Source organism: Sphaeramia orbicularis, chromosome 21, assembly GCF_902148855.1.
Source record: "Sphaeramia orbicularis chromosome 21, fSphaOr1.1, whole genome shotgun sequence".
Classification (NCBI taxonomy): Eukaryota; Metazoa; Chordata; class Actinopteri; order Kurtiformes; family Apogonidae; genus Sphaeramia; species Sphaeramia orbicularis.
The window spans coordinates 50,015,894-50,140,138 of record NC_043977.1 but is presented as its reverse complement, the minus strand read 5'-3'; the positions used below and the strand labels follow the sequence as shown (position 1 = coordinate 50,140,138).

At 37.0% G+C, this 124,245-nt stretch overlaps 1 protein-coding gene across 6 annotated transcripts; it reads left to right on the top strand.

The window, feature by feature from the left end:
• The first annotated feature begins 7,113 nt into the window (after positions 1 to 7,113).
• Positions 7,114 to 116,584, top strand: LOC115411794 (nck-associated protein 5-like). 6 transcript variants are annotated; one of them, XM_030123985.1, is made up of 15 exons: positions 7,114 to 7,383; positions 7,660 to 7,821; positions 32,120 to 32,258; positions 38,676 to 38,766; positions 41,484 to 41,639; positions 48,691 to 48,759; positions 57,274 to 57,312; positions 59,760 to 59,879; positions 86,702 to 86,881; positions 87,053 to 89,967; positions 90,401 to 90,515; positions 91,093 to 91,162; positions 105,175 to 105,558; positions 108,759 to 108,854; positions 112,342 to 116,584. In XM_030123985.1, coding segments are annotated over exons 3-15 (4,266 nt in total). In that variant the 5' UTR covers positions 7,114 to 7,383; positions 7,660 to 7,821; positions 32,120 to 32,229; the 3' UTR covers positions 112,344 to 116,584. The 6 variants fall into 6 exon arrangements, 5 of the variants coding, with proteins under 5 accessions (XP_029979845.1, XP_029979844.1, XP_029979847.1 ...); XM_030123984.1 differs by having other exon boundaries at positions 7,114 to 7,821; XR_003934265.1 differs by lacking the exon at positions 105,175 to 105,558 and adding an exon at positions 91,328 to 91,366 and having other exon boundaries at positions 7,115 to 7,821.
• The last annotated feature ends 7,661 nt before the right edge of the window (positions 116,585 to 124,245 follow it).

The following is a 124,245-nucleotide window of genomic DNA, read 5'->3' as shown; positions in this document are numbered from 1 at the left end:
TAAGACTGATGTCAGTTAAATGAAAAACTAGTCTGTTCAATGTGTAAGGTCCCTGTTTACTCATGTGCAGTTTGTGTCGGAGTCTTTGTTGTGTTCATAGATGTATTTATATAATAAGTAGATGGACCAGGTTTGATGGGTCAAGTTGCAGCAAGAAAGCCATTGCTGAGACTTCAGAAAAAAGAGGCTTGCCTGGGCCATCAAACACTGCCAGTGGACTACTGAAGACTGGAAGAAGGTGTTATGGACTGATCAAACCTGCAACTGGAAGTTCTTTCTTCACAGTTGAAACTGAGACTTGCTTACTACGACCACTATTGAGCTGTGCTTGAAGCTGTTGTCCTGTGAGTCGCCTATCACGCAAGCTGTTGACTCTCAGAAACTTGTCTTCTGATTCTGTTGTGGCTTTGGCTCTGCCAGACCTCTTCCCGTCAGCATTTCCACCAGTTTCTGAGTGCCTTTTGATGGTGAAGGAAACTGTACTTACTGACACCTTGACTTTCTTAGCAATTTCTCTGTAGGAAAGACCTACATTTTTAAGTGTTATGATGCTCTGTCTCTCTTCTATCGTTAATTGCCTTTTCCTCGCTGTTTTTATAGTAACTATTTTCTGCAGTACAATACTGTTCAAATAATGCTGACAACGGTATGGTACCAAAGTGTGTTCCAACACTACTTTTATGCCAACAGAGGGGGTTGTAAGTAATTAAGAAACGTTGGGACACCTGTAGGAACTGGTAGCACCAACTTTCGAGGCTTGATCAACCTCCATTGCTGCAGAACTGCTTTAAGTTGTTAACCCATTTCTTGTTTGCCTTTTTGTATAATTCTGAAATGTACATTATTTTTCAGTTTTGTTTAACCTTACCTATTTTTTTTTTTTTTTTGCCTCTGGCCGTTCACCGCTTACCTTTGTACCATTTCAAGCTGTTCATTGGACTTGAACTGCTTGAATGTCAATACAAAACTGGAAAATTGGGGTGTTCTAAAACTTTTGACCGGTAGTGTAGCTTCACCTGAAAGATCAAATCCAGGTGTATAAACCGGTGTATGACTTGCAGTAGATGAAGGTCAGCACTGATACCTTTGAGAGACGGACAGGACCGGCGTTATGGACAAATTCACATCATGTACAGAATACACTTCCACAACCCCAGCCAACACTTAAGGTAACTTAAGTTTAGAACTGGACTTGTTGCTGCTGACCTTCATAACAGATTAAAGCCTCTGTGTCTGTTACGTCCAGTATTATCCACAGTGTCCACAGTTTTGAGTCTGCTGTGTGTCTGAGCATCTACCAGTTTATGGACAGATTTGTATTGTTATGTAGAAAGATACTGTATTGTCTAGGTTGTGTGAAGATTTGTTTTTTTAAAGGGAAGGAAGAATATCCCTCTTAGTATTGATTCTGTAAAAGAAAATACAAGCAGGAATAAAACATTTATTTTACTTTTTTAATTATACAGGGCATCCACAAAATGTCTTTTCAATTTAAAATATGTATTACAAAAGCAACTGATGAGATATGTTAATCAGATTTGTTCTATGTACTCAGTGGTTATCACAGTTTTTAATCACATTGTGGGATCATGTGCAGTTGAGTCATTGGTCTATTTTCTTCAACGAGAAATCAGTTACTGCAAATGTTTACCCTGACCATTTGACTGAAATATGTAGCACCAAAACTGGACGACCTTCAGCCAACCATCATTTTCCAGGTAGATGGTGCACCACCATATCGAGGACTACATGTTGGTGGGTTCCTAAATCAAACCTTTCCAAACCGGTGGATTGGAAGGGATGGCCCAATTTCCTGGCCACTTTGTTCACCAGATATCACTCCCCTGAATTTCTCTCTGTAGGGTAATGTTAAAGAGATCGTGTTTATTGAACAAAGTCTTCATGTGCTTCATGCAACTAATGGTGCCCATATAGAGGAGCATTAAATGAGGCAAAGAACTTAAGTATCTGTTTTTCATTTAGTAATATTTTCCACAAATTTGTCTATTCATTTGCTTTTGTAATAAATGTTTTAAATTGTAAAGAGACTTTATGGACACCCTGTATTTTTAAAGGTATGGTTTGTAAAATTCAGGCATGCTTTTACATAGTTTGTGCTTTGAGTTTGGTGTTTGTCAATGTTGGCTAACTCCATTTCTAAGCTAACATTAGCTAGTGCTACATGATGTCGCTGCTTTAGAAAAGCAGAAGAGAGAGACTGAAAAACTCAGGGAAAATTCTAAGGACTTTTCACGGAAAAAACAAGCATTGTCTACATAGAAATCATTCTGTGGGCTGTTATGGATATTGGCAATGCAGTCGTAAGCTCAGAGATGGTGTTGGTTAGTATTCAGCAAATGACCAGTTTCATGTTAACATTAGTATGAGAAGTCTTACAAATTGAACCATAAACTGAAATCTATTGTACATCACTTGCAAAATAGTTTGGAACACTGTACATCTTGCTGTAATTCATAAGCGCTGTGTAATGCATGGGATTAACCATTTGATAATATGCAGGGGAATTTGGCCAGAGGACAGGTCAAGAATTAACTGGGGCGAGATGATTCCACTCATTTCTTGTATTAGGTCACTATAATGCATTTGAATAGTAGCACATTCACAGAGTATGGAGGTATGGACATGAGTCATTAAGCAATAATAACTGGGAGTGTATACAATAAGCATGAGGTACAAAACCAGAGGTGGGTTTATAAAGGCTAAGTGCATAGAAAGATTTTATTTTATTTATTTTATTTTACCTTTATTTAACCAGGAAGTCCCATTGAGATTAGGAATCTCTTTTGCAAGGGAGACCTGGCCAAGGTAGCAGCCATACAAAGTCCAAACAACATAAAACACATACATGATACACAATTAACAATAAAACACAATAACAACTATTAAACCATAATGGCATCAAGAAAAACAGTGACAATCCTCCTTCACTGTATTCTCCATGATACTTTTAAAATCATTAAAAGAAATGAATGTATGTAGTTTTACAGTTTTTTGAAGATTATTCCATGACCATGGTGCATGGTAGGTAAATGCTGTTTTTCCAAAGTCTGTCAGAACTCGGGGAACAGTCAAAAGCAACCACTTGGAGGGACGTAAATGGAAACTACTAGAGGTAACAGAAAGAATATTACTGAGGTATTTTGGGAGTTTACCCAGCTGAGCTTTATAGATGAACATAAACCAGTGTTTTTGTCTATGGATGGTTAATGATGTCCAGCCCACTAAGTCATAGAGAATGCAGTGGTGAGTGAGAGATTTTGCATTAGAAATAAAATGTAAAGAAGCATGATATACTGAATTGAGGCTCCTTAAAGTAGAGGTTGGTAATGTTTCATTTTCTGTAACGTGAGGGAATTTAGAGAACCCAGAATGGGTAAAGCACCTAATCTCCCTACAACGAGTGGGTGCTAATCAAAGTGGAATGACTCACAAAATCCTCCAATGAGATTGTGCGAGGCTTTCTACATGGTAGTTTTCTCTCTTTTCATTATGTTGTGTAATTTTTTCCCCCATTCTCTGCTTTTCATGTTGCATAAGGTTGCTCTTTCAGGCACAAGCTGTGCAATTTTCACCACTGTGTGTGCACGCTTCTGTGGATAAGCTGTGTTGCTGCATGAATATTCTCCTCTTTGTATGTCAACCAGCTGAGGCTCTTAGTCACACAAGCGGCGTAGCCACGCAGCTTCATTTTATGGGTACATGCATCACACACACACAGACTCATCCTCGCTGCTGTCTTCCTCCCTCTTCACCATCTAGACACATGCATTTAGTCTATGGATGACACACACACACACATACACACACACACACACACACACACAGCCTGCCAGGCTTGGGAGCATCAAGGCCTAATCTAGGTCACAGCATAAACCCAGAGGTATCTACTCCCCACATACACACAGTCATGTGGACGCAGATTTGTACCGTTACAAAATCTCAGGTCCCACACACATAATCCATATTGATGCTATCAGTTTTACCAACTAAAATACAGACTGGGAAATAATTGTTTGACAGCCTGTGATTTTTCTGGATGAATTCAATATAACACCCATTCAACATGAACAACTGGATCTTGTAACCAGGTTCATCCATCTGTTTGTACCTGGAACTAAAAAAACTAAAAAGTAAATTTTAATGTGCAAAATTTTAAACAAGTCAGACCCTTCTTGATCCTACATGCTACTAAGATGTTTTTACACTCCATGATTTTCTCTCATATTGAATACTGTATAACTTCCTGGTCACTTGCTGCTGGCACATCACTCAAACCCATAGAATCCCTTTTTTAAAAAGCCATAAAAATATTTGATGTTGATATTTGAACCATTTAATTTTCACCACTGCATTGTTTTAGGTAAATATACATTTCTTAATTTTAATAATTTTGTGAATTTTAAAAATGCTTGCCTGATATATAAAGTCTTGCATGGACTTGCCCCTCATCCCTTGACAGATTTTATCAAATCCCATTCTGTCAGTGGGATGGTCATCAGGGCCACAGCTCAAGGAGACTGTGAGGTGCCACGCAGGCAGACTACTTTTGGACAAACTACACTTTCAGTCACTGGAACTGAATATTGGAACAGTTTACCGCTCAACATAAGAGACTCACTATCATATGCCTCCTTCAAATCACAACTTAAACATTGGATGAAGGAAAACCAAGCCTGTTACCATCAGTAGATCATCTTCACTGTGTTGTTCTGTGTGTTGTTATGATGTTTTGCATTTCTGTCTACTGTCTTTTTATAATGTCTTTTACGATATTTTGCCTCTTTGTCAACTGTCTTTCCTGTCACCTGCCTAGGGACTACAGATGGAAATTAGCACTGCTGCTACAATCTGGCATATTTACAGCTGCAATTGTTGTGGATGTTCATTAATATGCACTGTCACTATTAAATAAATAAATAAATAAATAAATAAAACTACATCACATTTATACTTAAAAATTACACACTAGGTCAGCCTATGCCATATATTTGCTCTCCTTGAAGATAGTATGCATCTGGATCCAGTCTCAAGGGTTTTTTGTGCATTCCTGACCCCTGGGAGGTAGGATAATTTTTGTCATTTTTGTGCTCTTAACAAAACACACAGATGCTGTACAACAGTATCTGTCAGCAGATCAGATGGAAGATGATCCAGAACAGAGCATGTGTTCAGTCCATGTCTAAATCTGCCATATCTGATGATCCTTGCTAACCTTAGTTTAGAACACCTTCTCATAACTTCTGATTTGGGTCACACATTCACCAGTCATTCATTCCTTTTCCACATCACACCTATTCTTCCTCAGTGTGATCCTAGAATTGACAGGATTCACACTGAAATCACTCCCCCACCAAGAACTTTAAGATAATTGATAATAAACACACAAATCCACACCCTTTTAGAATCATTTAAGATTGAAGAAACTGACTGAATCCTAAACCATAACTGTGAGTGTATTTCTTCTCTATTCACAGCATAGTGGAATCTGTATTCATGGTGGACATGATCTAAGGGTGTGAGTGTCTGTAATCTATAATTGTCTAGTTCTGTTTAATCAATTAAAGCAGTCAATGTGATGAACACGATGAAATGTGATACACCATTATCATGTGCATTAGCTTCACATATAAGGTTATAGACCATCCAAAGTAATGTATGGCTCAAATAAAACAAGAAAATGATGAGGAGAAGGTGGATATTTTGACCTTTTTTCATGACGGATTTGGGATTTTTATCAAAACCACTGAATTTTATAAACTCCAGAAGAAAATGTAGTCTGACTCCACCAAGATTCCCAAAGGAATAAAGTAGAAGCAGTCACAGTGGTCTAATTATTATTCCCAGTGCTGTATTTCTGCAGTTGTCACAAGCAAAAAAATCCATTGCACATTTTAGAGAAGTACATTTTTCTAATGTGATGCTGTAAAGCTAAGTTGCGTTTAACACAGCTAGACTTAAGTGAAATGTGAGCGGAAAGTGTCTGATTTTGAGATGAGGTTCTTTTTCAAATGAATATTACTAAAGGAAATGGATTTCATATTTTCAGAAAATCTCATGCCATCTCCATCTCCTCCCTCCCCCCTGTTCAATTTCATTATATATGACTCCATTTTATGAATGTCACAAGGCCATCATTTCCTCATGTTAATTGCCCTTCAGGATCTTCACACAGCTTCCAAAGTGCTCAGCAAACATTCACTTTCCCCACTGAAGCTAAGCCTGCCTCGTCTCTTCTTGTGTGCAATCTGCTTGAAATAAAGACAAAGATCTGTGTCACGGAGGCATGTTCCTGCAGTTTCTGTGCTGCATTGGATCCCTGTGATATGACTGAGCCTGACAGCGTATCTCATCCGGGATGCAAGCGTTGTGCCACAGCACAGAAATAGAGGAACTTATTTCTTTACATCAATCCTCAGCTTTCTATAAATATTCCAAGGCTCTCTGTTCTCTTCTTTCCCCTCCTCCTTTCTTATTGCTTTCTCTCTGTGTTCTCCCCTCCCTCTGCCTTTCACCCCCCCCCTCCTCTGTTTATCCTTTTTTTTTCTCTCTCTCCCTACTCTCTCTGCCTCCCACATCTTTTGCTTTTACTCCTCCTGTCATATATTGTAGAGAAATGTGCCTCTTGTCTGTCTAGAAAGGAGCAGCAGCAGTGTTGGAACAAAACCACTGTTGTGCTCGTATCATTTCGGTGCCAGTGGGCTTTGTTTATTTGTCTTCCCCCTTGTCCAGGTCTCTGAACTGACAAGTGATTGTATTATGGTTTGTACCAAAGTCACTCCCTCTTACTTTTTAACCCTGCAGGTTAACACCAATCAGCTGTGAAGTGTTAATAAATAACAGCCATTAATCTCATCCTCTTGCTCAGATGATTTAGGGATTATGGTGAATATTTGCAAGAAAAGAGGCCAAACATGTCATTAAATGCAGCTGCTGCGTATTAAGACGTTGCATCTCTCTCTCTCTCTCTCTCTCTCTCTCTCTCTCTCTCTCTCTCTCTCTCTCTCCAAAAATGCAAGGGCGCCATCCTTTCTAACCTATCCGTGCAGGGAAGTAAGCGTGCCACCTATGAAGTCAGCAGCAGTCCCCCAACCCCCACCCTGAACACATGTTCAACATCCTCTGGGCACAGGCAAAGCACAGCACTGAGACACAGCTGAGAATTAGACAGAAAGAGAGAGAGAGAGGGAGTGAGAGAGGGAGCAGTGAAGTGGAAATATGGGTGAGCATCAGAGGAAGACAGAAATAGAGCGATAAAGCAGTGAATTAGACAGCGGCAGAGAAGAGGAGGAGGAAGAGGAGGAGGAGGAAGAGGAGGGATACAGCGCGTCTTTCACCGTGGCAGTGATGCTTTGTGCAGACAAGGTTATATTCTTGTAGCCTTCTTCTTATCCCCCCCACCCCTCACACCCACCCAACCCACACCCCTCCCTCTTGTTGTGGGTGGATGTGAGAACCTCATGGATTTGCTCCCGCTGGAATTCATCGCAACTGGATCCAGAACAGCTGCAACACTGAACTGAGGATGCGACGGCCGTGGCTGGATGCTCCGATCTGCGTGGGCCTGTGACGTTTGCCGTGTCGAGCCGTGCAGTGCCGTGCCGTGCTGTAGTACCTCTTCTTTCTCTCTTCTCCTTTTAGGATGGCTACAGAGACACTGACCCAGATTATGGAGTCGTGGCTCTTCCTCTTCGGCTGCAGCTCCGGTGGTGTTGGTGTGTAAACACTATGCAGAGGATGCATGCTCCAGACCTTGGCCACTGCTGCCTCTGCTGACACCCGTGTCCGTGGATACACACAGCGGTAAGGATGCACTACTCTGATTTGCAAGCTTGGTGGGTTGTGTAAGCACATGTGTGTTTTAAGCTGTGCGAATACTCAATACTTTCATATATTATGTCACATCATCTGCAAACATAGATACATTTACTGTTTCTCACAGTTCCTTCTCTGACAGTTTGGATGGGTGGATGTTTTGTCTTTTTAGAGGATAATGGCATGGCTCTGACAGTGCCATATTGTATGCTCCATGTAGAAAAGCTCCATGTATAATGTATGACCTGGGACATATCATCATGAGCAACAAGTAAATGTGCTTTCCCCCAAGTACCGAGGAAAGTAGGCTAGGATGGCACAGGCACAAGATAAGCCTTAATTATTTATTAAACATCCACTTGGTTTTTCTGAAAGCATTTGGACATAGAGGAAAACTATTTGCTCTACTACAGCTGTGTTATATAGGTAATGTCTTCACCACTAGCCTGGATAAGTCTTGGCCCTCTCCTAGTTGTGGTCATTGTGGTGCACTTCAGTTCAGCTCAGGTCAGTGTAGATCAGATGACTGTGGGGTCCAGAAAAAAAAGCTGAGAAGTCACATTTCTAATCAGCATGTCTTCTATCAGAAAACAAAGTAGGGGCTGTCATTCTTCCAAAGCCAGACGTTTTGGCCGAAGGTTATTAAAGGTCAGCAGTTTAGTACAGAGTAATACTGTCATACTTTATGTTGTGAACTTCAAATAAGTTTAAGACTGACTTCTGTCATCGATCTGTCAACTTGAATTTTACATTTGCTTCGAAACTATACTGAGTTACAGAGATACAGCTGATCTGTTTTGTGATACACTCCAATAAATCTGTAATATATAACATTTACATAAAATCTAAAATTATGCCCCGGGTTTGGTTGACTTGCTTAAACTATGTGTCTACATTATATGAAATATTTTCAATAATAATCAAATGTATTCTGTGTAATGGACCATTTGATTTAGCTGTCTGTTATAAAGTTAACATTAAACAGTGCCTGCAGCTGTTCTAAAAATGAGAAAATGTGAATATACATCAAATATATATCTAAATATTATGTGAAGGAAGCTTAGTAGATTACTTTCGCCTGTAAGGATGATTTCAGTCTGAATCATATCACATGGGCAGTGAAAACAACTCCCATGATCCCATGCTGCTTCACAATGTGATCTGCCACTGTCTTTTATTATTATTTAGATCAGTAGATCATGAGCTGCAGATATTACATAATGCACTGTTTAACTGGTTGGAAAAATCTTCATATTACATTAACAGTTGAGTTATCAAATGGTAATGGTTACTAACTGGATTTATTGATATTTTCCAGTGGTCTTGTCTTTTGGGTTTACTTGGTTTACACTGTCATTTACAAAATAATAACATGCTACATTTTATCATGGAAACATTTTCAGTCATATTGCTCAGACCAAATTATAATAGATTGCCCTTAAACTATATTATACTAAAATAAATGTCTTCTACCTGAATATACATTACAGTATATAACTTGAATAAGATCTCCACTCCTTCATTTTGCAAGAAAGCAAATAGTATTTCCCAAAAGACAAATATTTATTACTTTTTTATATTGTCACTGTTCCTTTTATTCATTTTGTTTCGCAGGCTCATGCAAACTGTGGAGATTTAGGAGAGCTTTGGTGGTTTGTAACAAGATTACATTTAAAACATGTCTACAGTATCTGCAGGTCGAGTTAATCAAATACTTCATTTCAGTGACACAAATCACAAACGTTAATGTTCTTGCTTTTAATTTCAACATAGTGAAACCTAATGGAATCTGATCTAGATTTGTCTGGTGGTTCCCTTATCATTTCAAAAAAGAATCATACATTTTGCATTAGTGGTCCACTGGCTGTCTAAAGTATTGTGTGGTTTAAACAAACTGGGGAGGGGTTAGAATTGAAAGTGTTTTTTGAGATGCAGTAATCAAGTCAATTGAAGTCAATTAATTAATCGGTTGTGATGTCATCTTTAACACATGCCCAAACCAAAATAATAAAAAAACTAACTGCCCAACCAAGAAGTGTGTAAAACAGAATAGCTTTTTAAAGCACTTTTCAGACTTTTCTGAATATAGGCAGCACTAAGTTTAAAACACTGCCATAAACATTACTTCTACATGTCTATGAAATAAAACATAAATCTCTTCCCATCCCTAAACCCCAAATAAAACCAAGCAAACCTTAAAAAATGTTGAAGAAATGAATAATTATTCATGAACATCCCTGTAACATACAAATCTGTTGCTAATCATTTTCATATGATTGGACGCAAGAATGTTTGGAAATATGTCTGTCTCATGCTTCCATTTGCCGCTACCAGTCTACTTGGGCACTAGCAGTCTATCATTGAGGTGCTGCCCCAGTGACAGTAGTGGTAGAAGGGCCATCTTTATAAGCTGTTCCATGCACTGACCCTGCAACACAAAACTGATGTTTGTAATTGCCCTAGTCTTATGTTCCTCCTCTAAAGACTGCCTGCTCCTTTTAACTTCCTCAACATACCATTACACTAACAAGTCATTTCCCTCATTCTAGAAGAAAAAACATTTCATAGGTATTATCATAGAAACATGCCTGACCTAACCTCAATACAGAAAATGCCTTTACGGAAGTGGATGTATAGTGGCTCAGGGCAGGGGGTTGACCATTGTCTGTTGGTGCATGTATTCTATGTTTGATGCATTGAAGCAGACAGTCTAATGCATTCGATCGGGAGTCTAGATGAGGGTATTGTGCAGCCACATAAAAGGGGTCAGCGGTAGCCTAAAGGTTAAAGAAAGGTTTTGACAGGAGGATATTTAATGTAAGTGTCCATACTAGTTAGGACAGCATGAGTTAGAAGTGAGTCATTTCCTTAAAAGTAAGCGTAGAAGAGTGTTTTAACCTAATTTAAATCACTGTGATATGAAAGACATCATTAGTGTTGCCATTATGGAAAATTACTACACTGTAGATGTGATATAATTGAGCTTGTAAAGGCCCGCCTCCTTTCTTTAGCCTCAGCTTTCCAGTTTCCCACCAATCACAATTAAACCATGGACTGATGTGGTATTAACAGAGTGTGGAGCTTACCTGCACTATGACTCTGTTTTCAATTACATACTGGAGTGGACATTGCATACTGTACATACTGTACAACATGGTTTTGAGATGATTCGTATCAATTGCTGATGTCAGCTGTTACATAGTGTTAGCTTGATTATCATATATTTCAATGCTTCAGACCATAAGTGTGTGCTGATATTTTTATCGTCTCTATTTTTCTGTTGTAGTTGATGCCTCTTTTCTTGTGCTGCTGTACATTTGAATTTCCCGCTTTGGGAGTCGATAAAACATATCTTATCTTATCTTTTACCACAAATCATCATTTGAAAGAAAATGTAGCGAATTATATCATCACAGACTTGTCACATGGCAGCACATGGCAGTTTTTGTACTGTATAATTTTACTTTTCAGGTAAATCTTCAGAATAATATGAGCTAATAACCTCAAGTGCAATTTGCCTCCTGACACTAGACAAAAGAAGGTGAAGATGATGATGATTATTAGACAGGAGTTTCCAAGTTTTTTTAAGCTCAAGACCCAAAAGCAAATTCTGATGTATCTCCAGTACCCAGACCTACAAAAGCACACAATGAATTCCCATCCATATTTGACTTTCATCCGTTCAAATTTCCATTTTTTTTTTTTACTTTCTGCACTGAGCAAATCTCATGCATACAGTTTGTTTTCTTTTAAGACATCATCATATTTTGTAGTTTGTTTGCTGAACTGAGCAGACCATCATTGAAAAAACAGCATTCTTACTATTTTTGTCTGAAAAAATAAGTGCACAATAGTCATAACAGTCATATATTTCACTCTGTCTTTTGAATGTCCTCTGTGCAGTGATTTATCAGTTTCCACCTTCATTTGACCGTGCTGTTTGTGAGGACAACAAGCTCTGACAGACAAGACAGCTAAATAATAAAAATATCACAAGTATCGTATTTCAGGACAAACTTGTATTTCAGACTACTCAGCACCCAGTTTGCTTGCATTTGAATCCACTGTTGTTGAGCAATGTGGACATTAGTCACGGTCTTGTAACCTTTTAACATCCATCCTTTTCTTTGAACTCTAACCCTTAGGCCAAATGCATGTATTAGACTTAATTTCAAAGGGAGCATCTTCTAGGTACTGTGTGTGGCATGATGCAAAAACACAACATAAACTCACATTGAACTTGACTCAAATGTAACCCTAACCCTTAAAGCTGCAGAAGCTGAAATCAGGGAGAAAAACACTAGAACTTTAAAATGTATTCCTTCCTTCAGCAGCTCTCTTCTTTTAGTTAAAAATATGGAGACACAGAGAAGAGCAGTAGAGTCATGCTCACATTGCATCTGATGAAATCTGTTTAGCAATTGGTCAATCACATATTTAATCCTATCCTGTCTGTCTGAAAACATTTGTGATAAGCCAAAATCTGTGACCTAGAGTTGATTTTCTACAGCCTCAAAGCACAAGTAAGGATTAGAAGCAGAAGTGTCATGTTCTCTCTGACCACTGAATTATATGTGGAAATCTTTTTTTTTTTCTCAGTGACACTAAATAACTATAAAATTTAATAAAATGCACAGTTTCAATAAAATGCTCATGCAGACAAAAAGAAGAGGCATATTTACATAAACAAGCTATACATGATACAGCCACTGTGTATAGTCTATATTCAAGTGTAGTTTTAAAATGTTTTCAGTTATTTAGTGAGCTGTCAACTGATGGGTTTCCTGTTTGGAGCACAAAAATTGGCGCCCAAGGCTCTCCTTTTACCATATAGACCCTCATTATAAATGGCGCTGTAGACCCCCTTCCAATTCAAGAGACAGTAGAGCTTCAGGGTGCAAAAATTTGCAGCCAAACACCACCCACAGGATTAAACATTCCAAAAAGAATCAAGACCTTCCTCAGAAATATAATGTTACACAAGACCATCTAACCAGGGATGAAAACACTTTGTCATGAACGTCCACAGTATATTAAACTATATCAGCGGATAGCTCATTCGGTGATACTATTGGCACTTCCCCTTTTGACTGGATAGGTCAGTGGGAAACATTAATGGCTGTAATGCGGAAGACAGCGGTTTGAATCCTGGCAGAAGCAATAATAACAATGTAATTTAGTCCATAGGCATAACTTGTATTTTTATTAATGCCATGTGATCTACTCACACTACCGTTACCCCTGGTCTAAATGCATTGTCTACACCAGGGGTCACCAACCCTGGTCCTTGAGAACTACTATCCTGCCTGTTTTAGATGTATACCTCTCCCAGCACACCTGACGGGTCATTACCAGGCTTCTGCAGCGCTTGATGATAGGCTTATCATTTGTATCAGGTGTGTTGGAAGACAGATACTTCTAAAACATGCAGTGTAGTAGTTCTCGAGGACCAGTGTTGGTGACCCCTGGTCTATACTATCAGTGGAAAAGACACTTGTCAGGGACATGCCTGACTTTAATAGAGTCATGGAAAAATGTGCATGTTTGAAGGATTTGAAGGATGAAATTTACATATGAAAAATAAATGACTGAAAACGCATACTGTGCATTTTTATTTTAATTTAAAGTAGTATTTTAAAATAGTGGTTCATGTGCTTAGGTGTATCCTAGTGGTGATATAGTGCATCCGAAAACTGACTTGCATAAAATAATTGCACCAGCTGCCGCTAATGATGACTTGGGTCTATTAGCTTGTCTTCAGAACTTTACACCATTTTTGTTACTGCTGAGAGCTGTGTGACCACTGACGCTGCCATATTTAACCCATAAAGACCCAGTACTTCTTTTATGGCCATTCCCAAATTAATTTTTCTCTCTATGTAACCTTTCCTAAGTGATTTATATCCATTTATTCCAATATTATCCACTTTGTTTTGCATATTTTCAGTGAAAATCATGTATTTTCCTTATTTAATTGACTGATCATGTAGATGTACATAAAAGCTCAGGTTAAAGTTGATAGTTATTATTATATCAGAAACAGAAAACTGAAGAAAAAGTCACTTTTTCAGTAAAATATATCAATAACTGAACATAAACCCAGTGTCTCCATCCACTGTCATTGATCCAACTCCATAGGTTTTACTGGCGAATCAATGTTGTAGAAGATGACGGTGTTTCCACGTTCACTACGGAGCCTCTGAACGTCCAAATGGGTCATATCTGATGACTATGAAAAGATGACAAACTTCATTTTACCTCAGTTATTTACATTGATAGGATTAGTGGATCAACAAGTATTTAACATTGTACATCAATAGACAAATTTATTGAGCTGCTAATGCTAGGTGCATTAGCATTATCGCTTAGCACATTAAGAGCACGGAGCTGCCTATGAAGGCCAAATATTTATCAGTACTTTGGGTAGAGGCACCAGCAGGCAAATTAGTAGGCCATGCAGTGCAAAAAGAATGGGCAAGCTAAACACACAAAGGAAACACAGGACCTTGTAGCTGTGATGGGGAAGTACTAACCACTTCACCAGAATTCCACTCATGGATTAGGTCTTGACGTCACCTTTTCCCAATGATAACAAAGTTTGTGTGCCTAATTGCAACTATTATAAATGTTTTTTTTGTTTTTTTTTTAACTCTATCTACAGAATTATTTCTCCACAAATTTTGTGCACATTTAGTGATGGATTGGTAATTGACTTTATTTTTTATTGAGGTATAAAGGTGAGTTTCCCTGGTCCTAAACTAGTGCCACCCTTAAGTTAACACTCTTTAAACATAAACTCTATTGATATATTAATTTTTTGTAGTAGATGCTTTTACTCTACAAAATCGGCAAAACCAAAAAGAAAGACAAAATGTTGAAGGATATCATAGATATCAATGAAATGTAAAGTTCATAAAGAGTCTGTGCCACTCTGCATGAGGTTTCATAGTTTTTCTATACACTAACAAATTAGATAGGTTTTAGTTTAGTGAAAAATAATGGAGGTCCACTCTGACGTATATGTTATAATTCTGTGGAATGCTGAAAGCTGCTATGAAAATAAGCACAAAAAATATTCTTGCTGATAAATATCCTCTTAAAGGATTAAAATTAACACTAACCTCCACTATCTTCCAGGGCTGAAATCTAATTAAAACGTTGACACAGTGGAGCTGAGACAGAGCATGTGTACTTCGCTGAATCATTCTCTGAATAAATAGAATCTGAAGTGAAACAAATCTGTAATAAATAGCGCTTCATCAAAGATCGAACCTGACTCCTACAAAAATGTACTACAGATTAGACGCTGGAAACGACAGAATGGTAACATGAGTTAAAACCTCTGCAGCATCAAGGAGGCATAAAAAAATAGCTTTGTGCTAAAAATATCTCAGCCAAGGTCTATTTAGGGAATGAAAAGAGAGAGGTTTGAATAAAATTTCCATGTTTACAAGATAAATTAAAACCCTCTTGAATACTGACCTGATTAAGATGAGTATAAGGGAATTAGTCTGCACTTATTCACCTATTGAGTCGGTTGCAGGAGCAGGCATTATTTCTCCAACTCAAAGGTTATGGGAATTACGCAGCGGAACACAAGTATGGTTCTTTTTATCTGAGTTGCACTCATTATTTATTAGCAAACAGAATAAATTTGATGTGTTATGCTATGAAAATGGCTTTATAATGCAGCACAGTACTCTGTATATATCTATCTATCTATCTATCTATCTATCTATCTATCTATCTATGGTGATCTCTAAAACCACAGACTGTATATGAAAAAGTAAACAAACTTCCCTGACATAGCTCATTGGCTTGGTTTCCTTCTGCAGCTCTCTCCTCTCATTACAAATCAAAAGACTAATATATAAATACAGATGGTTTAATGTTATTTTATGGCAGAAAAGTTATGATACAGTTGTCATGTCTGTCTGTATCTAATCAGTGATCAGTGATTTCAGACATGTATTCAGTTCTCCTACCTGTCTGAAAACAACTGTAATTATTCAAAGTCTGCTTCAAAGATAAAGATTTTACAGCCTGAAAACAAAGTCCAGAGAAGTGGATAGAGTTGTTGTTTCCTTTCAGACCACATGAATTACAATATGCTGAAAGGTTATGATGAAACACTTGCCCAACCATGCTAAAAAAAAAAAAAAAGCCATCAAGCACTGCAGCTTTTATTAATTTGTGTCTGATACTTTTGTATGTGAGCTAATGCTGAATGCCAGCTTACTGACTCTGTCAAGTGGTAAAGTTCATTATGTGTTTGCATAACATAAGTCATTTTACAGTCTAGTTAGTGTAACTTATTAACCACAACTACAGTGAAGCAGTTTTATTACACGAAAATAGTCCAATAGTCCGACTTGACATGTGGTTGAGATGTCATTCAAAGTGCAAAAGCATCCAGTAAGCCTTTTATCTGAACTTGTTAAATGGAGGAAAAATCTAGAGATGGTCCAAATGGAAGAATGTGACCAATATAACTACTGGAAATAAACTACTGACAGTCATTTTCAGTATTTTCAGAGAAACATTCAATGGAAGTCTGTGGGACCCAGGGCTTTTTTGAGCCATCTGGAAATCAACGCCTTTTTAAGGACCTGCGCTTTTAGCATCTTCCATTTGAACTTAATTTCTCATTCCCTGAGGTTGCAGCTGGTTTGAAACACATACTTAAACTTCAGACAGCAGTGACAGCCTTTTTGTTTTTAGCAGATGCTGCACTTGGTTTATAAAATCAAATTTACTTCAGTCTAGCAAATCATACTTTTAGAGTCCAAGTGTTTCTAAATGTGCACATACATGTAGACACGTTAACATGAATCATCTCATGCCCCCCAAAAGGAGTTGACATCACTCTGCAAGGGCCCATCCCCCATGCTGTGCAAGAAGCAAAACACCACAAAACAAAGCTCTATTAAAATGCAGCGCATGAGCAAGTAAACAAAAAACGATTACTCCAAACATGCACTATTTCAAATAATAGATAAGTGAATTATTAGTTTCTTTTTCATACTTTTAAAGATTATCTATGTAATGCAATATAGAGAAAGGTTTACACATGAATAAACCACTTACATGTGAAAAAAACGGAAATAGTGGTAGACAATAAAAATACTAGATGAACACAACAAGACTTAGAATTACTTCATCTAACCATGCAATTATGGGAAGTTATGAAAAGTGTTTAAAAATAGTGTTGAAATATGTTCTGCTATACCCAGAGGAAACTGTTCAGGCTCCCATTGTCTTAACATTTAAAAGTACCTACAAATCCATTGTAAAACCACATAATGCATCACTTATTTCCCACTGTGAGTTGTGCAGTTGCAGGAGCAGCTTGCCAGTATATCAGCAGGATGTGATTTGGGAGTGAAGTATGTATTCATTAAATACCCAGGGGGCAAAATCTCAGTGAGGTCTTGTCCTAATTCATTCTAACATCAGTGCCACAGGCTGAACTGCTGCCGTGATTATAGCAATTTACCCTCCCACCCACCCAAAAGGAACACATGTAATTACACTATTTACACTGGACTGTTTTCCTCTCTGGAAGTAAACACACACTCACTAGGTTTGTTTTTCTGAAGTATCAGAGTCATTGTGGCTGGAAAGTAAATGTAAATGACAGTATATGTGGAAAGGTTTGTTTAGGCGGCATTAACGGAGAACCAGTAACTGTGATCAAGCTGTTAAATATTATGACTTATTTGTCAAAATCCTGTAAAAATTTCTTCACAGGAACTCACACAAGCTCGCTTCATATATTTTGGGTGTGGATGTGGCAAAATGTTTCAATAGTGCCCCATAGAACAGCTAAAACAGACAAAAAACAGGCAATATTGACACAAGAAATTATGTTTACTTTACTCCTTAGTGCAACATGTAATAGGATTCTACATAGACATCCACATATCCACAGTAAAATCCCTCAACTGAGAATTGTCTTTTGATAGCTTTAGAAAAACACTGTAACTTCTCATGTCGGTAATTGTTAACCTGCAATGAATTACAACACTCAGGAAATATAAATATGGAGGAACTTGTTTTGTCACTGATAAAAAGTACTTCTTTATGTACTTGTTTAATGAATTTGGAGATTTCTATTAAACTGTTATCAGGCTTTTTGAAGTTATCCTACTCAAATTAGTACTTCATTCATTCATTCATTCATTCATTCATTCATTCATTCATTCATCCATTCATTCATCTTCTAAACCCGCTTTATCCTCACTAGGGTCATGGGGGGTGCTGGAGCCTATCCCAGCTGCCTATGAGCGAAGGTGGGGTATACCCGGGATGAGTCGCCAGTTCCTTGCAGAGCATATAGAGACAAACTCCAATTAGTTCTTGATGTTTTTATTTATTTATTTATTTATTTATTTATTTATTTTTAACCTTGCCGAAATTAAAAATCTGTTTTGCAAGAGTGCCGTGACCAACACAGCAGTAGCGATTTCATCCATAGATCTACAGTAAAAATATACATAAATCACATCATAAAACCATAAAAACCATCTAAAACACTCAACATCAAACACTAAACTAAAAACATACATATATATGCAACACCATCTTTTTATTGCCTTTCCTGCAGTAGTTTTGATGTTGGCTCTGGTCATTAGAGAAATGGATTCTTGTCAATTAGTGTGAGTTTGTTATGTAAATGTTCCATCAGACTTAACAGCAACAATGCTTGTGCAATATTTAGCACTGGATGTGTGAGAGGGAGTGATATGAAAGCTGGAAAACAGCTGATGAACAGTTATAAATAGGGACATAGTATGTGTTCACTGGCTGCATCTGGAAATTCTGTTTTTTTTCCCCTAAAGTCTCAAATAACTAATGCTTACCCTAATGAAATTCCTAATAGTTTTTGCGTCAGTTCTGCGAAACATGAAGTTGGAATTCCTTTTGCTCCTGTTTGCTCATAATCTGCAGCCTTTTGATGAATATTTTGCTTTGTTATTCATGCATTTTGTAGTTTGCGTTTTACACTTTAAGTTGGAATTTGTTTGATAGATTTTTTTTGAAACTTTCAATAATAGACCCAGCAGGTTCAGTGTATGGTGTAGTGATGGCTTCAATTTCCACAATTTACTAAAAGCTTCTCATTAGATCACAAGTGTCTCCAATATATTTTATGTCTGAAATGTGTGTAGATTTGTTTGAAAACAGAAAGTGCACCCATATCATTCTGTTTAAATGAACATCATACATCACAGTAAAGTGCAATTATTAAAAAACTGTTTTGAGTATAAAGGGTCTATAAATGTAATGAAATGAGACAGCCAGTCTGGTTATGTGATAGTAGTTTATACACTTTTGTTTTGATTTTTTAAATAATGTGTTAAATAGCTATGACATACATGGCAACAAAAAATTCTCTTAGACTGTAAAGTTGGTTCATTTACTTTGTTTTATAGTTTGCATATAATAATCTTTAGGAGAGAAAGCTGAAACTGTAAATTAATCTATACTGGCTTTTATGTTTCTTACTGGCTTTTATGTGTCTCTGTGGATTATTTTTCTTGCTGAAGTCATCCTAGTTGACAGGCTTATGAATACCTTAGGTGGTCATAACCTTTCGTGGTGCAGCACGCAAGAACTGCTGTTTTATTTACTCAAAGGTTCAATATTTAAGATGTGCTAACAATCTAACATGTGGTTACGTGAAGTTTTGTGTTGTTGTTTGAATGTAAGAAGTGGACAAACTTCTTGGTTGTTTGGAGCCATTAGGAAGAAAGGTCGAAGTTTTATGTGTGATGTGTGAGCTCATACTAAATCCTTCACTGACTTGGTAAAAAGGTAGTAAGCATTTCCATAACAAAATCATTTGTTTGTCCTGTTGGTGTGATGTATGAAGCACAAGTACAGTCAAAGTGTCTGTCAGGAAAAAACCCCCCAAAAAAACCAAAACTGCATAAACACAAACCTTGGCTTGATTAAGCAGGTAAATGAGTTGACCTGTCAATCAAAGCCTCTACTAGCACTCAGAAGTTCTAAAATAAAAAGAATGACACCAAAATGACTACTGTAAAATAAATGTTGACTTAATATTTTTAGAGAGCATGTATGTATGCATTTGCTTCACTTTAAAGCTACAGTCATTGCTCCTTGATTTATACACACATGTACATAGGCATTTTTAAGCAAGAAAGCTAAAACTGTATGTTAATCTTAGAACATGTTTTAATCTTTCTTTGTGGGTTCTTTCTACCTGACAATATGCTAGTTGACAAGGATGTGATTTGTACATTTTATAGCTTCAGTATTTAACATTTGTGTGTTACATTTAGTTGGTGTTTAAGTCTATTTTGTCTTGGGAACATTTGTTCACAAACCCCATCTCTTGACAAAACTCCCCTGCCTACATGTATGATAAGAGCCTGTACACTGATTTCCATGTTGAAGGTTCAGGTCTGGTTTTTTTCCACCAAAATCCTCACATTCACTTCTAGGTTCTTCACTCCTTCTCGTCTTCTCCTCTACAGTAGCAGCAGAACAACACAATACTAAATACTATTAGCTTAGAAATAGAGAAAACAAATGTCATAAACAAGTAGCTCCCAGCACAGTACAGACTCTATCATGAATGTCCCAGCACCAGAACACCAGCACATAGAACTATTATAAGCACAGTCTGACCAAAAAAAGTTCTGCACATTAATATGTAGCTCTAGCCTCATTTAGCCTTTAGCTTTGATAGGGCAGTGTTTCAATAATCTTGTGCAGTGTAACACTGCAAAAATCAAAATCTTACCAAGTGTATTTCCTCATTTCTAGTCAAAATATCTCATCACACTTAAAATAAGACAATCACCTAAAGAGTAACTTTTCAGTGAGATATAAGAACTTATTTTCAGACAATGGATCTTGAAAATCTTATGTCAAGAAATCTTACCAAGATACATTTCACTTGTTCCATTGGCAGATTTTTTTGCTTGAATTAAGCAAAAAAAAAAAAAAAAGAAAAAAAAATTGATTTATTCAAGATCTATTGTCTATTAGTAAGTTCTTATATCTCACAAGTTACTCTTTAGGTGATTATGTCTTATTTTAAGTGTGATGAAATATTTTGACTAGAAATGAGGAAAAAATACACTTGGTAAGGTTTTGATTTTTGCAGTGCACAACATTTATTGCCATGATGTTTTGGACACATAACGTTGCTGAACCTAGACCTGACGAACCTAAACAACCCCAGATCATAACACTGCCCCCGAGGGCTTGTACTGTAGGCACTAGGCATGATGGGTAATGACCTCACCCACTTCTCTTCCTAATCTGATGCACCCATGCCTCTGGAACATCAGACCACATGACCTATTTCCATTGAAACACAGTCCAGTCTTAAGGCTCTCCATCACACTGATGGTTGTTGTGAAATGAGAAGCTTACTTCATCAGTTAAAGGGTAAAGACCTGTTCCAGCTTAACACCCCATACACATGACAACGAAATTATGTCAATCCCCAAAAGTTTAATATCATTTCAGCCTTTTGTCCACATGACACCAGTGTTGCCCTGAAACGGTACTTTTGGAGAACAGATTCCAGAGCGGAAAAATCTCACGATGGCGTATAGATGATGTTGCCGTATGGATAGGCAAAACAACACATTTTAGAAACGATAATGCCATAGTACCACGTGACCAGAAGAACAAAACCCCCGACGTAACCTACTGCACATGTTCACTGCATTTTTCTGTGATTTTAGTATATCCTGCAGCTCTGTCTGTGTTTGTGTACAGCGCCACATACTGGTGTGGCATACATATTACACCATGTTAACCCAGTTTCCCTGTTTCTACCAGGACACAGATATTTCTTGAAATGATACGTGTGTGGATACAAAACTTTTAGAACCTGCAAAAGAAAAATATCTTGAGCGTTCTCATCTGGACATAGCCTAAACACATTAATCACTGCAGTAATTATCCAGTGGCAGAATCGACTTGCCAAGTTAAATCTAAGGAGGGACTTTTTTTTTGTTTGGGCAGTGTTTAAAACCTTTACATTTGCTATAAAATGACTCATGCTTATTCAGAAGTGACTCTCCAGGCAAATGAAGTATGTGGTTCTAAACTCCGATGCTTTTACTGTGTGTTTACCAGTTAGTCAATTATTGTGTTTATTTCCTGTTTGCATTGGACAGGTAGATTTCATGAAGTATTTCCTGATGTGGCTACAGAAAACATTCCCAAATAAGTCACAACAGTGGACTAAAAGGGGAAGTCTTTAAGATACAAATGTTTGTTTAGAAGTTTTGATCAGTGTGGCCTTGTTGTATTGCCGCTGTTTTTACTATTTAAGCCTGTTTTGTTCCTTTTAATACAGTAAATTCAAGATTCACGATTCAACATCCTTTATTGCCGTTCAACATAAAGTATGATGAACGAAATGACGATACACAGGATCAACAGTGGAATCAGCATTTAAAAGCACACACATTTAAAAAAACAACAACAGAAAAACACATTTTAAAGAGAAAACAATAGAGCAAAGTGCAGATAATAACAAGCAAATAAACATAGAGGAGGTGGAGAAATGACAGAATAAACAGAATATTGCATGTTATGTTGTAGTAAGTAGATTGCATAGCTGAAAGTGCTGTTTGACACTTTTGTGAAATCCTCTTTATATGTTTTTGTAAATGAGTGTCACTCTGTAGATACAATGGATAGATGAATGAAACCAAGCACTGTATGCAGTTGAAAAGGAACAGGGTGCTGGCGGTAACTGACAGTTATTGACCAGCGTACAAATGAATTGGGTTGTCACTGTGTGTATTAAGAGGATAATGTCTAAGAACAGAGGTCTTCAGTATCCTCAGTCAATGATGTACTCTTACTCTTTCTTACTCTTCTACTTGTCCTTATTATTTGAAGGGAAACTCATCCTAGTAACAGAAAAATCTACATAATCAACACTGCCTCAAAGTTTATTCTAAGACAAATCAACAATCAACACATCTTTTTGCTCTGCAAAAAGATGTGTTTCTTAAAACTAGACCGTAAAAATATGGCAACTGGTTACTTAAAAAAATACTGTCAACTAAGTGCAACATAAAATTATGTAGTAGAATTGAAAAAATGCTCATCAAATGTACTTAAAGAAGCTGTCAATCAGCTTTCACTTATCGGGGTCCAGGTTGCAGGACAGCAGCCCCAGCAGAGAGGTCCTGACTTCCCTCTGCCCAAACACCTCCTCTACTTCAGGGACATTCAGAGGTATACCCAGACCAGCTGACAGACACAGTTTTATCCAGTGGTTCCCAACCTTTTTTGGCTCATGACCCCATTTTAACATCACAAGTTTCTGGCGACCCCAGACATTCAGAATGGAGACTTTTTTTTTTTTTTTTTTCCTAAAATTACATTTTTTGGATCATGTAATAGTTTGCTATACTATGTTGCAAATAAACCTTAATTTTAGATGACATTTAGTCTATATAATGTATATTATTATGGACGGAGGCAGAAAAGCCAGGTGTAGATTACTGCACGAAGTGAGAATTTTATTTTCCTTGGTCAGGATATATACAGTCAGTCCAGCTGGTATTCACAAGGGTGACAATTAATACTGAACAATCAACATCTCAAACTATGAGCATGTGGTCACATGATCGGGTCTGTCAAGATATGCTCTCTCAGATATTATATCCAGAATTTTATTTGAACATAATGTTTATTAGAGAAAGTGTGTGGTGTTTTCATTATAATGACATATATATATATATATATATATATATATATATATATATATATATATATATATATATATATATAATAATTTAAAAATATTTTTTATTAGTAATTTTTATTTTTATCAATTACTAGAAATTTCAGGCGACCCCACATGGGGTTGCAACCCCAAGGTTGAGAACCACTGGTATAATCCCTCCAGTGTGTCCTGGGTCTACCCCAGTGTCTCCTCCCAGCTGAACATGCCTGAAACACATCCTGAAATGCAACCTCAACTGAAAACTCATTTCCAATACTTGTATTCGCGATCTTATTTTTTCGGTCACTACCACCAGTTTGTGACCATAGGTGAGGGCAAGTTAGCCAAAATCCTGTATTTAATGTTATCAAATTGCTTTTAAAAGAAAATGTCAATATTTAAACTGTGTCAAAAATTAAGTTATTAGCCATTTCCGATCAATTAGATTTTGATCTTTTAACAAAACATTTTAATTTATTCAGTAGTCCCTTCATCTATTTTCCAGATTTTATCCCAGTTACCTTTGGGTGAGGTGCATAACCACACAGAAAGGCCCTAATGTTGTGGACAGGAATGGAAGAACTCAGCAGTTAGCATAAGGACGTTGATGTATCAGTATACAGGCTGTGTTCATGGATGTAGGCAACCCAGATGTTAGCTTAGAAACGGGGTAGGCTAATGTCAATAAATGACCACTAGCATGTATGAATCTTGCATATTGAACCTTTAAAAAGACCATTTTATTATTTACATTAAAGATACATGTTGGATTAGGTGTTTTTTTCCCAGAAACATGCTAATTGTTTTCTCTTTTTTAATAAAATGCTTTGCTGTATTATTTGGAAAGAGAACCTCATGTTGTAGAAGCTGAACATGTGATTCAGCCAACACCAGTGTATCACGGTATATTAGCAGGCGACTTATTGCATCTACTCATTTTTTTTGTCCTTGTCTCTGTGGTTCTGCAGAGATATGTGACACAAATAACCAGATCTTCATATGAGGCAGGTTGGAAAATCACATGATGCAAGACTGTTGAGGAAAATGATTAAAGAACTCCATCTGCTGGCTATAGACTGAGAAACACATTTATGAAGCCAGGCAGCAATTTCAGAATTTAACCGTGCAACTACATATAGAAAAACCATACTGAACATGAGACATTAACATTATAGATACATAATTCCTTTTTTAGTATTTGTGCATCCATGTGGCGCTTCCAATTTACATATACATATATTTAAACTGTAGAAGAATCAGAATAAGATGTAGAGGTATTTCCCAGTGGTTTAACGAATAAGGAATTTGTGATGTGGTGCTAAACTATATAGAAATAATTCCAAAATATCTAAGAAGTACCACATAATGAACAAAAATAAATGTGAAATTTAAAACCTATGAATTACAATTACTGAACAGTGAACAGAGGAGGCTAATTATGATGTGCAGATGTTGATGTTGTTATATAGAGCATCTATACCCCATGGGAGATTTTATTCAGGTCAACAAGTACACTTGTATTTCAAGCATTTCAAAAAGATCTGAATGTCCATATGTATGAAAATAGTATGACAAGCAAGGAAAACAACAGGCTGTTAACTTCACCTAAATGTATTTAATTTATTACAGTATTAGAGCGCTTAGATGTATGTAATTGTTTTTATTCACACATGCCTATAGTTGTGATTTATCCTTTGTCTTGTATATGTTGACCTATCTCTTTACTTTGTTAACTCTGTTCCAGTGATGTAGATAAATCTGGGACTGTGCACTGGGTTGTTTTGCTACTTTGAATGCAGGATACTACGACAGTGCATTTGTCATAGTCAGAAAGTCATCTGGAACATAAACGAATGAGTGAATGAGGAAGAGTGAGGCAAGGCAAATGTGTTTGTATAGCACAATTCATACACATGGTAATTCACAGTGCTTTACAAAAATGGAAAAGGGGCAAGTTAAAAACACGTAATTATAAGTAAAACATAATCAGTTAAAGAAAGAAAAAAGAGAAGAGTGCAGATAGAACCCTTTCAGTTGTTCCATGCACAGTTGAACAGAGCTGTTTTCAGTCTGGACTTAAACATTGTCAGAGTAGAGGCCTGTCTCACATCATCAGGAAGACTGTTCCAGAATTTAGCTGCATGGAACTGAAACACAGCTTCACCATATTTAGTCCTGACCCTAAGGTTCTCAGAGTCCGAGATGGTTCATATGGGACCAACATGTCACAGATGTATTTTGGTGCTAGACCATAGACAGACTCATACAGGGTGGGGAAGCAAAATTTACAATGAACATTTAGTTGTGTTTTTTTCAGCAGGCACTACGTCAATTGTTTTGAAACCAAACATATATTGATGTCATAATCGTACCTAACACTATTATCCATACCTTTTCAGAAACTTTTGCCCATATGAGTAATCAGGAAAGCAAACGTCAAAGAGTGTGTGATTTGCTGAATGCACTCGTCACACCAAAGGAGATTTCAAAAATAGTTGGAGTGTCCATAAAGACTGTTTATAATGTAAAGAAGAGAATGACTATGAGCAAAACTATTACGAGAATGTCTGGAAGATACTATTAAAGAAGAATGGGAGAAGTTGTCACCCGAATATTTGAGGAACACTAGTGCAAGTTTCAGGAAGCGTGTGAAGGCAGTTATTGAGAAAGAAGGAGGACACATAGAATAAAAACATTTTCTATTATGTCAATTTTCTTGTGGCAAATAAATTCTCATGACTTTCAATAAACTAATTGGTCATACACTGTCTTTCAATCCCTGCCTTACAATATTGTAAATTTTGCTTCCCCACCCTGTACATGAGCAGAGCTGTTTTAAAGTCTATTCGCTGAGTGACAGGAAGCCAGTGCAGAGATCTGAGCACAGGACTAATATGGTCATACTTCCTGGTTCTAGTCAGGATCTGAGCAGCAGTGTTCTGGATGTACTGCAGCTGTCTTACAGCTTGTTTAGAGTCCAGTGAGAAGGCCACTACAGTAGTCTAACCTGCTAGAGATAAATGCATGGATAAGTCTGTCTAAGTATGGTTTAGACAGTAAACCTTTGATTCTGGCAATGTTTTTGAGATGGTAAAGCGCTGATGATGTAATTGATTTAATGTGACTGTTAAAGTTTAGGTCCAAGTCCATTATTAGCCCTAGATTTCTAACCTGATTTTTAGCTTTTAAGGTAAGAGATGACTAATAACTGAGGTGTTATTCAGCTGAGTATATCCCTACAAAAGAAAACTGCTCATAAACTTTTTTTGGGGTATTGTTGCAGCTGGGACATTGTTATTTAATGTAGCAAGGGAGATTTTCAAAGCAACAATGCAAGATAAAGGAAGGAAAGGAGAATGACAACCCTTTCACTGGCAGCACAAATATTCACCCTTATTGTGGAGTACTCATGGCAAGTCAGATGAACTCATTCATAGTCAGCATAAGATGGACACCTTTGAAGTACAAATGAATGAATCCCATTTACTCCAGGTTATTCAATGGGACTTGGTTCAAATTACAAATTACCCATAAGTACCCATCCAATAAACTTTTTTCCCAAACTGATTCTGGTATTTAGGTAGATTTCTTCAGGAAGACTTGGGTTCAAATCATTATTTTTATGATCAGTTTGTTTTTAATAAGTTATTTCATGTTATATAAAGAGGTGATTGACAGCTGTAATGACCAATCCACAGTCCATCAGACCTTCAGCCATTAACCGATCATCCAGCCGACTGATGCTTCAAATCACATAGGCAACATGGCGGCAGATTTTGGGTTCATTTGTACACAGTGGGTGGAAACGTCATCAAAGTGTCCATCTTCAACTCACTAGATTTATCAAATGCGTTTTTCTTCCCCTTCACCTTGTCTTTTATGAATAATATTGTAAGGGGGGGGGGGGGGGGTAGCCAGTAAGGTTCGTTTATGCAAATATTCTCTCATGGTTTCTTGTTGTTTCTTCTTTTAGTTTTGTCATGATGGTTTGTCATTTGTAAAAAGTGTTAAAAACTTGGTCGACACTAGATGGAGAATACAGTTGTGGTCAAAAATTATAAAACAATAAAAATACAATAGCAGTGACTTAAATTGAGTCTTTACATAAATGCATTTTTTTGCCAATGAAAGTCTGAAAATTACCAAAAAAAACAAAACAAAAACCTTATACTTGTTCTTCAATGTTCCTCAGAAACATGTGGAGACAAAAAAAAATGTAGCAACAAAGTTTACAAAAACTAAATTGTGTCACTGTCAAAACTATAGATTAATGTTTAAAATGACCCAAGTTGTATTAATTATGATTAACCATACCCATACCATGCCCACCATAAATATACCAGCAATTCTGTCCGTCCTTCCATCCACACAAGATTTTGTCCAACCGATTTCTCAGACACTATCATCCAACTCTTTTCAAATTTCACACACGTGTTCTTTAGATATGCCTTTCTCTCAATACTTGAATTTTTTTTTTTTTTTCATATTTTTTAAAAATGTCTTTTTGTTTTACAAAAGAAAATTATCCAGATACAGTACAAACTTAGTGATACTGGGTCTTACATTTTGCAATTCTCCTTTGTGCACTCTTCCCACAACCCAACCCCCTACCCCTAAAGGAATAAACCAGCTAAACACACTCAAAAGTAACAGACCAAAAACATAAAAGTCTAAATATAAATGAATAATAAAAAAAGTATTATTATTATTATTATTATTAATAATAATAATAATAATAGTAATAATAATAATAATAATAATAATAATAACAATAATAGGGGTAACAGCATAAGTATAGTGATGCGTACTGTAGCATAAATGATAGTAATAGGTCAGTATTCAGCATTTGACACACAAACTCAAACTTTCTCCATACCAGAGTAAAGGCGACCAAAATTCATTAAAAGCCATTTTCTAAAGCTGAAAAAGAAGACAGCTGATCATGGAAAACCTTAAATTTTTTACAAATTTTTAAAAAAGTTTTTAAGAGGATTGAAAGTTAAGACTCAGAGTTTATCCCTGAGGTGGCAGGGTATCAATGAGCAGGAAGAGCAAAATGTTGTGTGACCAGGCAGGGGAATTAGTAAGCTCCACCTACTTTTTCACTTGTTTTAATGTACTGTATGTAGGTTTGTACTTACTTTTGAAGGTTTGTTTAAGATGAAGAATAAAGAATGTAAACAGTCATGTACTACAGTTTAGAAATTATAGTGTTTTTAGTTAAGCTCATGACACATCTCAAACATGAACACCTCTTAGCAAGAGAAGAAAAACAATACTGAAAGAAAAATGTCTGAGGCTCTGTTAATTTAATAATTCATTACCAAATAAGCTAACGAAAAAGGCTCCTGTAGCTTTGGGAGCTCTGTGCACTGAAAGGTGGATGCTAAGTGGCAGCGTGAAGTATTTTAACCAATTCACAGACCAGTGGACTGAAAACAACAGTAGACAGAATAGAAACATGTCCATTTAATAGGTCTCACTGTGCACAAACAATACAAACCCCTCATAGATGGCTGAACTGTTCATTAAGAGCTGGCACTCCTTAAACAAGACATGTACCGGATTAAAGATGAGGTTTTAAAGCCTGTCTTTAGTACTATTGTCTGAACACCACTAGATGGCAATGCTGGCTTTTACATCATTGTCGATTCATTTTATATGTTCAGTTTTTGTATGGGCACTGAATGATTAGAAACACTACAGGCACTATAGCAGAAAACAATAGTTTTGTCATTCATTTTGCCTCTAAAGAATGACTAGAGTCAAGTCATATTTATTTAGATTAGATTAGATTAGATTAGATTAGATTAGATTAGATAGAATTTTATTGATCCTTTGGGCAGAGCTCTCATGAAATTGAGGAAAGCTTAGCAGAGGATGGTTATTTCCTTTATCACATACTCGCTTCCCATGTATTTCTGGAAAGAGACACAAGATGAAGACAAAAAAAAAAAAACAGGTCAAGATTTCTCCATTTCACCAATAGAAGTATTGTTTAGGTTTGAAAAGGATGATGAAGTCTATTCTTTAGCCTTGTCCCTGATGAGACAGATTGTTGTTCTGTAGCAATTATTTTCCAACAACTTTTTCCTCTATCCAATTGTGTATGTCATGTACAATTGTCATGTATGCTTGACACAAAAGAATGTCTACTGACTGTGTGGGTGCCTTCCCTACTGTGTTAGATAATAAAAAATATTTAGAAAAGAATAAATGGTATAATACTTTGATGCCCTCTGATGTTCCCAAAGTTTTGAAACTTAGTCTAACATGTCTTAACTGTGGTTGGATCTGTACCATACTGCTGCTGTAGCAGAATTAGAATACCAAATGTAAAAACTACAGCTATAGCAGTTACTAAAATAAATGAGTAGTAGATCCAGTGAACATTAGCTGCTGTTTTAATGTTGCATGTCATCACCTTCTCAAAATAATGACCTAAGTCATAATTTTCAAGTTAAAACAAAAAAAGAATGAAATATGAGTGTGATAATTTTTTGGATTTTGGAAAAACTTGACAATTATGACTTAGGGCATTGTTTTAAGACGGTGATGATATGTTTTTTGTATTTTTTAAGCAAAAATATGGGTAGTGTGGAATCTCATCACAGTGTTTGCGTAAAAAATACTGTGCAAGTTAAAAAATAACTTAGAGTTATAATGAGAAACAAAATAATAATCTCAAATTGTTTTTGAAAATAATAATGGAAATGGGCTTTTTTCAGAATAATAAGAACACTTATTAAGATCTCTTTAACTGGTGAAGTGATAATCAGTGTAAACATGCACTATTAAGATTTCCCACTTTGCTTATATTTTTGTCTTCCACCTAGAGTATAAAATTACATGCCTGTGGAATAGTTCCTCTGTTATGTCCTTGTTCTTTGGAAAAGTATCCAAATTATTACACAAAGTCTGAGCAAGTATTAATAGTAGAAGAAAGAGATGAATTTTAAAGAAGACTTTAAAATTCATCTCTTGCTTCTACTAATAATACCTCTAATAATTTTAAAGTCTTGCCTCTAAATGATCATGTAAATTCAGACAGCTACAGCCAGTCTTACTGCATAACTCTGACATGTTTGTCAAAATAAACATCTGACATCAACATTTGAAAAAATAAAAAAAACAATCAAAACACTGTTATTTTTAGCTACCCACTTCACAGCCCACTTAGAAAAGGTCTCTGACCCACCAATTGAGAATTGTGACCCCAAAAGAATGAGATCCAGGCTGTTGCCTGTTCACAAGCTGAATTTATCTGAACATTATCATAGATTGGCACCAACCAGAAATGTATGAAACCAAATATTGTATGGCATTTCAAATGTTCACATTATTAACATTATTTTTCTATTTATATATAAATATTTAAAAGTCATTGCACATCTTTCCTTGATTGTTTTAGGGGGTTGCTAACTCTCTGGATGGCACAATTTTAGGTAGTACTGTAGAAGTGCCTTTCCCAAACTAAGGATCAGGACCCAAAATGGATTGTGGAGCTCTTTTTACTGGGTTGAAAGTTGTCAGAGCAAAATTCACAACAATAATATATGTGAATTTATTTTCCAAATTAAAGTTCTCCAGAAGTGTTTATAAATGTTTTCAAATGAGGAAACAGGATGTAACAAGTTAAGATGAAAAAGATGCTGGAAAGACAACAAAATCAAAATTCTGTAGAGGTGATGACATAAACAACATAAGACATAACAAGATGTAAAAAAAAACAAAAAAAAAACAGAGAGACGTCCTGACTATTTTGACACTGAAGAGTTAGAAAAAACTTATGGCAGTTGAGGATATATTTTTAAGAATTTCTGTCCCAAGGAAATTGATATGTTGGCTTCTCGAGCTGAAAAAGTTTGGGAACTATTGCAGTGGAGTAAACATTGCCTGGGGGCCCTTTGAAGCACTAGGGCCCCCAGCTGTTTCTGCCTTACATGTTCATACAGAAGCTCAGAAGCAATTTATAGATAAAGCAGAAACACTTATAAAGACATGAATTTAGCATATAACTGATAAAAAAAAGCTACAAATTATGTGTACGAACCTCATATTTACTGGTGACATATAAATGTATCAGCTGCATGAGTGTTTCAGTATGTGGTGCAGTTCAGTAATATTCATACAGGTAAACAACCAAAGAGCTAGCTTTACGGTGAAATAGCTGTTATACTGAAAATAACAGCTGAACAGTTGCTCTGGAAGGGCGTCTTTGAATTGTTTTCAATGGACAGGTATTTGGTATCAGTATGACAGGTTACCTCAGGGCCTTGTTTAAATGTCATAAATGGGAGTTTGTCAGAGTCCTAACCTGTCAGCTGTGGGCTAAACTCCAGTGGGTCAGGTGGAGGAAGGAGGGAGGCTGCACACACTGGTCACTGAACTGCTTTTTCTTTCTTTTTTTTTTTTCTTCCAAAAGTAAATGAACTTGTTGGTGAGTTGTCGTTTTACAGAGGAACAGATGCAGAATATCTTTAAAAACTTCAGTGGGATTATGTTATGCAGGATTAACAACAAGATGACTGTGTTTATTTCTCTCCCCTGCAGCAACGCCTCCACGACTGATCCATAATAATAATAATCCCCAGCTGGAGAACAAACAACATCTGGGCGTACAGAGAAAGGAGAGGGGGAAGTCTCAGCAGGGGAGGTGGCAGATGGTGACACTGCAGCAGCACTTCTCCAGGTAGCACCTTCACCTACTGGGCTGCACACTCAAACACATCTACTGCTGGTGTACACTCACTCATACTGGATTTATGCGTAATGAGGTATGAGTGTGGTGAGTGGGTAGATGAAAGAACAGAGCAGAGTTAAGTTGTCTATACATTCTTTTTGCCCTGTTGTTTGGCGTGCTTACGACCAACAGTAACCGTTTAGAGTTCTGTTAATAAAGTCACCAGTGCAGAATAACTTGGGTCATCCTTTGACGTCCAGCCAGGCGCTACAATATGTGTGAATGTAGCCTAGTAATTCTTCATTCTAACCATAATGCTGAGATTCATTAATTTAGGGGTGTGTAAGTGTGTAATGTATTTCCTTTGACATATTATGTTTATTCAAAAAAGCAAAAGATTTTTAACATAATTTTGATAATATCTTAGTGGCGGGTCTGGGTGGGGGGGCTGGGGGGGTACAGGAGAATGGTGGGGTCCGAGGCAACCAATCTAAATCAGAATTATGAATGCTTCAAATCACATAAAACCATGTTGTGTTTTATCATTATACTTTTGGAACCAAAGCAAAGAGTTGGCTTTAATAAGGTTGTCCTCAGTTATGGTGAATTCCATTGAAAATAGCCATGACATAAATGCAGTGTTTGTACATTTTAATATAATGTACAATATGTCCTGCAACCTGTAGTGGCACTAATCCATCACCCACTATTTTGTACATGCAGATGAATGGTGCATCTCTAAAAATTTTCCATTTTAGGATTCTTAAATACTGAAATAGTGTAGACACTAGGAAACATAGTGGATTTTTTTTTTTTTTTTCTTTTTAACAAAAACACAAGCCGTCACTACAAGCATGCTTCCTGACTGGTGCAGATATTAATGGGTATGATAGTGGCCTCAAATACGGATAACTTTTTCTTCTGGGACACAAATGCAGTGGAAAAGGAAATTACTGCAAATCAAACAGGTCAGTTTGTATCAGTGTAACCTTTACTCGTATGAAAACCAAAACAGCCAAGCAGTTCACTTGAGAATTTACACCTGATTACAATCTATTCCTACTAAGGTATCTATAGTGGTTACTCCAGAATGAAACGGTGCACGTCTAGTTTCTAAAACTTCTTTTTTTTTTTTTTTTTTTTTTTTTTTTTACAGAAGTTATGATTAGGACAGATCATGCAGATCAGATAATGCTGTGAAAGAACTTGATACCTGGACCCTGTTTCCTTCTTTTTCACCCTACACTTTTTGCACAGTAAATGAAAGGCCTCAAAGGTGAAAAAGTACAGAAATGGAGGAGATTGTCTCAAAATATTCACTTAACCATTTCAGTGATTATTTGATGAAATCTGGGTGACAAGATGTCCTCATGTCTTGACCTGTGCAATACTGTAACACTGATGTCCTAGTTAGGATTGGGAGGTTTTTCACTAAAAGTGCAACGTTACAGAAAGTTTCCACTTAGAAGATTAAAAGAGAGGGAGTGTAGTGACAAATGGCAAACAGCTCAACTTGGCCACATAGCACAAATCTTTACAGGGTCAAATGTACACTAAATGCATAGGAAACGCTAAGTTTTTTCAGTAACATCCAACAATTTCATTAACTTAAGAGCACCTACTTTATCAGTTTTATTGGAACACCTGACACTAAAGTTTGATATGAAGTGTCCCCCACTACACCGATAGACTACTGTGTCCTCGCTTATTGATCTCTCCTCCCAGCATGTGATAAAAGGAAATAATAACCAAGCATTATATCCATTCAACTGTTAGAGGCTTCTGGCGACCACTCATGATCCAAGTTTGATTCCATCTGCATATGCTCAGTGAGGTGTGAGATTAGGAGCTGATGATTTGTGACTGTAAATTAATTCACCCCTCCTATCCACAAGATGTATGGGCCTTCTGCCCACTGTTTAGGGAATGAAGGTTTTCTTTTTCAGTCTTGGTTGAAGTAGACTGAGAGGTAATAGTGAAAAGAATAGCATCCCCTCATGTAAAAAGAAACAATAAACAAAGTACTATTTTCATGCAAATTGCATATTTGAAGTTTTCTCAGTTTTTTTGAGTATCTGCAATGGAGTAAAAACGAACAAAGCGATAGTGAGCCTGACATAAGTGATTGAAAGATTCTTATAATCCATTCAAAAATTGACTGAAGAAAGAAAAAAAGGGCATCATAGAATGAAGGTGTGAAAAGATGAAGCCATGAAAGATGTATTCTAAAAACTGATCTGAGTTTACAGGATTTTCACAGGATTGAAGCTGACATGGATGTTGAACTTTGAACGTAATGTCAAAAGTGTGGTTTGACATAAGGCGTGGATAGGGCAAAACAATATCATATGTAGCTTTTTCAGGACCAATAAAGAGAAGATCCTTTTTTTCAGAATTCAGGTGAAAAACGTTATGCAGAATTCAATCCCTATTTGTGACTTATCAGTTGTGGAGAGTGTCCAGTATTACTGTAATCCTCTGGTTTTACTGAAACATATAATTGAATGTCATCTGCATATTAAGGGACTGCCCTCTGGGGCAGGTGGGGGTATAATTCCGGAATATATCATAATTGCAGAATTCCGTCCGTCCATCCGAGATTTTTATCCATCCCATATCTCTGACACTATTCCCCCGATTCTTTTCAAATTACACACACGGTCTTTAAAGGTAGGAGAGGTGCAGTGCACAGTTTGATGGCTGAATTTAAATTTTTGGATTTTTTACACATTTTTGAAAATTGCAACTTACACAATTTGTCCGACCCATTTCTCACACATTATTCACCAAATTCTTTTCAAATTTCACACAAATGTACTTTACATGTGCCTTCCTCCCAGTTTTTGCATTTTTGTTTTTTACAAATTTTTGAAAAGTTTTAACCCTTCAGCTGCCTTCCACATCCACATCCCATAGACGAAGGCAGTGGAAGGGGGTCAAATTGACCGCAAGGAATACACAAGTTAAAAAGCTTGAAAGTTACAACTCAAGAGTAATCCCTGGGTAGGCAGGGTATCGGTGAGCAGGAGGGGCAAAGTGTTGTGCGACTGGGCGGGGGTATTAGTAGGCTCTGCTTACTTTTTCACTTGCTGGTTGATCTCTGACTTAATGCCAGCCATTATCAGCTTGACTCCTGTTGTTTATTTACTCAATTATGGCTCATACAATAAGAGACCAACAACTCTGAAACTTGTCCAGTTGTATTTATTTTATTTGCCTCTGAATTATAATGGAATGAAAGTTGCCAGAAAATTAAAAGCAAAAGTACTTGGGTGTTGTATCCACAGAGTAAATGTCTCTTTCCACCACTGTCAGTTGGCTATGTGTAGTATTATCTTAACCAGCTACGGTAAACAAGCAAATAAATGAATCACCAAATAAATGAATCACCACTTTTTTTTTTTTACTGTGGAACAGCATGACAGTTTTTTTTTATTAATGAGGTTACTTACCAGCTGAGTGAGAGCACAGAAAAAAAATATCATGTACTTTTAGTAGGCCTCTAAAATGGGGTTTAGCACAGAGGGACGTCCAGAGGGACATTGGACCACAGCCCTCTCTCTGCCATGATGGAGTCATATGGCGTGGAGAGTAACAGGCCTCACTAGGAGAGCTACACTGGGTGGGAGGTTGTTTTTCTGCTTTCCGAGAGCACTCAGCTTGCACATTATTTCCCACATGGTTGGCACAGAGACCAGGAGACCCACTTTCTCTTCAGTGCCCAATCACAAACACAGAACAGTGACTAACTTAGAACTGACTGAAATGTGTGGCTAGCCTCATCTCAGATGACCAACGGCAGTGAAGAGCAGTAGGAAACCAGCATGGGGTGAGTGATGGGCTTATTGAAGAGACAGTAGGTGTGACGAAAGAGGGAAACATCCCTGAGAAAAATGCATCAATTTTGATAGGATTTAGGTAAACTTTTAGCATTTTTTGAAAAGCTAGTGTAATGCTAAGCATAGGGGGACCAGGTTTAGGTCTGTGAGAAATGCTACAGTGAGGTTTGGATGCTGTAAAATGTAAAAAATATTGGAAAAATAAGGCCATTACACTCTACACTTTCTTTTCTTTTCATTTAACGCTGATGTGTTTTAGCTTAAATATTAGGAAGGAGTACTGTTCATTAAAATGCAGGGATGTTTTTTGTAGTGGTACCAATTCTTTAATTATGTTTATATTGTCAGTTTTATATTGGCTAAATGCCACGGACCATGGATCACAATTCTTTCTAGTGGATTAAAAGAAGAGATGGTCTGAGCCCAAATTAAGATTAGGTTCAAGTACAGTAGGAAAGGAATTATGGATTGTTCAAACTTTTGGCCCACAGTAAGTAATGCAAGGCTATTATTGTAAGAACAAACAAGTAAAAATAAAAATGAAAAACAGAAGATGCCAGTGTCAAGATGCAGGTCATCTATACAGGAAGGTCCAGCACATGGAGAAAATATGGAAGAAGATTAGTCCACTGCCAAAATTTTGTGTGTTCAGAATATTGTTTTATTTAAGAAAAAGGTGCTATGGTTAGTGCTGTATTGTATTTGGAGTAGCTGTTTGCTACTGATGTGGATGTATTCTGTGTTGTGTAACAGCCACTAGATACTGGCAAACTGGCAAATAGGAGGCTTTAAAGACTGCCATGAGAGCTTTGTCTGAGCTCAATGCTGGATTTGTTAAGAACAGTTTGCCTGCTCTCATAACATAAAAAAAATACAGAATTTAACTCAAAAACTGCTCACTGACAACAAGAACAGAAACACCATCATTTGTTAAATTAGGAGCTGGTGTTCAAAGCTGACATTTTGTTTTCATTTAGAAAGGGGCACATACAAGGAGCATAATCAGGTAGGGATAATAATTCCTGATAAGACCCAATCAGGGAGCAGATTCAGGTGTCTTTGTCATTGCAGTTTTTTCTATCCACGTTACAATTCAACCCTGGAGTTTACAAACTACAACAGCAGGATTTCCAAATGTCTGTTTTAGAGAGGTTAAAACACAGGAATAGTGTGGATGTAAAAATAGCAATAGTTTGAAAGTTTTTATGGGGTGGACATAACCACAACATTAGTTTAATGTCTTTTTCCATTGAGTGCAGATGTTCTGAACCGATGTGCTCAATCCCTTTAAATGTGGGAGGGAGGCAAGTGGGATTTGAACCCCCTTTAAATGACATGTGACACCATCTGCCTTTCACTGGAGTTTTTAGTAAACATATGCGCATTTGTCTCACTCTGGATGAGTCAGTTTGGCATTTTTATGACTGTCAGCTCAAACAATACTAAGACCAGTGCTCCCCCTCTCCCCACTGCTGCCACACCCGCTGTTTTCATTTGTGTTGGGTTGGTTTCAGGTCAGTGGCAGCGACTTGGGGCAAGAATGCCAATGCTGTGACACAGTCAGCAGCTAGTGCTAATGGCCGCAAAACATGGATCAAACAGGGAGAAAGCTGCTCTGGAAAGTGACAGGGCAAAATGTCAGTGGGTACAACATTATGCTGAACATGGTCAGTGTCTATCAAGCATACACTGCTCTGAGGGGAAACAATTACAAAGTCATAAAGCGAGACTCCACTGATACAGTGGAGGGCATTTCAACAAATGTCAGCTCCAGTATTATGACTGCTTTGAAATCTCATTAATATGTGGAAGCATTGTATGTCTAAAGACAGTTTGGCTTTGCACAATGCAGACCTGTGCATAATAAAAATATAAGACAATGCTGAATGCATTTAAATGGAACAAGGAGTCAACATTTATAGTTTGCAGGGAAATGTCAACACATTCTAGTCACATAGTATCTAAAATCAAAATGCTGACCCATGGCTGTGGTGATTGCTTCTGTTTCCACATCAGAACAATGCATATATTATTTTATAATTACTGCGGTACCTGTGGTCTTTCTCTTACTGTCAACAGAGAAGCTAATGAAGGGAGAGCTGGTTTCCACTACCAAGTCAACACATTGAGTTTCTTTGCCATGACCCCTTACCATCTGTTGCCAAAGTTTACCAGAGAGAAGTCAATGTTAATCCTGAAACTACATTGACCAGGGGACATTAAGGGGCAAAACTGTTTTTGGCAGAAGCGGAGGCTTTGGGTCCTGTTTCATACTTCATACATACTGTTTTCTCCTTTCTTGGTCTTTGTTATTATAACCATTCTCCTTCCACACATGTAGAAAAATGATGGTCCAGGGATATACTGTGTATCAAAATGTGATTCCCTGAAACCCCCTGAGGAGGCCTCAGCATGTTATGTCCTGGGAGGAAAAAATATAATGAACCATTTGGCCATTCAAGATTGAGGACTTTGTTTGATTGAAAAATAGTCATTATGTTGTCATGTAAACTGATATATATCATACTCCAAGGTTTTATTCCAAGTGAGTGGACTGTATTCTGACCAGGTTTCCTTTTTTCCACAGTATGGAGGAGACAGTGCGAACATTACTGCAGAACCAGGACTCACTGGAAGGCCCTAAAGTGGACCCACTGGACCTCATGAAAGCATATAAGGTACAAAAGTAGCTGCAGTCCGTGGCTGTTCCTGGGCCCCTAATCAAATGTATTTTGAGTTTTTAGATTGGTTAGAATCCCATTTCTGAGATATTATATATAGAGAGGACGAAAACATTTTGGCTTTGTTTTCCTTTTGCGGAGCATCACTGTGTCCAATGTTCTCCTTATATACAGTTCATGGCTAATCCAAAAATGCTACCACTGAAGTGCACATTCAGTAAATTCACTGTTTTCAGATGACTTCTAAGATAGATTAGACAAATAAAATGGTTGTAATATGTTTTTCTCTTTGTCCTCACCACTGATTTGAATGAAATGTCTTATCAACAAACTTGAAAAGCAAAGTTCTTCTGAAGTGACAAAGAAGTCGGAGCTGCATTCTATTGCAGAACTATATTATGAGAAATGTGAACGATTGATTTTTTTTCTCTCACTTTTCAACATCCAAATTGCAGATCTAGCACTTTAGAAAACCCCTAAGACAATTTATCTTTAGATATAATATTGATCTCACCATGGGTGACGGTGCCATTATGTTTCTATATAGATTTCATGTTTATATTATGCTTTGTGAAGATTATAGGGTAAATGGCAGGGCTCTGTTTCTTTGTACAGTTATTGATAGCATATTATATTTGACCACACCATTCCACTTTATTGTGAGCTAGAACTAAAACCCAATTTTCCTTAAAAGACATCTCTCTCCAATAGATAGAGACAAATTTTTACATACAGTTACACTTTATATTTTACAATTTTGTTGTAATGTTAGATTGTAAACATCACAGAGTGTATCTAAAATGGATTTGCTGTATGAAGGGGTATGTGTAGAGGAATGGATATTAAGTAACGTTGTCAAAATAAAATGACTCAGATTAATTAATTACAGAAAAATAATTCAAGACAAAAATAATGTAGACTATATTGCTCTATGATGCCCACTGAATACGAAGAGACAGAGCTTGTGAAGAAGCAAGGCCTGCTACTGCTTGGGGTCCCTAGTCCTTTAGGGGGCCCCTGAAGGCTCATAAACTTTGCATCATAGCAAGTCTGAGTGATTTGCCCACAAGATTATGTGATAATCTACTGAGGTAGAATCACAATCCACAATCTGAATCTCACTTCCTCCCAAATGTATTAGAATTATAACCAAGCTTTAACAAGTTTCCACTGATTTCTGGAGGGTTAGCCTGTGTGTGATAGTTTTTGTCGCTATCTGATGAGAAATGCAGAATTTTTGTATAATTTTGAATTACACTATTGCAATATTTTGACAATGGCAGCAGCAAAACAAGAAAATCTGCTGGTTAACATGGACTAAAATTGGATTCTTTAGTAATTCACTTTAGTTCACTTGTATTTGTGCAGTGTAAAATTAATGGTATCTGAGGAGGAAAGTTTGGAAAACACTGTTATTTAATGACACCATCTGTACAGTCCCTCTGAAAAGGTGATCATACAACAAATAAAGATTGATCATCACCTAAAATTGTGAGATTGCCCAGCCCCATTTCACAGCAATGACTGGGACCCTAAGAATGTACCTACCCTGTCTGTTAACTGTCTCTGACTGAATATAAAAGAATTTCACATGGTTCTGATATGAAATATTTTATGCTTCTCACAATAAATATTTGCTTCATTCAGATTAACCATAAATCATTCAATGAATTAGATTATTTTTAATGACAGCCCTCATTTGAACCTTATGGCTTGTCCTTTAACTTACACCGATAACTGATTCAAAATGCTCCAATTACAAGAAAGCTTTCAAGAGAGGAGACTACAGACTATGATGTATGGTGTAAGTTTCTGTTATTTTCTCCTCATTATGCCATCAAGCCCTTTTTTAATCATTGTTATATTCTGTTATTCTTTAATCATTTTCTTTTTTTTTTTTTTTTCACTCTAATCACCAATGTAAACAGTACCACATAATGAAATATTGCATTACAGGCCAATAAACCCCAGACAAACATCTCATCATCTAATGTCTAGTATGAATCACCAGTGAAAACACTGCACAGCACAGAATATCAACACATATTAACACTTAATGACTCTAATAAAAAATAAAGATTTGTGATACCAGTATTGACAGAGGAAATTTATTTGGAAAAACAACAGACTGAGTGTGTCATCAAATAGAAAGTTTCCATTAGTTTCCACAGTATTTAAAATAACAAGCAAGCAAAAAACACACTGCTCCATGCATGAAAAATTGAAATTTTGGTTGTCGTCATGTTGCTTCATGTTGGAATGTTGATTTGGACAAAAATGTGGCGTTACAACAGTGTGAAGGGCACAAATAATAAACATTAACCTACTGATGCAGTAAAATAGTGAAATCCATCAAACCAGACGTGTTTGGAGCCACCATCTACTGGCCTCTCAGATACTCCTGCATTAGCTTCACTGTCCAGCTCCAGTTTTTGTCCCTTTTCAGAATCCTGTCTATCACCAACTGGTCACAGGAACTGTAAATGTCATTTTTTCCAACAATAGTCTTATTGAGTTGGACTTCACAGTACTTCAAATAAGTGAAGCTTTTCCACAACATAAATGCTCTGTGTTCACATAAGCAGTAGTGTAGTAGTTCCTTTTCATCAGTATTTATTTCTTGTATGACTGGTGAATGTCATGAAAGTAAAATGCATATTTCATTTCTGCATGACTTTAAGACATGCATCTCTAATCGGCTCTGTGCGTTCCAGGACAAACTCCTCGAGGAGATGTGGAAGCAGCAGGACAGTCTGGAGGGTCCCTCAGCCACAGCGGCAGAGACCACGGCTTCGCCGGAGGCTGACGGTGGATCTGAGGAAAACTCAAAGGACAGCAACCCCCTGCTAGAACGACTCCGAGCCCTGGAGGTAGAGGAGACTGCATTATTCACATCTTACCCCCACCCCCCAATATTCTCCGTTCTTACATACTTTTTTCTCTAGCATTCCATGTCCTTTCCTTTCACCTTGGAAATGTCGCATTGATCACTATATTGAGGATATCACATGTTTTGTCAAATGGAGTGTCCTTCATTTTATCTATAGACTTGCAATAAGTGGGTGTCTCTTCCAGGACTGAAGAGTGGTTCATTATATTTCATGATGGTCTCTTACCATTGTTTTACAGTAGTAGGTTTTAAGTTTTTCATATTAAGGAATTGCAGATATAATCCACTTCTGCATTTCATTTCTCGCCAGCTGCTACACAGCTCCTACTTTTTTCAGCTTCTATAAATAGAGGCTTTCTTCACACATACTGAAGTCTAAAAACATGAACTGAAAACTCAATTAAAACTAGTTAATTATAATTTTTCGCCACTGTGATTTATTCATCACAGGATCCTGTGACTTATGTTACTTTTCCATTGCCGATATCAATTCAACTCATCTAAATTTGGTATGGCACCTTTGCCGTGAGGTCATATGATGATATAAATAAGTGCATGAAAAAATCAGGTGAGAAGGGAATGGTTGTGTTCAGAAAAAACAGAGTAACAAACTCTTTGAACTTAAATGCAGGAGACTAGTGTTCATGTAACTGCTGTGTTTATACTTGTAATGTTCACGATGTATGTACCTTATTTGAACCCTTACAAAAAATTTTTTCCTTTCCCTAATAACATTGTTTTTGTGCCAAGACATAACCAAAGCTCAAAAATCAACTACTATTTTGTAGGCATGAGGACATAATGCTCTTTGAAATACTATTGGGTCCGATCAAGCGAAAGTGAACATCAACATGAAAAAGTAAATTTGTACACATCATTTATTAAGTGGGCTCATTTTTTAGCTGAAGATCTCTATTTTTTGGAACTGTTCTCCTTTTTAAAATACCACTTGTAGAAAAAAAAGTTACAACTGATTTTATTGATTGCACTTATTACACCATAGTCATGCCTCAGACATAAAAATATAGCTCAAATTTGACACAAAAAATTATATCTAAAAAATTTGAAAATTTATTCAATCTGTCACATTTAAAAAGACTCTCTGTGAACTGTTACTGAGAAATTAGTCTTTATTTGTAATTTACCTTTATCAGTATAGACCACCACAAGTTGTGAATAACACTGTGTTAGCATTAAATACTTTAAATAAAGCATTGTGATTATATCTGGTTTGTTGTTTTAAAAAGTAAGTCCACATTTTGGGTGATGCATACAATGGTAAAGAGTCGTCCACGTGTTACTATGGTAGCCTGTCCACATGTTACCGCATTCTCCAGTCAATAAAACAGACTTCTCAATATTTTACGCCAAAATTTATTTTCAGTATAGTTGAACATAATATCTAAAAGGTTTTGTCCTTCATGATATCAATTTCTGTCAAGAACCACATGTTGTGAATATTTGTGTAAAGCTTAAAAAATTGATGTCTGTTTCAAGTCCACGTGTTACCGAGCAGTAATTTGACATTTTTCACCTAAAAATTTTATCTCCCCAAATCTTGTTAAGCATAATGTTAAAGTGCTTGTAAGTACTTACTCAAGTATGTCTAATACATTGCATATAAGTTACTTTGCAGACATGACAGAGACTGTTGAACACGAAATGTGTCCATGTGTTACCACTTGAGTGGATGTGATTTTCTCACAAGATTCTGCAATAATCTTCTTAGGCAGAATCACGATCCACAATCTGAATATCACTTCTTACAAAATGTATCTGAGTTATAACCAAACTATAACAATGATTTTTGGAGGCTTAGTCTGTGTGGTAGCTTTTTATTCTTATCTGATGAGAAATACAGAATTTTTGTATAATTTTGAATTACACTATTGCAATTTTTTGACAATGGCTACAGCAAAAAACATGTCACACAAAGTCTGCAGGTTAACATGGACTTAAATAGGATTCTTTTGTTATTCACCCTAGTTCACTTGTATTTATGCAGTGTAAAATGAATGGTACCTGAGGGGGAAAATTTGGAAAACACTGTTATTTAATGACATAATCTGTACCATCACCTAAAATTGTGAGATTGCCCCGTCCCACTTCACAGCAATGACAGGGGACCCAAGAATGTTTTTGTGCCTTAACATAACCAAAGCTCAAAAATCAGCTACTATTTTTTTGGCATGAGGACATGAAACACTTTGAAATACTAAATCATGCATTTTTCAGCGGTACAGTGGCATAAATGGACTTTCATATCATTCAGAATGAAAATAAAATGATGCTCTAAAAAGTAAAGCTAAACTGAAATCAAACTAAAAGTCTAAAAAGAAATAAAGCAAGAACTTCAATTCTGTAAGAAGTCTGCAGCGAAGCAGTGGATCATCTACAGAAAAGTTCAAGAAATATATTATGAACATTTATGGGTCTGTGTGTCATATAGTCTCTTTAGTAGTTCCAGCTGCTTGGGTGTTAAAATGACTCACCTGTTTGGAACCATGAGATGCTTAGTTCCCTGAGGTAAATCTGTACGTATGCAAATTCAGATATGAAGGAAGTTAATTAGCCACTGTCATGTGCCATGTATTCAAAGCTTTGTCTTTATTATGTTTGATGTGTCACCATCTGACAATATACCAGAGAGACATGTAGAAGCGAAGCAAACACCCTGACACCCTGTTTGCTCATCCTTGCATCTATCTTCGAATATGAAGAGAAGATGAGAGTCCATTAGGTTGAAGAGCTGTCCTCAGGGCAAAGGCACACCCGAAGACAAAGGAGTTATCATATTCACAAGGTGATAATTAAAATGCTGACAGGGTAGTTAACATTTGGAGTCAGTGTTCCAGTGAATGTACAGTGCACCTCTGTGTTACACCTTCCCCCCTGTAAAGGTAATAGGCCTCGCCATCTGTTGAAAAGTCTCTGAAAGCCAGTAGATCTTTTGCAAAGAAGAGCTTCAAGGGAAATATAACACATAGAATGGATTTGGTCTTACCGGATGCGTCTTGAACACGTGCTGAAAGTCTCAGTGTCGTGGTCAGAAGTAACTGAATATGTTCACTCAAGCACCGAACTGTCAGACTATAAAACACAAGATATTTATTTGTTAACATGAGAACTGCAGTGAATCATGTGCACACATTCTTTCCTCCAGTAGAAGTACATATATTTGTGTTAAATAAATAAATAAATAAATAAAAAATAGAAGTACTCATTCAGCTTCTTGAAACCTGAAAAATACAAGCTCTGGTAAGTCTTTTTCATCTTGTTATGTTTATTTTATGTTATGCGCATTGATGGATACACAATACGAGCTATTGCTGTATCCATTCAGGTTGAATCAGGAGATGCATGTGATGATGCATCTGGTATTGGAGATATCTGTATTTTAGTATCGATCCACACATCACTAATAGCCATCCAAAAGTAAGCTGTGTTTATATTACATTAGAATGAACCATGGTGAGCTGCCATGTTTCTGGAGATCACAACAGACTTATGGACAGTGACATGGTGGTGCAGTGGATCGCACTCGTGCCTCACAGCAAGAAGGTCCTGGGTTTGATTCCAAGGTGGGATGGGACCTTGGAATTTCCCCTTGTGGGACTAATAAAGGCATATCTTAATACATTTTTTTTGGCATAGTGTTTAGCACTTCCACCTCGCAGCTAGAAAGTACTGTGTTGAGTTTGCTTGTTCTCTGTGCTGTGTTTTGTACTGGTCCTCTGGTTTCCCCTGCCATCAAACATAAGATGCATGTATTTCATATCAGTGTCCAAGGAACTGATGAAAATCTGGATTTGGTCCAAAAGACCCTTCAATGGCCGCTCACTGCTCCTAATGTACTTAATGTACTTATTGCTAATGCTGATCACAAATGGTGGGCGCTGTGCATATAAGGATGGGTGAAATCCAAACACTGAATTTCCCCATAGGGGAAATAAAGTGAGTTAACCTTTACTATTACTGTCGCCTACTATGTTAATATCTCTGGAAGTGAAAAGATCAGAACAAAACAAACACTGGTTCAATGAAAAGGGGATTTCATGTTTTGGGTTTTTTTCACCATAGGTCAGAGTGGCAGGAATTCAGTTGGTTTTAATCCGCCACTTCACCACTGTATGTCATTAAATGTAACATAAAGTACCCTTAAAGGTTCTGTACTTTTGCATTTACATGAAGTTTGTGTTGAAGATTTTCGTGGTGGTTTCTGCTTGTTTGTTGGCAACCACATGACTGTTTTGTAACTGTAATTCTTAGATGTTGGTTAAGATCTAATTGTTGTTCTTGAGCCAGAAATTAGAAGAATTTTCTTGAATCAGAACACAATAATTGTCGCTGCTGCTGCAGCTGCAGGTCGAGGTAGTGTTAAATGTAAGCAGATGTGAAGAGGAATAATTACTGGATCGCACACTGATTATCTCAGCAGATTTCATAGGCATCATTTAGCACAAATAGTTGGCAGACCCTATGAAAGCTGTTGAGCTAAATCTTCAACCCTAACCTTAAATCACTTCAAACAGGAAGTAAGATTACTTGTTAAGTAGGCCAGACTAATTCCTGAAGAAGTACATTTAAAAAAGGAGATTGTTTAAAGGTCCACAGAAATAATTATTTGTAGACTATGATCTGATCTGAAAAAATGGAAAAAATGGCAAATACACTGGGATTTCTTTATGCATTATTCACTATGTAATATACGGTACTCTATGTGCAGTGTATTTGACAACATAATCTTCATCAGAAAACAGTAATTGTACAAAAGATCAAGTACTTATTGGCAATGAAGCAGAATGATTTTAAAATGATGAACACTGAACATGATGAACATTATGTTAGTGATATTTACATTTTTATATTTGAACTGTGGATAAATAACTACATAACCACTCAGCCAATAGTGATGTTTGCCTTAAAGTCCATCACTTTTCTGTTTTTGACCCTACTGGATCATTCAGAGCGTATTTGATGGTTTTCATGCTGTTGCCTTTTCATGGTGGCTGCTTTTATTTTATCCATTTATTTGTAATTAAACTTGAACACTGATCTGGAGGAGCATTACAGGCTTACTCATTTAGTTTGAAACTACTTTCCAGTCATTATGGAACACTTGAGCAACTTCCATATAATTCACCATGAAACATGAAAAATATGCTGTAAGATATGAAGTGAGTGTGAAAATAAATAATGACAAGAGACTAAAGTAGCCATGCTTTTTGGCTCAGTAGAAACTGATGACCCTTCTTGGCTCCTTAACTAAAAAGTCATTTTCAGTGTAGTTGTGCCTAAAGCAGTGACTGATCGTAATCCATGGAAACTCTGCATAAGTAAATATGCAGTGCATAATGGTAAGGACACTTTGAAACGTTTCCATCATGTTGTATTTTAAGAGATCGTGTTGTATCTTAAGTGCATTTCTTTTGCACATGTAGCATGTTACTGCCTGTGTCAAAGAGGTCATGTGATCACTTCTATTCATACATTTATCAGTTGGAATATGCAACGTACAGGGGTTGGACAAAATAATGGAAACACCTTAAAAAATCAACAAAATATAATTTAATATGGGGTAGGTCCGCCTTTTGCGGCAATTACAGCCTCAGTTCTCCGAGGTATTGATTCATACAACTTGTGAATTGTTTCCAAAGGAATTTTAAGCCATTCTTCAGTTAGAATACCCTCCAACTCTTTTAGAGATGATGGCGGTGGAAATCGACGTCTTACTTGAATCTCTAAAACTGACCATAAATGCTCAATAATGTTGAGGTCTGGGGACTGTGCCGGCCATACAAGATGCTCAACTTCATTAGAATGTTCCTCATGCCATTCTTTAACAATTCTAGCTGTATGGATTGGGGCATTATCATCTTGAGGTGAAGGTGTTTCCATTATTTTGTCCAACCCCTGTAGGTCATAATTTGTGATTGTTTGTGGTTTAATGATATTGCAGTATGAGAAAGAGATTCGACTGTTTGCTTTGGCATCCTTCAGGGCTCTCTGATTACACTTCTAGTCAGTAATGATATGCGTTTTATTAATATTAATAACATGAAACACTTCTTTATTGGAATGGATTACATGATATCTAAATAAGTTAAGCTTATTTGTCAAGGGGATGACCGGTACATCAATAGCGAGCTAAAGCCCACATACCATTTAATATGCAAGACTTATACGCTGACAGTCCAGACTCAGAACTTGGACTTCCCTGGCCTTTATGCACATTGGCTGTAAGGCTCCGGGCTAATCTGTGGCCTTCAACACTGACCTAAGATTCTATTCGCTGAAGAGTCTAAGATATACTGAATCTCTCCACATGTGGTTTGTTTTAATCAGTGTTCAGTATCCATTCAGCCATCAAAGATATTTAGCCAGATTTAAGCACTGATTATGTTTGGCCTTTGCCTCAGGTTAGTTTGAAGACCACTGCTAACTCATTAAGCTGTGTGAGGTGAACTCCTCCTTGATTCCTTCTCATATCACTGTGACTCTCAGCCATTTCTGTGGTGTTCTGTGCACCTGTTGTTCAGCGGACCAGCCCGCAGCATTAAAGTGAAAACAGGCCTGCTAAGATTTACTGGATTAATCATTTCAGGAGAAAGTCACCCCCTGAGTTCCCATAATGGTGTGTGCTCCCTGATGGGCAAAACCTGTGTCAGTAATTGAATTATACCTGGGGTACTTGAAGTGAGCCTCACAGACACAGTGAAGTTCAGCAGGGTAGAGAGCGGACGCCTGAAATTTAAAGCATCATTTATTTAACTCCGTCTTTCTCCAGTGATCCCACAGTGCTATAGGGAAAAAGGTTCTGTCCATATGTCTGTCTTTAAGAGAGGCCGCCGTCAAGACTACAGACAATACGATCCAAAGCCTACAATTTCTGCACATTGTCAGGTTGTGTGGTGTGCATTTGTATTTCAGCAGACAAGAAACTTAATAAGTATGAATTCCTAAAAGAAAAGTTTGTATAATGAGATGCCGATTTGTACAAGCTGTTTATCTGCCTGTGTTTTTCTCTACAGGCGGAGAACTCTGCTCTGTCGATAGAAAATGACAACCAGAGGAAGCAGTATGAACGCTGTCTGGATGAGGTGAGTGGAGCTTTGGTATATTTTATGATATTTATACTTTTTGTCAGGGATGTCAAACTCATTTTCTTTCAGGGGCCACACTCCGCCCAAATTTGATCTCCAGTGGGCCAAACCAGTAAAATAATAACGTAGTCTATAAGTAATGACAACTCCAAATTTTTCTCCTAATTTTAGTGCAAAAAGATAGCAGTAAATTATAAAACTATTTACATTTACAAACTGTCCAAACAAAAAAGATGTAAATAACCTGATAAAACAGAAATTTCTTAAGAAAAGTAAGTGCAATTTTAACAATATAATGTCTCAACTTATCATTTATACATGTGCAATTCAGATCGGAGTTACAACAGCACAAAACATTTAGTAACAGGCAGAATATTGTTAAAATTGCACTTAATTTTCTTCAGACATTTCAGGTTGTTTATATTTGTTCAGGTTATTCACATTTTATTGTGAAAGGATCAAATCAAATCAAAATCAGATTTTATTTATATAGCGCCAAATTCTAACAAAAGTTATCTCATGACACTTTACATATCAAGCCGTTTGAAACTAGACTCTCAAGGATATTTACAGAAACTGAACAGAATCCTACAGGAGCAAACACTTGTGACTGGTGACAGTGGAAGGAAAAACTTCTTTTTAACAGAAAGAAACCTGGAGCAGACCCTGACTGTGGAGGATGGTCATCTGCCTTGACCAGTTGGGGTAAAAGAGAGAGGGTAAAGGAAGAGAAAGAGAGAGAGAGAGAGAGACTGGGGTAGAATGGGGGGAAGTAGGGGGAGACACGTGGATGCAAACTGAACCTGAACTGTCAAAAGTAGATCAGCTGGTGTTAGTATAATTACCAATAACCAGAACAAATGTGCATAACTGTTAATACTACTAAAACATAACAAATATTAACAGTGGATATATTACTACTACAACAGTTAGTACAAATAATAGAAACCTCTACCATATGATAAACACTATCACAACTATATGGATAAGTGAGCGGCGGCGATAAAGGCAGGAGAGAGGCAGGACCACAGCAGCAGGTCCAGAGATGATCCATGGAAAACCTGGATAGTGTAATGTAAATATTTTCATAATTTAATGTTATTTTTGCACTAAAACAAAGAGAACAGGCATTATGTTAAAAAAAAAAAAAAAAAAAAAAAAAATATATATATATATATATATATATACACACACACACACACACATATATATGTGTATATATATATATATATATATATATATTTTTTTTTTTTTTTTTTTTTTTTTTTTTGTTTTTTTTTGTTTTTTTGTTTTTTTGTTTTTTTTTGTTTACATTAAACCAAAAAGAAAATTTGGGGTCATTATTTATAGGTTATTATGTTATTATTTTCCTTTCCATTTTCCTGCCCCTGAACTAAAATGAGTTCGACACCCTTGATTGTTAATATCTTCAGCGTAATTTTTGCATTTCACGAATTCATCCCATGGGCCGGATTGGACCCTTTGGCCGACAGGCCGAGTGTTTGACACCTGTACTTCATGTGAACTAAAATGATCTCTCTGCCCCGTGAGGAGCTGCCAACCTGTCTCAGCTGTACCTCATGTTCAGCCATTGTTCATATAAGTCCATATAACTCAGAAGATTTTTTCAACTACTACTCACACTACTGTGGAGGCGTGTATTTGTGCTGGGAGATGGTTGTCTGTTGACGTTAGCTGTCTTAGTGAGCTAACAATTATCTTTGTTGCCTACATCCATAATATGGGCTGTGATAAACTGACTTCTCTGTTGGGGCCTCTGGCTGAATTTTCCACAAAGCTCTTCAGCGCCTTCCCTCCGCTCATGTACAGATGACTATCATGGAATATTACTGTAACTACTTTTAGCTCCCCTCATGTCAAAACCCAACACAGATTCCAGCACACATTTCATATAAACAAACATATGTGTCTGTCGTCCATGTTAACCTTTGTCACATCTCTTCAGTCTAGACTGAATCAGGTTTCTGCAGTGGACAACTAGTTTTGCATCATATCATTTTGTTTGACGCAACACAGATTCCAACACAAACTTCACACTGCAAAAATCAAAATCTTACCATGTGTATTTTTCTCATTTCTTGTCAAAATATCTCATCACACTTAAAATAAGACATAATCACCTAAAGAGTAACTTTTCAGTGAGATGTAATAACTTATTTTTAGACAATAGATCTTGAAATCTTATTTCAAGAAATCTTACCTAGATAATTTTCACTTGTTCCACTGGCAGATTTTTTTTGCTTGAATTAAGGAAAACAGTCTTGAATTTCTTTGGTGCTGTTACACCAATGTAGATAGGTCTGGCACCAAACTCTGTTCTGTTGTTTTGGAATACAGATAACCGCTCTGGGTTGTTTGGTTAATTTGTATTTCTTATAATAAATCACGTCACAGGAGCTGCAGAGAATAGTATATAGCAATAGTGTTTTTTCAAAATAGTCAAGAGGAACATGGTCAAAGGTGTGGGTAATTGAGCTCTGGTACTGAAATGAATCTCTAAAAAGCAAATGCCACGTGACAAAATTTGCCACTTGAAGTGGATGCCAATAAATTCTGCCCCTTCTAATTCAATATCTTAAGGTACTTTTACAATTATTCAAGTATAATAAGTGAAACTGTTGTACTTTCATTGAAAGTTTCAAAGTATACAATCTTCAGTCATTCTGAGCAAGATGTCTGTGGAATTTTAGCTCAATTTAATGAGAAAGAGGATCAGTCAAAAGAAGGCTGTATTTTTTTTTTTTTTTTAGAATTTAAATGTTTCTAGTACCAAATAGGCCAGTCTCCTTTTTTCTCTGTTGAGCAGTATTGCCCTGTTGAGCTACAATGGGAAGAGTCTAAGAGAAACAGGAAATTAGAAAGCAAAAGAAAATGAAACTTTGAAAGAAATCCATTTGGTATGTCCAACTGAGATGCCTGAAACCACACATTAGATTTCAGTCATCTCTGGAATTAGATCCCCATCATTTACACTGGAAGGGCTGTTTGGATTTTCATTGTGCTGATATGAGTTTTTAAGATTGTTTTTTCAACCTGAGGCATAATTACAGAAAGTAAATCTTTTTCATTGTTCACATAACTCCCTTTGTAGTCTTTCAAGACAGACTTAGATTGTGAATTTATCCTTTAAAAGTTCATATTTCCGAGTTGAAAATTTACCCTAAGCTACACAAAAAGAGAGAAAATTCCCCACTGACACTCCCCACACTGACTAAGCCGATGCCAACTACTATCTGTACTTGAACCATGTTAATACCACTTATATACACTGGCCAAAAAACCTTTGATTACAGGGCAAATGCACTGTGTGTGGGACCACAAAATGCTTACTCAATGTCACAATAAATGTCACAATATTTATTTCTGTCCTTTGCTCCATTCATTTGTCACCAAGATCATGTGTTGATGATGGAGAGTCGGACCAATGCCTAGAGTCTTTTCTATCACATTCCAAAGATCCTCAGTGGGTTCAGGTCTGGACTTTATGTGTCGCTTTCACAAGCTGAATGAACCCCATGAATCCTAGCGCTGTTCAGTCTTTTTTCTCCCTAACAAACGGATGGTTAATGAAGAAATGAGAAGCTACTCACTGCATCAGTTAGGGTTAAAGAACTTGTTGCAGGTGAAACATGTTAATCACTGCTGTCATTATCCAGTTGAAGGATCTTACCTTTTTGTAAAGTTAAATCCAGTTTGGGAGTTTTTGTCCAGGCATTACACGTGTAAACAAAGGATCATTTTGATTAAATCATATTTAGATGAGGACTTCTTTTGTTTTCCTGTGGGTGTTGTGGGTGTCAGGTGTTGCTTTAGCTTAGCTGGCTTTGTGACTTTGTTGTTAACACTTGGGCCCAATCCCTATTCACCCCTTAGCCATCCCCCTTCCCCCTACCCCTTGACCCTTGCATTTTGCTTTACCCCTTGAAACATTGCCCTATGAAATGGGACAACCCTTCGTGACCTGTTACATCATCCGCAGTCATCGATGCCGCTATTAACAGATGCAGCAACTTTGTTTCTGAAAGTATTCACAATGCCATCAGTAGCTGTATTGAATTTCCCTCGGGGTCAATAAAGTATCTATCTATCTATCTATCTATCTATCTATCTATCTATCTATCTATCTATCTATCTATCTATCTATCTATCTATCTATCTATCTATCTATCTATCTATCTATCTATCTATCTATCTATCTATCTATCTATCTATCTATCTATCTATCCATCCATCCATCCATCCATCCATCCATCCATCCATCCATCCATCCATCCATCCATCTGTCTGTAACCATCTCTGTTGCATGAGCTTTGGTTATCTTTTTGCAGCTATCAACTACAAACCTAGAAATATGATCTATACCACATTGAAACAGCATTAAATGGTCGATCAAATGATTAAGTTGTTCACGAAGAAAGTACATACATTTGTGTGTTTCTTTCATCTTTCTTTCATGTGTGTTACCTCCATCTTGCCAATGATTCGAACAGAATTATGGGAAATTTCTCCTACCCCTCCGTTTGTAGTGTGGTCCTGAAAATTCTCCGTTTCAAGGCCAGTACACTAACCCTCTGCCTTAGCCCTTCCCCTCCCTCTAATCGAGAATTGGGACAACACTACCCCTTCACGTGTACGTGCAAAACGGAGGGGTAGGGGTAAGGGGGAGGGCCAAGGGGTGAATTGGGATTCTGCCTTGAAGACATGCGTCATATTTTGGTTTCACTGACAGATTATTCTAATCTTACATATCAAACTTTCAATTCACAGATCTGACAGCAGTAAAATCTTGTCATCTGAATGATAAAAGTCAATAAGTAAATCTACCTAAAGTACTTTAAGTTCAGACCATACCATACTGAAATCCAGACTCCTACAGCAGGAAATGACTTGTGCAGCTAAAACACACGTATACTCACTCTATCACTATTATCTATAGAGTTAGTGAATTCTATAGAGGAAAAGCAGTAGAATCTGTAATTGAGGGAGACAGACAACAGCACCCTGAGTGCTTTGAGAATGAGAGCTGGAGGAGTAAACCTCACAGCTCCAGAGGACTCTCAGCTCCGGCATGTGGTCTGTCTGCACTCCGTCCATCTTTTCTCTCCCTGACAACACTTTGATTGTCTCTCGACTCCTTTCTCCATCTTTCTTCCATCTGTTTCCAGCCTGCAAGATGGCCCTGCTTTCTTTTTTTATATGGAAGCCTCACTAATGGGCTTGTTACCATGGAGATTTCTGCCCATGAGAATTTCACATATTCTGGTTTAGGACAGAAATTTCAGACTTTCAGCTGTGAGGTTAATTCCTTTTCCTTTGCTTTCCAGTCTTATTATGCACAGGAATCTTTTTAGGGGGGAAAGCATTCAGAAGGCTTCCTGCCATGGTCTGAATAAGCCAAGGCGGGTCCGTTTGATACACAGATGAAAGAGGTCGAGGGAAATCACTTACAGCCTGTGCACTCAAAAAGTGGAAAAATATTATTATTCCTGTGTCAAGATATAATGCAGCTTCTCCTTTAGAAATCGTATTATGCTGTTATTTTCACAGAAAAAAACTAGAATCAATTAAACTTTAGCTACTTTACCATAAAGATTTTAAAATGGGAAACAAATAAACTGAATGAAAAGTAAAGGTGAAACAGCTGGTCAGCCTCAGCATTTTACAAGGAAATTTTTATTAAAGGTTTAGTGTGTAAATTTACATGTATTAATTGCTTTTTTATTTTCAAATTTTGAGTTATGACTGAAAATATGATTTGTGAGTTCACAGTGACTTCTACTTTTGGTAACTGAAATGTAATCAGGTGAGACTAAACCTACATTAGAATTTTAATTTATTTTTTATTAGACCAGCTGTGAGATATCATGTTAAACAACCCACACACATTTATTTTGGTTCATAGTTGCATTATTTTTTGGATCTTGAATTGATGATTGAAGAGTTGGACCACTGTGAAAAGTGTTCTCCATCACATCCCAAAGATTTTCAATGGGGTTCACGTCTGGACTTTATAGTGGCCAATCCACGTGTGAAAGTGTCTCATCTCAGTTTAATCCTGATTAAAGGTGGGGTACGAGATCTTAGAAAAATGGTTCGAGCAAGCTACATTTTGAAAATACTCAATTCAAAAAGTCCAAACCCCTTTCTTCATACATCCTCCCGAAGCCATGCCTCCAGAGTGCTGGCATGCACAATGCTTGTTCCTGAGGGTTCATGAGCACTGCACAACAACAATTTGCCGGCTCCGGCCCAGCCCCGGCTCCGTATGGCCCTGGCTCCGTACGGCCCCAGCTCCGTACGGCCCCGGCTCGGGCTCCGACCCCAGCTACAGCCCCTGGCTACGGCCCCGATCCATGCATACCTCATTCAGTCTCCTCCAACACCCCTGCTCTTACAGAACAGCCCCAGTTCATACCTATCTGACTAACGTTACATTTCCTAGTGATTTATGTTAGTGACAAAACAGTTTGCCGGTGAACTTTCCATCCTAATATAGCCAAGCTTTGGCTCTGGCTTCATTTCCTGTACAAGTGCTCCAAGCCTCTGAGAACACACGATTCATGTATGAAGAGGGGTACGTGCAGAGGGGGGAGGGACAAATGGCAGTTGAGTTTAATAGACATATCACCATTCAATCATTTCGATTGGGCGCTCAAAATGATTGGATGGTGTTTTGTCAGTCCTGTTCATTCCACAGGTGACTAAATGTTTTTATTTTTGTGTTAGAGCATTTAATTAATTGGTTGTAATTGGGATGTAAAGGGGATTTTAAGCAATATAGTAAAAAATGCTCCAGGAAAGCATCTTGCACCCCACATTTAATGCTGGTATTGTCATCTATATCATAAAAGCCAAGTGGCTTCTGTGTGCATGCGTGTATGTGATTCACACAAAATCCAGAAAGAGCTGACTGCTGCAGTTTGGCATACTTATGTTTCTTTGGTCAAGGAACAGACTAGTGAAAATGGCAAGTTGATAGAACCAATATTTTGGGAGACATTAGTAATTTTGGAATGCAATAGCTTTGGCGGTGGCTGTTGGACAAATGCGGTATAGCATGCACAAATACACAACAGTATACAAACTAACACATCTAGAACCTGTGGATTTCCATGGGTCAGTGCACTAGTCCTTAAATATGTCTGTAACATCAGGGAAGAAAAAAACCCACTGATGTTCAAACCCAGTCATTCAGTATATTCAGGTTCAGCTGACCTCATTTTATGGAAATCTAAAGTTGTTGAACCTAGACCTGAAACAACTGAAACAACCCCACGTCATAACACTGCCCCCACAGGCTTGTACTGTTGGCACTATGCATGATATGTAATCACTTCATCTGCCTTTCTTCTAACCCTGATGCACTCACCACTCTGGAACAGGGTCAATCTGGACTCATCAGACCACATGACCTTTTTCCATTGAAATACAGTCCAATCTTTATGCTCAATCAAACTGATGGTTGTTTAACCCATAAAGACCCAAACAGCCACTGGCGACCAAAACCATCTACTGATCTAAAATATTTAATAACTTCTGAACCATTAATCCTATCAATACATGTAAATAATTGGTGTATTTTACAGTTTGTCATCTTTTCATGGTCATCAGATATGACCTATTTGGATGTCCTGAGGCTCCGTAGTTACTGTGGAAACACACATCTTCTACAACATTGATTCACCAGTAAAACCCATGGAGTCGGATCAATGACAGTGGATGGACACACTTGTTTTCACATTCAGTAATTTATATCTTTGCTGAAAAAAATCACTTTTTCATCAGTTTTCTCTGTTTCTGATATAATAACCCTCAACTTTAATCTCAGTTTTTATGAACATCAACATGATCAGTAGATTATATTCAGGAAAATGCATGATTTCCACTGAAAAATGCAAAATGAAGAAGTTAATTTTAAAAATAAATGGCGATAAATCACTTAAGAAAAGTTAAATAGAGAGAAGAAGTCATTTGTGAACTGCCACAAAAGTAGCACTGGGTCTTTTTGTGTGAAGAAATGAGAAGCAGTGATACTATCACTTAAATAGTCAAAATATTCATTTACATTAAGGACATGTAGCCTGAATAATAAAGTAAAAATAAGTAAGAAAATAAGAATCACATATTCATATTCTAATGCAGTCTTTAGATAAAACTCAATTTGTGTAAGCTGTAATCATTTCCCCCAGTGACATTCACATTACATTGTCAACTATTTTGTGAGGTTTATTTAAGTGCAGAGTACAAATTATCATGTAATGTCTATAGAGACTGTAACCACCTGCAGGCACCTGACACTTTATTTTTCTGATTTTGTGATGCAACATGCTGTCAGTGAGTCCTCATAGCATCTTACTGGGCTGTTGACTCTGTGATACAACCAGGGCAATCTTTCAGACATGTTTACACCATAGTACACAACTTACTGTACACTCCGTGCATATTGTGTAGCTGTTTAATCTTAATGTTCTTTCCTTCTGTTATCTACAGGTGGCAAACCAAGTGGTCCAGGCTCTCCTCACACAAAAGGTTTGTGTTTTTTTTCCTCCACTAATACAGAATCATAAAACAGCTCAGCCAGTAGAAATAAGCAATAATGACTGTTTTTACAGCAAATTGGACCATTATGGTTTTAGTAACTTATTACTAAATCAGTTTTTGAAACATTTCTTTAAACAAGTTCCTTAAAAGTAAGTCTTCCATGACTCCTCTTTGGCTAAATATGGTATAAAGAAATTGGAAATGATATAAAGACATGACAGTTTATCCCCATGATCCTGTTAAAGGTTTATAGCATGTTTACTTTGCCAGGAACAGTAAAACAGAAGACCGTGTTTCTATTTAAATCCATCCACAGCTAAAAATAATACGTTATACGTTATCTAAAGTTTGTGTCTTTAGATCTTTGAGTCCTTTGATCATGAGTGGGTGGACAGAGTTTAACCCAGTTTGACAGGACCATTTTGTGGGCCAATAACACACCTCTGGACAATTTATTTTTCCCCAGTTCATTTGGAAATACATTATTTCATCTACTCCTGACCCTGATGTAGATTGTGAACTCTCAGGGTTGTTGTGTAAGATGAACAGATGAAACCTGAGATTTGAAAAAAAAAAAAAAAAAAGGATTGCACAGTCATCAACATTGGCAGCTGGAATGTGTTTTATCACTGCTTATCCTACCCAAATTCATCACACCTTTTTACATGAGGAAAACAAGATATCAGTGTTGACTCACAGCTGAATTCAACATGGATACTGAATTACAGATGATTCTGACCTTGTTTTTTTCTGTTAGCATCTGCTGTGTATTAATTTCTGCTTTTTATCGTGGTCTTACCAATTATACACTCCACCTCCATGCTCAGTGGTGTCACCAGTCTACCTGGATTTGATGTCCATTTCAGATGTGTTTCTAAAATGTTCAGGAATTATTTCTGCAACTTTGCGAAAACATCATTCTTAAATTAGCCCATATCTTGATTAACAAAAAAGATGAGATCTAGTGTCATAGTTGACTTTTGTCAACTTATGTTTTGTGACTTTTGTTTTAGCAGTTGTGAAATATAACTTTTTTTTTTATATATATCAAATCTATTCAGTAGTTGAGCCACTGAACTGACTTTAGCTAATATTAACTATCTGAGTCAGCCTGCCAGTTCAGTCAAACAGACAGGAAACTACACCTGTTTATTGAATTGATAAGGAAAATATAGCTATTCTTCTACTTTATTAGCATCATATGTTAATCTTGGACTCTCCTCACAAAAAAAAAAATTGTTTATTGATGTAACCCTTAGATGCGTAAGTGGGTTAAAAATGACCCAGTGAGGTTGTTTTCTTGCAAAATCTTTGTAATGAAAAGCTGTTATTTCATATTCCAAATATTCCTATAAAAATATATGTCATTGCTGTTATGCCATTTAAATTTTTTACTTACATTTCATAGATTTTATGAAATAGTAGTTTTTGTATTACTACCCCAACCTTCCATAGGTGGGTCAAATTGGCCCGCATTCATTCTACATTCTACAGCAAAACCAAAGCACTCACTAGCTCAGTCACTCACAAAATGGATGTTGACATTGTTCTACTCCTTATATTAATTTATTTACTTACTTATATAATACACAATATACTTTGCTTTTCAAATTTTCTAAATATTTCAAAAAACATTTTAAAATTGTTAAAAATGTAAAAAAAAAAAAAAAAAAAAATCATTATTTTGTGGACCAAAATATAATACTAATGATTTCTTAACATGAAAAATGACATATGTGGCATAAAAACACATTTACTTTAACACAGATCATTTTTGACCTATTTATGGAGTGGAGGGTCCAGACACTGATGCATCTAAGGATTAATGAGCTATTAAATAATAGTAGACTATTGAGTTTTAACTCTCAACTTCTAACCAAATATTTTCCAAGTTAGAATACTTGAGGACTGAAGACCAGACCTTCTGCTCCTCATTGTCATTAATAGAGCTGGCTAACAATTCCTATTTAATTTAAAATATGTATTCTCTAGTTAGTTTTGAATCCTACTGCACATACACCATATTTTGAGTGAGTTTTATCTCAACTCTCTCAATGCAGTGCTGCTCAAAGTTAGTTGGTGAATCTAATTCTTTTTTGTTTCCTGTGTGTCTTAAAATAGTACAGTACTTGAAAATAATAGAATAACTCATTTATTTGATTAGCTGCTCTGTCATACTGGGCCTAAAGCTGAGACAACTCCTTGATACTCACTCAAATTAATTACTGACTTTAAATAATATGCTATAGGCCTACACCATATGTTTCCACATCAACTTCAAGATTGTTTGGAGATTTGCTTGCACTTTTGTAAACTGTGAATAAGTGAATGCCTTTTTTCTATGCTGTAAGCCTCTGATACACATGTTGTTCTCTGAAATATCCCTTTCAGTTGGTATTATCTGATAATTTTTCTCCTCCTCCTGGGGCTTCTAGGACTTGAAAGAGGAATGTGTGAAGCTGCGGACCCGTGTGTTTGACTTGGAGCAGCAAAACCGCATACTGAGCGTGCTGTTTCAACAACGTGTCAAAATGTCCACGACTCCTGTCTCCCAGGTAGGACCACATGCCGCAACAGATACAAACAGACACTGACAGACCTACCCTGCTTGGAGGCTGTTTGAATTTTACATGAGCAGCGCTCTACTTCTAAAGGTTACTGCCTTAAAAAAAGACAGTAAAGGGAGAGGAGTCATGTACCTGGGTTGCAGTTTAATTCAAATTGTTTGAATGTGTGGGTCATGATATGTTCAGATTGAGTTGGAAAGGGACTCATGTGAGCCTAATGTTCTTCCATTTTTAATTAGTGTAGTTACTGTCACAGTGGCTTGCTCAAGTTCACTTGTGGTTCATCAAACAAGCATTACTGTTGGCTACCCTTCTTTTCTTCTACACTAATCATGACAGGTTTTAGCCTAATACTAAGCCAGACCTCTAATCCAGCTGTAGGGGCAAAATGTCATTGAACACTGTGCACACAGAGCTCACAGATTGAAACGCTCTCAACCGTAGTGTGTTCAGGATAATTGCTTGAAACTTGAACTTTTATGTAACCATCATGACAGCTGATTCAATTCAGTTGTTCAGCTCCACCATGTAATCTATAAAGATTTAAAGCTGCGCTTACCAGTTGTGTTAGGTTTAAAAAAAAGTACAATATAACATACAACAATTGCTACCAAACTTGAAGGTTTCCAATTATATAGCTTAGATGCAAAGGTACCTGGGTTGGGCTTGTAAATTTTACTCTACTGAGTTTGAATCTAAGTGGTGAACACAGTGGACCAGCTACTTCAGAACCTTTCTTGGGAATAGTGGAGACCAAACAAGAGCCAAATAAGAGTGAATATTTAACATTCAACATTGTATTTGGAAATTTGTTGCTTTTGCTATCCCATTATTTTTATAGTGTTTTTTTGTTGGTTTGTTTTATGCCTCCGCCCTCTGGGGCAGGTGGAGGTATATAAATATACCTGGAATTCTGTCTGGAATTCTGTCCATCCTTCAATCCATCTTTCCATCCATCCTTCCATCCGTACTTCCATCCATTTGCCTGTCCAAGAGTTTTTGTCCAACCAATTTCTCGGACACTATTTACCTGATTCTTTTCAAATTTGTCTCATATATTCTTTACATGTGCCTTTCTCTCAATTTTTGCATTTTTATTTATTTATTTATTTATTAAAAAAATTTTTAAAAGTGTTTAAAAAGATTGAAAGTTAAGACAAAATTAATCCCTGTGTTGGCAGGGTATCAGTGAGCAGGAGGGGCAAAGTGCTGTTAGACCAGGCAGGGTAACTGTAAGTTCAATCAGATGTACCCACTAGTTATGGCCAAAAATATCTTTTGAGCCACTCCTGAAACATCCAGTTTTAAGCCAAAAAACAATCCAATACACCTTTTTATATACAAGAATGGATACATCTAAAAATGTTACACTTTCTGGCTATAACACTGAGTGAATCATCAGGAATGAACTTTTACAAAAGGGCAGTAAGCACGTTGGTGTTACCAGAATATTATAACTTAGACTTGTCGCATGCTGTGATTTTTAGCACTAAAACATTATATTTAGTTGTTAAAGTGATGACTGACCTTTTTCTTTCTGCATAAGCATGACTATAACCACAACCCCAAAATTACTGTTATAATCATGACAATGAACGTTCTGTAAAGTTGTGAGTCCGTTATTTAACCCTTACCATGACCTATCCAAGCGGTGTTTGAACATATCAGGTTACACAACATGCATGGGTAGAGGTAGGAGCGTTGTTCTATTCATCACACTCACAAGCTTTAAAAATAGATTCTGTTTACAGATATGCTTCTACGACAAGTTTGCACAATTATTTATAACATGATCAAATATGCATAAGATTCTTGGACAGGACTGTCAGAATAGAGGTCAGTCAGTAAACTAACAAAGAGTAACAATAAAGATTCACTGAAGTTACAATAACTTAAAACACGACTGTTTCCTGCAGTTGTTATTAATCATTTCACTTTTTTTTTATTATTATTTCATGTGTCTTTACAATTTCCATATTGTACCTTTTCAAATAGGTGTGGTAAACAAATAAATTGTACTTGTGCTGTTTGTTCCCTGATGCGACAGCTGTAATATGGAGTATGACAGCGCCCTGTAAACTTCCATTTTATTCTAACCTTTTCCTCCAGCCATCCTTTGATCCACACTTTGGTTGTTCATGGTTTTTTTTTTCTATCCTAACTTTTTTTCTTAGGTTTGTTTACGTAACCTTGCTGACGGGCTCAGTTCAGCTTCTTTGATCACTGACTAACAATAACATTGTTGTTCTCATGCTGCACACAAATGCTTTAAATGGAGTGGATCTAAAGTCAAAGCAGGGATGGTGAGCTGGATGTAATCATGAAAAAAATGTAATAACAGTAACTATTCAGATTCCAGCTCTCATCGTCTCTTTAATGCTAAGAGTCTGAGTTTACTGACTTTGTAATTTTTTTTTTTTTTTTTTCAGTTATTCAGAACTTAAATATGGAAAATCTAACAAATGACACAGCTTTTAATTTGCTGTATTTATTACACCAGCGCTTCCATACAGATCCAAACAAGAGCTATGTTGCAATGGAAACAGACAAGTCTCCTGAATTTAAACTTCAATTGCAACTTCACCACAAATAATTGAAGAGAGGTGATACTTTTGATGGACAGACTGTTGTTTCCTGTACTCAGCTGAACTTAGAAGAAAACCCAGTAGAATGGATGATTGAGTCCAGCTTCATAGGGCATCATTTTACTGACACAGCCGTTGGGTTATAGAAATGTGTAATGGGGACTCCTTGATGTCATTAGTTTTGTTTCCATAAAATGTCAAGTGATTCTGAAGTGAAGTGAACTTTTGATGTGCCACAACAAAAGAAAAACAAAGAAAATGCAAATTATGTGCTTCTCCATAAACTGATTAGGAACAAATAATCTAGGCCGTGTAATGTTGTCAATAGGTGGCCCTATAGGCTGCATTACACATGGCTGTAATAAACAGAGCAGAAGAAGTAGGGCATTCTGTTTCTGTTTTCCATCTCAAAGTGGTTCTGGTCTCTTCATTAATACACAAAACCTGTTGTAGTTCCAAACATGTATTAGCACTTAATGGGAATATCCAATAATATTAGGTACTATGTCAAAACAGGCTGAGATGGAGGTGATCAGTGACTCAGTGTCAAGGTGGATATGAGACATGAGTAGTTCAGGGACATGAAAATGTTAAAGTTTTTGGACCTGTTTTACCACCTAATAAATGCCCTACAAATCAATATCCATTCAAATAAGCACAGTTTGTTGAATATTGTTGCTTCTTTTTCTTGCTGGTGTACAGTCCTTTCCCATAAGGAACTGAAGCCCTGAAGTGCATTCCCTGGCAAAAAAGACAAATCTTCAGCCTGTAGTCAAGTTACTGTGGTGTTTTAATACATTTTTTCAAATCAGCAAATTAAATGATCCAAGCCATGGCTTGAGGAGGAAAAACTGTTGCCTCATGAGTCTGGGGGTTCTGAATGGAACGATAGACCAGCTTCAGTTCAAACTGTTGGAGGTTTATCAGACTCTGACTGAAGGAGAGGTGGACTGATCACCTCTGATTAGACACAGTAATGTTACATTCTTTTATTTTTTTAATACAAATTTTATAAGTCATCCTAAACATTTAACTTCATTTCAACATCATAGTGGGAAGGCTCAAGAAAAATGTCAAACAGGAGGTGGAAAGTTGATCAGCTGTCACCAGTAAAATGCATATTTCTACATATTTCTTAAGTTTTATGTGTATGATCAACAGTAATGATGTGTCACATCACAATTATGTAATTTAATTCGGTTCAGAAACACTAAGAAACAATTTTAGTGTTAAGTGTCACTTCAGATGTTCACTGTCAGACCTTACTCAAAAAAGTGTCATCCACCCCAGGTGTAAAACCTTATTGCATTGAGAGGTTTTTGACATTGTTTTTTTTTTTTTTTTTGTTTATTTTAGAGTTTCCATCCAGCATCAGTAGAACATAATTTCTTAAATGTGGGTCTTTGCTACATTCTAATGTAGTATTTTCAGTCTGCCTTTAGGCAGAAGGGAAGTGGTGACACGTAACAGATTGGGGGATGTACAAGAGCGCTCAAGCTGAAGATTTACTTAGATTTGTTGTTATTGCCCTAGTCAAAAACCTGCGTACCAGATGCCATTTGGGATGAACTTGGAATAAATCATTTCTTTACAGAGCTCTGTGCATCTGTATAATCCAGTTTATTTACATACTGCCAGGCCAGTAAAAGCCCCCACCTGGATCTAACTTACCAAATAGTTCAGATCCTTCGATTGGATATTTACTGCCATTTTTAATATGTTTCAGCAGCAACAAGTTCTTTAGCCCTTTAATTGATTCAGAAAGTAGTTTCTCATTCCTTAAACAACCATCAGTTTGACAGAAGCATAAAGATTGGGCTGTGTTTCAATTAAAAAAGGTCATGTGGTCCAGACTGACCCTGTTCCAGAGTGATGGGCACATTAAGGTGAGAAGAGAGGCAGATTAAGTAATTACCCATCATGCTCACTGCCTATAATACGAGTCTGTAGGTGCAATTTTATGATCTGGAGTTGTTTCATTTATATTCCAAGATGACAGTCCCAGGATTTGTCAAGTTCAAATTGTTAGAGTGGCTCAGGAGTATGAGACATCATTTTCACACCATAGTGTCCAGACCTGAACCCCATTGAGAATCTATGAGATGTGATGGAGAAGACACAGCGGGCTGACTCTTCATCATCAATACTAGACCTTGGCACAAAAATTAATGGAAATTTAACTATGGATGTGAATAAATGTTGTGACATTTACTGTGACATGTATGGATTGCATGACATAAAGGATGCCATGTCGAATGTGTTAAAGTTGAAGGTGGTCCAATGAAATGTCATGTGTGACTCTTTTGGTCAGAAAGTGTATGTAGTAATTAGTAGAGGCTCTCTGCCTTGATTATTTAGAAATGTGACCAGTAGTTTTATTGTGAGTAGAGTGAGCCATCATTGCTAAACTGTTTTCTCCAGTGGGTCTATCATTTCCTTTTCTGACTGCCACTTCAGTAAACTTCATCAAACACTTGTCTAACAGTATCATTAGACTTTGTCTTGCTATGTAACTTAACCACAACTCAAACACATTTTAGAGAAGTTTTCTTTCCTAAAATTATTTTTTGTTTGAGTCTAATGAGTTCATTGGTTCTCACATAAGAGTTGTAATCATTTTGCAGAGGACAAAGAGGAAGTCTCAAGTTGTTTTCCCTCTAAAGGTCTCTTTAGATTGGGAGGTCTCTCAGCATGATTCCTTGTCCTATTATAAATTCAAGCAATCTGTATTCAAGCAACCAGTTTTCTATCAAACACAGGATTAATAATTAACAAGATATTGAATGAATTGTGTGAACTTTGCAGAAAATCTTTTCCCTCCACATCAAACTTCATGAAAATTATCAATGAAAACATAGGAACCCCTCCACCAGGTTGTTAAGTATGCCAGGAGCTTAACAGAGCAGGAAACACTGTGCTTCATCTTTAACCTTTTCTGTAAAGGTCAAACTTGCAAAGTCTGCCATTGTCAAAGATCTGTCTGAACTTCTGCACAGATGCTACGCCACCTGTGCTGAAATAGTGCTACGTGTTCTGACAGGTTTATTAATCTGACTTTCATTGTACTGTTGGTTACTTTATTAATTTGTTTTGTTTATCTTGTTAAGTCTTAGAAAAATGATAGTTTATCTTTTGATGACAGAATATTCATGCAACTATGTTTGATTCAAAAATTAATGTTTGTATGTCATAACTAGTGAAATCCAAATCATGCCATTTCATTTCTCCATACCACTAGGCAAATTTCATTTTTACAGTAGAAAAAAGGGGTTTCAAATATTAATAACTCAGCAGCTGGCAGCGTTAGGGTAAAAGACCTTTTTATCTGCCAAACACAGAGCCTTGTGATTCACCAATGCCGCAGTTATCCAGGAGGCTACAATCATACTGTAAGATAATTATCGCCCGAATATTAATGTTCTTTTCATATTTGTCTCTAGTAAAGTCACAAACAAAAATTTGGAAAACAGGCATTTTAATCATTTAGTCATTTGCATTTTAATCATTGATTCAATGGCTCAAGGTATTTGGTATGTTGTCTTTCTTGGAAAAAACAGTTACAGATGTGATTGCCTGCTGTGAACAGAACTGTGCTGCTTAACAGTCATTTTTAGATGAGATACTGATGTGTGCCTTAAGTTTTCACCCACCAGAACAATTTGAGTTGAATATTTACTACTTTTTATGATTTGCTCTCCATTGTTTTTCTGCAGCTAAATGTGTGAGTCAGCAAGCTTGTATTGTTGTGAGTCAGCCATTTGGTGCTAAATGCAAACTGGAAAGATGGCTGATGCTCATGTAAAATGTAAAAAGTGACTGCTCTGCATTTGATCCTTCTTTAATATAACAACTATGTAAGTCTACATCCATGTATATACCACTGTTAGCATGTTAGCATGCTCACAGATGAAACGTATCAATATATTCCTACCTAATGAGTCTTCATTATCATCATCAATAGGGCAGTTGAATGTGTTTTGTATAACGTTTGATTTTTAAAAATGCTACAGTCATAGTAATTCAAGACACAGTAAAAAATATATAATATAGGCAGAGAAAGCATGTCCAAATTAAAACAGTTTAACAATGTCACTCAACAGAAAACAATAAAACAACTTACAGCTTTATTCGCATCATTTTTAGTGTTACATACTGACATTATATTGTTTTATTCTAACGAAATGTCTTTTTCATTAACTTACTTCCATTGGAAGGCAGATTGGATCTAAAGGCTGCTGGTCCATGCTAACTGCTAAGCTGAGGGGCAACCAGTAGACCAGTCCCTGTTCAACATATTAGTACTTGAAAAGTATTTTTTTTTATCATTCTCCTTCTAAATCTGTCCGTGTAGTATTATTGTGAAACTTCCCCATGCCACCTAAACAGAACAACAACCAAAGTGCTGTAATTACACCCTGAAAATGGCAAATTCTGCCATTAACTTCTCAGGGATTTAGACATGCCATGTTAGTAGACAGAAGAATATCCTAAGTATTTTTCTCACCTTAGATCCTTTCTTTTTGAACCTTTGAATCACACACTAACTTTGCTAAAGACATACATGAATCAGCCTAATATTATGAAGACTGACATTGCAATGACAGCATTCACTGGGTTGGATATATTAAGTTGACATTTAGTCCTCGAAACAGAAAAATAAGCAATGTAGGAAACTGAGTGACTCTGAGAAGGGCCATATTGTAACAGTGATGACTGGGTCAAAGCATCTCCACAACTGGTCTCATTAGTTGTTCCTGGTCTGCAATAGTTAATACTGACCAAAAATGAACTAAGGAAGGACATCCCACTCTCAGGCCATTTGAGCATCTTCTCTACTTCCAGGACTTGAGGGATCTGCCCCTATAAGGTCTGCTCTTGCCCATTTTGCTGTTTCTAACACATAAACTTCGAGGGCCAAATGTTCACTTGCTGCCTAATAAATCCCACCCACTGTCAGGTCCCATTGTAATCAGATGAATGTGTGTAAGTATGTGATGTAATGAGTCAACATTAATACCACTTGGTCCGTCAGTGGGTATCATGTTATGGCTGATCAGTGTAATGCTTCACATGCCATGAATAAAAATGAGCAGTACGATTACTGCGGCAAGGTGTCTTGGCTTTGTAGCACACTTCCACAAAGTGGGAACAAAGGGGACAAAATCCATCAACTGCAGAGAGTCCTTGAAAAAATGAAATACAGGTCATTTCCTTGTTCCTGTCGCTGATTGACCCCAATCTGTAATGGGGGAGAAGGAAATATATCAGCGAAGAAGGATTTTGATATTGGGGCCATAACACACTGTTGGTGGATACTTGGTTGTGTATCAATTTGCCAGATAACACGGAGGTAATTATGTAGGAATTATTGAAATGGAAAATTTGTTTTTCACAGCGAGTTCTGCTTGTTAGGTTCCTTAATCACTGTGATAGCACACCTGTTCCTAGCCTGATTGACTCTGAGCGGGGTTAAAGCACATCTGCTCATGGCACACTGCAGATAATAGGAGGAGAGAGAGGGTGAAACATCGGTTTCTGTTGTGTCACTTTTCAGGCTTTGTATTTAACAGAGGAATATGTGTTAAATGTAATCATGTTGCAGCTACCTGGTCTGCTTGAGAGCTTTTTTACACCAGTAGGTCTATCAGTGAATACTCTAATCACCTCATTCTAAGCCTGCAGTACAGTCATCTATCTAATGTCTTTGTATATAAAATTAGCCTTAATATTACAAGGAGTCAGAGGTTTAGTTTATTAAATTCACACATGCACATGTACTCATGTTATTTTGGAATTTATTTTTTTCTGATAGTCGGTCATTTGTTTAACTTTTGCTGGCTTAAATTTTGGGCTAACATGCCCTGTCCACACTAATGTAAATCATTTTGTGAAACTATGTTTCGGCCTCTCACGCAAGTCTATAAAAACTGAGATTTCTAAAAACACTCAAGTTTTAAGGTACCTTACTGTTACCGGTTTTACCTGTACTGTTACTAGGTTTTATGGTTTTATTTGAGGAACTTCACTATGCGTTCCATTAAATATCACTTGCTGAACCTTTTAGCCCCATGTCCTACTCACCTTTTGCATGTTTAATGAAGTTTTAAAGTAATTTAGGTATAACTGTTTGATAATTACTTATGATATATCAGATGAACATTATTGGTATTGGCTGATATCTTTCTATCATTCTATCATTTTTAATAGTGGTATCAGCCTTTACCCTGAGCCTTATTTTCCATTATGTCTCAACATTTCACTCAATTGTTTAGTGAGAATTAAACTACTAATTACCGGTTCATTCCCTGACTTGGAAATAGACTGTTTTGCCATCTTTGTTGTCTGTACTTGAAGACACTTGAGGATCCAAATGAATATTGTTATGTAGATGGAAACATCAAAAACTTAGCTGGAGAGTTTTTTCAGCTAACCTATGAATCTTAAATGCTGATAAATATGCCAACAACAGATGTTCACACAGCTAGAAAATAACATTGTTTTTAAAAAAGCCTTTGCTAGAAACCATTGACTAACGTTATCTTTTAGTAGGGGTAAAAGAACTGTCAGTTCACATCATTTAATATCACCTGCATACAAAGCAGCATTGAAAATGCTTCACATGTGCTTTTATCATCTCATAACCTTTGTTTAAGAAAGTCTACATAGTATTTCTTTGCTCTTGTCTTGTCTTTGTTTCAGTAACATTATCTGCCTGTATCTCTGTGCCAGACCACAAGCTGTTAAAAGCCTGGCTCAGTAGCAGGGTCGTCTGTCACAGCATTATTGGAATTCAGAGACCACACCAGAGACCTGGGGACTCAGAGGTTTTTAAACAGCGCCAGTTGCCTCTTTTCTCAGATAAATGCCGTGGGAGGCCTGGAGAGAAAGATAAAGCCAAATATATAATAAAGTCAAATATATGAGCCCTTTTGAAGTGCTTTGAACAGTATTTGAGTTTGCTGCTGTGTGAGCTAATTTTACAAAATCAAAATGCATTTGAGCATCTGCAAATGCATTTGGATTTACTAAGCAGGGAAAGACAACGAAACAAAACTATTACAATGACACAACAATAATTTTTTATCATCTTCTGCAGGTTCACATGGACACATGATCAGACTCTTGGTATTACTTTAATTTCTGTCATCAAAGGTCCAGATAGGTTTCCATAGTCAAATTCTTCATAATTTTATGCATTTTATCATCCTATTTCCGCATGTTATGCCTTTAATAATTCCAGTGACAAATTAAGACTCTCATCTTTAGTACAGAGGTGTCAAGTAACAAAGTACAAATACTTTGTTACCTTCCTTGAGTAGAAATTTTGGTTATCTATACTTTACTGGAATGATTATTTTTCAGCTGACTTTTTACCTCTACTCCTTACATTTTCACACAAATATCTGTACTTTCTACTCCTTACATTTTAAAATTAGCCTTGTTACTCCTGGTTGATTTCGGCTTGTTTTCATTCTGGTTTGTCATTGTTCAAATAAAAAAAAAATTCAGATAAATTGCCCCATCTGGATAGAGTGAATTTGATTGTGGTTTGATGAACATATACCATTCTAACACCCTAATGGTTTGTATGCAATCCATCGCACCTGCAAATGACACAAATCCCGTCACACTCCAGCAAGGACACAGCAGACATATGTAGCCTAGTATGAAGATGTAGGTGGCAGAGACTCAAGAGAACTAGAGCGAAATGTCCCAACCACTCTACTGTATATAGACAACCATACAAGGGTAATTGTTACGAAGCCTGCCCTGAGTACACCAATTTTCTTATCCAGTGTGACCCTCACAGATTCCTGCAGCTAAGCTTGGATGTACATTTACATTCCAATAAAGGTTATTGATAACATGTCTCTGAAGGTTAATTTTTTGCACCATTCCAAAACTTATAGGCAACTAGTCATCATATCTTCCGCTTAATGAAACACGTTATTGCTCAGTAGTACACATATATGGTTCTTTAATACTAAAATGCATTCATTTTTAATGGGCATATATGCGGCTCAAGCAGGTAGTCTAGTGCATCCCAAATTTTTCAACATTAACATTTTAATATGACGTTATTGTCATTATGGCCTTTAGAGGAGGGGAGGTCAGGTAGTGCACTATAGGCACCTGTAGTGTCGTCTAAGCTTTTATTCTAATGGCAGTTTTCCCCCTTACATTTACCTTGATACTGTAAGTGGTTTTTAAACCAGTATTTTTACACTTTTACTTGAGTACAAAACTTGAGTTGATACTTCATCTTCTACAGAAGTCTTTTAAACCCTAGTATCTATACTTCTACCTGAGTAATGAATGGGAATACTTTTGACACATTTGCTTTTGCATATAAAAGCAGTGCTCTGACCGCCTCAATTTTGTTTTCCCAAAGTCTTGTGAAAAATGTATTGCAGCAGTATAGGCTATTATTGTATAAGTGTGGTCATATTACTGTGAATTATTTCAAAGTATTGGTTGTAGTTACAGTTAGTTACATTTTTTCTTTTTTTTTTAACTCATAAAATGTCAGCTGTGGTGAAGATTCCCACAGACAGTTTATCCAAATTGAATGAAGAGTACATGACGAAGACCACTATGTTGTGGACTGCAGTTGACACATCAAATATAGCCTTTTGATCATCACCATTCATTTTTGGAAGCAGAATTGTACATATATGGACAAGACAGTGAAGGTTGAGAAGAGCTAGGGTGAGACTGGCAAAGCTAATGCTAACTTCAGCTGTATTTGATAACTGTAATGCCTACTTCACATAATTTACCAACAAATAGTTAGCAGTAGCACACTTCAGTGGCAGGATAGCAGTACAAATTAATGATATTACTTGAACTACACAAACTATACTAAAAGGCAATGTATTGTATTTAGGTAAACTTCTATGGCAGACACAGATGACATCTGTCTGTCTGCTGGACTGACTCATTTTTGGAGCCAGCACTAAGTGGACCATGAAGGGACTACAGGTTCATCTTTTAGCCCTAGAAGTGGCCTCTTATGAACTCTCTGGTCAATACAGAGTTAGTCCCACCACAGACAGCTGAATGTCCAAACTATAGACATGTTCCTTAATCACACTGTGCCCATAGTGACACCAGCTATTGTTGACGAAAACAGTGAGCCCGCTGCCTCTCCATCTGCCACTTCATATCTGCTGGCTCACACTGAAAACCCTCAGTGTCCACAGTAGAGGTTCGAATAAGTTCATGCAGTCATTTTTCTATGAAGTGTGTTAAACAGCATTCATGAAACTCCTTGTTGTTCCTTTGACATGACATATACAGTGCACAGTATCCCTTCGCTCAACCTGCCTTTTCTGTGTGCTTCTACGATCATTGTTATCCTATCAACAGCAGTTTTAGTAGTTTTCTTACCTATGTGCCTCTAATAGATAGGGTTGCCATCATAGTTTGTAAATAATAAGATAAGATCATGATAAAATAAGTCTACATAAGCAACAAAAAACAACATAAACAACATAAACAACACAAAAAACAACATAAACAGTATAAAAACAAGTAAAAGACAATGATTTGGACAAAAGTTCAATGGAAGCCTGAAGAGTTAGAAGTGAGCTGATGCTAAAGGGGACTGACTGACTGTATAAAGGCATTTGTAACCTGTACCAAGATACCAGAATGACTCCTGGATAGAAATGTGTGTTGAATTAGTATTTTTTAAAGATAATTTCACTGTAAGCCTATGGGAGCCAGGTCTTTTTGGAGCCACTACCAGTGGCTGTCACTGCTATTACAACAACTAAGATTCTTACACATTGGCTTCATTTCAGAGAACAAGGATTCATCTTTTCTTTTTTTTTTCTTTTATTGGAGACAGACATTCAGCATACAATCATAAGACTTACATCTGGAAACAAACACAATGCGGAAACGGCTGAAATGTGAAAACAGCTGAAGGAAGCGGAGCTCCAGCCATTTCCACATCGTGTTTATTTCATCCATATCATATTATATGGATGCGCTGCCGCTGCCAGGCAGCAGCATGAGCCTTCGCTTCCCACAATGCACATCGCAACAAAATTCCAGAGTTACCTCTGTTTGTAAACACATGTTTTGTTTATGGTTGATGGCACTTAGAAATTGTTCACCGTGAGGGAAGAGATTCAGATGAGTAATCACAGAAAGATTAACGGATTTGTGATACTTAGGCTATGACTGAGGTTTTACAGATTTGATGAAAAACTGGTGATGAAAGTCTCCCGCACCTTTAAAATCATCAGCAGTAAAATGTGATTTTAAAGTTCATTTAAAAGACATTATTTAAGAGTTTAAGGGAAAGCTGCAGTAAACAATAATGTTTTCAGCCTGATTTAAATGAGCTAACAGTTTGAGCAGACCTCCGGTATTCAGGAATTTTGTTCCACAGTTGAGGAGCAGAAGAACTGAATGCTGCTTCACTTTGTTTGGTTCTGAAAGCTAATGCCAGGTACTGTGTGTGTATAAGGGTGGGTAAAATGCAGTGATCGAATGTCCCTATGGGGATAATAAAGGGACTTAACTTTTAACCTTTAACTTTTAACCTTTAATTCTCCTGTCTTTGTCCTTGACCAAGGTACTGGTTTAAATCTGGAAGTGGTCCTCAGTCACTCTCAGTGGCAGTCCACTGCACTTTGTATATGCACTAGGATGGATGAAATGCAGAGGTTGAAATTCTACTTTTAGCAGTTCTCCTCAAATGTATTAAAACTGAAGTAACAACTACTTGAAAAATGTAAGGAGTAGAAATTATGTATATGTGTGTTACCATGTAAGGAGTGAAAGTAAACAGTCGGAAACAAGATCAACTGCAGTTCATTATCTGTACATACTTAGTTCCTGCTTGCCATCATACGCTTCTTGCTGTTTAAAAGTCAAGGTTTTGGCTGCATTTAGGACCAGCTAGAAATATATAAGTGTGACTCACAGAACTGAAAATTGAGTTGTAAAAAAAAAAAAAACATGGATTTTACTTTGGAAATGTTTCTATAACCTCAGGAATTTGTTCATGCAGAGTAACTTTAACTCCACCTTCCACCTTCTGCGTGTTGACAACCAAAGCAAACAGCGGTGCTTCTGGTTAGAGCCCAACCCCAACAGGCAAAACACTGAGCAGCAGCAAGGAAGGAGGGCAGAGAAGGTGAAGGTGACACAAAAAAGAGAAGCAGCGGGGCAACAGATGATGGGTATTAATGACCAGGGGGCTGGAGATGAGAAGGTGGATAGTGAGATAGTGGGGTGGTAGTTAATGTGCGTGATAGCGAAAAAAAGGTTATGCCTGTGTCAAATAGTGGGGTGGAGAAAAGTGTGATCTGAGCAGCAGCTGAACAAGTATAACCTTGCTGTGGGCTGCTCAGGGGGATGCATGGGTGGATTTTGATGAGATTGTAAAAATGTGAAGTGAACTCAAATGTCCATGGAAACTACATTGTCCTTGTGTCTTAATGGTCGGTTGATCAGCAGCTTGATTCACCAGCAGTGAATATGAAAATGGCTTAATGGAAAATCATTTTACTATCCTGAAGATGCAGCATTTTCACGTGTTTCAGAACTTTAAATAGATCCCGATCAGAAAGAACACGAATGAAAAACAACCCGCGCACTTTCTGGGATAAATCCAACTAAAATGTGAATATTCAGTACAGGAAAAAGGGACTTAAAAACCATGAGTAATGTAAGGCTTGAATGTCCACTATTTGCTGAAAATGTCTGAAGTTGTAGTAACAAAAACAGCAGCTTCACATTATGTGCTTTGAGAAGAAACCATGTAATGTATTATTCTGCCTAAAAAGGCTGAGCCATTACAGGAATAATATGATTAATTCATGCAAATCTTCCCCTTGTAAAAGAAAATTTTTATCAGGCAAAGGTCCCACAGTTCACCTTGATAGCTTGTTTAGTTCCATCCAGCCATCTATTAAATATGGTAAGGCATCTTTACGGCAATGTTTTTTCTGATCAGATATTTTTTGTTTGTGCCAGGTATCACAAGGTGATCAGGTGAAAAAAAAACAAAAAAACAAGAGTAGCACAAACCTTTTCTTCAGCCTTCTGATTTCCCCACTTCTGTCCCTTCAACCTCACCTGCAACATGGTGAGCCAAGGCTGTGAACACAGAAGGAAACATTTAAAAAAACACATAAAAAAGAAATGGAAAAAAGCTCCCACATGACTCACTCATCCCTCCCAGCCCAAACTTCATGGTACCCAGAAATCCCACAACAGAAGCCAAAAGCATCCAGAACTAAATGATATTAAGACAAGTAAACAGAGAGTGTGCAAATAATGTATGAAAGATAGAAGACAGGTATAACAAAAAAAAGAACACCTGTATACTTATCCACAGTTGCATTTATCCCTCCCATTCATACACACAGGGCGTCTCAGAAAATGAAGACCACATGGCCAAAATTAGAACCCCATGCATGGTACACATAGTATACATCTTAGGCGTTTCATATCAAAAACTGCGTTTTCCAACATCACATGACTAGTGATATCTAATTTCAATTTTACAATTTCTTTTAAGGTTTATGATTACAGTGTTTGTCTTTTCCTGATAAAGAGCAACATACACTGATTATCAAGCATACAAAGGAGTTCAAACTTGATTCTGTAAACCAGTTTTGGTCAGCCTGCCTGATAGGGAGCTTTATGTGAGCAGGTATAGAAGGACACTGAAGACCGATACTCTCCGGATGTATAACACACAGAAAAACCCAAAAAAAACAAAACATTTATTAGAACAAGGTTGTCATAACAGAGATTTATTAATACAGGAGATCAAAGAATTGTTTTCTGAATGCACATCCCATTGTACGGGTGGGGCACATCACTTGAACTCTATAACCAACCTGAATAAAAACATGGCATCTCACAAATATATACATATTCTTAAAAGAGACAGAAATGTATTTAGGCAAAATAGTTGAGGCAAAATGTGTCTGCAGATCCAGACAGAGGGCAAAGAACCAGGCAAAGTGTGTAGACATCAGCAAACCATGACCTGCAGTCTGACCTCAGAAGTAAGAGAAATACTAACTTAACCAGTGGTTTCATCCATCTCTAACCCTACCAAGCACATTTTAGTTGTTTGGTCCTTTTCAAACAAACTGTTCACCAGAGCCTTTTGCCTCTTCCTGCACTGATTCACCTAAGTCACCAGTGAACTTACAAATGTATCATTTTAGTTAAAGGGTGATGTTACCATCAAAACAGAGCTTTTTGTTTACTTTTTACTGTGTGTGTGTGTGTGTGTGTGTGTGTGTGTGTGTGCGCGTGCATATGTATGTATGTATGTATGTATGTGTGTGTGTGTATATATATATATATATATATATATATATATATATATATATATATATATATATATATACACACACACACACACACACGCACGCGCACACACACACACACACACACACACACACACCATCCATCATTTTAAAGGTACTAAAAGTACAACAACAATGTTCCTTAAAAGCATCTCAAAGCAGAACCCAATTCAATCAGGTAGAAAAACATCTACGTGCGGATTTATCCTTTTCCCATTCATTTAAAATGACTTTGAATGTATTAAAAAAGAGCAGTCCTTTCAGTTTCATCTCTCCCTGGAAGTTTTTCCAGGCAGTGGAACCAGAACATTTTAAAGCTTTCTTTCCCAGTTCTGCTCTGACTTTTGGAACTCGTAGAGATAACAGATCCTCGAACCAGAGACTGTAGTCTCTGGAAATAAATAACTGTAAATAAAAAATGATTTAGGACTCTTTGTGTACTCTTTGTGTTTCAAAAGGGAAGAGAGTTCACATTTCAACCCCTCCCCGTGATTGACCGGAATTTTTAAAGGTGGCACCTAAAATGAATATTGTCTAAATCATGGATGTTACTTAATTTCCTACCTTACCGTTCTCTTGATACTTGAAAAAACTGGAGTGTTACATTTTTTGAGATGCCTTGTATACATTATATATTCATACATATGTACACAAGAGGAAACTGCTCATAATGATCATCAAAGGCTTAAATGGATCAAATACTCTTGGACAAAATATTTCCTATATAAATGCTGTTTAAACAATTTGCTCATACTGATCAGTAGTCCACTTACATGTTCATTTCATACCAAAAGTTGGTGCTTCATACAGTTGGAAATCAGTTTCCCATAATGAAAAATGACAGAAAACAAATGCACACCTATGATTGCATCCACCCTCAGTAAGTAGCTCTATAACGCAAACCGTGGTATGAGGAAAAGGTGAAAGAGCTGGCAGCAAACCAGGGAGAGGAGTTTTATTCTTTCCAGAAGGTTTTTGTGATTAAAAAACTGCACCAAGAGGCTGCTGGAGGAAAGAATGAGACTAATGTTCACGTCATATCCTGTGAACCATAACAACAAACAGCTGAGTCAGAAAACCTTTGCCATTCCACATGAGAGACATCAGATATTTCTCACAGTTACAGGAACCAAATTCTCCCTAAATACGACTACAACTACTACTAACAGTTCAACGTCAATCAATGTCATTATTACAAAGAAAACTACAAATAAAACTGATTGGACATACAGGCAGTTGACAAATTAAAGGTTTGGTGATAGTCATCTGTTAAAAGTGATTAATGAAGCCCAAGCAAACATGTTAGTTTGTTTGTCTGTTAGTTTGTTTTACCAAAGGCAAAACATAAAAAAGTTGAACCTCACTAATGTGATCACTGTTGGAACTAAAGCAAAGTCATCGGCAACATCGTTGTCATCATTCTACTCATGATATTTGTGACCTCCTTGATGAAGGTCATCTGCTCACCTCAGTCTTTGCCTTCCTCTTTTTCTCTTTCCCTCAACTTTTCCAAACATAATATACTTCTCTAGATTTTCATCTTCCAGTCTGGCAATGTGACTAAAATATTGAAGTTTGTGCCTCATCACAGTACTGAAGTATTGATCTCTGTCCCCAATCTCATGCTGAATGCTCCCATCTATGCTTTTGGCAGTCCATAGAATACCCAAAAGCTTTCTCCAGCACCACATCTCGAATGCCTCAACCCTTCTCGGATCAGCAGCATTGATCACCCATGATTCACATGCTATGTTGCAATTGGAAAGATCAAAGTGGAAACTAGCCTGATCTTTGTAGCTCTGGTGATGCCTCTATCCTTCCATAGCTTGCGCATTGCCCACATTAAGCATCTGCCTTGGTTTGATCTCATAGATCCAAGGAAGTCAAACTGATCTACAACTTCAATTGTTTCATTTCCTGCATGAAGAATTGGGTTTTCTTCTTGCTGGATGATTATCACTTTGTGCTGCTAACATTTAGGTACGGGCCAGATTTTTCACTTTCTGTTCTTACTCGCTCTGTAAGCAAAGAGTTGGCTTTAATAAGGTTGTCCTCAGTTATGGCATTTAATTCCATTGAATTCCAAATAATTTAAAATTAGAAACAACAGGATACAGTAGAGGTATAGGCCTGTGTTTGACAACTTTGTGTCATTCACTCAGTCACTGGCTGTGTCCAAACATATTTAATATTCAGCCCATGCAGTTCTATAGTTCCCATAATATAATATATAATGTATAATAATACATTCCATACCTTCTGTGGCTGCCTGTTTGTTTTTCATGCAGATCCAAATGCTGCTTGAATAGACAGTTGTGTCTTCATGATTAGACTTTAGTGTAGTTTAGATTTAACTCCCTTCACCATATAGATTCTTGTAATAAATGGTGTGTGTGCAGTAGACCCTCCCTCCAATACAACAGGTAGGGATAAATAGACATAAACATAAATTTGCACTTCGAGGTGCATGTGGACGGATAGTTCAGTAAGTAACACTGTGGGCTGCGGTGTGTGAGATCGTAATTCGCATCCAAAAGTGCTTATACTGTTTTCAACATTTTACATGTTCAAATGGGGGGGTAAGTAAATCCCCCATTGTTATTAAGTCATGTTTGTGCTGCTGTGTATTTTGTGAAGGGAATGAGTGGTTAATTGGCATTAGTTAACTCCATTTATAATCTAAAACTTACAGTATGTCTGTAATAACTTTCTGAACATTAATTTCTAGGTAGAAGACTTGATTTGTTTTTCCCTCAGAAGTCCCTACACTCCCTCCCAAGTTCTCCATTGCTTCTCCTCTGCTCCTGTACAGCAGCAACAGTGTGAAACACTAACTTTTTTGTTACCTAAGTAATCAGTCAGCTATTGCCAACAAAGCATAACATAGCATAACAAAGAGTACAACACAAACTCATATAAGCATGTGAGCATTCACAAATGTCTAATATTAAATATTAAAAAAGGCAGTCTTTTCATAATTTAATTTAACTACACATTTTCATTCCCAACTTGTCACATACTGATGCTTGGCTAGTGTGCTGTAAGGTTGCAGGGTTGTTCAAAACATGTCTATGATATTCCATAGCTGTAGCTGGTTAGGTTATGAAAACAGGGTCAGGGGAAGAGCAAAAATAAGACAAGCATAAACACTGTGTATATCTAAAAAAAAAATATAATAATCTGGTGTTCCATTATAACCACCCCAATCACGTCATACAAAAGGATTTGTGACTAAACAATGTTACCTAGCCTGTCATTAGTTTTTTATGCCTAAGGACACACATTGACTTGTATCTTGTACCTGTGGGTTAAATATGATGTTATGGGAGATGCCCACATGGCTAAAGCCTCTAATGAATCAATAGAATGTGGTGATTTGGGAGTGAGAATGAACTCAATTGAAGTCATACACCTCAACCTCTACTTGCATATTGAAAAAAGACAAAAAGTATTGACAATTTATGTTGAGATTTTACACTGTATCTGTGGTCTGCATAAATACACGTACAATATTTATTTTTATTTTGGTGAGTACCACCTGACTTACAGGCAGTTTTATGAAAACTCATTACAACCAAATGAAAAAATGTGAAAGATATGAGCCAGGAAAAACCCTCCTACAGGCCTTGGATTTACCCTTGACTTCAAGCACAGTGCTCCTCTCTGATTTAGGGTTTTGTTAAACTTTATCACTTGTATCAAATCTGAGCTACCCCTCAACATGCAGCCTGTAATTAGTTCCAAGATTAATCCACACCAACTTGGTTAAATGTGGTCTTCCCCCACAATGCTCAAGAAATAAAGGCCAGCGTGGATAATCAAATAATAGGTGAATATCAATGAATGGACCGAATCACTCTCGTCCCCAGCTCCCTCATGCAATTATTTCCTATTCACATTAATTATTGCTAAGAGATGACACTAACGACTTTGAGAGGAAGCTGTCCATAGCAGCCTTGCAGACAATCAATGCTGCTTTAAATGGGGTCATAACACTTGGCACCTTTGGGTCCTTCTGATTGGAAACGGCACTGATGCAAGCAGCTCTCGTAAGCATGTCAGTTAATTGTGCCTGCAGCAACAAAGCGCAGGCCTGAAACTCCACCAAGAATCAACATTTCACCTATAAACAAGTGGCCAATTTAGTATATTTAATATGTCTTAATTCCTTCAAATTCTGTATTTCCTCATTAAAATAGCATACCTTTCCTTTGTCCCTCATTTCTTTTTTAGTGTAGGTTTTTACATGTTGCTGACATTTTCCACAGATGTTTGAGTATATTTTGTTCATTTTGTAAACTAAACATCTATATTATTGATCAGACAATGGAATGAGAGCATTTTTCTAAATTCCCCTTATAACAAGGATTTACACAGAAGTATAAATGTAAATAAAATATCTGTTTGAAATGATAGTTTGTGCTTGATGTGGTTTTGCCATAAAATGTCCTTTACTTTTCTAAAGCTCAGAATCCTTGAAGGTGTAAATATTTCTAAGTTGAATTCAAAATAAAGTGTGTAATTTCAGATTTTGAGTTTTCATTGTGTGTGTAATAAACTTAATCTAAAAGGCCTGCATCACAAAGCAGGTTCAACTTGCTAAGTGTATCTAAATGCTCCACTTAGATGTATTCTTATGGTGTGTAATACTGTACTAGCCTTGTTATGGAACTTGAAGCAGTTAAATAGCCAAAGAGCAAGTAAAGAGCGAATGCAAAAACAGTAATCAAAATGTCAAAAAGCCTTTCTGACCAGTTTTATTTTGCCAGCAAGTGCAAGGCATTGGTGCTTTAAAGGTTCAGATTTTCACATGCTCATGTGTTTATGTGGAGTTTGTGTTGGGATTTGTTTTGAGTCAGAGCCAGTTATTTGTAATTATCATTTTCTAAGCTAATGACAGCCTTGGTTGCATTCTATCCAAGATAACAGCCTGTAGACTGATTTCTATGTAGGGACTCAGGTCAGTTTTTCCATTAAAGTCCTCACACTTTGCTCTTGAGGTCTTTATTGTACCCCTGCTGCTCCTCTTCAGCAGCAACAGTAGCTACTGTTAGCTCAGACATGGACATGGACATGGACATGGACAGACATAGGTATTGGTTTTATACATCTGAATCCACTATCTTGAACATAAGCTCTTCTGGAGCCGATGTCATATTCAGCAAGTTACAGTGACAGTTTACTATGGTAAAACATAAACCACCTTTGTGACACTGAAAGCCCAACTTTAAATCTGAAGTGAGCTCTCCAACTTGTATGATCCTGATTCATTTTTTGAGGCACGGGTTTCCACAACACATGTACAAGTTGCAGAGATCATTATTGACTAATTGCAAAATATTCAGGATTTTTTTTAAATTTCATTTTTCAATTATAAATCATGTCTGGGGCTTTGAGATTAATCCTCACTCATAAATATACACAGCCTCTTTTCAGATGACCTGAAACAAGCCTTTAAACTTAAAGTTTGATTTATTTATTTATTTATTTATTTTTCAGAAAATTTTTGATATTGCAGATATGCAGTCACAGACCTCTGGCAATCTTCCAAGACCACCAGAACCATCCTGACAGCCTGGCATTATTTACTGGAATTTCAGAAGCAGCTCATTGTAGTTAATGCAACAGACACTGAAACAATCCTTTGGGAACAGGACTGAAAACCATCAATATGCAGACATGGAATAATGAACAATCAGAAAGGTGTTTTGAACCTTTGAAAATAGACATTCATATATGTGGGAACATGTAATACAATTGTCTTGTTAAATGGGATACAGTATGACTTCATTTAAACTCAAACTAGTCAATTTTATGTGAAAACTTTCCACTTCTACTACATGAATATAGAACCTCCAGACAGTGGCAGACATATCTTATTCTGCAATGTGAGAGAAAACATCAATATGAATGAACAAGATGAAAAACTTTGAGTGAAGGATTTTAATGAGAAAAAAAAAAACAACATTTCAGTGGATTTTATTAAGACCCTTAAGGATGGAAAACACTGAAAAATCAAGCACTGGACCAGTTAGTAAACAAAGTGTAGATGGAGGGATGGAAGCTTGGTCTGTGTGAGAAAACTGCTCCTTCACAAATGAAACAGGGAAGTCTACTCCAAAGTGACATGTTTTTGATAAAAAATTCAGCAAATGTCCTTTCAAAGCTTTCAAAAGACCTTTCAAAGCAACTCCTGTCATCACTTTCTAAACTTTTGATACAAGCATTATCCATTAGCAAAAGACATTTTAGGGAGAACACTCTGTTCTTTGATATCTGATGTTCTGTGAGTTATATATTTTGTCTGCAACAAACTATTAAACTGTTCAATCAAGAGATCAAGTTCAATCAATGATTCTTTTGTACAGGCACGTGTTTGCTCTGGCAATATCAGAAAACTGTTTTCCCTTTGAGGACTGGCATACAAAATCAAAAGATTCCATCTAGAGAAAGGCAAAAGGAAGGATTTTAGGAGTGAGGGGATACTTAAGCACTGATTTAGGGTCATTTTGTAGACTGGATAACACAAGAAAATCATGTAATACTAGTCAGTGCGTAGCTGTGTTTGAAATAGTGTTGTAGTACTCCAGTCCGGTCTCAAAACCATTTTCTGCTTTCTCGGTCTCATGTCGGACTTTACTCCTCAAGGGCTCTGTCTTGACTCGGTCTCGGACCACAGTGGGAGGAGAAAGACTCAGAATTTCAGAATGAGTCCTCGAGACCAACAGATTTTTTTTCATGTTCATGTTAACAAAAAATCCAATTATCCATCATTACAAATAAATTTAAATAAAAAAACATATGGAATGTTGATGGACATTATTTGAAGATTCTGTGTTCAGTAAGTGTCAGTGACTTCACTTCAGTTGCTAGTGCGATCACAGAGCAGAACAGGGCCGGACTGAGACTCATTTTCAGCCCTGGAGTTTCATACCTCAGACCGGCCCACTTTAGATCACGACCGATTATTATTAAAATCATGCAATTATAACCTTACATGTTAGGTCTACACACTGTTCTGCAAAGCCTTCTAATTCAGTGTATTTTCTAAAATATTTCCAATTCAGCGCAAGTAAAGGTTGCTTCACAATGTGGATTTATTTCAAAAGTGAGTGCACATTGACATCTCCAACATTATTATTCCTCACAACACAACAATAACAGAATCTATATTTTTGTTCTTATAAGTGTTAACATTTTTCAAACCTTTAAAATGTTTGAAATGAAATGAAAGTATAAAAATATTAAAAATAAAAAAAAAATAAAAATAAAGTTTGCTGCACTTTCTAATAACTATTATTTTTGTATCCTCTGCAACAAAAGATTTCCATCACAACTAACTTGCGGTTTGTTCCATCGATGCTATTGAAAACTTTTGGTATAGTGATATTAGGGGTTTGATAAGGATGATAAGAAAAAAATGTGTATCCTGTGACTGAGGGTGAGCAAAGCAATCAAAGCCAACAACAGACTCATCTTCATTTGTCTCATTTGTGCCTAGTGGTTCAGGGTTCTGCTGCTGAGCTGCTCCTCTGTCATCAGTAGACTCTGTTCTCCCTTTCACACTTCCTCCAGTTTCCCTAGACTTGCCTGCACCTGTATCACAATAAAAAATAATATCTACAGACATTTGGACTTACTTAACCAATTCTTTACACTGGCTAAATATTCAGGCTTATTTAATATTACTTTATGCTATTGCCTTTCAGTTGTGGGCTTTGTGTATTTACTGTCTCACTTTTGATAATAAAAAATAAAATAGGCCAGTATTATCGTTTGGGTCTAGAAAGTGGTTTTACTGGAACTACTGCTTGTTCACACAGTCTGTTCCAACAGCTCACCTTTTCCTTCCATCCTGACAGGAACAATCCCCTCATCACTACTGGCTCCTGGTTCTGCTTCTGACACTAAAACACATTTTAAAAATGCTCAGAATTCTCAGCACAAATCTTCTATTTTCAAAGCCTTGGTGTCAGTTTCATTCATGTAGTGCTGAATCCTGGAGCATCTCAGAGCACCTTTCATATTGAACAGGCCTACACCATACTCTTCATTGTAGTCTATTTATTCTAATAATCTTCCCTCTATGAGCAGTCCTACCTGCCCACTCTGGACTTGTGGGCTCATGGCTGCTGTCTGCTGCTGGATCTGCTTTCTGACTCTGAGGAGCTACAAGACAAAGTTTCCCACTTACGTGTCGTCGCATCATACTATTATTTAAATGACATAACGTTATGTTCCACGTCACAATGCCACATAATTCACTGACTCGATAATTAACTAACTTGAGAGGTGGTTTACCCGGTTCATCGTCCTCATTAGTTGTTTCCAACCGGGAGGTCGTTTTTGTGAAAAAGTTGCAGATTTTGGCACATTTGGCTGCGTTTGCTTCCAGAGCTTTCCTCTTTTTAATTCTTGCCTTCTCCACACCACCTTTGCTCTTTCTATTATCCATGTCTCAAACAGCAAACACAGCTGAGCATCGACATAGCCTACAGAGCACAGATCGTATATGCTCCACAGCTACAGTATAGAGCTACTAACCGTGTGCAAGGACATGTTACGCCAGGTCACGGTGTGTCCGCAAAAAAAACAGGAAGAAAACAAACAGTTTACAAGTAGATGGGGTGTGGCCCAGGAACAGCAGCTGCAGATTACGTGGTCAACTCAGTGCTATGACTGAACACCGGCCCCCAAAAAATAAATAAATAAAATAAAATATTAAATACATATTTAAAGTGAACTCCGGCCCTCGCAGCCCAAATATTATACCGGCCCACCGGGAATTGTCCCGGTCCTCCCGATTAGCCAGTCCGGGCCTGGAGCAGAAACAAGATGAGCAACCCATCTGCAGTCATAAAATTTGCCTTTCTTAATCACAAAACAGGGATAGGGATTTTTTTAATGACAGTAAAAAGTCCATATGAAGAGGTTAAGTAGACAAGAGTGTGCCAGACTGCTCCATTTAACAGTCTAGCTTAGTCTGTAGGCCTAACTGTTGATTATTAACTGGGTGACATTAAAACTGACTTATTTTTATGGTCTTGGCCTCCACTCGGTCTCAACTCCTGAAAGACTCAGCCTCGACTCGGTCTCGCTTCCTCAAAGACTACTTGGTCTAGACTGTATTTGAAAACCAACAGTCTCGGTCTCGACTCAATCTCGACCCTTCAAAGACTTGGTCTTGACTCAGTCTCGACTGCATTTGAAAACCAACGGTCTCGACTCGATCTTGACCCTTCAAAGACTCTGTCTCGACATAGGTGGTCTCGTCCCTATCACTGGTTTGAAATATGACGCATCTCTTCAAAACACCTTGTTCACTCACTTCCAGATACGTGAAATATCTCCTACCTGTAAACCACAACCAGGAAAACGTATTGTGTTTTAAAACCAGAGCCACCTAACTTGCAGAGTGGAAAATGTCATTTCATTTTTCAATTAGCCTTAGGTTGCAAAGAGACAGCTGTGTGTCCAGGATATTGATTCATTGAGATTTGTGACAGAGATGAATGGAGAGCCACAGGCCATGCTCATAGTTTTTAGATCTATCATTCAGACTGCCAAGAGACTCTGTGGAATAATAAAGTCAGGAATAAGATGGACGTAAAAACAATAAGCTATCTGGTGTGAATGTTAATCAGTATTCCTGCTTTTGTCAGTACTGAAATAACCATCTTAAAACTGAATGAACAGATTCTTGAATTCAACCCTAATCCAGATATGGCAGCAACTTTAACACTTTTAGTCAGCAGTGGTCTTCAGAAAAGCCATGACACTTAATCTGATGGTTTTTATAGACTACTAACTACAACTTTGAATTTTATGTGGATTCAGCCGCAATGAATAATCAATCAATTTGTAGTCTTCTATTGAGGTCATTTTGATAACTGATGATCAGTTTGAGCAAATTTGTAGGTATACATCTCTGACTCCTACGAGTAAATATTTTCAGTTTGTTCTTCCTCTGTTACAATAAACTGAATGTCTTTGGATTGTAACAAACAGGACAACCCAACTTTGGACTTTGGAAACACTCCCATTTTATGACATTTTATAGTTCAAACAATTAATTGATAAATCAAGGAACTGACAAATTAATGGACAATGACAATGGTTTGTTGCAACCCTAAATGAAACAAACTGTTTTTAAAAATGTAGATGAAAACTATAATTGACATTATTTTTGGTTTACTGATTAATACTATTTTCTGCAGGTTTATTGAATATGTCATATTTAGTTTAGTTCTATATTTATTTTTATAGTATTTGTTATTCTCTGTTATACTGTGTTCATTCTTATTGTCAGCTCATCAATCATCTGTAAAGAACTGCATTAGTCTATGTGAAAGGTGCTCTGCAAATAAAGTTGGAATTATTGATTAAATGTCTTTGACTGTTTCACAAGGGGACCAGGGGATAGCAGATTTACACATTTCCAGAGAAAGAGAGAAGTTTTGAGTAATTTACTATTATGAGTTTTTCTCTTCGGTTTTGTTATGCACAAATTGAAAGTGTGAATAAAAACAGCTGGAAATAAATGCATCTAATAAAATATGTTACAGGACAGGAAAAATAGATCTGGTGACGGTGTCAGGAAAACATAAGGAAAACATTTATTTTTTCATGGAGGAATTATGAACAAAAATGCAATAAATGTTTGACTTAAGATGCAGAGGCCAATGTAATAGAGGTTAGCTATCCCTATATATCTCTATATTTTCACCACTAATGTGTGATTAATGATGTGAACCAACACATCATTAATCATGCACTGCAGTGTTGTGATGAGTAAATTAAAAATTGTAATTCATAAATGGGCTTTATTGCTACTCCATCTAATATCTGTTATTTGGATGTGTTCCTCTTTATATTCCAGGACATTCAAAGGAATGGCAAAGCAGGTGGTCCTGCCGGTAGGTGGCCCAGCCTACTCAGTCTAACATGCCCACGAAGCAGTGGCAGCGGCAGTGGCAGCGAACTGTCCTTATCCAGTGCATGTAGTGAGCATTCCTCCGGCTCCCATACATGGGCAGAGGGGCGTGGCTTCTCAAAACAGGTGCGTGTCATTCATCTTTCTTTGATATAAAGGATAATAGATTTAACAAAGTTAAGCACTTGTTGGCAGATTTATATCATCTGCTAAATTTATAAATACTAAAAGCTTCTTTATGAGATTCAATAATAGACGGTATGGATTGACAAGGCCTTTTTTTTTTTTAATGCGCAGTGTGGTGCAGGCCGGGACAAAAGGCTGAGTACAGGATCAGTATCCAGCAATCATTCAGCACCCATTGAGCAGACAGACCTGGGATGGAAGGAGGGTCACATTCTGAAAGGCTTGAAGCGTCTCCAGATGTGTAGCTCTAAAGAGGCATCCTCACTTCCATCTGTTCCACATTGCAAAGATTGTATGACCTCTAATGAGGGCATATATTCACTTGGTGTCAAGTCTGGCCCTCAAGGGACTGCAGCCAAGCAAGTAACACCTGTAAACAAACCATTCAAGGCTAGCACAGGAATTGCTACCCAAGACTCTGATGATGCAGATGATGAATCACCTAAATTACCAAATAATGAATCCAGTGACCGGCCAACCCAAGAACCTCTTTGCTTGGAAAAATTGGAATTCCCTCAGGATGATGACAGCAAAATTCAAGAAGACCCTGCACAAATTGCTGGGAATTCTGGTCTTTTTCCATCACCTGTCACAGATAATTTAAAGTTTTTAGAGGGCCCCACTGTTAAACCTGGTGTCAGCCCAACAGATAGCCTAATACGTATGGAGGAAAAGAACAAAGAGTCACTGGAAAAACACAAGCAATCTGGTATGAAGTTAAGTGATAAAAATAATAACCAGGAAAAGACTTCTGACCGGAAATCCAGATTTGATCAAGTCAAAAGACAGCAGGCCAGACTTCCAGTTAAGTCAGTGGAGCAAGGGTCCAATGATGTGAGTTCATGTATTCAGCATTCTGCTACAAAAGCTCTGAGCTGCATGAATGAAGCCAGACAACGTAGCTCCTCAATGGAGGTTCCTCACTGCAGAGACCAGGCAAGTCAAGCTGGCAGTGAAAGCCCAGACCATGCCATTTCAGCATCTCCACTGAGGACACAGAAACCTCAGCTTTGTGACTCTGCAAGAAAGGCTTTTATTCTGCGAAGCAAAAGTGCCGATGCAGGACAAGAACAACAGAAACACATACATTCTCCTCTCCACCAAAAGCTTATTAAGAGTCACAAGTCCAAAGGACAGTCAAACCCTCCTGAGTACAGTGGTCCTGGCAAAAGGACAAATCCCAATAAAACACTTGGTTCAAGCAAGGGAGCATTACCAAAAACTGAGAAAGATGAGGACATTGCTGCAACAACAACTTCCAAGTCTCTTGAGAATGTGCAGCACCATTCTTCCCTTGCTTCCCCCGTGAAACATTCAAAGAACTTTAAGTCTCAAGGTGTCAGTGAATGCTTGAAGAGCCCAACAAAACTACCTGTACAAGTTACTAGGTGTCAATCAAGCAATGATTCTGTGGAAGAGAGTATCTATGACAATTTATCCTGCTCCCCACAAAAACAACAATGCCAAGAACAACACTTAGAAGTGACCTGTTCAGGACCGAGATCGCCATCCCCACCACTTCCCCCTGGTCGAACAACATCTCTTTTTCATAGATCTGGTGGGGAGTCCTTGCCCAAAGCTCAGAAATCTGCAGGCCAGCACCAAAGCACTACAAGTGTAAAGACAGCATCAAGCACAACTAAGCCACAATCAAATCAGCCTTCTTCCGTTTTACAGCCCCAGCAATTCAACGCAGGAAAAGATCAACATCCAGGCCCAAAAATGGATGCTGAAGGTATCAAGGCACTGAAGGATGGCTTTGAAAAGGTCTACCATTCCAGTTCATCCAGAATGCAATCTATACAAGTTCGTGAAAAACAAACATTGACATCTACTGACAGAACTATGTCATGCCATGATGAAAATGGTGCTCGTTCTATATTGCCAAGTCAAAGCATCTTACAAAGATCTCAACAGAGCATTAGTGAGCCAAAACTTTCTGAAGTATTGCCTCAGACGTACTCTAATATGTACTACCATGGAATTGCACATAATCTTCAGAGTTCCACTTCAAGAGCAATGAAAATGGCTATTCCTGTGAATGCTAAATCTCATGAGGCAATTGCTGGTCAGGAAACTGGTACTTTCCTAGTTTTCGGAAGACAGGGCAAAGATGATACAAACTCTGGGACTAAAGGTATCCAGACGTTTCAGACTTTCACTTGTGATCCCCAGATAATGAACGAATGTGGGGCACAGGAGAAAGCTCGAAGAAAGATTGAGACCCGCTGTAACTCACTTGACTCTGATCCCACAGTTCAACCTATTGCAGCAGACAGTGGTGTGATGTTAGACTGGGGATTTGATGAGGAAGGCTGGCTGTTTAAACGGTCTGTCTCTGTGTCAACCAGACCTCCCTTTAAACCAGTGATGGGTATGAATGGAGCCAAGGCTCGAAGCCAGAGTTTTGGTGCGCGCTACATGGACAGACCAAGCTTCAACAGATCTGGAAAGGTCCGAACACAGATTAAAACACACTCAGGGAGCTCCTTGAACTCTCTTGGTGATGTCCTTCCAGGAAGTATGAGCTGCTCCAATAGCTATCATTGTCCAATGAATCGATCCCTCTTGAACAACTTCTTGATTGAAGAAGGTTTGGCAGTTCCTGCTCACTTGGGGTCCTCCAGTGAAAGACTTCAAAGTCTTAAACTACAGCGAGAACAGGCCAGACGCCTCCAGATTGAGCAGCAGTTTTCAAGCGCCTTTGGTGAGCCAGTGTCTGAGGAACCAGAAAGACAAAGCACCATTACAACAATTGAAGAGAAAGTTATGCTTGGCATTGAGGAAAATTTACATAAGTCTCAGGAACAGGAGAGAACCGTTGAAGTGAAACAAAAATCTGGCTCAACCTTGGCAAATTGGTTTGGTTTTCGTAAGAGTAAGCTTCCAGCTCCAAGTGGCAAAAAGACAGATCCTCCTAAAGCAAAAGAAGAAAAAAGGGAGCAAAAGATTACATCTCTTCTGGGAGGAAAGCAGACCAAGTCTGACAAAAAGAGAGACCGAAGAAAAAGTGATGGAAAAGACTGGTAAGATATTAGAATGTAAAGGCACAGGCATTTGACTTTTCTACCATAATCTATTGTGGTTTGTTGTGTTCTTTGTAATATCTGTGTAAAGAATGTAGGTTTCATTTTACCTTTTAAATTTCTTTTCACTACCTAGTTAAATTCATTTGATCTGAACACCAGCTAGCCCTTAAATCCACCAAACTGGTTCTTATTACTCACGCCAATATAATTAAGTCTTGAATTGCCTCTGATGGTCATATTTGTCAAGTGATCTAAGACACATTTATCAGTCTCCTTAGCCCTGAGAAGAGCTGAGACACATTTTATAAAGATTGCAGCCAGGTTTCTAGAGATATAGGGTAATTTATCAGCCTAAGCTCCCTGGGCATGTCGAGTCAATAACAGAGAATCTCAGCATGTAGTGGTTTGTTGACAAACTGCTTTCTTTCAGCTCTGTGGGGAGAAGAGAGTCTCATGATGCGGTGAGGGCATGCATCTCAATGCCCTGCCCAGGAATGTCCCTGAATGAGATACAAGGACATACTGACATCATCGGGGACCCAAAGGTAAACCGAGGCTTAACCCAACGTGAAACCTCAAGCTTTTTAATGGTGCTGAATTTTATGTATTTCAAGGAATTTTAAGTGTCCCACTTTTAAAACATTTATAGGATAAGGACAAAAGTACATATTTAGAAATATTGCTCCAGGAAAATAAAATCTCCCCCAAAAAACCAAAAACAACCAAGATGTGCCTCAGAGAAAAAACTAAGAAACACAACTTAACAAATAAGATTGGCTTCAGGCAAATTGTACCAACTGTCCATCAAAACCTCTTACACACAGTTTCATCATTTCATTCATCATTAAAACACTGTTTTAAAAATTTGTACATTTATAATTGTGTCCATTACTTTACCATTGGGGTCTGTTAATTCCCTGGCACGTATATTGTAGCTTGTTAATATTTAAACAAATGCAAAGATGCACATCTTGTTTAAAGGTCTTTGAGGCGGAATGCTTATAGATTCATGATTGACAATTTGAGCCACCACGTGTTAATCCAGTGCCATATCATTATAAGGCATTAAGATAGTAACTGATTGATTGTAATTTTGTCTTTCTTCAAAACATAAAAATGCAGATGATGAACCGGAGAGCTGACAGTGAAAATGGGTCTGCAGTGAAAAGCCCCAACCAGGAATCTGTAATAGGTCAGAATTTTCTCTTTTCTGTTTTTTGTCTGTCCATAATTTCTTATAGTCAGTGCAATTATTTAAAAAATCCCTTCTGGCCATGAAAGGACATAAAAAAACAATCAATGTTAGCTGTGTCTTTTTAAAAGCCTTAAGGATTTATCTGTGCTTACCATTTTACAGTTTGCAGACAGAAGTGAAGACCAAATATGACAAATATGTGTAAGTCATAAATATGATGAATATGCCATAAGCAGTCAAACATGCTGGATGTCCAGTCCTGCTTTTCCCTCCATATCTATTTGTATTCATTTGTTCTTTTTATTTTTTTTTTTCTGCATTCCTTTTTTGTGGTGGTGGTGGTGGTGGTGGTGGTGGGGGTGGGGGGTGGGGGTTAAAGTTTAAATCAGGGCTAAGACAGTCCCTTTCACCTAGAGTTTGCTCTATAATAGGAAACCTGAAGGCTTGACTGCTCATCACAGATCCATCCTCTGAAAGTTTGCATGCACAGGCTCATCCAGTCAGGATGAACCCATTCATATATATATGGATGCATCCATATAGTGTCCCTGCTCCCTCCTGATTAGGCTTTGTGCAAATAGTAAATACATGCTGAATTCACTTCAGCTGTTGCATCTGGAGTCCAAGATAAACTGGTATATTTTAATGCTACATCAATATTTGTCATATAGTGATGATACTGGTGTGGTGTAAGATTGAAAGGAATGACTTTATGAAATTTCGTATATAATTACATGGTTTTCACCTTCCAGTTCCATTTTTACATGAGTTATCTTATCTAGTATTTCTTTGTGCTCGTTCACTGTGCTGTTGTCTTGTGATGTGTGACATATTCTGGGACATAACTGTGGCTTGAAATTTAAACTAATGCGGTAATATCTTAAAGCTTATTACTATTGACAGCTACTACTTAGATGCTAATGCTAAAAAAAAAAGTTCCAACTAACTGCCATTCAAAAACGTCTCTAGTTATAGGCCACTATGGGTCATTGTGGTCTCCATACTCCATATATATTATAATGATTATTTTTTTCATTAACATGTTCCATTAATAATACATATAACTAATAATAACTAATTAATATTTTTTCAGTCATTTGGACAAAACATCAAACTAACCTTCTCCAACACTGGACATGAATATTTAGATCAGGAAACTAAAATGAAAAAAAAAGAGCTCAGGTAAAGGATTTGCAACAGGTTTATTCATTTATATAGAATGACAAATTTGTATTTGGTGTAGTGCTGTCAAATGATTAAAATTCTTGATCAGAATAATCACAGGGTTGCTGTGCATTAATTTCAATTAATCATGATTAAATATCTTTCATTTTTAATCTATTTTAATTGTGTTTCATTTTGCATGAGCAAACAGACTCAAGAAAGAAGGGAATATACATTGAATGTGTTTATGAAACACCTTCAACAGTTTCAACAAAACAACTTGAAATTAAAGCCGCAAGCGGCATTGAAAGGCCCTCGCCACGGGCACGTCCAGTAAAAGTATGTCCGTTGTTCAGCAGGTGGCGCTCTAGCACCAAATTTTATGTCTTCTGATGAATGGGTGTAGACCTGGGAGATTGACAATTGACTCAAATTTGAGGCAAATCAAAACAAGTTGAGAAAACTGTTCCACCTTGGGATTTTTTGTACTTGAATTTCCCATCCAGAGGGCCAATGTGCTGTTTAGCGTAATCTTTATCGGTTGGTTCAGCTGCCTGTCACTACCAGATCAACTGCCATTTGCGCATGCGTGACAGTAGCTCTACTTGGACAAACTGCCCAAATTGCATTGCCAGAGATGTTCACACTCATTCTGCACTGCAGATGGGTTACTTGCGTTAAAATTTTGAATCAGATTAATCATGATGGATTAATCCATGTTAATGCATTAATTTTGACTGCCCTAATTTGGTGATAATTCAAGTCTGGAATATCTGTATAAGTATGACAGTCCCTGAGATCAAAAACTCTGTCTAGTAGATCCTTAGACTCACAAGTTTAGCCTGAACTGTTATGGAGGAAGTTGCTGCTGTAGAGTTGTATGCACTTGTGTGGCAGAATGAGGAGGAACATGAATGCATGGTTTTATGTCTTGGCTTTCTTTCTTGGATGGGATTGTGTACAGACACAACCCAGGTTCCATTCTCCTTGTCATTTAGTGGGTCAAATGACATCCAGTTGAATGAAGCTCATAAAATAACTGGTGGGCATCAATATAAGGATGTCAATTTCAAACTATGAATAGAAGACTTTGATGGCTGTCATGGGGGCTTTGTTTAGCAGGAGTGAACTCCCCATTCACCTATCAAGTCAGACTTATTGAGTGTCTGGATGAAAAAAGAGAGACTCCCCCACTGTAGTGGTGAAGAAATTACACTAACAAGACCTGTTGAAATGCAGCAGTACCTTATTATAACACTAGCATGTTAGGGTAACTTAGCTGCATTAAGTAATGTCTCACAAAGAATAAGAGCTTTGATGGACGGACGGACGGACGGACGGACGGATGGATCATATAGTCTGTGAGCCAGCTGGCTAATTTGTGTTGTTACACCTCATGTAAAGTTGACATCTGTGTGTGTACATTTAACAATTATCTGAAATTACTGCTATGTTTACAGTTACATTTCCGAGGAAGGGGTCTTAGCAGTGAGTACCCAAGCTGTTAATTTGTAGTTATACTTTTCATGAAGTTGGTGTTACTGTTATCAGACACAACTGTTGCTTTAAACATAACAGTTCTAAGTTAGCAGTGTAGGCTGAGTTGTCATTAGTGTAGCAACAGCATTAGATTTTCAAGGTTCACTCTGTCTTCCTCAACTCTCCCCTTTTGTCCTTTGGTGACATTGGGTGAAGGCTGAAGGCCAAATAAAGCTTCAAAATAATTGTCCGTAAATCAATGTGTGATATTTTGCAATGTTTTTTTCTAAAAACAACAAAGAGAGAAGAGGTAGTCTTGTTTTTAAGTAATCCGGAAGTTCATTGACATTTTGGATGATAAACCATATCTGAAAGCAGGCATTTTTATCATCATTTATTTATAACATGATTGAAGTGAATCTGTCTGAAGATCACCTTTAGGGTCTGAGGAAACCAACTTTAACTGCTTGACATTTTCAATTTGCATTTAATTTCCTTTCTATTCTATTCATGCCCTTTGTTTAACCATTCCGAATGTCTTTATATATGTATAGGTGTAATTTTATTATTGAATAGGTTATGAATCATGAAGTCTGATTATTTTACAGCCAGATAACAAGTTTACTAGTAACTGACATTCTAAAAGGCCATTTAACTGAAGAAGCCTGGCTCTACTTTAGAGCTTTTCTTCTTGTAGGCCTTTAATTTGGCTCAGATGGGTTTTTATCAATCAAGTGTGTTATTGTTAAGCTTAGCCAAAAACATCTGTCTGTTCTTTTATTACATCCATAGAAAGTGCACTTAGAGAATGGTCAGAATCATTTTAAAGCCAGTCAGTCAGAGCCAAACAGTCCCTGTACTGCAGGAAAGAGCCCCATCACAAAACTTACATACACCGTCTAATTAATTTAGTAATACTGACCTTTAAAAGTTATTTAAAGTTTGCCTCCACTTTTCCCTTTGTTGAGCTTCATGGTGCAGAATGATGTCTGTGCAGTTTGATGCTTCCTGGCTGTTAATGTGTTCACAATAATCAGAGCTTCAGAGCCAGACCATATGATGATTTGTAACATCAAAAATGTTTTGGAGACAAAACTATGATCAAGTGGTATACAACTTTGAAGCTCTGTTCAGACCACAGATGATGGGATGTGTTGAAAACACTTTTCAACACAGACTGCTTAATAGTGAAAACTGTAGAGAGCAAAAAAAATAAATAAATAAAATTTTGTGTCTTTAATGAGCAGAGATGTGCATACACAGCTCTCCACAATTGCAAAACAACTTTCAAGTATTTTCTTCTTTTGTGTCTGTAATATTTGGCATCTATAAAAAAAATTGTGCTGAAATATAAATTGAAATAGGTTCTACTAATGGAAAAGGTGTTCCAATAATGACTGAGTGTTAAAATGTTGACGTGTTTCTGAATTTATCCAAGATTTTGCAAAAATGCTCTGTTTGATGCACACAGTTGGATGTGTGTTAGGGAATCTCCAAACTCGAAAAGAATTTATGAAGCTGAGTGCATAAATTCATGAATGTAAGATCAATCACAATCATTCATGTTGTGTGTTGTGCAAGCTTTTACACCCAAGGGTTATGAGGTGAAATATTACAGGAGGATCTCTTATTTTGGCAGGACTTTTTTATTTTCTTTTTAAGTTGCTGAAAGTGTGAGAGAGGGTAATTAATTCATGCTATCTGCTCACCCAGTATTTTTAACACTGCCTCTGGTATTTTCAAATCAAATCAGATCAATAATTTTATTTATATAGCAGCAACTCATAACAAAAGTTATGTCATGACACTTTAGAGTTTATTAACCAGACTGTTAATAAACCATATTTTGTGTCTGCAAATTTTGTACGTATATAGTAGGCCTGTAACGGTACACATACCGAACCAGTACGCACCTGTTCGGTTCAGTACACAGCTGTACCAAAATGGCACAGTATGTTGAGAAAAAGAAAAAGGAATCACGTCGGTCGATGCGGAACTTTAAATCCGCGCAAGTTCCACTCAGACATATTGAAGGACCGCACATTGACCCAAAATACGAAATAGCAGCTGATATAAGGTAAAAAAAAACCAACAAATATGATTTCAACCTGGAAGGATGGGATTGAAGACCCTCCGCCATCATTACAGTCCTGTTTGGGCTCACATCAGGTCCCAGTGAAAGACAACAATGAGGAAAGAGACGTTAATAAGATGAACGTTGTTTACCACCTATGAATGGTAGTTCTCAAACACTTACACAAGCTCCTTCTGTCTGTCTGTCTGTCTGTCTCTCACACACACACACACACACACACACACACACACACACACTGTATAATAGAGGAATAGAACCCGGGAGTTGGACATTGAAAGTATGTAAAGTTTCACTTTTGTTTCACGCCAGCATTAGTTATGGACCGCACCCCCACGTATATAACTGTGCCCCACACACACACACACACACGTACACACCACCAAAAAAAAACATCCTCCCCTCTGTGTTTTTGATTTTGACAAATCACACCCTGCACACACACACACACACACACACACACAAATACACAAAGTGGCCTAAACAGTTTGTTCACTGTCGTAAAATAAATAATTTGCTTAATTTTGTTGTCAATGTTGCTCTTAAGTTTGTTAAAACAGAATACTAGTTTACCCTCTTCTTAATGTTGCACTTTGTGTGGATTTTTGTTGTTGTTGTTGTTGTTGTTATTTTTCTGCAGAATGTGAACTGACAAAACTGTGATTTGATTTTGGTTGTTTGTTCAAAACTACCTTTCAGGGAAAAGTGCAATACTAATGTTTAAAATAGATTCAGTAATATTTTATTTATTTTATTTTCTATTTGATTTATAGCAGCAGAATTATATTACCCCTGTTTTTCTATATTCTATTGTCTCCAAAAATTGGGGGGAAAATGTTCAAAAATTCATAATAAATGCATTGAAGACATTTTGAGGGGTTTTCTGTCTTACCGTACCAAACCAAAAAAAACTGAACCGTGGCTTTCAAAACCGAAAACGCACCAAACTGAAAATTTTGTGTACCATTAGAGGCCTAGTATATAGTATGTCATGGAAGTGATTATGAAGTTGTTGTGTTGCTTAGGCATCATGACATGTTAAAACTGATGTCTTTTGAGGCATTTGAAGCTTTTAAGGATTTGCTGGATATGATATGTAGCATCTTAAAATATGAATGAAGATAGTGAGAGTGAGTTAACTTGTCACATTTCCACATGTGCATTGATGAAACAGCACAAAAAATAAGACCAATGGCCCTGTGGCTCACCAACACGTTCTATCAAGCATCAATATCAAGTTGAATTTGCGAGGTTGTCAGGTTCTGCCGCTATGTTAGAGTCCTGTGGTCTTGATGCAGGAGATCAATCTCCCAATAGAAGTATGTGGTACTTTCACTGGAGGAGAACTCAACTAATTAAATGAAAGTCCATATATGACTCCCCATCAGTGCTCAATAGTAACTATATTGATATCTCTAACCATTTCCATGTTATAAGCCATCAAAATATGAACTATTATAAGTAAAGGCAAATGTATAGTATTTTAAAAAATCCCTCAAAAATGAAAAAATAAAAATTTCTCAAAACTGTGTTCAAACTTTATAGACATTGTCCCAAAGAAGTTACATAAAAAATTGTAAAAGAATCTGACCAGTAGTTTTGGAGAAGAAGATTGTTGAAATGTAGACATTGTTGACCTTGAGTTTGACACTTCAAGATCACTCAAGGTAAAAGGCCATGGACACAAATGAAAGTCCATATAGGACTTCCTATCAGTGATCAATAGTATCTATATTGATATCTGTAACCATTTCCATGTAAAATATGGACCCTTATAAGTCAAGGCACATTTTTAATATTTCAAAAATTCATCAAATATCCCAAAACTGTTAACCAACTTTATAGACATTGTCCCAAGGAAGCTACATATAAAATTTGAACTGAATCCGACTAGTAGTTTCATCAGAGAATATGTTTAAAGAAATTGCTAACGAAGACGATGACGAAAACAATGAGGAAGACAATGACAAAGACGACGACAACAAACACGATAACAACAAAGACGATGGACACAGCAGCTTCACAAAAGCTCAAGGCCAGTTGGAAAATTTGGTGAATTTCTGTCTAATCCCAGAGTAATTGTGTTTTAGAGGAAAGTCTGAGTCACCTCTAAGCAGAGAAAAAACTGGGACGGGGCTTCACAAAGGGAACAGTTGATGATAACACTGTTCTACTTGGTGACAGCAGAACACCAGCCCATCTTATGTGATCAATATTTTCTTTCTCTATATTTATCAATGTCAACATAAAATTTCCTTATGCTGCTTATCTGAAAATAATCCTATCAGTGTAAAGACAGTTGTAGACGTGAATTTAAGAAAGGAAAATAAAGTCCTGTTTTAAAAAAAAAGACATTTATGGCCATTTGATCGCAGATTTCCAATCCATTTTTATTTATAAAGCACAAATTTAAACAAACACAAAGGTTTCCAAAGTGATGCATAATAAAAATTAATGCAATAAAACATAATAAAAAGATAACTAAGAAAAAAACACAATGAAACATAATAAATAAATAAATAAATAAATAAATAGACTGTCCACCCCAGATAAAATATCCATGCACATAAGACCAACATCCTATGTGGTGTGAAAAAGCCAAAGAGAAGAGGTGGGTTTTAAGGAGAGTTCTAAAATTAGACAATGAGGAAGCCTGTCTAATGTGCAGCGACAGTTCATTCCATAGTTTTGGAGCTGCACCCGAAAACGCTCAGTAACCTCTGAGCTTCAGCCTCGTTTTTGGAACCCTCAGGAGCAGGAACCCTCTACATTTACATGGAGCACTTTAATGCAACATTTCTTGTATTATACATTTTATTATTTAAACAATGTAGATTTTCATGTTTATGAGCTACAGTGAACACATCAATTCTTGTGTGAGTCAAATTCTGACTGAGTAAACGAGACCAAAACATAAAGACGATTCTCAGCAAAGTTTTTATTACATGACAGCTATTATAGAAGTATTTACCTCCCAGTGAAATGTATTACATTCCAAGCTTCACACACCAAAAGTAAAAAAAAACATCATAGTCTTGCATTTATTTCTGTGTCTTTCTTTCTTTTTTTTTTTTTTTTTTAACAATTTTTATTTCTCAGTTTTTAACAGTAAAAAACAGTCTCCAGGAAAAGAGCAAAAAAACAAACAAAAAAAAAAAAAAAAACAGATGAAAAGAACAGCCTGTGATGGTGTCAAAATATTAAGGTCCCATAATAGATACATTTGTCTCTTGATGTCAGCCATTTTCCCCAGTTTTTCATAAAGAGATTTTCTTTTAACTTCAGTTTATATGTTAGATGTTCCATGACAAGTATAGCATCTATGATTGAAATCCATTGTTTACAGGATGGAGCATCAGTCTTAAGCCAGTTCTTTGTTATGGCCTTCTTCCTGGCCACCAGGAGGATCTTGACAAGATATCTGTCCTCTTTATGCACTGATTCTTCCAAATGCCTGAGGTACAGAACAAGACAAGAATTTGGGATTGCATATCCCAACACATCAGAGAGAGCAGAGTGAACCCTCCCCCAGAAGGGTTGGATATTATTTCTGTGTTTTTCTATCTGTGTTCTGTTAGACCTATCCATATTGAGCAAACATGTCCAAAGCTTTGCCTAACATTGTTATTGACTTAAATTTGATCACAATCCCAATGCATTGATATGGATTTACAAAACACAGTCAAACACTGCCCAAAGTCTTTGTCTCTGGGATGCTGAACAGCACTGTTCAGCATTCCTCATGTGATGGCCACGTATTTGTTGATAGATTATATTTGCCTGTCTCTACACACCCCTGACTTACATATGTATTCTACATATGGTCTTGTAGCATAAATATAATTTTGAACCACTTATTGCAGTCAGATGCTTGGTGCTGCAGTGTCTCTGTTGCTTACAATTATCCACTTGATTAACATCTTTCAACAATTGTATGGTCTTCTCAGTTGCCTTGATAACATCCATATTGAGATTGTTTTATCATCTAGTGCTCTTATACGTTCTACAAGTTGCAGTGCAGGCAAAGTCATCAGCTGGCTTGCGTCCAGTTCACACTTCTCCAGTTCTTTTTCAGCATCCAGATGACACTACAACTATTTCTCTTCAACTAAAGCAGCTTCATCTTGTTGTGAATCTGTGGCCGAGTGTGGGTTTTACAAATGCAACAGGCAAATTGGAGCTGCTTCTTCTCCATAATCTGACTTTAAATAAAGTATAAAACTTGTGCAAGACCAGTGTTGGGACTAACACATTATTAAGTAACGCATTACAGTAACTACGTTAATTTTGTGGTAACGAGCACTGTAACTAATTAGTTTGTCAAAATCAGGAACGTGTTTATCATTACTGCGATTTAAACAGGCTCGTTAGTCGTTACTTTGCGTGCATAACTCAGGACTACAGTTTCCATGGTGGACGTGAAGCGCACGTGACGCAGCGATGTGCAAGTGAATGAATGAAAACAACCATGGCGGCAGTCGATGAAAGTCCAGGCGTGGGATTTCTCTCGTGGAAATATGCACATTGTAATCTCTGTGGGGGTTCGAAAACTCTATCCACATCAAAGACTAGCAATTCTAATCTGATGAAGCATCTTCAGAAACAACACACATCTACCAAGCTAGTTGAAAAAGACCCTGAAGGTAACGCAGGTGATGCTAGCTCCACTGATGCTAAAGGAGGGACCACTCCAGTTAAACAATGAAAGCTTGATTTTACAAAGCCTGTTGCACAGTCTATCACCCAGACACAGCTACACAGACTGATTGCCAGGTATGCTGTGGAAGATATGCAACCTATCTCAGCAGTTGAGTCCCCTGTTTTCAGAGAGCTGGTTAGCAAAATACCTGTGCACACTACCACACTGCCATTGCATGTTCAGCTCGTTAGGTGGTGCATTGCACTTGTGGTAGGATAGGACTTACATGTAAGCAAGCCAGAGGACTGGCAGCCTCCCTGGCTATCCAGTTAGGGAGGCAGCACATTAATAAGAGAATTTAGAGTAAAAAAATAAAGTTACTTTCCCTAGTAACTAGTTACCTTGAATGTAATGAGTAACTTAAAGTAACCAAGTTACATTTGAAAGAAGTAACTAGTAACTGTAACAAAGTTACTAATTTAAAGTAACTTACCCAACACTGTAAGACCCATATCAGACATGATTTGTTAAAATATTTGTTCAAAATATGTCTTATAACGGGCCTGAAAGGTGATGTTTAATCAACAGACAGAGAAAGAAGTAGTAAGAGACAGACGAAACAGACATTTTCTTAAACTAGTGAGAAAAAAAAAATGGAATCAGTGGTGTAGGACATGGTAGAGAACTGATCTCTAAAATTTCATTGGCCGGAGCCACACCATTGGGAAGGCACTGCAAATATCAAACATGTTTGATACGGACGGACGCTTGCCCTCGGGGGTTAATCACCTCATTAAAATTTCAGCACCACACCAGCTAAGCATACTGATCCCAGCTACTATGGAGCGAATTAACTGTGCCTTCAGTTCTTGCTGCAAGTTGAATAGATTTATAACAGACATGACTTGGCACAAACCAGCTGGCTCTTGTGAAGTTGACTGAGCAGTTTTTAATGTGGTGCTGAAGTCAACATGGGAAAAAAAAAGCATTTTTACCTCTGCTAAGGAGGTTATGTTTTTGCGTTGGTTTGTCTGTCTGTCTGCAATCTGTGTGCAAGATAACTCAAAAAGTTATGGACGGATTTAGATGAAAATTTCAGGAAATGTTGATACTGGCACAAGGAACAAATGTTACAATTTTGGTTCTGGGGGGGGGGGCACTGATCTGCCTTGGCGGAGGTCTGCACTTTCCAAGTGCTTTTCTGGTTTTAGTCTGTGAATAACTTCTTGTTATGCAGCAGGACAAGTAATTATTACCTCCACCAAGGAGGTTATGTTTTCATCGGGGTTTGTCTGTTTGTTTGTTTGTTTATTTGTTTGTTTGTAGCAAGAAAACTCAAAAAGTCATGGAAGGATTTTGATGAAATTTTCAGGAAATGTTGATACTGGCACAAGGAACAAATGATTAAATTTTGGTGGTGATCGGGGTGGGGTGGGGATATGCCTTGGCGGAGGTCTGCACTCTTCGAGTGCTTTTCTAATATTCTACATGTTTCCATAAAACTATAATCCTGGCAGAAACAACAGGAAGACACATCTTTACAAATACTTCCCTAACATATTTCTTTAAATTGATAAAATGGAAAGAAATGCTGGCAAGCGACTGAAAATAACTGGAGCTGTTTCTACAGTATATAAGGTGATATTTAAAGTTAACACTGTTACATGCTATTAAATGCAGTTCTTAACACCATTACATGTGTCAACATATAGCAAGAAGCTGAAATGAACTGGAGGCATTGAACATAAATCCTTTCATTTGCATTATTACCCCACCCCCCAAAGGGGAGGCAAGGGGTATTGTTTTTGGTCCAGTTTGTTTGTTTGTTAACACTCTAGCAGCAAAACTATTACTTGAATTCATACGAAATTAGGTTTATAGATTGCCAGTGACCCAGAATAGATCTGATTACAGTATGGGTGCAGTAGGTCAAAGTTCAAATTTTTTAGGAATTTTTAAAATCTTTTTTTCCCCCCCATTTACTTATAATGGGTGAAACTTAAAACTTCTAAAAAGACATTAATTTTACTTCCAATTTACTTCAAACTTGGCATATATATAGAGGCAATTAATATGCGGACATCACCACATGCATAGAAATGATGACATTGGCTGGATCAATGCCAAAATAATCTACGATATCTGCCAGGGATGGGGTTTGTTGTGCATGGCACCACTTGTTGCTTGTATTTTCAGTAAGTTCCTGTTAGCATTACTGTGGTTTCATCCACTCTCTTGTCCAAATATGGTCACTTCTCTGTCCAGACAACCAGATCATGACAGCCAAAATGCCACACTCTAGTCTTCAAAACAGTGGTCTGTAAACCGTTGAGTAACATCATTATAGTTGGACCCCCTTCTTCAACACAGTCTGTATTTTTTACATTTAAAAAGCTCCTGTGTATTTGCCAACAAACTCTTCTTTTATAAACCTGCCGATTTCAGTCGTTGACATGACTCTCACCATGACACAAAGAACAGTGTGTACATCATATATTTTTACATGACTCCATCAGTGTTGTTATTTATACAAAGAGGCTATTGATTGTGATGGGCACGTTGAAAGAGGATCAAACCTGTACATGTCAGAGGCTTGTTGAGACTGATCAATTCTCTGGGATTCTGTCTGTCTAGGCAACACCACGTTACAGTGCTTCTTGTTAACTTCCAACTTAACACCAAACTAATCAATAATGTCTCTGTTCTGAGGCTTCTCACTTCAATTATTTGTTCTTGTTGACAACAGTGTAAAAATAACCATTTCATCTGTTTTACTTGTCAAGTGTTTTATTGGACATAGGTACTTTATTTAACGCAGAGAAGCTACTGTTGCCCTGTGAAACAGCAATGACTTATCCCAATAATGATGTTTTCAATGCATGTAGATTGATATTTGTTACTAACTTATAAAACATGCTTAAGTTCTATCAGTTCAAAATAAAGCCAGGATTTCTAAATGGTTTACAATTAGGTTAATATGTAATGAGATCACTGCTGCTGAGACCTTGTTCCCTTGTTCTAGACTTCTTTAGCTCTGCTGATGCACAGAAGGAAACACAACAACATGAACACCATATGAAGCAAGGGTTTTAAGACCCAAAAGAGAAATGAAGGGATCCTAAACAGACACAATATGATGTGAAAATAATCATCTGCATCTCTTACTGACTTCCAATTTCAATACAATATTGAAGTATATTTTATTGAACCACATTAGGAACAGATCTGTGATTTGGGCCAGAACATCAGTTTGTTAATTAAAACCAGAACAATAATGCCAGTAATAACTTCAAACACTGACAAATAATGGCAGCAAGCAACACACTAGTTACCAACTGACAGCCATGAAATAAATCCTTCACAAACACATCTCATGCCCTTTCTGCTGTAAAAATGCTGTCTATGAAAGGCTCTTCTTTGCACAGGAAAAATAGTTTTGACTCATATATGACATAGCATTACAACAGCATATTATGAGCCAGGGAAAGGAAGAAATTAAAGACAAAAAAAAGAAATAGTTTTTTCTCATAAATTTGTTAGTTGATTCTCATACATCTATGACTCTGATCTATGTGAATATACAACTTTTTTTCCTTATAAATTAGAGAGATGTGTCCTGCAGAAATATGACTAATCATATGAATCAGTAGTAGTTTTTCAAAAGAAATTTGCAAGTTTAATCAACAAAAGTCAGAGCTTTTAAAAGCTCTTAATAAAATTTTATTTGACATACTACCTACACCCCTCTAAAGTATCACAGTTCCTCTAAATACTTGTTTTAAAAGACAGATGTCTGATTAAAATTTAGTAGAACACAAATCACTTTTAAATACATGAATATGTATAAGATTATTATATTTTATTTATTTTACGTATATTTGTATTAGTCTGGAGGTACAACATGCACGACCATAATAACTGGCAGTTGACAGTTATAAGTCATGTATTGTTAAATAAATACATGAATCTGTATCTGAATGTCATTTGATCTGCCATGACATGCATTTCATACCCACTGTGTGATCAGTGCATGCTAGCAGTCCCACGCCCATTAAACAACATCTGTATTTATAAAACAGTGGTTCAAGTGAGCTTTGCTGCATTTGCTGAGTCATTCTCTGTGGCACTGTTATGGTGTAATTACGCAAAAATCATTACCCTGCATCACACTTGTAATTAGGTTGCACTGAACCACCATTTTTCATTTGGCTCTTAAGAGAAAACTGTGGCCAAGTGAAATAATGAATGAAAAACTGAAAAAAGAACAGACTAACCATCTGTTGCGTGTTTGCTTTGAATTGACAAAAGCACAATACAAGGATCAGCTGCTGCAGAGTACCTCATGCAATAAATATACAAATGCTGTGTGGAGAATAATAAGGGAGCATGAGGAAATCAATCATATCAAGAGTAAAAAAGATTATAATTTGTAAGCTGAGCAGCTCTCCACAGATTTTTCTTGGTGACACAGACCATATGCTGACCTACACGCTCAAGATTAATTGTGAAATTGCATGTTTGAAGGTTTTCTTTTAGTGCCACTTCAACCATGGATACCCTGTTGTTTCATTCCTGTTGTGCTCCCTCTGTTTCCCGCTACCTTGAGCCACTTCAACTGTTCTCCTTGTGCCGTAGGCTCTGGCTGCAAGATGCGAACATTGGACAGTGGAATTGGGACCATCCCCCTTCCTGAATCCTGTTCCTTCTTCTCCTCCATCTTGCACCTTCTCCCCAAATCCTCATCAACCCCAGAACAGTCTCTAAGTCCTCCCAGTGTCCCCAGTTCCTCCAGCGAGGAGGTGTCTCCTTCCCCTTTACCGCGATGGAGGATTCCCTCCAGCTTTAAGGACAGCAGCCATGTGGGGGTTCCGAGCTCCCTGTCTGACTCCTCCATGACCCATATCCCGTCAGTGCCTTTCCCCACTGTGGCCTTCCTCCAGCCCATCCAACCCCAGTCTGAACCCATTGTGACCTCCAGTATGTGTGATACCCAGAGCAGGCTACCCAGACCAGCAGCAGGTACAGTAAAATCACAGAAACTCCAGTAAAAAGCATGACTTTAGGACTGTAGCTGTACACATGATGCTAGTAGTTGGTACAGTAGACACACCATACAGAATCCTAAAGCAGCAGTTTACAATGGTTCTGACCAGGGCTAAAAACTGAGGTGTGACAAATATTTAACATGTCAAGAGAAGTTAGAGTGTTCAGCAAGAGTTTCCATTCCATCTTATCCAAGTAAACATATGAAACACATGAAATATGTTTATTTGGATAGCTTTACTTGGTAGAGCATTCAAATCAGCAGGTTAGTCTTGAGTTGGTGTAGTGATTATTTTGATCTAGGCTTCAGTGACTGCACAAGTCAGTATGTTTTCCAGGAGTCATTGTGGTCTCTTTATTTGGTAGGGGATATACTAATCCTGAATTACTTGGCTGATAAAGATTGCTTTGTAGCTAATCGCAGATTAGACTCACAGTTTACATCAATGAATTTGACTTTAATTAACATAATAATTATTTAGTGTCAGCACTTATGGACATTCAGAGATGCACACAGTTCAGCAACACAACACAAGCCACCACAGATTCAGGAAAGACACTACTTGCTGACATGAACTGGACTTAGCTCTACTGAAACAGAACTACCATGGCATCTGGCACTGAGCTCATACAACAACACAAAATCATGGGCCGCTGCCATCGATGAATGTTGTCTTATTTGCCTATTGCCTGATGTGTGTCAAAAAAGCAAATATCAGCCAATAACTGATGTTTAGTCAATGAACTAATCTAACTCTATTTTTTGCATCCTCAACTAAGTGTACTGGCCTTTCTTTAAATTATTGTGTCACGCTTTTGTTTACTGGATAAAACTTTTTTTCTTTGCAGGGAGCTTGACTGTTGCTGATATTATTAAGTTGCATTACCAAGATAATCAAATGATTTTGTTCCACACATTTTTCTTGAAATTTATTGCTTTACAGTGTCAGAACGGCACCGTTACCATCGCCCAACTACTCACTTTTGTCCATTTATTTTGATTACAAAACAAAATGGCAAAAGGATAATGCAGTCTTAGTCTATGGCTGCCACAGGAACATTCTCCATGAGGAAAAGGTCAGCCACTAGTAGGCGACCTTAACTGCAGAGCTGCGTGTTGGCTTTGATGGGAAACATGACTATTGTTGTGCCTGGAATCTCCTGTTGGAATCAGCAGAATACACACCTCTGTCAAAATTCAACAGTCCTGTAATTCAATCAGACCCAAAATAAAACTGAAAACTAATTCCAGGCTACATCCCATTTGTGGATGTGCTTCAGCCACCTTTACCCGTCCATAAAGTTTCATGAAAATTGATTGGGGGGGGTTTTCTGCAGTCGTGCTCACAGATAGACAGCCAATAAAAAGACAGCAGTGAAATAAAAACCTGGGAATTGTGTCATATCAGAGCAGATACAAAGTTACACTGGAGTCTAAGAAAAATTGAAAAAAAAAAAAAAATTTAATTGAAACTGGCAAGTAAATACATTTTGTCCTGAATAACATGCAGTAGGGGATGATCACCCAGACTGCAACATGTATAAGGATTCTCAGGCAGAAATCAGTCATTGCTTCTTTCCAGTAAGACATATCCTGTGAAAATGCTATTGTGCTAAATCATTATTTATGTCTTTTCAAAGAGCCCCTTATGGAGATAGAGCAACATTTTCACAAGGCATATTTAAAAAAAAAAAACACCTGTCATGGACTCACAAGGCTCAAATGAAGAGCACATTTCTGTACATCAGATGGTCCAGTTGATTCCTGATGCAGTGATCATGGTGTGTCATTACAACAGTCCCAGCCTTTATTGTACCTTTCATGCAGGAAGTCACTCACCAGGAAGAATGGAGTATGTAGGCTGTATTTTTGAGTACCTAATGATGAATTGTGCTTCCAGAGTGAGAAACACATTTATATTTTCCTCTGTGCAGTTTTTCAACAACATATAATAAGGTTCTGAACATGTTGTAGCTCATCAGAATTCCTGCTGTGTAGCTAACATAAGAGGTTTATATGGAATATGCTGCGCAGTTTGGTGAAAGCCATATTGTGATCATTGTGGACAAGGTTAGGGGATTTCACTTGGAGTAGAAAATGCTCAGGTTACTCAGAAATGTGAAGTCATACATAAAAAAAACACTCCCATATCAGTGATTTCCTGTTTTTTATTGCTTGAAACTTACTGTATGTCAGTTTTATCATTTTATCATGATAATTTTATGCACATTTGCATCAGAAAATGTCTGTGGATAATGCAAAATCATCTGATGTAATTTATGTTGAAAATTCAAGCCTGATAAGTTTGAGTAATGCTTAACTGTATATAATTTTAAAAAGATCAGTACCATATATTTGGGTATTCAGGAAGGTGTGTTTGACAAAGTAGCAGCTTTTTTTCCACAGCACATTCTTATTGTTTCACAAGTTATCCATGTTAAAAGGAGTTCTGTCTATTGAAACAATAGGGTGCCTTTAATTCAAAACAGTTATAAGAAGCACTCCTTGTATTGACAGCATAGATGTACTTACAAATGTATTTTCAGACTCCATTTTGTTAATGCTTAACCTGGGTGTGAACAAAAACTGAAGGACCCCACTGATTCACTCATTATATGTACTAAGCTTCCTAAAGATTGATGTTATTCTTATTTTTCTCACTCAAGTAAAAACAATGCTGTTTGTTCTCAGCACCCTACAGTGAAAAATGTAATAGCTTAACTAGTAACTGTAATAACTCAAACTACTGCTTCAAACAACAAAGCTGCATGTTCTAAGAGCGTATCCATCTCTCACCAAGTTTCCACAGTGGATGTCCTTATGGATCCTGAGGCAGCAATGACATTGCATCAGACTGGAGGCTTTACTGGTGAAATGCATATTTAAATGTTTGTCTCTCTTGGGACGTTTCTTCTGACTGATGTAAGCGTCCTGATCTGTCACTTCATACTACACCAAGGCTTTATTTTCCTCACTGTTTTCATTTGTAGTTAGGCTCTTTCTCAATTCTCCAGACACTTGGAATTGAAAATGATAAGATTGTTCTCTTTGAGGACGTCACATCAGTCAGTGTCACTCTGTTCTCTTCACTTCACATCTGATTCCTCTTCCCTACAGGACACTAAATTAAGGCTGACACCTCAGAAAAGCTCTGACTTTATTTTCAATGTTTCAGGTGAAATGGAACCAAAGAAGATGACCTATATCAAATCGAAAACGAGAACCACTTCAAGTCAACAAAAAGAACAGTCAAGACTTCAGCTCGCGAACTGTAAGACACACTGAACATGAAATGTATCATTTGTTGGTGGTATATTTTGGGCTGAAGACCTTTACTCTGTGCCCATTATTGAATGATGAATAGCTGAACCACAACGTTCAGCATTTATGCTAACACACACAAAAAAAGGATTCTTCTCTCTTGCTGAGATTCTAAGTGTTTCTACACACGTCTTCTTTAGGGTTTTAGGTTGGTTATGATATTGGGACTGGGATTGACTTGTCAAACTAATTCACAAACTAAAACTTTCATTTAATGTTAGTTTGGAGCGGCAGCCTTGAAAAGCAAATAACACTGAAATGTACGTGACGACTTCAGAACATTACCTTCAGCAGAGGAAAGAATATATGATCTAAATTAAGGATCACCCATGTGAAAACTGAATTACTTGTCATTTATTATGACAAGTTCAAAGCGTTTCTAGCTACACAATTCTTGATCTTTCTGAATATAAAGAGGTAATGTAGAATCTTCTCCACATATCCTTGTCGAGCATACTCAGAATTTCTTTATAATTGTCACTGTTCCTGGCATTTATACAGATGAGGGACACTGCATTTTGTTCAGATTGTAAAAATGGGACATGCAGCATCAGAATTACACTTAAAATATTAGAAGTTTTTCTAAAATGTATGTCCATTTCCACTGAGCACAGCTTGCTTGAAAGAAATCTTAATGGCTGTGACTAAACACACCACTAACACAAGTTTCACAAACACTATTTGCATTTTAGTACAGTACATTAACACTGGCTCTGTGTGTGTGTGTGTGTGTGTGTGTGTGTGTGTGTGTGTGTGGGTGTGTGTGTGTGTGTGTGTTGGGGGGGTAACTATCCACAGGTTTAATGCTTCATGCAAGCTACTCTGACACATAGTCTAATACAAATACCGTATGTATTATTCACTGTGACACTATAGTAAATCTACCATGTTCATATAGTAACCATCTACTGTATTTATAACACATCAGACCTGCTGGAACACACAAATGGTAGCACCACAGACATATAGAAACAGGAGATGGGAACTATTGTCTCATATTAATGTTAGAATTGTACTGCCACCTCACCAGGGAATACATCTCAGAATGGTTTTCAAAATCTGTAGTAGCTACACGCCACAGTAACAATCCAGGGAATGTAAAACAACGGAACTTACCTTCTGCTTGTAGGAATACTATCTAGTGAGTCACTATATTTACTAACAGCATTTCATGTCACATGTTTTAAGCATGATTTGAGGTGAATGTTGGCCTTCAGTCTCAGTCTTCCTGAATGTCAGCTTAGTGTAGATGAGCATTAACAATAAAAAAAATGAATAATTAAATAAATAAAAATTAACTGAAATATTAGAGCCCTGTTCAAATACAGTATGTCTACATTATGACATGTAGTATGGATACACAGAGGATAAAAACAGGTTGTTTTCAGCTCTTACCTGTAAACACTTCTAGATCTTTTTAAGCCTTAATTTTTCTAGGTATTTGTTTTTAATTTAATACAAACCTGCTTCTGTTTTAATATTTGACAAAATGTCATAACAAGACATACAGTAGTGGAAAAGTGTTTTTGGACACCCCATGCATTTGTGATATGAAGAATTAAGAATCACTCTTAGTTCAATTTCTTTTCTGTTTTTTTAATATTTATTTAACCGTTATTTACACTTCACAGAACAAACATGCTATGATCATACAGACTGTGAAAAAATAAAAATCGGGTCTGTTTTTCTGAATTAACAAGATAATTAACTTGTAATTATGAGAAACGGTTCTATAAAAAAAAAAAAAATAGCCTCTGATTTTTCAAGATAATTATCTCGTTAATTCAGGAAAACAGAGCCGATTTTTTTTTTTTTTCATGTAAATGCAATACACTTCCGTATTTATTTAACCAGGTTCATCTTTGGCTTTTTCAAGGAAGACCTGGCCAAGACAGCAGCGATACAGTCACATCAGTACAGTTTTACAATAATAAAAGCCTTTTCAAACATAGAAAAAACATGCAATCAGTTAAAACATTCCAGAGTTTTAACACTCTCTTTAAAATTAGCCAAAGGAATCAGTGTTTGTAGATGGAGCTCAGACTGAAGCTTGTTCCAGGCATCAGGAGCTGAAAACCTAAAAGACTATTATTATCTTTGGAAACAGTTTCAAAGTGTCCATTGAGCAGAGATTGTAACTGAATGATCACTATAGTATAAATTTTAAGGATATTTGACCAAATCTAGTGCAGAAATATATTTTGACACAATGTTTTTATCTGTATATTAGTCTTCATTTAAGTTCTGTTGAATCCATCGATTTTCATGCAGTTGATGTGACTGTGATGTTTGCATTTGTAAATCTGAAAGTGTTGAATCCATCCCTTTGCAAATGGGACAAATGTAAAACGATGTTTCTTACAGGTGTAGGCGCTAATGAAAATCAAGTCTGGACAAACATCACTGATAATTCCTAAGGATACTTTTAGTAACTTTACATTTTGTGACATACAGTACTGTACAAAAGACTCAGGTCATCTTTAGCTTTGTTTTTGTGGGGTTGAAATGAATATACATATTCATTTCACATTCTCTTTTCTTCCCATACAACAAGAAAATCACAATTTAATGTGACCTCTGACCCCATGACAAGACGCAGCACCAACAATTACAAACATCTGATAAGTGTCGAATGAAGCCTGATATAAAACATCAGAAATTTAATGCCATAAATCTCATATTATCTGGAAAAAAGTGTTAGACATGTTAAGTGTAAAGTGAGGTCACACTAAATACTAAAGCTGTTTTTTTCCCCAAAAACTTTTGTTTTTATTGCTGTACATACTTCACATATATCCAGATTGGATCTTAATACGCAGACTGAGGAATGTATATGTGTGGTCTCATACTCAAGTAAACCAACAAACCTAACGTTGGCCTTGGAGTTTTGCACAGTTCTGCATTTTGTTGAGTTGCTTTTTTTCATAGCTTCTCTCTTTGCCTTTCATACTGTACACACATTATAGAATACACATTTATGACAATGGCAAGTGACAGTGACATGCACAATGCTCCATTATGCAAAAGGATTCCCATTCCCTACACAAGGCTCATAATAAACCTCATTCATGACTCAGATGGCAGATACTTGGTAACATACTGCACCATACTTCTGAACTCCTGTGTTTGTCTATGGGTACCACATTAATGCAAAAATTCCATTGAAATCAAACGGCAAATTAATCTTGTGATTTACAGTTTAACCAGATCCTCCAATGCTTCAATCCAAAGTGCTTAGTCATCAAGGGAAAGTGTTTTGTAGGTTTTGTAGGTTCATACAGTTTTATTCAATGTGATTTAATGTTTTGTAGGTTGAAAAACAGAAGCAACTGTACTGAAACAATATGTGGTTTTAAACGGCAGCTTTTTCATTTCAGCCATCGTTTACTTGTCACTGTGCTGCACAGTCTCACTCCACTTTACATCTTGCTTTTCAGAGTTTATTTTGAAGCTGAACGGTTCAACCTGAGGCCAGGGATGAAGCAATCAGATGAATTTATCACTCACACACATGGAGGATTCCTGAATCCCACAGTTTTAGGGACACTGTGAAGCAAGATGAAACACTGAACTGGACAAGTAAGCTTGGCATTGTAGGCTTCCACCTGCATTTCGTGTCGTGTTGAGATACCAAGCAGTCATTCAGATGTTGCCATAAATCTCCTGGAAGCCATTTTGGAGGTCTGCAGTCCATTTCCATTAGCTCTGTGCTGGTAATTTACTCTCTAAATGCACACCTCCTCTATCTGTGCAGACTTCATTTCTGCCTTTTGTTCTCAGACAAAAATACATCTTTGAAAATGAAACATAGCTAAGCAGAGCCACAGCGGCCCAGCGACCAACCGCTGTGAGGCTGGGATGGAAAAACACATCTTTATGAGTCAGTTCAGTAGATTGAGGTAAAGAGAGTCTATGTCGAGTACTAAGATAAAATCATTATGTGTTATATATATATAGTATCAGCTGCTTTAATCCCCGGTGGTAAAGGCTGTGTCATTCAATCTAGAAAAAATAAGAGTCAGATTGAAATTGCAAAACAACTTCTAACACCTTGAATTGTCATTACTAATTTACTGCATGTGTTTGGAGAGTCTTCAGTCTCATGAACATAATATTTCATGAAAGGTTTTTTGGGAATTCCTTCAAATTTGGCACAAATACTCACCCAGACCCAAGGATGATGTATATTACAATTATGATACAATTTTACACAAAGGTGCATTAGGATAAAACAATGAAGTGATGTTCTATATCTAAAACGTTGAAGGTCAACTTCACTGTGACATCATAAGCTAATAATGTTAAATCTATAAGGCAACATCCCTGACCTGAAGGTGACAAAAATGCAGAAACAAACCAGTAGAAGCTGCCTCCAGAAATATTGTCTCCCATAGAGTTTCACTTAACTTGAGAAATACTAACAATGTTTTTTATCTAGAAATCAGTCAACTTGTTTGTTTTATGTGGAGCCTCTAATTAAGTGGTCTGATGGTCCATCTTTAAATTACCCCCCTGTTAATAAAAGTTTAGGGTAAATGGAAGGCTTTCGTTTTCTGCATGTTAGGCTTTCAGAGCTTCTGTTTATTGAATAAAATATATTTTTTCCTTGACAGACACCTTAGACCCACACAAAGGAGCTATTCTCACTAACTCCTTACTTACATTTGGACAGTCTTCAGTTACCTTTTATTTATTTATTTTATTTATTTATTTTTTGATCCATAGGGTGCTAGATGTCAACTATAGATCATTTAGTACTGACAGTTTGCAAATATTAATTTACATGTGGTCTGCAATACTAAAGCAATATTTATGATTTCAGCATTTCAAGTGACTGATGTCACATTAGAGAGGTACTGATTTCCATTCCATTAAAATATAAAAAAATACTGCCCCGTGCAGGATTTTTGCTCTTTGTGCATTAGTGCAGACCTTCAACATGGCATCAGCTGAGGTCCACTCATCCAGTGGAAAACACAGGCTGCATGCCCTTCAAGTCATATGCTGTTATACTGTGTGAACATTTTAACCAGCTGTTACATGAAGATGGTCAGTTTATGTCAGCAATATAGTTTACAGCAAAACATCAGGTGGAACCTTACAGTCTCAAGATTACAAAAATCTATGATTTCCATTCTGGAAATATGTTTTGTACAGCACTAACTACTGATTGCCATTCATGAGCTCTATACCTGACTGAGTAATGTGATTCTTTAAATTGTGCACTAACTTGTTGGACTTTTTCTTTTACTTTGCTGTCACAATATTTTTAATGACCTGCATGCAACCACCCATCTGGCTTACTCCATCCATAGAAATGAAGATGATATTCTTACTGTATGAAGAGTTTTATTAGAAGAGCTGCAAAAATACTGATGTCAAACTCAGTGTGAAGTGGCTGTAATTATAAAATGGTAAGCGCTGTTGGCAATTGCCATTCAATTATTTAAAAGCTGAAATGGTGTGTATTGTAATCCTGCTGTGTTCAGGTTATATAAATGCAGGGATTCTGACAAATTATCATCATGTCACTGCTTAAGAAATGATCAGGTGTCTTGGTGTCTTTTCACCTGATAGAATATTTTGAACACACTTCTGTGTTGGATGTTATCTGTGTGTGTTCCATCATGTCATCTAAACTTAATGAACATTAGAACATCTCTGAGCTCAGTGAAAATATGACATTACAGTTAACTCTACACTGAACGTCTCCATGCTTAAATGGATATGTGTTGATATTTTGGGATTAACTCATATCATATCACTCCTATCATATAACCCTATCAAACAATAATGTTTGCTAGGAAGTGGTTGAATACTAACATTAGTTGTTGTAAATAGGTAATGGGTCATGAAACACATTGTTTTTTTTTTCTTGAAATATGACCATAGCATAATAAACTTAACAATATTTTTGTTTCTTAAAGTTTTTTTCATTTACTTAGTGGTTTGGGTGACAGTTCCATAATTCTCTTCCAGCATATTGTAATACCAGTGAACGGAAAGAAGACCTCTATCCCTTTTTCTGGACACTGTTTTCAGGCTGTTGAGAATCTACCTCATGATGGGATGTTTTTACCACTCATAGATGATGGTTAAATAGGCGACTGAATTCAATCATTACCAATTAAACTATAGATTCCATAAGGCACTACCGGGATGTGATTTTCCTTCTTTGCTTTGTAGCTCCACACAGAAGCTGAAGTCGAGGGAAACAGCATCAGGTCATCTATATTTATTTTTAGTCTTTTGGTTCGGATTGAGAAAAGAGGATCAGCAGGAGAAAGGTGTGTATTTTCAAGTCCCTACATTTGTACATCTTGAACACAGCAGTGTGACATTATCCCTTTGATAACTGCACTTGACCTTCAAACTCTGACAATGACATAAGAGGGAAATGGCCGCCGAGTGAATACTGTCAATTACAACTTTGTAGCGGTGCACCTAAAATAACCTAAAGTGGTGCATGTGTTGAAATCCTGAAATGAAACTCTTCATATGTGAACTGCATTCTGCATTCCGTACATTTTCCCACAGTTATGACATCAAGACAAACCTGTGAGTTTTGCATGTAATGTTAGTGATTCACTCCTAGTAGGGATATAGTGAACATCGTTGTGCTAGCTCAGGGAAAATACGATATATTGTCTGATAGATGCTGTGGATTTAAAACATTAACACCAACTTCGACTATAACCATTTCATTGTAGCTGGTGACATTTCAATGTAATGGTTTAACTATACTCAATATTTTTCCTTGTCAGTTTTTGTCTGTACATTGAACTGTAAGATATACCAGATATACCATGATTGCTCAGTTTCTCTATTCTGTATGATGTGTCCTTTATGATTATTAGTAATGTTTTTCGGTGTTATGAATGCATCCTGACATTTTTGACAGTTTTAGCTGCTTTGCAATGTTTCCTCTCTCACATCTTTGTCATGTCCCCTGCCTTTCATGTGTAGATTTTTTGCCAAACACATATTGCCAAACACTGCTCTGAGCTACACATATATACAGAAAATGAATGCAAGTAAATCTACATATCAGACTTGTCATGGTGACTATAGCCATATTCTTTTGAAACACTAGTTTACAGTTTCACGTGATGTAGAGCTACATATGAAACACTGTCATGTTGCACAATCTCACTAATCACGTCATGTTATTTACCTCTGTTTCAAATCTTTGCTCACTTGCTACATGTGTATGTTGAAGGTGATGTGAAAAATTGCAAACCAGTAGCAACACGCAGCTGTAATAAATGAAGATATGTAGCGTACACAGGTGAGTAGAGGCGTTCATGGATCAGGGAACAGATTGGCTGTACTGATACGGGTAGATGGAGCATGGTGTCTGTGTTTTTCAAATGGCTCACATAATAAAGAGCGTCACTCTCACAAGAGTATTGTATTTTTCTAACATTTACTCTAATGCCCTGTATTTGTACTCAGCACTGATAAGTGTAATTTACTAGTTATTGCACATATTGTTACTCACTATGACAGTAATTCTCCTTTAAAATGTTTTTTTAACAGCCAATAATAACAGTGATGTTCTTGTGTGACAGTCACCTTACAGTAGCACTATGAATTAAAAACTGTATATGACCCATATTCTTTGTTTTATGTAAAAGAAGAAGGAAAAAATAAACTATTTCAGTACTTATACAACATGAAGGATGTTGTCTAGTGTTTCTGTGTGTGTGACTCTCTTGCTTTAGCTCAATCAGAGGCTCCAGATGTGATTTTACATTAAACATGGACACTACGCCAGCACCGTGGAAGCACTACAGAGGCATTTCTGCAACGAGTCCAACTTACTTCTCCCACTCGGTGACAACAACTAAAACTCAAAATAAACAATCCACACAATACAAACCAACAAGTGACAGTGAACCAACATGTCAAACTGGGACCAAACTCCAACATGGAATCTAAAGTGTGTTAAAAGGTTAAAGATACAACAGAGGTGTCAAACATACGGCCTGTGGACCAAAACCAGCCTGCCACTGTGTCGAATTCGGCCAGTGGGATGAGTTTGAAATGCAAAAATTAAATTACACTGAAAACATCAATAAAGAATGTTAAAATCATTTATGTTCAGGAGACACATACAGACCATTTCAATCTCAAGTAAAATAATAACATAATAACCTATAAATGATGACAACTCCAAAGTTTTCTCTTTGTTTTACTGTAAAAGAGTAAAATTACATTGTTGACATTTGCAAATTATGTTTTCACAAAAAATGTGAATAACTTGAACAAATATGAGCAACGGGAAATATTAGAGAAATAAGTGTAGTTTTAACAATATTCTCTCTGTTACTAAATGTTTTGTGCATTTGCAGATCCACTGTGATCCATAAGTTTTAATGTACATTTGTAAATAACAAACTGAGATAATATTGTTAACACTGCACTTATTTTTCTGAAGAAATTTCAGGTTGTTCATGGTTGTTCCTATTTTTTAAAGGATAGTTTGTAGATGTAAACATTTTCATAATGTAATTACCTTTTTCACTGTAAAACAGAGAGAAAAGTTTGGACATGTATTTGTTATTATGTTATTATTTTAATGGTCCATTGGAGATCATATTGGGCTTAATGTGGCCCATGACAGAATATGAGTTTGACACCCCTAAGCTACACAAACGATGCTGACCTCCATGTACTTCTGTGTCATATAAGTATATAGAAGAGGTAAAAATTCCATGTGAGTTAAAGTTTATTCTCCCAGACCAATTCCATTATTTGATGCACTATGTACTGATTTGGCCTCAGAATGGAACTGAATATAACATTTAGTGTAGTAACATAAAATAGCAACACTGATGGCTTCTGTCTGTTACCTGATGGTGGTTCACAAAAGCGTCAGACTTTTGTCCGTTTTACATTACATAAAAAGTTTCCATCACTCCAATTCATTCTTTGTTTTTTCTCACCCTTTACCCATGCACATCTGCCATAGTGCAATTTTATTATACCACTGCTTTTATACGAACCGTTGTGTAAATAATCTACTGAAATGAGGACACCTGTCGGAGCTATAAGCACCCATTTTTAAGGCATCATTTGCTTCCTCTACTGCAGAAAAACTGTAAGTAAACACATTACTGGTAGATTTTACATCTGTGCACTGTAGTTTATTCATCAATTTTTGGTAAGCCAGATAGATAACCAAGAACTGGAGAAAAAAAGAAAAAAAAATAAAGCAAAGAAAGATACTGTTAATTATTGTTCTTGTTCCCTGAAAATGCCTGTTTCGTACCATTTTCAGTCAACGAAAGGCAATTAAAAAGGCAATGAACAACAAAAAACAGGCAAATTATTCTCAAGATTAGACGGCAGGGCCAGATTAACACTTCATTGTACCCTGGGCAACAATATTCAAGGGCCCCATCATCACAACCCCAGGATCCCTATAATCTGGCAAAATACAGAATAAGTTCCAGGAATATATGTAAATATACCCCATACTTCAATATCTAACTATCATCAAATGCATTTTGATGTACAAAATGTGTAAATGCTCGTAGAACTACAAGTGCACCACTATAGCCTCTTGTCAAGGCCACTCACTTGCATATGATGATATGAAAACAACACACATTAGCATCAGTATAATCTAAAATTGATCCACTACATTAGAAAGAGAGGGAAGTGTCCTCCATTTTCACAAAAAATAAATAAGAAACCATTTCCAAAGTATCCAGTATATATTTAAGAACACTTTTTGCCAACACAAATGTATTGAATCGTCAGAAAAAGCCCACAGACAAAACACAAACATAATCTGATAGACTCAGATATGAATTTTAACTCTTTCCCCGCCAGAGCATTTTCCAGTGAGTTGGTAGCCAGCGCAAGCCTTTTTGGTCATTTTCACTAATCTTTGGAGGCTCACTGAAAATGTTGTGTTAGGAGTATGTGAACACTGAATACATCAAAAGAAAGAACAGAACTTCAACTTTTAAACACAAAAAACGATTTTATTCTATCTTCATTTGTTCGTGAGATATGAATATTTGAATATTGGTCATTTTCAGCAAAAAAATGAATTTAGAGCAAAAATCTGAGAAAATTGAATTTTTTCAAAGACATTGATTTTCAAGATAAAACTGATTTCCTATTTACATTTTTGACTCTTCTTTACCAACAGTAACACTGTATTCAAAATCACAAAATAAAATAATTATAACAACAACAATAATAACAAACAGCTCTAAGATATCCCATCATTCCACAAAATGTTAGTGGAATCCACACCAAACTTTAGACCAAACATCTTCTAAAGCACCAGGTTCCTTCTAAACTTTACACTTTGACATACATCAGTTATAAGTAACAACATATTAGTTTAGCTTTTTGATATAAACACTTCAATATTCCTCATTTTCAAGAAAAAAAGAAACAAATTCACTAAATACTGTAGATTTCTGGCCTTTGCTTGGCTGCACCACATCCTCCTGTTGGACCACCTGCTGTGTTTGATCTGTAAATAATTATATGGACATGTAGTTATTTATCTTTGCATGAATATATGTATTTATTTATTTATTTATTTCATACAAAAGCTAAATCAAACGTGTCTTACCTGTGTCCCCACTGACATTATGGAGCTGAACCACATCTTTGTCCTCAGTCTGAATCTGAACTCACTCTAACAGATGAACACTAGCTGTCCTTTATCTTGTCCCACGTCTGGTTGTCTGTCTTCTCCTTCAATGTCCCCTAGAAATGTCTCTTCTCTCTTCCTCCTGTCTGTCATTTTTTCTGTGTCGCTCCGTGACCCGACCCCCCCACCCCCACCCCATCTCCGTGTCGGACCTGAGCCGCTCCGTGTTTCCCGTGTTCCGTCTCCCTCACCTTCTATTTCTCCGTTCCTGTCTCTAAATGGTTCTTCTGTAGCTCCATCATATATTGAACTGTCGGACTCTGTCTCCATAATCATCTTTAAGGCTTTTGAAACTGCACGCGGTTCCTGCACAGTCTGCATTTCCTCATTCAGTGACTGCCGCTGGATGTGTTGCCATGGGATATGGAGACTCCAGTGCGAGAACGTTAAACCCGGTCCTTCATTTTTCCGAAAAAAAAAAACTGTTTAATTGTTTGTTTTTGGACTAAGGAAAGTATTTCACATGATCCACAACACCTCCAACTATAGCATAACAGTGAAAACACGGATTGACGGAAAATCTCATCATTGGCGAAGAAGGAGTTAAACAGAAATCCACTTGTCACCTCAGAATTCAACAAGAGAGTTAAAGTGCAATGTAAACATCGTTTTGATTCGCGTACGTATGTCGCATAGTTCTTGATGTCTCACATCCCGCTCAGTGCACGCACGTTGATTTGCGTCACAGCTGATTTGCTTTTTGGACTGACCAATGAGGAGAGGGTCTCAGCTCACGGTCACAGACAGCAGGAGCAGGGTTTCTGTGCAGTGCAATAGCTCCGGACAGCGGACAGTTTCATTTGTAAGCAAAAGATAACCAGATATTTTCGTTTTGCCCGAGCTACCCAGGGCCCTTCAGACATCGCAGGCCCCTGGGCAATTGCCCAGTTGCCCATATGGTTAATCCGGGCTTGTTAGACGGTCTTTAAAGAAAATGGAGACGTCCAACAACTTTTGACCAATTGTGTATATCAGTGAGGTGAGAAACAGAATCAGTATTGAAAACTGAATGTTTGCTCTGATCTCTCTCCACTAGCCGTGACATTATTTTTTTTTGTCTATTATACAATCAATAGAAATTATTAACCAATATAATAATAACCTCCAAAAGCAGATCATTTGCCAAAATATACATGTACTGTTGATTACCACTGAGCAAAAACACATTCAAAAGACATTAATGTAACAGTTGAGAATTTGCTGTGTGAGGATATTCTAACCAAAGCATGCCATAAACCACAAAAACTATATGACTATTATCTTTTATACAATATGTGTCTTAAACAGCAAAGTATTTACAGACTGATATACAGAGGTGGCCTGTATTATTAACACCCTACACATCTGAAAATATTGGCCGTGCTTGCCTCCAAAACATGATTTCATTTCATAATGTTCATGAAACATGTCTGAAACATCTGAGCACAGTATCAGATGAAGTGAGTTCCACTAGTCACTCAGCTGTGTCCTAATGATTAAACAAGAACTTTGGCTTCTTCTGGGAAGGAACATGATTGTGTGACATTGACAGTGAAATAGGCCTGGATTGTTGTTAGGAAATGGTCTAAATCTCCTCATGATGGCTTTACTCTATGGTTTACAGAGCATAATGATGACTTTGTAGATAAACATAAATCTGTAAATATGCCAAGTGTTCTAATTATTTTGGCCACCACCATATATAAAGTTCTACATTTTCTTGATTCGTGTAGTTCTGAGAAACAAATACTTGTTCACTATCACCATCTCCCTCAATTTCAAAATTTATACCCCTGATAGATAGAAAGTTAGTATGTTCATGCCAACATGAACACTGATAAACACAACATATAAGCATGTTCTGTTGTTTAAAATAGTAACCTCAAGCTTTCTTTGCAAAATTGTCATCTCATCCTCTTGTCTATTCTTGAATAACAACTAGGTTCAAATTCACCTTTTACCACTCAACTCTGGATTTTTTTTTTCTGTTCACATTAAGACAGTGTTTTTCAACCTTGGGGTCGGGACCCCTAGTGGGGTCGCCTGGAATTCAAATGGGGTCACCTGAAATTTCTAGTAATTGATATTAAAAAAAAAAAAAACAACTTACTAATATAAAATATATTGTGAGGTGACAGAGACAATCCCAATACATAAAAGACATAACAAACTCTGAAGCTGAAACTGAAGCACTGTGGTACTGTTTATCTTTCAAATGTTCATTGTGGCCGGTTTAAGATGCTGCAGCTCTTTCATAATTCATAGTTTGTTTGTTCAGTATTAATTGTCGGCCTTGTAAATCCATGCTGGACTGACTGTACATATCCTGACCAAGGAAATAAAATTCTCACTTTGTGCAGTAATCTACACCTGGCTTTTCTGCCTCCATCCATGATAATTTACATTATATAGCCAAAATGTCGTCTAAAATTAACGTTTATTTGCAACATAGTATAGCAAACTATTATATGATCGAACACAAATGAATTTTTGCACAAAAAAAAAAATCTCTGTTTAGAATGTCTGGGGTCGCCAGAAATGTATGATGTTAAAATGGGGTCATGAGCCAAAAAGGTTGGGAACCACTGCATTAAAACCACTATTGTAACAGGACAATCGTGAGCTTAGCTTCAAACTGGCCTCAGATTCAGTAGTTTTTATTATTGCACAGTTTGCACAGTGGTCGTGCCCAATTGTATTGTCACTGACACAGGTGTGGCTGCTCATTAATGAGGGTGACCATATTTTGATTTCCAAAAAGGAGGACACCCGAAATACTTAAATGATCACACGCTACATAAGTACTTTAGTATTCTGTGCAAAGCGCCCATAACCCCAGAGAAAATATTTCAATGAAAAAGGCAGTTTGCAATTATTTTGTGATTCTAGCTGAAGAAGTGTCATAAAAGCTGCTGTGTGTATGTACTTTTTTTTTTCATGACTACTTCTACTTTCAAGATCTGACAAGATCAGGTTTTGATTTACTGTGTGTTTTAGGTGACCAGTGAGTTACAGTCATCAAAACCCAGATATTTTTGCTAATTTATTAACCCCATCTGGACACTCCGGAAAGGACGTGAACGTTTGGTCACCCTACATAAACTTATATAAGTGAAACCTCATAGTCTGTAGGAGCCTTACGTCCAGTCCTGCAGCATATGTTTAGGGCTGTATTGTGAAAGCTACCAATGGAAGAAGTGAATCTGCAACACACAAATTTGACATCTTTTTGTTGTTGTTGCTGTTGTTTCATTGGTAGTTGCCAAGAAAGTCTTTAATAATTGAACATAGTCCCCAAGCTTTCCATAGAAAATGTCCCAGAAGGTTTCCCTTTAAAACCATAGCCAAAATTAAAACAAAAATATACAGCATTTCACATGGCTTTTTTTTTTAATCCACAATGGCACTACAAAGACACATGGGGTACTGGATGTGTAAGCCCAAGTATTAAAAAGCTGGGACAGTATGTTAAAAGAATATTTAGCCTCTCCTTCATCATCCAGGTCTTTGGAATTTGTGCACAATGTGTACGATTCCATATCTCAACATCTCAGTGTCCTTCTCAGTATTAATGGTGTATCACAGATTTTTTTTTTAAAAAAACAACAAAAAAACTAAACTTAAAGGACACTGGCACAGTCCATGACCATGACAGGGCCTGGCTTCTGTTGGGAACTGTCTGGATGATCTTTTGCAGTTTTTGGTCTGTAGCACACTGAAACTGGTCACTTATTGGTCTGAGCACAGTCCACATGTCCATTAAGTGTTGGTCCTTCGCAGATGTCTCAGAGCCTAGAGAAAACCACAATGCATCTGCACACAGTAAACATCAGGCTTCCTGTGGCTCAGGAGAATTTCAGCTGGCATATATGTTTACGCATTTGGCAGACGCTTTTTTCCAAAGCGACTTACAGGGGAAAACCAATTAAATCACTCAATCAATCAAATTTTATTTATATAGCGCCAGATCACAAGAAAGTTATCTCTTGACATTTTATATATAGAGTTGGTCAAAACCAGACTCTAAGTCAATTCTACAGAAACCCAACAGAATATACATATATGAATGTAATTGTGTAATGTAGTTTGACTTAAGCCTGAATCCTTTCCCTTTACACACTGAAATACATCCAAATCTTTTCATTATTTACTGACCCATGGAGGCTGACATATCCACATCCCCTCCTATGTTGAAGAAAGTTGTTTTAAACAAAAAAGTTCTATGAGACATTACGTTTGTGGAAAAACCTTTCTCTTTGAATTAACATTATTGAAACCTTGTCAGAGTAAATATTTTATTTTAAGTCCTGGATCTCTTTAACATAATGACTTCCTTGTCATTTATTGTTATACTGGAACAGTAAGCCATTTGCAAAAACATAATTTTTCCTTTATTCGTAAAGTGACTGCATTGTGAATATTTTGTTCCTTAAAACTTTAAATGTGAGGTGGTTTCAGTATGCAGCTGGTCTTTTTCTGATCTGATGGCCGGTCATCCTTGGTTAGTGTTGCTGCCTTAAAAAGCTCTGTGCATAATGTCTCCCAGTGTGCCATCAGTCATATTATGACAGAGGCTGACACAGAGACAAACTGCAGCTGCTTCACATTAAGTTAAACTCCACTAAATGCAGCATTGCACTCACTGCTGATGACTAATGCAGGAAAAAAAAAAAAAACTGAT

Bases quoted from the DNA above. Each gene is read 5' to 3' on its own strand.
- LOC115411794 (XM_030123985.1), top strand. From the start codon at position 32,230: ATGGTGACACTGCAGCAGCACTTCTCCAG. The intron at 32,259-38,675 runs GTAGCACCTTCA...TTTTTTCCACAG, and splicing joins CTGCAGCAGCACTTCTCCAG to TATGGAGGAGACAGTGCGAA. The intron at 105,559-108,758 runs GTACAGTAAAAT...TCAATGTTTCAG, and splicing joins GCTACCCAGACCAGCAGCAG to GTGAAATGGAACCAAAGAAG.